General features: G+C 38.5%; 11 protein-coding genes and 2 long non-coding RNA genes across 25 annotated transcripts; 8 read left to right on the top strand and 5 right to left on the bottom strand.

Annotated features, from left to right (window-relative positions):
• Positions 1-793: 793 nt before the first annotated feature.
• LOC131300510 (protein TONNEAU 1a-like) lies at positions 794-6939 on the bottom strand. The gene is made up of 8 exons (XM_058326399.1): positions 6682-6939; positions 5676-5808; positions 4052-4140; positions 3818-3940; positions 2483-2616; positions 2360-2385; positions 2120-2276; positions 794-1197 (listed from the first exon to the last, which is right to left on the bottom strand). Exons 1-8 carry the CDS (start codon positions 6766-6768, stop codon positions 1146-1148), a joined length of 801 nt encoding a protein of 266 aa, XP_058182382.1. The 5' UTR covers positions 6769-6939; the 3' UTR covers positions 794-1145.
• Positions 6940-17274: 10335 nt separating this feature from the next.
• Positions 17275-19409, bottom strand: LOC131300509 (carboxyl-terminal-processing peptidase 3, chloroplastic-like). Its single transcript, XM_058326398.1, has 3 exons — positions 18362-19409; positions 17953-18060; positions 17275-17840 (listed from the first exon to the last, which is right to left on the bottom strand). The coding sequence occupies exons 1-3, from the start codon at positions 18494-18496 to the stop codon at positions 17622-17624; spliced, it is 462 nt and encodes a 153-aa protein (XP_058182381.1). The 5' UTR covers positions 18497-19409; the 3' UTR covers positions 17275-17621.
• Positions 19410-22123: 2714 nt separating this feature from the next.
• Positions 22124-26285, bottom strand: LOC131300508 (uncharacterized). Of its 3 annotated transcripts, XR_009190978.1 has the most exons (4): positions 26120-26233; positions 25316-25975; positions 23162-24484; positions 22124-22910 (listed from the first exon to the last, which is right to left on the bottom strand). It is a non-coding gene; the product is annotated as an uncharacterized LOC131300508 (long non-coding RNA). The 3 variants fall into 3 exon arrangements; XR_009190979.1 differs by having other exon boundaries at positions 22124-24484; positions 26120-26260; XR_009190977.1 differs by lacking the exon at positions 25316-25975 and having other exon boundaries at positions 22124-24484; positions 26120-26285.
• Positions 26286-26712: 427 nt separating this feature from the next.
• On the top strand, positions 26713-33148 carry LOC131300507 (uncharacterized). 2 transcript variants are annotated; one of them, XR_009190975.1, is made up of 3 exons: positions 26713-27047; positions 30571-31373; positions 32225-33148. It is a non-coding gene; the product is annotated as an uncharacterized LOC131300507 (long non-coding RNA). The 2 variants fall into 2 exon arrangements; XR_009190976.1 differs by having other exon boundaries at positions 26961-27047; positions 31277-31373.
• Positions 33149-34449: 1301 nt separating this feature from the next.
• On the top strand, positions 34450-53002 carry LOC131300506 (regulator of nonsense transcripts UPF2-like). Of its 6 annotated transcripts, XM_058326391.1 has the most exons (20): positions 34517-34596; positions 34683-34749; positions 36711-36801; positions 37221-37308; positions 39340-39542; positions 40456-40800; positions 41700-41804; positions 42008-42117; positions 42583-42744; positions 42896-42977; positions 43257-43376; positions 46427-46693; positions 46811-47002; positions 47135-47236; positions 47664-47915; positions 48005-48223; positions 48383-48553; positions 49727-49912; positions 51005-51457; positions 52058-53002. In XM_058326391.1, the coding sequence occupies exons 3-20, from the start codon at positions 36739-36741 to the stop codon at positions 52538-52540; spliced, it is 3603 nt and encodes a 1200-aa protein (XP_058182374.1). In that variant the 5' UTR covers positions 34517-34596; positions 34683-34749; positions 36711-36738; the 3' UTR covers positions 52541-53002. The 6 variants fall into 6 exon arrangements, with proteins under 6 accessions (XP_058182373.1, XP_058182374.1, XP_058182376.1 ...); XM_058326390.1 differs by lacking the exon at positions 34683-34749 and having other exon boundaries at positions 34450-34596; XM_058326393.1 differs by lacking the exons at positions 34517-34596; positions 34683-34749 and adding an exon at positions 35648-35671.
• A 2467-nt stretch (positions 53003-55469) lies between these two features.
• Positions 55470-61209, top strand: LOC131299836 (F-box/FBD/LRR-repeat protein At1g13570-like). The gene is made up of 4 exons (XM_058325407.1): positions 55470-55520; positions 59182-60057; positions 60150-60305; positions 60485-61209. Exons 1-4 carry the CDS (start codon positions 55470-55472, stop codon positions 60821-60823), a joined length of 1422 nt encoding a protein of 473 aa, XP_058181390.1. The 3' UTR covers positions 60824-61209.
• Positions 61210-67550: 6341 nt separating this feature from the next.
• Positions 67551-70325, top strand: LOC131299835 (nudix hydrolase 2-like). The gene is made up of 9 exons (XM_058325406.1): positions 67551-67571; positions 67792-67848; positions 68920-68962; positions 69101-69261; positions 69490-69567; positions 69636-69686; positions 69796-69830; positions 69934-70015; positions 70266-70325. The coding sequence occupies exons 1-9, from the start codon at positions 67551-67553 to the stop codon at positions 70323-70325; spliced, it is 588 nt and encodes a 195-aa protein (XP_058181389.1).
• A 4417-nt stretch (positions 70326-74742) lies between these two features.
• On the bottom strand, positions 74743-77751 carry LOC131299834 (FBD-associated F-box protein At5g60610-like). Its single transcript, XM_058325405.1, has 4 exons — positions 77575-77751; positions 76118-76996; positions 75882-75998; positions 74743-75075 (listed from the first exon to the last, which is right to left on the bottom strand). Exons 1-4 carry the CDS (start codon positions 77749-77751, stop codon positions 74743-74745), a joined length of 1506 nt encoding a protein of 501 aa, XP_058181388.1.
• Positions 77752-82070: 4319 nt separating this feature from the next.
• Positions 82071-90703, top strand: LOC131300504 (uncharacterized). Of its 4 annotated transcripts, none has more exons than XR_009190974.1 (8): positions 82071-82244; positions 82327-82801; positions 83400-83517; positions 86101-86231; positions 87582-87667; positions 89036-89164; positions 89346-89449; positions 89538-89552. XR_009190974.1 is itself a non-coding variant. In XM_058326384.1 (8 exons), the coding sequence occupies exons 1-8, from the start codon at positions 82151-82153 to the stop codon at positions 90285-90287; spliced, it is 1101 nt and encodes a 366-aa protein (XP_058182367.1). In that variant the 5' UTR covers positions 82071-82150; the 3' UTR covers positions 90288-90703. The 4 variants fall into 4 exon arrangements, 3 of the variants coding, with proteins under 3 accessions (XP_058182367.1, XP_058182369.1, XP_058182368.1); XM_058326384.1 differs by lacking the exon at positions 89036-89164 and adding an exon at positions 90228-90703 and having other exon boundaries at positions 89538-89570; XM_058326386.1 differs by lacking the exons at positions 89036-89164; positions 89538-89552 and having other exon boundaries at positions 89333-89455.
• Positions 90704-92769: 2066 nt separating this feature from the next.
• On the top strand, positions 92770-96638 carry LOC131300505 (nuclear transcription factor Y subunit B-1-like). 2 transcript variants are annotated; one of them, XM_058326387.1, is made up of 5 exons: positions 92770-92978; positions 93783-93924; positions 94650-94727; positions 94886-94949; positions 96353-96638. In XM_058326387.1, the coding sequence occupies exons 1-4, from the start codon at positions 92770-92772 to the stop codon at positions 94940-94942; spliced, it is 486 nt and encodes a 161-aa protein (XP_058182370.1). In that variant the 3' UTR covers positions 94943-94949; positions 96353-96638. The 2 variants fall into 2 exon arrangements, with proteins under 2 accessions (XP_058182370.1, XP_058182371.1); XM_058326388.1 differs by having other exon boundaries at positions 96350-96638.
• Positions 96639-101578: 4940 nt separating this feature from the next.
• LOC131300502 (stearoyl-[acyl-carrier-protein] 9-desaturase, chloroplastic-like) lies at positions 101579-105725 on the top strand. The gene is made up of 3 exons (XM_058326382.1): positions 101579-101794; positions 103775-104282; positions 104715-105725. Exons 1-3 carry the CDS (start codon positions 101670-101672, stop codon positions 105267-105269), a joined length of 1188 nt encoding a protein of 395 aa, XP_058182365.1. The 5' UTR covers positions 101579-101669; the 3' UTR covers positions 105270-105725.
• Positions 105726-111251: 5526 nt separating this feature from the next.
• Positions 111252-113030, bottom strand: LOC131299833 (uncharacterized). Its single transcript, XM_058325404.1, has one exon. The coding sequence runs from the start codon at positions 113028-113030 to the stop codon at positions 111252-111254; it is 1779 nt and encodes a 592-aa protein (XP_058181387.1).
• A 1991-nt stretch (positions 113031-115021) lies between these two features.
• On the top strand, positions 115022-117744 carry LOC131300503 (stearoyl-[acyl-carrier-protein] 9-desaturase, chloroplastic-like). The gene is made up of 3 exons (XM_058326383.1): positions 115022-115181; positions 115748-116258; positions 117190-117744. Exons 1-3 carry the CDS (start codon positions 115078-115080, stop codon positions 117742-117744), a joined length of 1170 nt encoding a protein of 389 aa, XP_058182366.1. The 5' UTR covers positions 115022-115077.
• Positions 117745-123892: the final 6148 nt, after the last annotated feature.

The following is a 123892-nucleotide window of genomic DNA, read 5'->3' as shown; positions in this document are numbered from 1 at the left end:
AAGAAATGCATTATTTTGTAGTTCTCGTTTTGCGGACCGGACAAATATTATGGGACGGAGGGAGTATTAAGGGTACCCAAAATATACTATAGTGGATGGATTTTTGGATCCATTCGTTTCAAAATAACAATGTTCGGATGAGGCACTTCATGGCATTTGATTGAGCTGATTTTGGGTATACTTGTTCTACTTGATGAGTTCTACGAAGTGAATGTTTCTAATCATTGGAGCGAGACCGGAGCGACGACAATTTGCTGTGTACAGCACGCTGCGCAATACGGGACTATGTAGCACCGCCCTCCCGTCCGAGTTTTGCCTTTATGGGCAGGTCTTTTTGGTTGCTTTTTCTTTGCAAGATTTGGGTTAATCTTTTACATCATATTTTCTATCTCAACGAGAGAAATCGAAAAAATATAAATTAAAGTTGGAAAAACTTCATATAAGATGACAAAAAAAATTTAAAAAAAATAATAATTGTTTTTTTGAATAGTTCTTATTTTGCCTTCAAGAAAAAAATCGAAAAATTAACTTTTGTATAATGCATCTCTCAAAGAAAATACCAACAATTTATTTCCTTTTCTTTTGCCTACTCAATAGCACTTTCTGTGTAAAATCTGACAAATACTTTAACTTCTTTTTAGCAAATTTGGAAAACTCTAGTTCATGTGAATTGTCTAGTGGGCATCTAGACTTTCAAGTGATAAACCTGCCAAGCCTCCAGATTATCCAAGCAATTTTATAAAATGCAGAAACAAGACTAAATATAAAACAAATAAAAAACACTTTTCCCCTCTAAATAAACAATTCATCGGTTAAAACAGCGCCTGCATCTCCAAGGTTGCGGCCAGGCCAACTTTGACAAGTATTGCAATGCCATTTTACAACAATTAGAACAATCAAACACTTACAACATTTGCACTATTCGCAGACATTAACAACTGCGTTCGGAACCTCAAGCGGATCAGTAAAATCGTAACTTCACTTCTTCTGAAAGAAAACTCACTAAAACACAATGGCCGATCTTAAGATAGATAGATCCTGCATTACATCGCTGACCCCATTTAATGACAGGAAATCATTTCCAGGACGATGGATAAAACACACAAAGCAGAGTACACGCATGAAGAAATTTAAATGCCATTCAGCTACATTCGATCAGCCCTGCTGTCATCCTCGCCCATCCCATCCCCAGCATTTCTGCAACCAAAATTGGAAACCGTGGTAAGATGAAGATAGTAGAGTCTAGCTCAAGCACATAGTTGTGAAGATAGTAGAGTCTAGCAAGCATGGATACGTGTACCGTCCTCACAAATCCGTGTCCAACACGCAAGTGCAATTTTGTTCACCCTCATTAAAAGAGGGTGAACATTACCCTCCTTCCTATTGGTTGGAATGGTGTGTATCCCATCACAAAGTGATGTCATGCTTACCATGCAATACACTTTTTGGTAAACATGACATCATTTTTTGGTGGGATCTACACCATTTCAACCAATAGAAAGGAGGGTAATGTTCCATCTTCTTAAGTGGAGGATGAACAAAACTCAACTCCCAACAAGCTCTAAACACGAGCCAAAAATGCCCAAATACATGCACAACATTTTCTTACTCTAGTATTATTGGACACATTAAGGGGTCATATTGTAAATTAAAGTTCAGCCATGGTCAAAATTGCGAAGAATGTTTCCATCCTGAATACTTATATAGTAAATTTTTCCTTTTCTAATACTGGCTGTAATTCAACTTACCCACTGTCATTGGCTACAGAAGACATTAAAAAAATATCCCCAAGGCCTAGACAAAGCCCCTTCAGGTTTTCAGCAGTGGGAAAATCGCAAATAATTGTTTCTGAAGATATCAACATACAATTCACAAGTTCAAGTGGAAGAAGAACGTATGGTTTGTCTTGCTGATTTGTCTGCTTCAATCCACGAATCTAGAGTGATGTATGAAGTATAAACAAGCACAGTACACACAAGGAAACAGACAAGGGTCTTGGTCCCAAGTTCTAACTAACATCTTCCTGTAGTGATGAGTAGTCTCATTTCCAAAATTTTGCTTCAGCAAAAACGAAACGGAAACTAAATGAAATCTACAATCTAGAATTAGCAAACCAAACCTCCAAGAACTCGTCAGATTTCGAGCTTTTCTATCCAACTGAAGGTTTTCCAAAGCAGCTGAAGCATGAATGACATCCTCTGACAATTCATCGGTGTCATATCTCCAGTTGTATTCATCTTTCCGGTAGCTAGTCATGGAGGACCCTCCTCTCCTATCTAAAAAGTAGTGAAAATATCAGTTATCATGATGAGAACCAGAAGAAATTGGACTCTGAGGGCTGAAAAGTTTGAAAATGTACCGGATGCTTGAGAAACAGGATGCGGCCTAAAATAAGCAAAATTTAGGCATATCAATAGAATAGAAAAGAAAATGAAAGAGGATAACAGAAAATTCAAAATTAACAATCGCCTTCCGCAAGCACCTTCCAAGTGGAGGTAAGCCACCAGCAACAGATGATGACGAAGGTCTTCTAATGCTTCGTGATTCTAAATTGGAGAAAGACTCGGTTTCTGGAGGGGTTAATCTCCTTCCAGTACCTCTTCCTTGGGACAAATTCTGTAAAATCAGAAGTACTTAGCAGAGAAGAATAGCCATGCAGACCTTTGATTGATAAGTTAATGTAACAACCTTAAAAACAAAACCAAGTATGTGTTCATATATCTAAATAAAGTCAGCTAGCTAGAGTAAGCCATTAGGCCCATTACTGTTTCTTCTGTACCTACACCCACTTTAAACATTTAAATAATCGCTATGTAAGAACGAGAACCAAGCAAGCAACAATTCTCGCAACTTGTCCTGATGAAGCATCACATAGACACCACCAAAAGCTGGTAGCTGGAGTTTTTTTGCTTTCTCCTACAGCATTCAGCTGATACTAGGATCATTTTTTGTGGGACGTCGATGGCTAATGAAAAAACATACATCTCAAACAAATCATCTTGCGATTTGCAATAGTAAACATGAAGAGATCCATTTGGAAACATAACATACAGAAAACCTATCACCCAAAGGCAGTCTGGACTCTTGAGTCTCTGGACCAATGCACGGGCGCACGGCACTGAGAAAGGGTAACAGGTACAGACCTAACGTTCAGCCTCCAACCACTACCAAAAAGATTAAAGTCTACTCCAGCTGAATTGTATACAAACTTACACCTTTCCAGCATTTTACATCTGCAAGTTATATCTCCTGCTGAGTGAGACCAAATACTTTTCTTCTCATGCACCAGCCACCTCCCTCAACCCTGTGTTGAGCTGCCAACTGACTTAGAAGCACTACACGGTAGCAAAAACACTAAGTCTGCACTACACTATTCGTTCCTATTACCAAGTATTTGTGAAATATATTCCATCTTTCCACTATGTAACCATTTTTTTCCTAGCAACTCCATGCTCGGCATCTTTTGATGATTGAGAAGGAAAAGATGTTTTCTGCAACCATAATATTGAGAAATCTCATAGAGCTGATAACATTGTCTCAATCAATATACTTAAAACTAAATAATTGGAGAGAGGTTCTAGAATCAAGATTCAAGAGGTAGCAATGCAGGATACAAAATAAATGTATGGAATGTAAATTAAATAAAAGTTAAAATAAGAATTGGGAAGTAGTGAATCTCAAAAGCTAGTATATACCCAAGAGCAAGCATTTTCCCTTGATGAGCCTTCACAAAAATTGGAAGATGAATGGGCCAACACTGTACAACAAACGGTTTCCACAGTCTAACACAGAACACTATTATGTGTAAGTAACCCACCTCATACTTCAAGAATCCTTCAAGAACATCCAAAAGCAAAGGAGCACTATCACCATTCCTGTTAAGATCATAGCCATTCTTGCTACTAAATTCTTTTAACTCGGTTTTCCATGAATCCTTTTGCTGCAATTAAATGTACAGCATTACACAATCCTATTACAAGGAATATAAAAAGGTGACTAGAATATACGAAAGGGTCTTTCTCCAAAATAGCACAGGAGAGTACGGAATTACCAAGTTACATTCAGGCTGATAAACTTTTAGAGTGTGGCTTAGTTGTGCCCAATCCAAGTATTCACATATCAATGCGGTAAGCAGCCTTCCTGCATTTAGCAGATAAAAGTGCAGGACAAGAAATGTAAGTCATAATATACTCACAGCTAAGCCTCGCATATTAAAATTCACAAGTAAACACATGTGAACTAATTAAGATACATCTCTAGTGAACCAACAAGTAAACACCTGCTCAATAGGTTTATAATTGCCAAACTTCCCCGTAAACACATATGGCACATATGAACAAATTATATTGGTGTTGAAGAAACTTATGCTTTGTTTGGATGGCGTTTTGAAAAAAATTTCTCAACTCAAAAAACACTCATTACCTCTACTTCCAATCATTACTCACACCTATCTCTGATCATTATTCTCATCTCTCTCTCTCTCTCCAATCATTACTCTCATTTATCTTTCCACTCATAACCCTACAAAAATTTCTCAAAAACTCATCCAAACACAGCATTACTATGTGGTGTGGGTTTGCATTGTTTTGCCATCGTAGAAACTAGTAAGTCTATTTTATTAAGGTTGGTAGGCAGGGAGGCAAGCTCATACATTCCTCCAGTTCTGAGTACAAGGATAGGGAAATGGAAAGACAGTAGACAATAATCCTGAATTCATTCCACCCACCAATTTTAAATTTTAACTGTTCATGTCCGGAATAGGTTGAAGTTCAGACAATCACTATGTTGCTGCAAAGCGTAAACCAAGTGAAGTATCTATATGAACACTCAAATGTATGTACAGGGATAATTCTTTTGAGGTGAGGATTAGTGACTCCCCATTCAGAGGCAACGGAATTTAGGTGTTTAGTTATGCCAAGCTAATGTTTGGACAATATTGGACTTCAGTTGAGAAATCAATCCTAGAACGCAACCATTAATTGTCATTTACACATTTGTACAACGCCAACTCCCAAGGAGAGGACTAGGGTTCAAGTCCTCCTTTGGGTATGAGTGTGTTTGTATGCGTGAGCATGAGTATTGCCCAACAAGAACTTGGTCAAAACGAATTCTCCCTTTCGTAACTAGCATGAATCAGTCATGTGGACAAGGGTTGAGTGAAAGTCATGCCACCACATTCATTGCATGACCATACTTCCCGTAAACTGAATCCACCTCTGACTCGTATTCTGGACACGATAGTACAAATAACAAGATAAGAGCTAATTTAACAGTTTATTAAGGTTCTGTATGTAACAACAACCCCTGGTCATAGAGTTTGACACTATAATGCATTGACTCTTCCAAAGTTGTAAAGTCCAAAGGTGGACTGATGAGCATCAACAACTCCCGAATTATGTATGGAGCATAACTAAAGGAAGACTTCAAGCATCCTACTTAGTTTCAGCCCAGGACCAGAAATCTCATAAAATTCAGCATATTACACTTTATAGAGAGGAGTCAGAGGACATCAATAGTCTGCTAGGAATTGGGTCAAACAGTATGTGACTTTTCAGAAGCACGTGAGAACTAAATTGGGAAACCGTAAAACAAACATGGTTGTGGAGAACTACCTCATAAACATCAACATCCAACAGATTCAAAGTCATGAGAAGGAAGAATATTAGACGGCGAACCTGAAGGAGAAGCGTGAAGTTGTTTTGCACGGTCATTGCAGCTACCCAATAGAGCAGGAGGTAAACCTTCTTCCTTTTCTATTGCCCTGTCTTCCTCTTCAATTGCCTCGAATACACTCGCTCTAAGTTCAGCCTATAAATATTACATGCCAAATTGACATATTTTCCCCAATAAATTTACATTGAACATGTGAACAATATAATTACTTGGAATCTAACAGATTGATTCTAGGTTATCATGTCACATGATAAGCAGAACAACCAAGCTAAGAAGACTTTTGGTTTAAAGTTCTACAAGGCTGACATTCCAAGCGGGTACAGAAGCCGATATACATTTAAGGCAGTGAAGCCAAAAACTCCTGTTTATGGTGGATTGCTTCCAGGAGGATCCAACAACATCCCAACAATCAAACTCTTTCCATAACTTTCTCTTGACTCTGAGCATCATAAATTTGTGCCCTAATTGTGTTTGATCTATCACGTTTTTCGGACCCACTAGCACAAATGTCCCATCTGAAAACTCCAATGAATCAAAGCCGGTGCACCAAAAAACACCAATTTACCCCTTGAAATTCAAAAAAGGGGGGGCGTTTTAACATTCTCTCTCTTCCCATTTTATTGACTGCAGCTATCACAATTCGTTCATCATCACATCATACTGGGTTGTAAACGCCTCGTGGGGAAAAAAGGGATCTTGTTTCTTTTTTCTTTTGGCAAAAAATTGGAGCAATTAACTCTTCCTATCGCTCTTAAAAGTAGCAAAATCGAACCTTTTTCTACCGAAATCAAATCTTTGAAAAGACTAGAAATTTAAAACAAGATATAGAGTGAACCCTAAATGGCCGGCAACAGCAAATCAAACGAATGAAATGATGTTCCAAGTAAATACAAACACAGATAAGGTTTCATGAACGCCTGATTTATCAACCCATTCAGCCTCATTGTAGAAACTCGACATAATTGAAGGGAAACGGAGCGAGAGAGAGAGAGAGAGAGAGAGAGGTACTCGGATCTTAGCGAGGACGCCTTTCTTTTCTAGGGTTCGAGTGACGAGGGTCTTCAGGTCCATCATCTCGCGAGTGTAATCGTCCATTTTGATGTTGCTTCTGTGTTCCCAAGCTCACAAAGCGCTCGCTTTCCTCTCTCTCTCTCTCTCTCGCTCAACTGGGGAGTATGATGGGCGTTCTGGATACTTTCCTTCCCCTTGCGTTTTGGCGTGAGCGATATGAGAGAGAAAAGTGTACGATTGGAGTGTCATTAGATTAGAATTTCAAAAGGCAATGAGCTTGGCCAAATGAGAACCCGTTTCAAAATACATTCTTTAAAAAATAAGTATTTATTTTATATTTTTAAACTAAAAATTAATATAAATAAAAAAATTAAATTTTTTTTTGTACCGTCTTAAAGATCTCAATGAGATTTTTTAAACAAGGTCCATATTACAAATTTTTATATTTCAATAAGTTCATAATTTTTTAGCTTGAAATTGTCTTTTTAAAAAATAAGTACTTATTCACGTTCCTGTACGATTGAGTATTTTTTGTCCTTATTTAAATTTGTGTATTTGTTAATTTTTTGTTTTTTCATAATAAAGAGAATTAAAAAAGTAAAAAATTATCACCGAAATCTATTTTTTTGAATAAATACAAAATTAAGCTAATAAGCTTTTTTCTGTCTTTTTTCAAAAAAAAAAAAGGATTTTGATGGTAATTTTTTACTTTTAAAATTTATCTAGTTATGGACAAAGCTATAATCCACAGAAAATTAACGAAAAATTAACAAATGCAGTTTTTTTGAATAGTAACAAAAAAATAAACCATTTGGCTTATTAGGCCAAACAATAGCTTAGTCAGCATCATCCATTGTCTTTTTTAGTGGGCGGTTGGTTGGGACTCAAAGCTATGAATAACCTTTGAAACTCCTATGGATTAACTTACTAACTCTCAATTAACCTCTCCGCTGATGTATACAATATTGGGAAAAAAATAGATTAAAAATTTAAAAGAAATTTGATTGTCACATCCCTTTAAATGCACTCTTTTTTTTTTTTAAATGATGTAGAATTACATGATTACCCTTTTAATATGTGACGGGAAATATGTATAAATGGTAGTTTTGTAATTCTACATGTATGAAAGACTGGAGCGCACTTGAACAAAAGGATGATTTGAAAACCAAGTTCCATTCAAAAAAGGTAACACAACTTTAAAACTCAATCTCGTACATAACCGTTTCCTCAATCGTTCAATAAAAGTGAATTCACTTGCATCGAATAACTTTAGATGCAATTGTGTCGGGAATTATATTTGAAAGTTGTGTTTCTAGTAGAATTGCTATTAGAAATCACACTCTCGTGAACTATCTCATACCTCCGGTAGGAAATGAAACTTTAGTTTCGGTCCCGACACACAAATATAATCGGATGTAGACACTGTGTCCCGTATCGCAACAAACAAAAACAACCATTCTTGCATTTTATCAAGTGCATGTGATATTTGTGGGTTTCCATTTAATCTATTCATTTTCCCCTTGATATTGACAAGTTCATACTACTTTAAGGGGAAAATGACGGCCAAGGACGCGTTACAGAAATTTTCTTAAAAAATAAGCAGTTTATTTCACATTTTCTAACTCAAAAATAAAATAACTTAAAAATATTTTTTCAATTTTTTTTGCATCGTATAAAAGATCTCATTGAGATTTTTCAAACAAGATTCATATTGCATATTTTTAAATTTCAATAAGCCTATAATTTTTGAGCTTGAAATTGTCTTCTTAAAAAATAAAGACTTTTTTTTTAGTTCCGGAAAGGAGCCTTAATACCCGTCAAGGACAAACTAAGAACATTTATAAATGCTGAAAATGTCCTTAGCGGGTATTAATTATCCAAACACGTCCTGGGCTGTCATTTTCCACCCCAGGGCCCACATGCCAAGCCTGCCAGGTTCCAGCGGGCTTTATCTATTGCAGGTCCGGTCCTAAAGAATTTTAGCCCAATCACTTCTCGACGTGGATGGCCCATGCTTTGTGCAGGTCGGGCTTTTCTTACGTTCTTAGGGGTGTTTTCACTTTTCACTAACAAAAAATACTAAAAATTTAACACATATAGTATTTTTTTTTTAAACGGCAAAAGTTTTTTTTATTAATCAAACGTAACAGACACAAAAGAAATCAAGGAATCCTAACCCCCGACATTCATCTGCAGCTCAACTCCAAAAGGAATCAAGGTTGGCAAGAAACCAACCGAGAAACCAAGAGGAAAACTTAACGCATTTTACCATCTCATTTGCACTAACAAAAAAGTTTCAGCATTTTATCATATCGTTTCCATGAACAAAAAAGTTGTCAACAAAAGCTTTTTTTTGCTACAGTAATTCTACTCACAAACTCATCAACTTATTAATTATCAAAAATAACTTGACATTTCTCAACAACTTATGCTGTGTTTGGTTTACTTTTTGAAAAATTGTAGGGGTAATAAGTGAAGAGAGATAGAGAGAGAAATGTTAGAAGTATGGGGGAATCTAGGGGAAATTTTTTGAATTTATTTTTCACAAGCAAAGAGAACAAGGCATTATTCACTACACGAAACAACTAACAACTTCTCAAGCACAAATAAAAATCTACAAATTTTTTACTACCGGAAACACCCCCTAATAATTTATGTTTTTTACATGTACGTGGATTATTTTTCTGTATGGCCATACGAGTCCACACAGTTTGAAATTTTTTTTTTTGTTCGGTGGTCAGAGGCCTCCAGAGAGGGGATTGGTCGAGCACACACATGGGTTAAGTTCCGCTAAGATTTTTGGACTTTTTTTTGTTAGCAATTTTTTGGGCTTTTTCTTGGATATTTTCAAAAATATTAGTGTAAAAATCTAATTTTTTACTTTTCCAGTTTGTCTTAACGAGGTGAATCAGTAATTCAAAAAATTTATTCGCAAAACCAAAAAATACAAAAAAATAAAAAAAAAAAAAAAAAAACAAAACAAAAAAAACCCAAAAATCCCAGAAAGTTCTTCGCGGAACTTAGCCATAGTAAGGGAGCCGAAGCCTATTTTCAGTGCCACTAACGCTTACTATAGTTTTGTTGATGGCTGTAAATCACACAATCAATGAAGTCCACATGGCTGTGGCTACAGAGAAAAGGTAGCAAGCAACTGAGTTTTCTTGACATGACCTCTCTTTTAGGGGGGAAACATTCTTCTCTTTTTTATTTGTAGGCTTGGAGGGTTTCCTCCCCATTGCCTTTGAATTTCAAAGGAAAATTACTCTGAATTCCCCTTGATAAGGAAGGTAAAGAAAGGAATTTGAAAGTAAGCCACTGAAAATTAAGAAGAACAAAGGAAGGAAGGGCGAGCTGGGACTTGGGGTTACAAAATGGGGACTATATGGTAGATGCAGGAGAAAAATAAGAGAATTCGAAAAACTCTTTTTTATGATTAGTCCTGATCATTTTAATTAATGCAAAGAAAAATCAGTTGATCCAGAACGTCCTCTTCTGCCAAGAACAAAAGTGATACGATTAGTAATGAACATGTAACAGAAACAGACAAAGACGCACAGATCTAAACCCATATGTATGCAGAACCGATCGATTTTGTGGGCTCCAGATCCACATTTACCGTGTGAGACCCATGTGCATCGGATGGTTCCGAAAGTATTTGTGTCCCGAAATGCGTGCCTTCTTCCGTAGTATCAGTAGCATTGCATGCTCAAATAATGAGGGAGGAGAAGTTGATGTTCACACAAAATCCACACTAAAAAGTCCAAGCATTAATTTAAATTGAAAAGCTGATTCAAGGCTTCATCTATCAGGTCAATTTATTCAATTTGGAGTTGTTGAATTTTTAGCTCAACAATGTGAAAGCCAATAGACTTTCCGAGCTTGAAAATGACTAAAGAAAACAAGTGGGAACTGCCTTCTACCTAGCTAGTACTACTACTTTTCTTCATTCTTGCACATAGAAATTCCTGTTTGGTCTGGGTTTTGAGAGAGATTTTTTAAAGTAATAAATGAAGAGAAATAAATTATAGATAGAGAAAATTTCTTAGAGATCATACCCGGCCAGTGATTTAATTGAAACCCCAAAACAAACAAGGCGGCTTGTTTGGACAAAAAGAGATTTGTGAAGGCCTTGGAGATGTAGTCCAATCCAATGCTCGTAGAACAAGAGTCTCTGAGGACATCCATTCGCTATGAGAGTGCAGTACTGCACCTCGATGAGCTCTACCAATATCTTATCATCCTTATCTAAATTGTTCAATTTTTAAATTCGTTGAACACTACATCTCTTTATTAAAGGTCAAGTTTACTTGAAATTGCTAACCTCGTAGAATCCTATGAAAAAGAAGATAATGCGAGTATTATTAATTACAGTAATTAAGAGTACGATAAAGAAGCAAACAGTTAGAAGCTGTACAAAAAATTGGAATCACATCAAAGTTGGAATCCATTATGAAAAAGCCACCATCCAAAAGTTCCAAATGGATAAACTAGACTTGGAAAAGAAATACTAGTATACATATACATGACACGGGATAATAAGTGGATTGGGCTTCGAGACTCTCTACCAATTTGCGATCCTTATAACCTACACACATATAAGTACGGTACCATAATAGCTAGCTGTCACAAATCCTCAATTTTACGTACACCAACAACAAGCAGATAGCCAGGCAAGTGAACCGCGACTCATCAGATCAACGGTTCAAGTCCCGACGACTACTTCCCCCTCCCCCACCTACCGAATGGACGATAATATGACAATGAAAAAGGAGAATCGCTAAAATTTCCCCCTTCTATCAAATACTAATAGGGAGTACGTAAGTCAACTTATTTCGATGCTTTGTCTCTCTTTCTCCCCAGTCCCACCAGCGATGCCGCCGCCATCTTCGCCTTCTTCATCAAGATACGAAACATCTTGTCCTTGATTTGGCCTCTCCATGGGGGTAACTTCTCTTTCATCCCTTGCATTTTGGTGCCTTTGGATTCCATTGTTTTGTGCAGCACAATTTGGAATTAAAAAGCAGAGGAGACAATTGTTCTCTGTGTTTCTTCAGAGAAGAATGTGACAAAAGGAAAATTTCTACTCAAGGTGAGTACTCTCCAAGAAAGAGGAGGACAACTTGCAAATGACACCTAGGGACAACACAACACATATATATATATATATATATACACAACATGTGTGTATAGGTTGCTTGGGGGAGAAGAATATAATAATAATAATAATACCAGTCAAAGGATTCAGTGATTTACAAATGTGAACATGACTTTTGATGAACAAGTCAGCCATGATTGGTGACTAATACTAGTATGAACGGCACTCTGGCTTTGATTTTAAAGGGTGACTTTGAATTTTCATAGGAATTTATTCAGAGATTCGCAACAAGGCATCGTCACTCGAATGCCGGATTCTATCGGTACCCAAAGGGGTTTGGCCAGATGAGATTGAGAAAGGTAATAAGTGATTGTACTGCTCCATAAGGAAATAAATTAAACATATTCCAATACATGCATGCAAACACTTTTAGTGTTTAAGAAAATGTTAATCTTACATAAAGAGTAACACAGGAAAAGCATTGTATTTTGGACCCCATGCACTATGCGGAATACAGTACTTTTTTCAACAAGTTAAGGCTCCGTTTTACTAAGGTTCTTATTTTTTACGTACTTATTTTTCGCTTTACTAGACCGATCACTCTCTCACAATACATCATAAGTACTTGTTTTAGTTAGCTGAGCCTAAATGCCTAATTCCAGTAATTCAAGTTTTCCTTACAACATCGGACAGATATGATTTGAATCAATTGCAATACTTTATTAAAGAAGAAAAGTAGGACAACACAAGGTTTTTAATATGTCGTCTTTTCCACTATTATGACATGAATCTGAGCGACAGTATTGTGTGGATAGTACTAAAAATTGGTAAAAATAAAAATAAAAAATTTGGAATTAAAAAATGGGAAATGTAAAGATTCAGTGGCTGCTAGCTCCTTTCACCATGTGCATGGGGACGGTCCAGCCAATGGGAATAAAATTGTAAACTAAGGACAAAGGACGCTCCCAGTGGGGCTACGTTTGCCGTTCTGTTTCATCGCTCAATATCTCACCGTCCGTCTCGACAATTAATGATCTGAATTTAAAAAAAACTCTTTCAGTCCGTGAGATTGACAACAATGAGAAGAGCAATAAACGTGGAGTGATGGGCGTAGACTTTCTAGAACTCTATATAACTTATATATCACGTGTTTCTAGAAGAAGAGATAAGCTTAGCTAGCTCTACCACTCTATATGCGGCTCAAATGAACTAACAAGTCAAAGTCACCAGCTTCCTTGTGATTATTACTTGCATGGGCGGCTGCATAGCACGACCAAAGTAGTAAGGGCCTGTTTGGATGGAGTAAAAAGGGGAGGGGAAAAATAAGAGGGGTATAAGAGAGGGGTCCACCATTTTTCCCCCCGTTTGGCAATTCAATTTTCCCCCATTATTTTTTACCCCCTTTTAGTTTTCCCCAGTTTTAGGAATTCCCGGGTATTAATTTTGGGCTCCCCTTGAGCTCCCCAAAAATAATCCGGGTTTAGAGGGGTATTTTGTGGACAAAAATACCCCTCGTTATCCTCTTTCTCCATCCACCATTCAACCAACTTCTACTCTCCATTCTACCTAAAATCATATTTTCCATTCAAATTTATCCGAAAACTTCTTATTTAGTTTCAAGACTCTCTTCGGATGCTCATTGAAAGGCCTTAGAGCTAAAAATCCATTATGACCATTTAAGATAAAATAATTAAAAAAATAAGATCTTCGCACCGGTTCAAACAGATTGAAAATTAGAGCACTTAATTTTTAACCATATTTTTTATAATACATCAACGGTGTAAAAATTAGTGTTCCAAATTGCAATCCGTTTGAATCGGTGGAAAGATTTTAATTTTTTGATCATTTTATCTTAAATGATCATAATTAAATTTTGACTCTATGGCTCTCATTGATTAGCCCTAAGAGATATTTGATTCTACGACTTTCTTAAGGCTAATCAACGAGAGCCCTAGAGTCAAAATTTAATCATAATCATCTAGGATAAATTGATCAGAAAACTAAAATCTTTCCACCGGTTCAAACGGATTGAAATTTGGAACACTTAATTTTTTTTTTTACAAAAATTGAATTTTATAAAAAAAAAAATTGTTTAATAATAATAGTAAATTAGTTAATTTGTTAGTAGAAATAAATATTACGGCTTAAATTGTGAAAGAATAATTAAATTTGCAATTACATATAAAACGTAATTCATAATAATTTAGGGACTGCACAAGGGCAAAAGGGTCATTTGATAGCTTTTTATATCATCCACCCTCCTTATACCCCCTATTAATTCTCCATCCAAACGAAATATTATTTACTCCCTATTCTCTAATACCGCATCCAAACAACCTACTATTTAATCCCCCATTTATAAACATCACATAAATGTGGGTCATCCCTTATTAACTAATACCCCCTACTATATTATCCCCCCTTATTAACTAATACCCTCAATTTTTTTCCCGCGTCCAAACGGGCCCTAAAGGGGAAAGATTTTTCAATCACAAGAGGGGATATCCCATGTGGTACTCGTTCGGCCGTTTGAACTGTCCGATACACTTTTGGATGGCTCAGATTGAAATTCTCTTTCTCCTCTCATGCCAACACTTTCTCTCTCATTCTCTCTCCAAATCTGAGTCGTTCAAAAATAAAATGGATGACTCGGATGCACAAAAAAAATTTTCGGTGAAGGGAGTATTTTTCCCTACAAAAGCTCAACCCGTGCATCTTTCTACTACAGTACTACTTTCCAATTATATCATGCGTGTTTGAAATTGTGTGGAAAACCCATTGATTTGAAAGCATTTGGAAAAAAACATGTGTGAATGGCAACCTCACCTAACATCCATTGCTGTTGATTGGGAAAAATGCTTTTCAAAAGTCTCAGGGTAAATTTCATAGGACAATTGGAGGAATATTACGAGGTAGGAACAGTACTAGAAACTATTTTCACAGCAAAGTTTCCCAAGATAACCTGTTTTCCATAAGTTGTTCTTCAAATTCCCAACAAGAAAAAAATGTTTCTGCACAAAGATGAAACCGATACATGGCGACGACAAGTGTTTTAAAGTTCAAATTTTCAGACGCGTTCAGACAAATTATTCGATATTACTACATTCACGTCACGTATTTTTCGTTCATGTTGAAGAACAGAATTTTAAAAGGAAAAAAACTATTACTGAAAGTCTCAAAAAGTTCACAAATGCAAAAAAAAAAAAAAAAAGTTTGGTGCAGTTAGTTTTTCGCTGTCTTTAGTGTAGTCTTATCTAAAGTTTTTCAACTTCGATTTAGATTTTTGTACTTTTCCAATTCCTTCCATCGAGACGAACAAATCAATTCGAAAATTACCAATCATCAATAGTTGCTCTTTGTTTGGTCAAAAAACACAAAACAAATTAAAAGGGAGAATGACAAGTTCCACAACAAATAAAAGTTCGAGAAAAGCCATGAACGAGTTTAGTCAAAAGAATTGACTGGAAAATTCTAGTGAAAACATCACATTCATTCTAGTGAAAACATCCATTCAGCAGGCAGGCCCTCAATTGGCCTGAGTTCAACTGTACTCAGATTGGACTCTTACCTTGGTCTATCCAAAACCTTGTTCCTCAAACCCTGGCTGATTTCCAGCTCTATTCTACTCAATTGTCTGTTGAAATTGATTTTGAGCTGTTCACACTAATGAGTAAGTTGTGTATCACAACTTTTTGGTTTTGTCTTTATTCAAATTTGTTTCGGTTTGTTAGTTTTATGCCAAACTTTTATGTGATATTGGTTCGTCTTGACTTAGTTTTTGGACTTTTTCTGGCACCCGCACACCCGACAATCACTTGCCGCCAACGCACCCTCAAGATAAAAGCTAAGTTGGCAAGACACCAATCAAAGCCTAAACCAAGACAGAGAAAAGACAGCCAAACAAAGCCACGATCACAGAATGGCTCGCCTCAACCTCAATGTGAAACAAAACCCAGCAAACTAGCCTAAAACAAAACCTAAAACCGAAGGCGAAGGCGAAGCTCCTGGATCATCAAATGACCCATGAGGAATATGCAGCAACAGCAGAATACAACATCATCTGTAGCAGCAGCACTATAATCAGCCAAAATTGGACCCCAGAATGAAGCTGCTTTCCAAGATTTTCCCCTTTGAATAACAGCAGCAAACATATTTGACAGCAGTAAATATTGCAGCAGTACTTGACCAACCTTCCAACAAAACCCCTACTCCCAAAGACCATTTCTCAACATACATCTTTGAAACAAACCCCAGCAGCAGCACCTGACCAACTTTCACCAAAACATTATACCCAGAGAAAACAAGCAGACACAAACCCCTAAATTTTACCTTTCTACTACCCTCCAAACATCTCCTGAAATGCTCAATTCTTTAATCCTTGATGTTGTGTTTACCTTAGATCCATATAGCCACTCTGAGCAATTATGTCCTTTACCTCTGGACTTTCCTTTCTGAAAATCAAACCATTTCTTGCCTTCCATATTGACGACATTGCTGCATAGAAACAGGCCTCCCAGACATGTTTTTTCAATATTTTAAACTTATTTGCTCACCACCATTCCATAAGCTTCAATAAGTCACTATGGCAAGACCTTTCTAGATTCCACCATTGAATAATTGCACACCAAAAGTGACAATGCATAACAAGGTGCTTTGGAGTTTCCTCTTCTTCTGAACATAATGAGCATATGCCTCTCTATTTGTCATTCTGGACTAGAATCCTCAACTTACATGACAGACCTAGTTGCAATACTATATTGTAGGGCTTGCCATGAGCACGCTTCCACTTTGGTTGGGAACAAATTTTTACACACAACATTCAAAGGATCATTTGGGGTTCGAATCAGTTCCTCCAATTTTGCATAAGCGGACCTTACAGAAAAAGTTTGATCAGAGCTTCATAACCATTGCATTGAGTCATTCCTTGAGGGGTCCAAGACAACATAAATGAGTCTTTGATGCAGCCTATCCCACACAAATAGAGCTCTTCTGAAATTCAGGTTCCACCTTCCATTACTTGTATTCCCAGCCAAATCCAAAGCCAGAGACTGCTTCTGTGTTGACAATAAAAATAGTCTCGCAAATTCCTGTTTCAAGGCTAAATTCCCCAACCATGATGTTCCCAGAATTTGGGTCTTATCACCAGAATTGACTTCAACTCTAAACCCTTGTAGAATAATCTGCATAGCTGAATTTTGGTTCCCAACACCACAAGTACCTTGCAATATGACTGAAGCTGTAACTGTGACAGGTATTGATGATAATGAACAAGGCTCCTCTAGCCCATGAAGACTCTTTCTCTTTGTTAAATCTCCACCACCACTTTGATAGCAAAGCTTCGTTATGTTCAATGAAACTTTTGATTCCCAAACCACCAACTTCTTGCTTCTTGTGACCTTGTCCCATTTTACTGACAGCCTTTTCTTTTCCATCGTATCACCCCAAAAAAATTCTCTCTCTAACTTCTGCATTGTTTTTGCCACTGAAACTGGGATTTTAAAGACAGACATGCAGTATATTGGTATGTTAGACCAAAAGTATATTAGTGATGAGATCTTGCACAACCCAAATCGAGAATAATCTCAAAGATAGAACTTGATTAATTTTAAGTCCTCAACCCCAATTTACTTTCTCTAGACATGACAATATACATGATACAATGTTTTGTACTGCCAGTGTTAACAATCTACTTGACACAATATTTTGGACTTTAAGCAAAAGGGGATATGACAATCTACAGGATCCATAGCGCAAAGAGGATATCTTGAGATACTATCAGTGCTGACTTCCTGAGCCATCTTTGGGTTCCACATTTCCTAGATGAAATAAGGATTCCAATACGCTAAAAACTGTATCTAAAAGTGCATTCTTGACAACAGAAGCCAAGGGAGATTTGTCGTTCTTCAAAGTGATCAGCGATCCACCCATGAGCTGTAGCGATGGCCAGTGCTATCTTCCAGTCATATTGTAAACCGCAGGTTTGAGCAGTGTCATGACTTCTTTTCCTCCCGGCAAGTGGTGTTGTCATGGCTTGAGTCAAGATTATTAGCATTCCCCAAAACTAAAACGAAAGAAGCGGGAGTAAAACTGCCTGCCTAGTTCTTCAAATCGTGTGCAAGCAGGAAGAGCCTTATGTACAGGGTACAAACTTTTTTGGAAGAGGTTAGTAGTACCTGAATTTTTCCTTTCCTAATGGTTTTGCTCCCAAAAAGGATAGCTCGGCCATTGTCATGTAGAGCTCCAGCCAAAATCTCACTTGCACTTGCATTTCCCTCATTCACCTGTTTTAGTGCAGAGAAGTAAACAAAGTGGCACTCAACCTATAAGATCGCTATACCTAGTACTTTCATGTTTTAGCATTACGGCCACAATTCAAAGAAGAGCCTGCTCAAATTGAGACTTTTTTGAAAAAAAAAAACATGGCTTTTTCCTGGATGAAATCAAATTGGATTCTATCTATGTAGAATACAGGATGGAAATGGCATATATTCCAGGTAATTCACTTGACATATTATTTGCTCCTCAAGTAAAATGGTTGGTTTCCTGGAAAACAGAACTTTAAGCAGAATGTCGAAGACTTACGAGCACAACAAGTGGATCATGTGTTAAGCCTTGGCCATTGGCCATGTTGATAGGTGCCAGTGCCATATTGCCATCCCTATCAATTGTATTGAAAAGTGTCTCATTTCCATCTAGCCATATTTGGGCAAGAGACATTAAATCTTTTTCCGTATAAAATATACAGAGATTATCAATTTAAATTCCTTGAATAAACAACAAAGCCTGATCCTGATCTCACATCAAATCTCCCTTACATTTCCACATTTCCCCTCTCTCTATGACTACTTCACTGCACTCTCCCCCAAGGTCATCAAATTGGTGACCTTTAGCCCATCACGCAACATCCTATATTCTCTATTTCGAAGATAAAAAACGAAAACATTCAAAGATATCCTCCTTGCGGTATGGGTATAGTATAAGAACTACATGTGAATGGATACTTGTTAACATGTCCATGTAGTAAAACCATGGTTTTGCACATAGTTCAGCTTGCTTGCAATAATTAGAGAAATAAGGATATGGAGAGAAATTATTGATCGAGGCATGCATGTAGCGCTCTTCTTAGAGAAGATATGTCCCCTCTAGCACCGGGTTGATTGAAATTCCACTCATATCACTATCGAGCTCCTATTTATTTCCATACGAAATAAAATGAATGGGATTTACACATGTTCAACCAATTTTCCTTATTCTACAGTTAATTCAGCTAATAAACCATTTTAAAGAGGTTTTAAAAGCTTTTTCCTAACACACACACACCTATATTGCAGGATACCCCATTGTATCTTAGAATTTCTACGCAAAAAGAATACTGGTCATATACTTATAGTTTTTGAAGGAGATGATACAAATTGCAATTGCAGGATTGTAGATTTTAAACAACTCCGCTCATATCACTATCATATCGAATTCTGTTGTGAGAGAACCAACCACAACCAAAGATCCAAGTATAGAAAAAGAAGGTAGACCTGAATTAAATTGGGTAACATGAAATGATGAAGTCGATAGCCTCATTTTAATCGTATACAATTACGACAAAAATTGAGCTTTTGCATACCTGAAAATGTGATGCCATAATGATTGACGCTGTTTGTGTATAAAGATTTAGTGAAAAACAGTACGTATACAGAGAGAGAGAGAGAGAGAAACCTTGGGGAAATAGGGACGACGGCCGGTGTTGGGTTAGTTGCAACTTGCACGTACTGGCGTTCACCGGAAACTCGCATATGACAGACGCGAGGTTTTTCTAAACGGCACCAGGCTCCATTAAAGATCGCCTCTTGAACACGGGAGGTATCCAGAAAACGGCGTCGTCCATACTTGTTAATACTTCGCATCTTAAACATGAGAAGTCAGTTGAAAACATGAATTTGTCAAATTGTGAGCCCGTTCCAGTTTATCATCATGATCAAAACCCTTCATGTTTGAAAGATTGTCAAGAACATAAACCCTGTCAAATATCCTTTGAATCGAGTACTCATCGATACATAATCGGAGACGATAAGTGTGAATTTGTTTTTGTTAAAATAGATTTTGCCACACTCTATCAAATCCTTTGTGCCAACGACGGGGAGGAGTTGTTGCGAGGTTTGGTGAAACGACGTCGGAAGCGTGCATTATTGGATCTGCAACGTGAGTTCGTAAAATTGTGATCTCGTTTCGATTGATCTCTACGATCGAAATCGTTCAAGTTGTAGAGCTTGTAAAGATGATAAAGAATGTCAGAGATCATCTGAATCAAATTCTTAACAATTCATAATCGGAGATGTTCAAATTGAATTTGTTTTTATGAAAATAGATTTGGCTACACATTATCAAGCCCATTATAGCAGAGATTAATTCTTGGCCGCCATTAGCATTGTTTTCGGTCAGGAGCAATTATTTGCGGTCATGAGCAATTCTTTGCGGCCAAAAGTACTTTTTTGCGGCCAAAAATAATTCTTTGCGGTCAAGAGCAATTCTATGCTGGCAGTAGCAATTTTTTGAGGCCAAGAGTAATACTTTGCGGCCAAAAGCAATTCTTCACGGCCAGAAGCAGTTCTTTGCGGCCAAGAGCAATTCCTTACGGTCAGTTACGGCCAGGAGCAAAACTTTGCGGCCAAGAGTAATTCCTTGCAATCAGGAGCAATTCTTCGTGACCATGAGTAATTCTTTGAGGTTAAGAGCAATTCTTAGTGGCCTAGGGCCGAGGGAGGAGTAGGATGTGAAATATCATGCGACTGACTGGGATAGGAACTGCTCTCCATGTCCCAAGTACGATATCGTTTCTTCGCCATGTCTACCAAAACAAACAAATTCAAATGTAATGTCACTCGAAAGCATGAAAAACTAAGATAAATGTATAAGAGGGAATCAAGGCTCCGTTTGTTTCGATGTAAAATGTTTCCCATGTAAATTTATTTATTTATTTTCCTCAAAACAGCTTCTAAAATTTTATTTTTTCGTGTTTGGTTGGCACTTGAAAATATTTTCAGGAATTGACAACAGAGTGTAGAGAGAGAGAGAAGGAGCTTAAACGGTGGAAAGATCTGAATATTGGAATTGAACATGGGTCAGGACCGACGATCGATAAAACTGAGTAGTGAAAATTGCAGTAGAGGGCAGCGGATTCATTTCAAAAAATAACTTATGGAAGATTTAAGGGTAAGTCATTTTCATCCAATTAATGAAAAATATACAATCAAACACCGAAAAATAGGTAAAACATTACTGGAAAATATTTTTAATCAACATGAAGTAAAATAGTCTATGCAAATATCAGGAGGACTGTCTTCTTCTCTCAGAGTTAAACATGAGGCACTGCAGTAAAACAAAAAAATCCATATAATAACATCACTGCAATGCTGGAAGATCCACAAAAGTAATGAACATGTAATGAAACAACAACTACTAAAGTAGACATTCCCATCAGATTCAGAATCATCCATCAGTTGGCTTTCAAAAATAAGTGGTATGTCAATGCTAATGTTGTTTGCATCATTCCTCGACCGATCAAGGTTCTCATTCATGCAGCGTATATACTTGTAGCTTATGTTCTAAGATTAGCTATTCGAAATGACTTGGACCCAAAGAGTTCTACCTAATTGCAATCAATTTAGCAGCAAAAAGTGGGATTGATGGTTTTAGACTAACAATCTGTCATTATTTTTAGCAAAAGGGCTATGGTTTTAGACTAATAATCAATTTAGCAGCAAATTGATTGGCGTATGTTCATTTGCCAACCACATTGTTAAACATGTACTAAAAGGGAAGAGGCTATCTTGAAAAACGATCAAGACTTAAGTTTTGAGTTCTAAGTCGGTTATCAATAATCGCCTCAAGCTGGACCTGGGTCACGCTCTCGCACTGAAAAAGGTAGTTTTTTTTATTTTTTTATTTTATCGGCCTGGAAAAGGTAGTTTAGTGACTTTAGTCTCATTATAGTGTTTTTCCCATTTAATCATCTTGTTTCAGATTGAACTAAAACCTGTTAGTGTTTCATGGATTTTGATTCTAATCAAATCTCACAGCTTGGGATTCATATTGAGAAGGTCCCCCTATAGCTTGTTTAATGACTTTCTTTTTACCTTTAGTAATGGAACAATATTGTTTCCGGCATTTTGGATCCGCTACTTCTTCCTTTCAGTCCCTTCACCTTTTGCAATCATTTTTTTGTTTTTGATTTCGTAAGTTTGATTTTATTGAACCAGAACCGAAAAACAGGAGCATAGAGGCATCCCCCAGAACAAGAATCCAAACAACAGAACCAACAAGTGAACTAGGGAGCAAAGCTGCAAACAGAGCTAGTAAAGGATAGCTTTTTAGAGCTTATCCACCAGCCGAGGCTGACAACAACAGAAGTTTAGAAGACTTAAGTACAAAGAACAGATACATCAACCAGAGGCAAACACATTAGCATAGATTCGCCAATCAATACGCACAAGTCTATTCTGAACTGACTTCTTGATTTTTTTTATACACAAAGGTCACGGGTGATCTATATACCAGCACCTTCTGAAACCAACACGTAATCGATATTCATCACTCCATCTCTACACCTACGCTTTTGGCAAGCTCTGGTAGTTTTGCAGTGGTTTGCCCGTTGGTGAAGAACCCAATACGCCTTGCTGCACGTTTCTCCAGCAACTGATAAATACTCTATGGATCTCACCATACAGTTGACACTTTTAGCAACAGCTAAAGCGGTTCTACAGGTTCAATTCAAAACCGCATCCTAATCAATTGTATTAGCCACTTTCCCACTACATATATATCTGTTCACACTTCACCACTAATATTTTCCTAAATAACTCAGCAATATTGAAAAAGCAAAAGAATTCATTTCCATTTTTTCAATAAGAAAAACTACTACTCCATATGAATTATCAAAAGCAGAAGGTATGTTCCATAACATTGTCAATATTCAAAAGTAGATCAAATATTGCCATAATCGTGCGGAAATACCATAATCCAACTAGTACATTGCCTAGACTAATGGAAGCGAAAAGTAATCTCAACTTCAGGATGCGATCCTTAACAAGATCTTTGCCAAAAAAAGCTTTCAAAATGATGGGCTAGACCGTTGTATTACCTGCAATGCAAATGACGATGAATAAGAACCAAGTTTATCTTTTAACACCTATGACATTTTATCTTCAAGTAAGAAACTATGATAAACACAACCAAGTTAAAGCAAGGAACCTACCACGCCCCGGTCAACAAAAATTTAGAGTCAATATCGACTTCCCAACATATAGATCATGACAAAATTATCAATTTGTGAATGAAAAATCACCAAAAACATATGTTTGCCCGTCGAGACCTAGATATATAATCACGTACCTTATCATGATGAGTACGAAAAAAATCCTAATAATCATCCAATGGAGTTGACTGGCTCCAACATCAGCATAAAATTTTCCTTCTTCACAATACAAATATTCATGCCATGTCAGATTCCCCCATTTTAGTATGTGGTCTTCGCTTTAAACTATACAATTCAGCAACCAATTTCGGCATTGCAGCATCATTATCAGCAACTAATACCTTGGCCCGATTCTGACACTATCAACTTCTGCAATTAGAACACTTTCTGAGCTCTAAATAACCAATATCAGTTATGTAGCATGGATACAGAACTGGATAAGGACATGGATACGGGCACAAGACGCGGGATTGCTTAAAAATGTGTCCATGCGGACACAGACACGAAAAAAATAAATAAGTAAAAAATACTTACTTTAAACCAATGGAAACAAAGTTACACATGTCGAAGCACAAAGCATCAATATGTAGTATATAAACAAATATCATATACACATATTACCCTTTTAACCCAAAATATCTGAAGTAATATACATTTATCCTCCAAAAATTTTAAAATTGCATATTTAATCCCTTTTGTGTCCCTCCCATGTCCTCGCTGAGATCTCACCATGTCCCCATGAAAAAATTAATTAGATTTAATGGATGCATTTTTTGCCTTGTCCCCTTCGTGTCGAACATAAATACGGTAACCTCTAGGAGTGTGGCACTTCATAGAAAATCACCTTTCACGTGCTCTTAATTTAAAGTCATTTTGATTTATTCACTTAAATTTTGATAAACTTCTTTCGCTTTCAGTAATTCACGTGTCACAAACTCACAGCAATTTCACCATTAAGGTACCTAGACTCGATTTTAGCACCTAACTCCTCCACCCTCCTCCGTTATGGTAAATAATAGGCCTGTGATCTTGAGATATCTGCACAACATCTCCTTTTCTACGGAGAACAGCACGACAGTCGCCAGCATTTGCTACTAGCAGATGCCTGCCAAGTGCTAGGGCAGTCAGTGCTGTGGTTCCACAACTCTTCCAAGAAAGTATCATCAATATTGGATGTCGGCGGCAAATCAGCATCTTCAAACAAAAATCTCATGGCATTCTTCTCAAGATAAGTTGCTGTCACTTGTTGCGTCAGAGCCTCTATGACCATCAAAAACAGCATAGAAGGCACTTGGCAGAGGGCAGCTATAAAGAGCACATAGATCATCGACTAAAATGTGTTCATCTTCATTGCATACGTGCGGCCCGGTGGCTGTGTTGCTACCTGAACGAATCTTTGGCATAAACTTGTTATTGCGTGTCTCAATAACTGTAGCTTGTATCGTTGAGTAGCTAACTACCTGGTAACCAAGAAAAAATGAAGGTAAGCCCATGTCCAAGTATCTCAAATCCAAGCAAAAAGCTAATAAGAGCATAAAACAATTGCCGCAAAAACAAAAAAACAAACTAACTGGGTTTCCAACTTAGTATAGATATAGCAGGAGAACGTCCCACAAATAGAACCAAATAATAAGAGCAATTGTCTTCTAGTTAGATCTTGGGCAGGAAAAGTGAACTGGTCAAGTTTCAAATTACCATAATCCCGAGTTTAGGAGTTATCAGTGTACCCAACCATTCCATATCTGAGGGCAGATGACACCACTCATTCAAGGTTGAGCACATCCAACCTCACAATTTTGAAATTGGTATGCCATTATTAGACACCAAAGCTACAGCACACAGCCAACAGGACATCGAAATATTTTAAGAGGAGACTGTCACTATATACATATTCATAGTCACATTCATTACTCATATTTACATCTGTTCATCCAAGACCTTTTTAACATATAGTAATAAAGATTTCACACTTGTCATGTCTTTCCCGTGTAAAACTTAATGCAAGGTAGTCAGGCTGTTTCTTGGATTCATCTGTTTCTTAATGCTATGTATGTGCTCACCAGACTTCACTTCAATTTTTACTAATCATAAGCCCAATTATAAATGAACTGCAATTCCCATAAAATAGAAAAAGAGAGAAATGGAACAAGAAATACATCATCTTTCAAAAATGTGTGACGTTGTGACGTTTCTTTCGTGTGTTTTGACTTTAGAGAACTCTTAACAATTCCATCACCGTCTATACAATGGATTGACCACAATACCGAGGCAAACCCATGGAAATACTATACCTGTAATGTCCCTGTAACTTCAACAGCATACCCTCCAACTCCATTAGAGAGATTCCTTTATTGCCTTAAGCTTATAGATGAAGCCATTAATGCTAAAGTCATTCGTTCCCACTTACCCAAAAAAAAAAAAAACTCATTCGTTCCCCACTTTGTTTTCACCCAAAAAGCTATTCTAATCTTGGTAATCTCCAGAATCTCATCCCATTGTGGTTCTGAGTTTTCAAAAAAAAACATCCATCAGCCATATTGATAGGGATGGCCACAATCAACTGTGTTTGAAAAATCTCATTTCCATCTAGCCATATTTGGGCAAGAGACATTAGCTCTTCTTCCATATAAAAGTTATAGAGATTGTCAATTTAAATTCCATCAATCAACAACGAAGCCCGATCTTGATCGGCACTTCAAATTGTAGACGATACAAATTGCAGGATTGTAGGTTTTTAACAACTCCATCAGAGAGATAAGTTTTTTGAAGGAGACGATACAAATTGCAGGATCGTAGCTTTTTAACAACCATGCTCGTATCACTATCGAGCTCAGTCGTGAGAGAACCGACCACAACCAAAGATCCAGCAGCTAATCAATGGCAATAAGACTCCCAAATTCACCCATACGGACACTTATCCAACCACTCAGAGATCTTCCATAGAGGTACATCTAGAGAAATGAAAAATTACAGTTTCGGTGACAATAACAAGAATTGCAAAAATAAAAATAAAAATAAAAATCCATGTACTGAAAAAGAAGATCGACCTTACTTGAATCGTACACAATTCGGAAAAAATTTGAGCTTTTGCATACCTAAAAATTTGAGGCCAGAATCAGTTTGAGAAGGATTAACGCCCGTTTGTGAACGCAGATTCAGTGAAATACCGTATGTACTCACCCCAGAGAGAGAGAGAGAGAGACAGGGACGACGACGACGGCCGGTGTTTTGGTTGCACGAACTGGCGTTCATCAGAAACTTGCATATGACAGACGCGAGCTTTGTCATAACGGCACCGGGTTCCATTTAAGATCGCATCTTGAACATGGGATGTATCCTGAAAACGACGTCGTCCATAATTACAACTTCTCATCTTCAACCTGCGAAGTCACTTGAAAACATGAATTTGTCAAATTGTGAGCCCATTCCAGTTTATCACCCTGATCGAAACCCTTCATGTTTCAGATATTGTCAAGAAAAATAACCATGTCAAATATCCTTTGAAACGAGTACTCATTGGTACATAATCGGAGATGATAACTGTGAATTTGTTTTTGTTAAAATAGATTTGGCCACATTCTATCAAATCCTTTGTGTCAACGACGCGGAAGAGTTGTTGCTCGGTTAGGTGAAACGACGTCGGAAGCGTGCATTATGGGACCTGCAACGTGAGTTTGTGAAATTGTGATCTTGTTTCGATTGATCTCTACGATCGAAATCGTTCAAGTCGTAGGGCTTGCGAAGAAAAGAAACAATGTTAAAGATCGTTTGAATCGAATTCTGAACGATTCATAATGGGAGATGATCAATGTGAATTTGTTTTTATGAAAATAGACTTGGCTATACAGTATCAAGCCCATTATGACAAAGATTAAAAATTCACTCCGGGACGTCCCCGACGGAGAGAGAGAGAGAGAGAGAGAGAGAGAGAGAGACAGGGGAGGGAGGGAGAGGGAGAGAGAGAGATTGTGGTTGTTCAGCAGAGAAGCAACTACTCGGCTGATCACTACTCCATTGTAACAGGTACGTTAATTTCAGTTTTGTATAGCTTTCATTGTTCTTGGCAAAAACAAAAGCAAAAGCTGATCACTACTTGTTTAATTGTTTATATGAGAGATTCTCACTCCATTGTAGGAGATTAAGACTTCAAACCTGTTAACCAGTAAGCTAATTTCGATTTTGTACAGATTTCTCTCTTAATCTGTTGATGTCTTTTGTACACCTATTAATCTGCGACAACAAGAAATTTCTTGCTCCATTGCATGTACGTTTAAATTAAGCCAATCGTCAACTACTTTGTGTATTACTGTTGCTAGCACTGGTTTTTGCTAGGGATGGAGTATTAGGTCTTGAGAATGGAAATGATCGCTTTATGTTTGGACTGAGAATGGAAATGATCGCTTTCGGTTTGGACTGCATCCTTTGTGTGAACTTCCAGTTTTTCTTATACATATGTAATTAAAAGGGCAAAGTCCACTTTGACCCATTGGTTATCGCCATGTGCGGATACCCTCTTATGGTTCAAAAGTGAGCACATTACCTACTTATGGATTCTAAAAATGAGCAAATAGACCATTTTCCGTCCATTTTAACGTGAAGTGTTATACACGCGCCTTACAAGAGTGTGAGGCAGTGAAATTATATAGATTTAGGACGATTTTGCCCTAAAACCCCCCTCTCTCTTCTCCATTCCTCTTCTTCTTCTTCGGTTTTAGTTTTGTTTCTTACGATGCCACCAAGGACATTGACGGTGGAGCCAAGAGTGACAAACCATGTTCTCGTTGGGAGTCAATCTCGAATTCAGCGGAATCATTCACTGTAGTGGTGGTGGTGATTTTTTTCCGTCATCGTCGATTTCGGCGCTTTGCGGCCAGGAGCAATTCTTCGCGGCCATGAGTAATTTTGTGCGGCCATGAACAATTCTTCGCGGTCAGGAGCAATTCTGTGCGGCTAGGAGCAATTCTTTGCAGCCAAGAGCAGTTTTTCGCGGCCAGGAGTAATTCTATGCGGCCAAGAGCAATTCTTCGGGGCTAGGAGCAAAACTTTGCGGCCAAGAGTAATTCTTTGCGGCCAAGAGCAATTCTTCGTGGCCATGAGTAATTCTTTGCGGTTAGGAGTAATTCTTTGCTTCTTTGCTGTTAGGAGTAATTCTTTGTGGCCAGGAGCCGTGGAAGAGTAGAATGTGAAATATCATGTGACTGACAGGGATTGGAACTGCTCTCCATGTCCCAAGTAAGATATCGTTTCTTCGCCATGTCTACCAAAACAAACAAATTCAAATGCAATGTCACTCGAAAGCATGACATACACTACGCCAAATATAGCTTTTACCGGCGGTATTATTACCGACGGTAAAAAAACTGCCGTTAAAAGCAATTTTTACCGGCATTAGTAAAACCGCCGGGAATAACAACCTAAAACGGCAGTTTTTTTAAGAATGTCGTTTTTACAAACTTTTACCGGCGGTTTTTTAAAATACCGCCGGAAATAATAGAATATACGATTTTTTTAATACCGGCGGTTTATTACCGGCGTTTAAAATAATACCGACCCGTATAATATAAATATTATTATTTATCCTACACGACGCAATATGCAAGTCAGCCCAGTTGGTAGCATGCGCGTTATAGGATCCGGAGGTTCCGGGTTCGATTCCTGGGAAAGCGAAAAAATTTAACCACCGATTTTATTGCCGGCGGTATTATTACCGGCAGTTTTCTAATGCTGCTTTTGTTTTTCCGACAATTGTTTTTCCGGCGGTTTTTAACTATTACCGGCGGTTTTGAGTATTACCGGCGGTTTTGGGACTATTAACGGCAGTTTTCTCATGCCGCTAATGCTAAAATTTGGCATAGTGATATAAAATAAATCTATAAGAGAGAATTAAGTCACTAATCAACATGAAATAAATTAGTCCATGCAAATATCAAGAGGACTGTCTTCTTCTCAGAGTTAAACATGAGGCACTGAAGTTAAACAAAAAATTCCATATAATAACATCACAGCAATGCTGGAAGATCCACAAAAGTAATAAACATGTAATGAAACAACTTCCACTAAAGTAGACATTCCCATCAGATTCAGAATCATCCATCAGTTAGCTATTCGAAATGACTTGGACCAAAAGAGTTCTACCTAATTGCAATCAAATTTAGCAGCAAAAATGGGATTGATGGTTTTAGAGTAACAATCTGTCATTACTTTCAGCAAAAGGGCTATGCGCCTAAAACACTAAATATGTTCATTTATAAAACGCTTTTCCTATGTTTTCCCTCTCTTTTACTTTCCCTTCCCTTCCACAAGTTGGCAAAGCATGATGCGCTCCTAAATTTGTACGCAACCCCCTTCACGAATTGATAACAAAGGCAATGACGCAAATCCCCTAGCTTTGCCTTTATTTGTACATCTATACAAATTGCTTGGCGTATGTTCATTTGCCAACCGCGTTGTTAAATATGTACTAAAAGGGAAGAGGCTATCTTGAAAAAATGTTCAAGACTTAAGTTTTGAGTTCTAAGTCGGTTATCAATAATGGCTTCAAGCTGGTCCGGAGTCACGCTCTCGCTTTGGAAAAGGTAGGAGTAGTTTAGACCTTGTTCGTTTTAGAATTTGGATTTTGGACTCTATCTCTGCGCACGGTCCCCAATAAAATTTCTCTCTCTATCTCTCTCCACTCATTACCCAAAATCTAAATCCAAAGTGCCAAAACAAACAGGCCCTTAGTGACTTTAGTCTCATTACTGTGTTTTTCCCACTTAATCATCTTGTTTCAGATTGAACTAAAACCTGTTAGTGTTTCATGGATTTTGATTCTAATCAAATCTCACAGCTTGGGATTCATATTGAGAAGGTCCCCCTATAGATTGTTTATTGACTTTGTTTTACCTTTAGTAATGGAACAATTGTTTCCCGCATTTTGGATCTGCTACTTCTTCCTTTCAGTCCCTTCACCTTTTGCAGTCATTTATTGTTTCGCTTTGGTAAGTTTGATTTTATTGAACCAGAACTGAAAAACAGGAGCACAGAGGCATCCCCCAGAACAAGAATCCAAACAACAGAACTAACAAGTAAACCAGGGAACAAAGCTGCAAACAGAAATAGTAAAGGATAGCTTTTTAGAGCTTACCCACCAGCTGAGGCTGACTACAGAAGAAGTTTAGAAGACTTAATTACAAAGAACAGATACATCAACCAGATGCAAACACATTAGCATAGATTTGCCAATCAATACGCACAACTCTATTCTGATCTGACTTCTTGATATTCCTCCGCGTATGAATGCAGCATCTCAAGATATTCTTTGTATGTTTTTGGTCGATTTTCCTTTTGAGAAGTAGCCTGCTTAATTGATTTTTTTTCTTGTAATTTCTGCGATAGTTTCAATTGCTTGGCTCATTTTGCTATTGTTCTGGAACTTGTGCTTCGAAATTTGACAAACCTTTGCGTTATAGCATTTAAAATTCCATTAACTTGACTGCCACGACCTAGAAATTTTGATTCATGGGTACTTTGGGCTTATGCCCATCCTCATTTACTGTCCATTTAGCAAAACAGGTGAGAAAAGAGAAGAAAGGATAAAGTCTGGGATAAAAGAAGAGAGAACAAGAGAATGAGAAGCATAATGGTTTGTTTCCACCTTACTTGAGTAATTCATGAGATAAAGAAGAGCCAGAAATGTTATCCTTGTTATTGTCTTGTTCGGAAAATATAAACGAGAGATTGTAGAAGAGAAGATATTTGTATTTTGCGAGGAAGAGGGGGAAAGACTGAAATAATTGCAAATCTCTGGTTTGTTCAAAAACTGAACAAATGGACTAAGAGAATCCATTATCTTGTAAACTATGTTTGTAACTTGTAAGCTATGGTTTGTTCGCAAATCTATCCTCTTTCCAAATCTTTTGGAGAGATTCAAAAACTGAGTTGTAACTTGTATCCTATAAAGCTACGCGTATCTATGAAGTTGTGAAATTTTAGTTATTAGTAGTGGCATAAAACTACCAGTAAGTTTTTTCTCTTGAATTCTTTCATCCTTTTTGGCCGGGCTTGGGAGACGTCAAGTGTATGAACTATGAATTTATTTGAACCAGCACCTTTCAATGTATTTTCAAACTGAGCTAGCGATTACAGTAAATACGCAATAGTGATATCCTACACACATTTTTGTTTGGGACGTAATACTAGTCTCATTTTTATTGGCTGAATCAGGTTCTCTTATGATTTCCAGTGTGTAAGTTACGCAATTTATGTTGTAGGCTTTGTTAAACATCTGTCAACAATGGCAAGGATAGGCTCAAGCTGTGGTTGCGCCTGCAGCAATTCGTTTTACCCTTCTTCCAATCATCCAATCAGGTAATCTGATTCTTACTTTTTTGAACTCATCTTTATCATCTATTTTCGTCGACTTGGGATCCATAGGTAGGAAGGAATGGGGGAAGAAAATTTTGCAACTGGCACCAATGAGACTTAAACCCAAATATCATGTCCCGTAAAAGAGCACCAGATCTAGTTGTCTATTTGGAAGTTCAAGTTCTGATACTGTAGATTGGCTATGGGTTTGGCTTGACCACCTATGAGTATTAGCAGTGAAAGTAATGCTGCCTTAGATCTCATACAAATGTGGTGTTCACTTGGAAAGTTTTTGTCACTTTCCTCTGAATCCTCTCTCAGGTGAAGAACAAAACCATGTGGAACAATCCCAAATCTAAAGTGACGCCAGGAGCATGAGATCTGACGTACCTTGATTGATATTCTAGTGTACTTCTTTGGATATTTGATCTGATTCATTAGTCAATATAAGCATGCATGCGACTATTTTTCCTTCTTGAAAAGTTTTTTCATGTTTAAGACTTGTTTTAATGTTTTGAACCAAGTAGGAGCCTAAAAATGCTCGGCACAGGAGAAGAATGGAGGAAGTTTTTCAAAGAACAAAGAGTATCCTGTTATGGACATGAACTGCCCTCTTTGGTTCAAATAAGACTTGCCTTCGGAAAATCGCTACCACGATGGACTTCATACCCGTAGGAACCATCTTAACCATGAACCAAGTCTGAAATTAATTTGACTAGTTTTTCAACTTTCTCATTTTTATGTGATACAATATTTCCAGAAATCAATCATCATAAACTGAAAGTTGTGGCTGATGGTTGAATTTTTATTTTTTGGAACCTGTTTGACGTTATTGTCATTCTTGAACTCTCTAGGATCAAAGAAGTCAAGGATATAACACTTGTTCGCTGGAAGTAATGAACACAAAGCTACTTGGTGAAGCATGAGAGATACCTTTCTTGAAATGGCATCTAGAAACAGCAAATCTAGGACTAAGAGTTGGCTTTATCTGCATTGTTTAAGCTACCATGTTGCCATGAAAACAAGAACTGCGCCTGCGCAGCTGGTGGGGTTCCTCTTCATCTGAAGTAACCTTTTCGTTCCATCTACACACGCCATAGTCGCAAAATGCTATGGAGTCCTTGAAAAACTTGCTTCAAACGGCAATGGAACGGAATTCTCTGTTGATGAAACCGGGCAGGGAAGTTGCTGCAGCTTAGCTCAGGCTGTATTAGCGCAGATTAGTTTGTTTTGGCAGGGAAGTTAGCTAGCTAATTCCTTGAATGAAAGAGTGCTGAGGAAGCCATTAGGCAGTTTGAAGGAAAATGCAAATCAAGATGATTCCTTGAAGGAATCATGGATGTCATCGCAACTTTAAGTATGAAATACGATTAGAGTGCGTACAAGAACACAAAATCCAGAAGGCGATCGTGAGAATTCCTCTCACGTGCAACAGAAGTCCCCTTTGGTTTCATCTAATTTCATCCAAACTCGGTACACTGAGATTGATTTCCCTAGATTTGTAGGAGATGACCCAGCGGGGTGGATTTACAAGTGAGAGATTCTTTGAATTCAATCAGGTTGAGGAATGACGTAGAGTGAAGCTACTAGCTATGCATTTGGATGAGAAGGCGATTCTCAGTGGTTTCAGTAGTTTGAGAAATCCAGAAAATCTTGTGGTGGAAGGATTTTGTTTATTAGTTGTACAAACACATGATGGAGCCAAAGTGACTTTATATTTAAAAGTTTAACTTTTTGTAACAAAAATTGATAAAAAAAAAAAAAAAACTTATAAACTCTTACTCTTCTTGAATCAAAATCATTGAACTAGTTGTTGTGGTAAAAAAAGAATGAAAGTTATGCATAGCTCTTTATTTTTTACAATTTGAAAGAGAACAGTTCTAATGAGAAAGACCATCTTTATTACTCCCTCCGTCCCTTTTTAAGTGTCCTGCTTCGTAATTTCAACTTATTAAAAAGACATCATCATTATACCTTTCACATCAATTTTTTCCTCCACTTTCCTTACTTACCCATCATCATTACATTTTTACTCACTTACTGTTTAAAATGGAATATACTTTTAGGGACAAAATAGACAATTCACCAATTTTTACCCACTAACTTTATAAAATGGACACTTATTAAGGGACAGCTCAAAATGAAATACCGGACTATAAATAAGAGACGGAGGGAGTACTTTTTTTTAGTGCATAAAAAGTGAGAATTGAGGGCTTTCAGACAGAAGGGTGAATTTTTCAATAGAAGTAAATTTTCAGACGATTCCATCACGTGTTTGGTCAATCAGTTGGTGGTTGAGGTATCAGATGAACATTGAGATCGCATGGAGTTTGTACTCATATCTCATTCTTGAAAAGGAAATTTCATGCCAATAATTTACATGGGTCATACTTTACCGGGTTTATCCCAGCAAACAAGTCATACTTCACTTGGTTTATCCCAACGCCTTAACTTCGATGCAGTTAAATGTCCAAATTTACTAGCGGTCCATCAAATACCCACTACTAATGGCTGCAAGGGCATGTTTGGACAAATTTTATCTTTAAAAATCTGAGTGAAAAATAGATTTGGAGTAAGAATTTCCTCCAAAATATAGAGGAAATATGGAGAAATAGGGGATGGGTTGGAGTATTTGAGATGCTCTGTCCGAGTATTGTTATATGAATTTTTTTGTAATTTCAATTTTTGATTTTTGTACTTTTCTATTTTTTCATCGAGATGAATAATTGATTTCAAAAATTACTAATCATCCATAGTTATTATATTTTTTTCGACAAATACAAAAAATGAAATGGGAGAAAAGAGAAGTGAGTCCTGCATTAACATGAGCATGGAAAAGTGACTCCCAAATCAAATAACTGAAATAAGCATGACAATGTATTTCACAAATTAAAATAAGTACTTATTTTTTATATTTAAATTAATATATTATATGAGAATGATTTGTCACATAAAACAAAAAATAAGTATTTAAAAAATAAAAATCCTAGAGCTAAATTATGTTTTCCTCTTAATTATTCTTCAATAACAGTTTTTAAAAATGTCTCCTCAAAACAGTTCTACAGTCCGTTAAGAAAAACCCCAGTAGAAGTCTAAAAGACTAAAACCGATCACTAGAGATCCGTTGGTAGTAGTCGAATCCCCATTGTCCAATGGTTAGGGTTCACAGTTCGATCGCTCTTCGTCCTCGTTCTTGCGAAATTCCTTCTCTCTCTCTCCATTCCAGGTCTCTCTCTCTACTTTGTATACTCTGCGTGTGTATACGTTTCTCTTTTTTTTCCCAGCCTTTCTTCATCATCCCTTGTGATCAAGGGTTTAAGAGTATCGAACGAGAATGTAGCAAGTTGAACTCATTGAAGCAGAGGAGAGAGTAAAAGATGTACATTAACATCGTAATCATTGAGTGTTTCCAAGTCATATTTTATGTTATTTCAGTAAGTTTTACTGTAGTTGCGTCTCAAAGCAACAAAGATAATGGCCGATCATGTTATTTTTTTCACCAACATGCGTTAATATTGATAATGGTGTTAGTTTCGTAGCGTAGCGCAATTCTGATGTATCTATTGCATTCTTCTTTATAACGGGTGAACACAGCCGCAATGGCAGTGGATGTAACCCACACTTGGTGAACCGCGTTATTAGAATTCTTTTTTGATCATCAAAAAAGGTTATCAGCAAAAAAGGTTCACCTATCATTAATGATAATGATACAAAAAGAAACCCTATAGTAATACACCAGGGAGCGTAAACAAAGAGGACAACCTCAAACCAAACGGGAGTGTCATACAATGAGAACAAGCTCAACCTATCACTACAACTGCGTTATTAGATTGTTTATCACCATCTGAAAACTTAAGCTGTTAGAGAGAGGGGAAACCGTATTATCTATATCCTCGCACACCCTCCCATGTGTAGCCAGTTAGAGCCCTGTGTGCTCATAATAATTAGCACTGTACTAATGGGGACTTCGGAGGCTGCCAATTACCACAAATTCTAGTGGGGACCATCAATCAATGAGGACTTTGGAGACTGCAATTGAATTGAGTAAACAAAATGTAGATCCAACTCTTCTAGTTGCTTCTCAAACCTATTCAAGCTACCCAACCAACTGATAAAAGGTCGAATCGAGCAAGACTGTAGGCATGATATGCTGATCGTATTGGTTAAAGGAAGGCTAATCAAAGTGGGCTAACAAGAAGATCTGACTGAGTGGATGATGGGCTGGATCTCGAGAGGCTTTCACACAAGAGTGAAAGACATGAGAAACATACGGTTGGTGGGCTAAACAAGTGTAACTATCGGTGAGGATCAAACACAGGATCTATTGCTTGTTTTGATACAATATTAGAATGTTAACCATCAACTCACGTAGCAACTTAAGCTGTTAGTGAGAGTAGTAATTTTATGGTTTACATCCACAACACCGTAAATCTAGTATTGACGTCTTTGTGCTTTTTACTATTGTACATTTTTGCATACATATCCACCAGATCCAGCGTTAGGGTGCCATTGCTGAAATAATTAGCACCATGAGCAAGTAATCCACTTAAAAGTTTTTTGTGCTATCTGCAATGAGTTAAAAAAGAAATAAGAGTAGTCGATTTTCAGCATCTAATAGATGAAGCCCTCGCTCCTGAGTTGGATGTTCTCCAGTTTGTTGAAAGTTTCCCAACTAATAGGAAATTAGATGGGAAACATAATAGAAGACCTCGAGAAGCAAGCTGGAGAGGTTTTGTATGTATTTGCACTTGAAATTTGCAATAATCCACACTATAATGCATCCATAGACCAAAATTACAGGACTTCGAAGCATGCCCAAAGAGAATGAGGAAAGTCTATGATTGTCACATATAAGCTGTGATACCTACAAGGGCTGGGAGAAATCTCGCGCTTCCTTGACAACCACCGAGAATTTCCTCCAAGGAAGAATGCAACAGTGGCAAAGGGAGTGGTGCAGTGCTATACCGTATTAGTCTAACATCTCACATGTGACATACTCACTAAGTGGCCCAATAGGGTGAGGCCCCGAGGGCAACCAACTTGCTGGCAATTCATTTAGGTTTGTATAGGTTAGTTCTGTGAGGTTAGGATTTTGGATGTACTAATTTGGTTTTTGCAGTTTGAATGCTACTTGATGCGCAGCATTGCTTATCTTGACTTTTTATCGTTAACGATTTGTGGGACTCATTGTAACTTTGGGTGTTTTTTTCCCCAAGTTTAATGGCTTTAGTGTCTAGATTTTGTTTTTCAAGGAATTAGAACTTGATGGTTCATTACTTGTCTTTCTTCTATGGACTGGAGTTGATCATTAGTTTTTAATTTCGTTCTTTTTGTTTGCAGGTAAATATATTCCTTTAGTAGTAGGAAGATGGATCATCCACACGATGAGTGCCGGGTTGGAGTTGAACTTCATGGAAAACAAGATAATGAGGTGAGCTTGGTGCATTTGACATGATATCTTATGAGATGGCTTGAATGCTCACCTATCACTTGGTTCACTGCTCATTCCAATTTCTGTGATTCTCAGTTCTCATGTTTCAATTATAATGGACTTCCAAAAACAAGTAGGTCGTTTACCAGATTGGCCACTATGTATCAAGGGCTACACTTTGCAGTCATTGTGGCTCAGATTATATGGTATTGAAAATGAATTTATCTTACTCTTACATGACAAGTTCACTTTCGTTAGGACATAAGGTTGGGTTTGGTTTGGTTTGGTTTACATGACAAGTTCACTTTCGTTAGTTGGTTCTAGATGACATAACAATAGGCTATGCATTTCTTTGCTGCATCCATATGTGTGATTTTCATCTCTAAAAGAAGCTATTTCTTGTGGGTTTTCCGTTTTAGGAAGCTGTTGCTCGTGATGAGGAATTGAAGAAGTTAGTGGCAGCGAGAATGGCACTTCGTCACAATAACTTGAACCCTGAAAGGCCCGGTTAGTAGCTGTTGCATTTTTTTTTCAGCTGCAATTGATTTCTGTTTGCTTTCATATTTCCAAAATCCTTCAGTGACTTGTTTATTCTCTTGCACAGGTGTCTCAATGGTTCCTAGTTCTTATGGAACAACATTTCTGTTATCTAAAAAATAAAGCCAACAACTTTGTGTGAAGTTAATAGCGTTAATGTTTACTTATCTATATCTTGATTTATTAGTGTTAACCTGCGTGTAGCCTTGATAGTGTGGGATGGCAGAAAACGATTCAAGTACCTGACCTCAATTTCTTAGGACATAAGGCTTGATTTGGTTTTTATAACTTAATATCCATAGACATAATTGAAATACCCATAGACATGGTTGATATTATCTTAATATGACCTTAATTTGCAGTACAATTTACGGATTTCTAACTTATTGATATCATGTCTCAATAAACTAATTGGGGGTAGCTGGAATTATAGCGACTCCGTGTTTGAATGTTTAATAGATTTTGCACCTTTAGTGATTCTTATTTTCCTCATGTAGTTGAAAACTTGAATGAGACTGGAACTTGAGTCTCTTTATTGAGAGAATAAGACCGAAAATCATGGGGTGCCCCCTAGGCGATTGTTGTGACTTCAATGCTCTTATGAAGATTAAAGTTGTGGGAGGCTTTGGCATACTCAAAACTGTTTTGTTCTTAGAGCTTCTTTGCCAAGTTGTTTGTAGTAAAATTTTCAGGCAATAGGAATTATTTGTTGTTTCCATTGGCTGTGGTGTAAATCACCTTCTTCAATTAGCAATAGGAGATTGTGTCTCCAGTTAATAATTGGAGGTGGCACTCTGCGAGATACACAATCTCTTTCAAGAACTTAAAATCTTAGGTAAGACAAACTATTGTGCTACTAGCATACTATTAGATGAAGTTGGTGTTAAGAGATTCTTTTCGGTAGTCTGATTAAAAAGATTTGCAAAGGTTTTTGCATGTAAAATTGGGGCAAGATGGAGAAAAGATAGGAAGTGCTTTAGTTTCTGTATGTCTGCAGGTTCATGAGAGGGTTATTGAGTCAATGAAGTGTTGTTCTGTGGAATGCAGGATAGATAAAAAGATGACATCTCCATCACATTTGTGAAAGTCAAGACTTCTCCATCCCTTGGCAAGTGTTGATGTTAGGATAATGGAACGTTATAATTTTAAACACGGGTTCAGGGATTCTAGATCCCAAATGTCATGATGAAAAAACCTTTAGATGTGTTATTTAGTTGGTCCATAATCCATATATGCTGTCAATTCCTATACTATTCTTGGGATCTTCTAGAAAGTTTTGGTAATCATGGCATTTCTTTTTTATTTATTTACCTTGAATGTGCTGTTTTCATCAGTTATAACTTTTAAGCTTCCCTTTCGGATGCTACTACCCTTAAGAGGTGCTTTTCCTTCCTTGTAAATGGGTGTCCTTGTACGTATGAAGTTTACATATCAGGTAAAGAAAATATTTGCAGGGAAGATTATTAAAAGCAGCAAGGTTTGTAGGGAATAAGAAAGCAATCATACTGTCAAAAATTTGAGGGCGAAACTGGACAATACTACAGAAAATATGTTTGGGTTGCGCAATTGAGTTTCATTGCATTTCCTGGATCCGATGGTACATGGACTGCATAGGGGAGTGGGATACGATTATGCGTCTAAGTATAGTTGTGATTCCTACGCTTAAAGAGAATGCAGATGGTTGACTGTGAGAAATGCAGATTCGCCTGCAGTTTGATTGAGGATATGACTTGGGAAAAAAGTTGGCTGACAGACCTATGTATTTGATCCCAAGCAGATTATAGCTTGTTTCCTTAAGTTGTACACGAGATGCAAGAGCCTTATTTGTTGGTTCCTAATAATTGTTCCATAAAAAATTCAAGATACACAAAATTTCAACCAAGGATGGAGGGAGGTTGTTACTCTCGTCTTGGTCGTTATATTCACAAAGTGAAGTATTTGCCATTTTACTTTTAGAATACCAGTTCCTTTTGCACTGATATTAATCCTTTGTTCTTCCAGACTCGCGTTTTCTGAGGACATTAGATTCCAGCATTAAGCACAAAACTGCACTTATTAAGAAACTTAAGCAGATTAATGAAGCACAGATAGAAAGTTTGATGGATGAGTTGCGAAGTGTCAACTTAGGCAAATTTGTCAGTGAAGCAGTGACTGCTATTTGTGATGCCAAGCTTAGATCTTCGGACCTACAAGCGGTAGTTCAGGTAGATTTTGATATTTGCTGATGTATTTGAGGCTTGAGCACTACTTCATATGGTTTATTTTTTCTTGTTTATTCATTATCTTTCCTTTTCCTTTGAGTCTTTCGGTTCTCGTTTAACTAATTTATCGATAGCTTATCCTGTTAGTTATTTCATGAAGAAATTATCTCAAGGCTTCTATGGCTAACTTCTGTTACTAGAGCACACTAATGCACTAGCAATTTACGTTCTAAAATGCATGGTCCAATTAATGGCAGCTCTCCTTTCATAAACAATGGATGGATTTAGCGATCTAAAGCAATTGCCCGAAGTTTTCTAATACAATCACAAGTAATCAACTACAAATTTGGAAGGTGAAGTTTTGGTACCACTGGTAAACGATTTACCGTTGTCCTCCTAAATTAATTTGATTTCTCTCTCTCTCTCTCTCTATCTCTCTCTCTCTCATTTTTGAATCGCTACAAAGAAGAAGGTTTTAATATTTAGTCTAGACTATCCTATCCATATATCATCACCATTTAATGCATATTGTGTACGACATTATATTTTCATTCCTTTTACAAGAATGACCGTGCTTTAGCAGTTGTTAGTTCACTTTGATTCACTGCAGGAATTTGGTTTACCGTGTAAATTTGAAGAGAATGGAAGTTAGTTGATTTAGTAGTAGCCACGCTCTAAAAATGTTGACTGATGGCATTGCTAATATTTTGTTTGTTGTGTATTGTCTTTTACCTGTTAGATATTTTGGACTGTCATGTATGGTACATGTTTGTGTGGGGAAAGTAACTCAACCATTTTTAAATTATTGATTGCATTAACAGAATACTTTTATCTTTACTGTGCCTGTTTTTGTATTTCCTCTTATGCTTTTAGTTCATGCATTATCATTGGTTTTCCCTTTTGGTTTCCATGGTAGGTTTGTTCTTCACTTCACCAAAGGTACACAGACTTTTCGGCAATTCTGACTCAGGGCCTCTTAAAAGTTTTCCTTGCTGGAAAAACTGAGGATGAGTTGGAGGCAGACAGGAATTTAACAGCCATGAAGAAGCGCATCACTTTAAAACTCCTTTTGGAACTTTACTTTGTTGGTGTTGTGGAAGATGGTGATGTTTTCATAAGTATCATTGAGGATCTTACTAGCGTAGAGAACTTAAAGGACCGAGACGCAACTCAGACGAACCTGTCTCTTCTTGCCAGTTTTGCGCGACAAGGGCAGACTTTCCTTGGACTTCCACTTTCTGGGCATGAAATTCTTGACGAGGTGAAACCTTTTTTCTTTTGTTTTAATGTTCCCTTTTTCAATCTTCCTATGGTTAAGTGCTTCTCCCTTCCATATTGTTGAACAAACATGGAGAGTCTTTGTGGTTTATCCATTTGAGATATATCATCTGTTCTTCGTGGATTGTGTTTTTTCAGTTGCTTTGTATTTCAGATCCTGTTAGATTTTTTGGGTAAACATTTAGTATTCATGCTTCTCAGTTTTTACTGCTCTCAGATTATTGATGACACTTAATGATTTCCAGTTTGGGTTAGATTCTTTTTTTTTTATACATCGGAATTTCTAGTTTGGGTTAGCTTAACCGTACATGTTGATGACTAGGAACTTGACACCACATCTTGTGTGTAGGCATTGGACATACATTCTTGGGCCAGTTTTCTAGTAGCTTTAAGTGTAGGGGACAATTGGTGCCCTGACTCGGTATCGGACTAGAATACCCAGGGATGGCTAGGGTACATGAGAGGGAGGTTGTACAGGGAAGTGTACTACAACGTCAGGTTATGAAAGTAATGTGCAGTTTTGCCTTTAAGTTCTTATCAAGACAAACCAAGACCGTAGCAAAGGGTTGCATAAACCTCGGATACACGCTATCCCCGGAACTGCATTCATGGGAATGATGTTTGTGTGTCTGTTCATCCGCGTCAGCACCTTGGTAATGGGCCACCCCACAAGTTCTTAACCATGCACATAACACCTAGCTTTAAAGCTAATATTCCTCTTTGTTTTATTTCTGGTACGTTGGCATTTTTTTCCCTCGTACGAAGCATAACATTCAAGGCTTTGTGAAAGACTTAGACAACGGCATAGTTTATGCAAAACTCGGGTCATTGTACCTGTTATTGTTTAGGCAGTATTCTATGCTTTCTGACATACTATTGCAGTTTTATAAGGGCCTAAACATCTCAGCGGATCAGAAGGAATTTTTCACGAAGGCGTTGCATTCATATTATAATGCTGCAACAGACCTACTTCGGTTAGAACATACTGTAAGACTTTTGACCCCTTTGTGCATGTTGATGTATTTCGGTAGACCTTCATTTCATTGATTCAATGTCCTTTGCATCACTGGGATTTTATACTAGTTTGGGTGGAGAACTCAATCTTTTTCCGTGTATACTTTTGTTTCCTTTTACGTGCTAGTAGGCTGGTAGCTGATGGAATTGTTTTTGTTTCCCCAACTGAATTCAAGTCACTTTGCCAAATGGAGCTTGAAAATGCGGAGATCGTCAGTGATGAAAACGCCTCTTTGTATGAAAAGCTGCGGAAATCCTATGACCATCTGTACCGTGGTGTTTCAGCGTAAGTTGAGTTTTCTTTCTTTTGATTAAGCCACATCTACTCTGGTTGCCATGTTTTTTTGGTACGATTTTCTGCATTTCTTATATTAATTTCATCCCCTTTTGGCCTTAGGGTTTGAAATTTGAGACCATCCTTGTTAAGTTAGGTGTATCTCCTTGTTGGTATCCATAAATGATGACATTCCTATATGTGATTTTCCATTGCTCAGATGGAGACCGTAGTTACAGTGTGCTTTTTATCTTGTCAAGTAGTGATAATTTTAGAACCGTAAAAGTATTACATGGCTTCACTTTTTGGGAAACAAATCGTTTTTGCCCTTCATAATTAGAAGATAGATTAACATCCAGTAGGTTTATGTGGTTTCAGGTTGTTTGCAGGCACTTCTCTGCAGGTCTACCTTTCTATTCTCTCTGTAATTCCATTTTCATTGATTCCACTGATAATTCTATGTTATGTGCGATATAGTTTAGCTGAAGCTCTTGACATCGAACCTCCAGTGATGGCGGAGAATGGTCACATAACAAGGGTGACAACTGGGGACAGTGCTGGAATAGATTCTTCTATTCTTGAAGCACTATGGGATGATGAAGATACTAGAGGTTTCTACGAATACTTACCAGATCTCAGGTTTATTTTTGTTGCATTATTAACGTCCATGGTGATTCCATGTTAAGCCATTATAAATTTCTTTGCGTTGGATAGTGTTGTAGATGCTGGTTCCTTGAAGTGTAGTTCACTGACACGAAGGTCATTAAGATACTGTGTTTGTTCCCCACAGAGTATTCCTTCCAGCGGTATTACTTGGTGAAGCAGGACCCGAGGTGCATGAGCAATCTCTGACGACTCAAGAGCAACCAAGTGTAAGGAACCAGTCTTGCTTTCCCTATAAGGGTAACTCTTTCGTTCGCACAGACATTGCGAAAAAGTTGCTGCTTCTGTGTAGAAACAGTGCTAATAATTTGACTTTCTCGTATGGCGTGACACATTTTTATGCCACTTTATTTTAGTATCTGCAAATTATTGTGTATCATCTAGGTTTTATTCCTAATTACTTCTGGGATGGCAACCCATGTTACTCTTTTTAGCACATATCTTTGATTTTTACTTTTCATTGATAGGTGATATACTTTTTATTGTAGGTTGTGACTTGGGCCAAGGGTCAGCAGACTCAGCACCCCCATCCAAGAGAGAGAAGAAAGAAGAGAGGTAAAAGTGCCACGAGAGAGAAGGGAAAAGCAAACCACAATTCCCTACCCCAGGTTCTAATGTTCATAACGAACCTCTCTAGCCTTGACCTTTGCTTTGTGCACGAAGGTTCACAAAAGCCTCATCCAAACAATCTGTAATAAGAAACCAAAAATATTTGCTCGGATCCTAATTTTTTCCGAACACACTCACTTGGTCTTCCTCGATAAGAACTTTGGTCAGTTTCCCCCCTTCTGATCCTTCGCATCTGCTTGCAAGCCTGACTCCACTTTGCCCCCACTCTGCAGAATTTAGGAGGTCCAAAGACTCCTCCCCATTTATTAATCTACTAATCCACGTCTGCGTTCCCTCTTCCCCTTTCTGGTACTCCTGTGGCCCTGCCCCAATGCCCCTAGCGGCTTTGTGAGAGACGTCTCTCCTCCTCCCTAATGGATTATGCTTTGCAGATCTCCTCCCCTAGTCAGCACCGGAAAGCTATTTTGGAGAACCAACTAGTCTGCATACCCCGATCCACCAACACTCCTCTTTTGTCCAAAAATGGGCTTCAGTCTCCACATTGCTTTGGAGACCCTTTTGGGACTAGTATGAGCACTCCCGTGGTCTCGACTTCATGTAGTAGTAGGTTCTTCGACGGTGGAGTGGATCCTGATTCTCCACTGCTTTTTAAATTTTATCCGTACCATCATTATAAAACCCCTCAGAGGAACCACCTTCCAAACCCCGGCCCTAGGGCAAGGCCCAAGTGACCGTGGCCTTGGGCCTCCATTTTTGGGGGTCCAAAATAGGGCCCCCAAGTCAGGATTAGTAATTAATATATATATATATATATATATATATATATATATATATATGTATATATATAATTAATAGCCTAAAACTTGCCAATCCACTCCTGTGTACCAGTGGCAAGGCGCTTGTGTCCTTCGGGCAAGGTCTCAAGTCTGAGCCTTGGGCGCTGAATCTTCCTTTTTAATTGGTAAATGGTTGAAAAAGTGTATTCTTTATGGGAACTGGTGTCTTAAGATTTGAACCCAAACCCAAACTATTCTATCTTCCATTGGTACCACAAAGCCAGTACAATTCTTCACAATAACACATCATTATAGCAACACTTCCTACGTAGAAATGCAAGAATACTTGTTATATAATTTTTTTTTTTTAAATTTTACCTTTATGTTTCATTTAAGTTTTTTACGAGTTCAAATTAGATAAAACTAACTAGAAAAATAATGCCATTTATATTATACATTCTAACAATTTGGTTCTAAATTTTCCCCAGAAAAACATGGGGCCCTTTGTTCGGACTTTGCCTTGGGCCTCCAAATGCCAGCCCTGTCCCACCCAAGCCCATGGAATTGTGATCCTATTTCAAAATTTTCCCAACCCAAAAGATAACCATTGCTAAGCCATCAAAATTCCGCAACCCCCCCCCCCCCCCCCCCCCCCCCCCACCAATCAACAAAATTATGGGAAACCGCCCAAAAGTTGTGGTTTTCTAAAAGACTGAAATGAGGCCAATAATGGAATTATAGAGTTCCATTGTTTGCAACGAGAGTGAGCAGAATATTGCATAATACATAAAGAAACAACAGAATAGCAAATCAAAAGTTGTGTCAACATAGGTTTGAAATTTATTTTACGATACTTTGAGACTCTTTATTTAACAGTAATGTTTACATCTTGATTTTATTCTTGTTCACATTTACCAATTTCTAACCCTTTTCCCATAAATGGATGTGTTTGCTAATCTAATATTAGGTTAATGTTTCTAACCATTTCTTGTATTTTCAAACTTGTCTTTTTTGGTTAAATTTTTCTTCAACTTCTCTGTTTCTATGCTTGCCGAAAGTACACATACTAGCGAAAATTTGATCCTGGCTCCTATGTGTCCCTCTATCCTCCTCGACCGGCTTCACCCCTGTTGTTTTCCACCAAGAGTTTGGATTATGTTCCCATGTCCAAAAGTTCCATGTACCCTGCTGTCTTTCCTACCTCACCAGCCTCACCACGTGCCTGTATATACCTCGCGGATGCCTGGTGCTGCCTCCTTCCTACCCTTTGGCGCTCAATCATCACCCCCTTCAGCCACAAAACCAGGCATGGACTTCAAGTGGGTCCCCCATCTGATTAGATGTGGATCAGAACTCCGTCAATGACTTTATTTTCACCTCTTCAAAATTTTTGGTTACTTTGGAAGAGAGAAGATTTTCCTAGAACAAACCTCTGGGAAATTTCTTCTTTTTTTTCTGACAATAACCTGAATTTCAGAATACTGATAGTCATTACTGTGATTGTCATATAGTCAAGACCTAACCTTCCAAGCCTCTGTTGACTGTTGAGATTACCTTTATTTAAGTTTAAGGTACATCACGGGGTTAAGTACGCTATTTGTAGCGGCCTTTGTTTTTTTTTTTTTTTTCTTCACGCATTAAATGTCATGCTTCTACGAGAACACACAGTTAAAGCACTACAAGTGCGGTTGACCTTAACCTTTTATAGAACACATCTCTGGCACCTTAAGCACGAGTCATAGTTTATGCTTTCCCTCAACCTCGATTGCTGAAAGCATCTGTTATCGACTGCCTCAGCATGCTTGATCATTTTGTCCTCACTGCAACCTTTTATCCTTCATTTTGCTTCACCTCCTAAACTGTTTTTGCTCTAGAATATCAGTTTTTAGAATTGACATTTCATGTTCATCTTTTTTATATCATCGCCTTTTTCCCATCCATCATAGCTTCTTTACGTAACAGAGGCTATTACCAGGTGCACAGACGGTATTAACTCTGTTTTGTTCCTATATATTAATTAGTCTTTGCTATATTGGATTTGACGTTCCCCAAGTGCAGCTGGAGTGTGTGGCTAGCTTCTTCTTTTTCACTTAAGTTGCATAAGATTCCACTTCTGAATTTATGTTTTGAATTATCTCTGTACGTATTGTTGCACATATGCTGCTTCTGCAGTGCAGTGGTTGACCCCCTTTACTTCTTCAAATAACATGTACCCTTGACTTAATGTGTGGGAGTTGAGTTATTAAATTTTGAACTTCTCAACATATCATCTATTTTGGCATTTTAACTTGCATTTAATCCTTCAAACAAAGGGTTTGGCATCCGAATCAGACCAAGGTCAGATGGCTACCCCAGATTTTGCAGAGGATTCTGTTACTTCACAGGAAGGAGAATTTGAGAAAGATGAAAAAGATCAAGAGAAGACCAAAGATCCTGACAAAGAGAAAGGTAAAGTCAAAGATACTGGAAGAAGAGGAAAAGGAAAGCATAAAATTCAAGCTCTTGAAGGAACAAATTTGCATGGTCTTCTGCAGAGGCTTCCATGTTGTGTCAGCCGTGACCAGATTGATCAGTTAACTGTAATGACCTATGCTTGCTGATTTTTTTGCGTTTATCGTTGTGGTGGTGGTTCTATTTCTATATCTTATGCACCTTGTGGTTGAGGATCTTGTTGCCACATTTTGTTATTTTTCCAGGTTGAATTTTGTTACATAAATTCGAAATCAAACCGGAAAAAGCTTGTGAGGGCATTGTTTAACGTGCCCAGGACATGTCTGTTGCCATACTACTCACGAATGGTTGCAACACTGTCAACTTATATGAAGGATGTCTCTTCCATGCTCCTTCAGTCGTTAGAGGAAGCATTCAACTTACTGATAACTAAGAAGGTATGTTTTTAGTTCAATACACTTGCTTGTAAATACGATTGGATGCTTCCAATGGTTTTTTGCGTTTTATTCGTCATCAAGCCAACGTTGCCCAGCATTGACTTTTTGGGTGAAAATGCATCTTTCTTCTAGGATGAAGTGAAAATTCAAACAAAGATCAGGAATATTCGGTTCATTGGAGAACTTTGCAAGTTCAGAATTGCTTCTGCTGGCTTTGTTTTTAATTGTTTAAAGGTATGAATGGGAAGTAGTCAATTGATAGATGGCTTGGCTGTGTAGTAATCTTCTCACAAATTCTGATCTTTTGGTTCTCCTTCTTTCGTATTTCTCATGATCTTGAAATTTTAGAATAAGTTCGTCCAAACCCCAGATATTTGGATGTGCAATCAACCTTTGTTATATTTTTTCTTGCATGCTTGAGTAATACGAAGTAGACACTTTTTTACTGGTTATCTTTCAGTTTGTCCTCAATTTATTGCTCCAGTAATCATCATGTAAGTTTTACCGAAGTAGATCTTGCTGTGTTTTGGCTTCTAGTTGGAAAATGAATTGAGAGGTCATGCCATTAACTTAAGTTTGGAAATCAATTATTGTTTGGATTTACACAGTTAATTAAGGTTGCTAATGTTGCTTACGGGGGTCACTTTCCTCTCTCTACCAGGCTTGTTTAGATGATTTTAGTCATCATAATATTGAAGTTGCTTGCAATCTTCTTGAGACGTGTGGCCGTTTTCTTTACCGGTCTCCGGAAACTACTGTACGGATGGCTAACATGTTGGAGATAATGATGCGCTTAAAAAACACCAAAAATTTGGATCCTCATCACATAACAATCGTAGAAAATGCTTATTACTCGTGCAAACCACCAAAGCGATCTACACGCGTCCCTAAAGTTCGTCCTCCATTACATCAGGTATCCATCATGCTATAGTTCAATATTTGCTGAATAATATGACAAGGCGCCAGCTAACACTTATCTCTTTTATATGATGGACTTGTTAGTACATCAGAAAACTACTTTTTTCGGATCTTGACAAGTCTTCCACTGACCATGTGCTTCAACAACTTCATAGACTACCGTGGAGTGAATGTGAGTCCTATCTTCTAAAATGCTTTATGAAGGTTCACAAGGGAAAGTATGGTCAAATTCACTTAATTGCTTCACTTACTGCTGGTTTGAGTCACTACCATGATGAATTTGCAGTTGCTGTTGTTGATGAGGTTGGTTCTTTTCTGTGAGGAGATGTTAGTGGTGATTATTTAATAGATAAAGTTGGCATTTTGTGTGCAGCTCTGTGAGTGCATGCACACCTGCATTCACTTTTTTCTTTCCATTTTACCTTCTGCTAAGGCTGTAACTGTCAATGGTTTTACTTCCAGGTCTTGGAAGAAATCAGGGTGGGGCTAGAATTGAATGGCATTGGGATGCAGCAACGACGCATTGCACACATGCGGTTCTTAGGGGAGCTATACAACTATGAACAATTAAATTCATCTGTCATTTTTGATACCCTCTATTTGATTCTCTTTTTTGGGCATGGGAAAGCAGAGGTATGGAGTTATTGGTTTATTTTTCTTTTGTTTTCTTGTGTTACAGTTCTATTTATAGTGGTTTTTGGTGTGTGTACTATATGGCATAGTTGATGCATAATAAATTAATAATAATAACTAGGCAATCGGATCTCTCAAAGAAAAGGCAGTAAATTTTGTTAACTTCCTGTACCTACCTTAAAGGATTACATCCAACAATATAGGAAGGACAGAGTTGTCATGCCTTGACTGGTTGCAAGTATCATAAATTATCATTGATAATGGGAAACCTATCTTGCTCTAGTGTCAAAAGCCTAAAGCATACAATAAAGTGGCACAAGCCGCACAACGCAATTCTTCCTCTCAGGCACCATTAAGCAAACCCTCCTCATTTTAAGCCCATGTGTTTCAGAGAAAGGCAAAGGTGAGAGGAGTCAAATGCAGGGTTTAGTGGTTATAAGATTTCCTTCTTGTCCATCAGAACAAATAGTTTGCATCCAGGAGGTCACTGACATGTATAATAGTCTTCAAGGATGCCAATTGTCCCATTTGTCCCAGGTTTCCAAGGGAACAGTCATTGACATTAGCAGACTGTTTCTCATGCTTGTTTCTAGAATATCACTTTACTTCTGATATACTTAGTTGCTGATGGTGAGTGAGTCTTTCAACGAAGGAGGCCCTCAAATTCGACTAGGACTTGATTACTAAACATCACTTGAACCTTGTTTCTCCATTTAAGGAGGTGCTGATTTACTTTACCTGAGATGCCCGCACCCCTACATGCCTTACATAAAGGACCAGAGTGACACCAAGGTGTAAGCCTTTATCACTTCCATGATAATTCCATGGGGCACTATTTTTCTTATGGTTGTGGATACTTCTCCAGATAATATTGATGCATATGTTTAAGTTTGTATTCCAGTCACATGTTTCACTACATCATGGCTTCTCCTGTTGCTGTTTGAGTATGGAGAGATCACCTTTACGAAGGGAGTGCTAGGAAGCAGGAATATCTTATGAACTTAAATTACTCAATTTCTTATGCGAAGAAATAAATACCATTTTCATAGCATTTTTCTGGGAGTTCAGACATCTTTCAGTTTCCATATGAGTTTTGGTTGTCTCTGTTCAATAACAAGTTTGGTGTTTCCCAAGGCCTAAAGTTGTACACTATTTGGCTTTTCATGTTTTAAGCAAGATGTGTTGGACTCACTGGAAGATTGTTTCCGCATTAGGATGGTTATTACACTCCTCCATACGTGTGGGCACTGTTTTGATCGAGGCTCGTCAAAGAGAAAACTTGATGAATTCTTACTTCATTTCCAGAGTTACATTCTTCGCAAAGGTTCAATACCGCTGGATATTGAATTTGACTTACAGGTCAGTTGTAGATATATTTTTCTCCAACTTAAATTTAGTATAATGTTGTAGGCCTCAGAGCTAGTTGCTTTAAAAAATTGCTTTGATGACTGGAAACAATGGGCAAACTTTTTGAAAAGTTTAGAGAAAACCAGTTACAAAAGGTTGCGGAAATTGTACTAAGAAAATCAACTTTCCAGAAGCTGTTGGGTAGTTCATAAAAATTTTCGGGAACTTATTCACCTTTGAGTCATTTTTTTTTTGCACTTTTTTAGATGCTCTCAGTCTAAATCAACCTACAGAAGTAATTTTTTGACCATATGGCAGTTTCTTCTCTCTGAACCTTTGATGATGTCCTGAACCCAAAAGTTCTATAATACCCTTAAAATCCTTGGCTGCGGAAGCCCAAATGTTTGTGGATAAATTACACTTTTTCCCTAAGATTTGTACCTCTTCTCAGTTTGATTGGAATTGTTTAATTGTTTTCAATGTTCGAATTCTTAACTACCATCTATTTAGTGGACAGAAATCGACGTCTTGGCGCCACTTACACAATCAGAGGAGTTGGCAGCCCTCGCCCCTCTTTTTTGTTTGTAGTCATGTACCGTCTCGATACCCGCGTTTCTTAGTTGGTAATTTTGGGCCAGTAGGATGAAATATGCGTATGTGCAGCAAGGCCACCTCAAGGTCTCCATCTCTCCCCAGGATCCTTTTTTTTTTAACAACAGAAGGGGATGTCTTTCTCTGCTAATTGGAAGTTGACTTGATAGGTTTAGGTTACCCTGTGTTTTTTATCATAAATTTTTGGGGATTTCCTGATGATCTTAGGGCTAGAACGAGCTAGCCAGGAAATGAGGTAATGTAGCTTGTAATAATTCAACTTCAACTAAGGGGGCCAATTCCAAGTTCGAGGCATAAATTCCTAGGGCCCCTAGCTGTACTATGGCACAAGCCGTTAAACATCAGTTTGTGTTACAATACAGGGTAATCTTCTATGTGCAGTAGCTTGGAGCCTCTCTGCTGCTACCTTCTTGGAGGCATTAGGTCGTCTGGTGTTTATGAACAGACCCCTTTTCTAAGTGATATGACCCTGCAAATTGAAGCATTTTGCAGGACTTGTTTGCGGATTTATGCCAAAACATGATGCGATATTCATCAATTGAAGAAGTCAATGATGCTTTAATTGAATTTGTGGAGCATGAGCGGATTGTATCCATTGATGAGGCCAACTGTGAGAAGCACTCAGACATGGGAAAACCTCCATTTGGGAATACTTCTTGCACCATCTCCGCGAATGGACATAACCTTCCTCTTGAGGAAAATGGAGCGGTGTGTCATGACATTTATTCAGGAAGTGGGACCATTGACCCAAATGGGCATGGCGTTGAAGAAGGTTTGCATGAAGAGAATCATGATGATGTGTGCAACGGTGGGGATGATTATGGTGATGGAGGTGCTCTTTCTATTGATGAAGATGAAGAAGTTCGAGTGTGGCAGAATAAGGTGATGGATGTGGATCCTGAGGAGGAAGCTGAGTTTGACAGAGAACTTAGGTCTCTGATGCAGGTATGGTGCAGGGACTTGTTAATCATAAGACGGTTTTGATGGGTCAGTCCAAATTTGTTTCTTTTCTACTCCATTTGAAGGCGAATTCAAATTGGTTATATCTAGTGAAGCAAAGAGACAGATATCTGCGATCTCTATTAGCTTTATCTCAGTTGTTGTCAACCAACCTTGAGGCTTCATTCCAACATCTATGGAATTCCACTCAAGGGATTTGTGGTTTGATTCAACATAAATATAAAGAGGTTTAGGCTGTTTAGCTATACGTGGCTTGTGAAACTAGAGTGGAAGATGGATTGTAGGTAATCAAATCACTCTGAACTCGTATTTATTTCACATCCAGGATGATAAATTTCCCAAACCAAATATGCGAAGAACATGTGAACCATCAAATCTTAATTTAAGCTAATAATGTCAAACTCCTTGGTTTGAAATCCTCATATATTCAGAGGGAGTCTTTCTATTTTAGTTGGAACATAACGTGATCGCTATGTATTCCAATTTGGTGATTGTTGTTGGAGTTGCGTTACTTTTGAAGCTACTATAACCAGATTGAGGGCTTTCTGTCAAAAGTTGATGCTCATTTTTGAAGTGTGAATGCAGGAGAGCTTGGATTCACGGAAGCTAGAACCGCGCTCCCGGCTTTCACTGAACATGGCAATACCTATGAACGTGGTTGTGGGGCGCACAGAAGACCTTCATGGAAGAAAAGGGTTAGAAAGCGGTGATGAGACATTAGATGAGGAAGCAGGAGGAAGAAGAAAAGGCGGGAAGGAGGTTAGTGTCAGAGTTCTCGTCAAGCGTGGGAACAAGCAACGATCGAAACAGCTATACCTTCCGCTCGATTGCTCCCTTGTGCGGAGCGCAAAAGAAAGAGAAGCGGCTGAGGTTGAAGAGAGACAAGACATCAAGAGGCTAGTCTTGGAATATAACGAGAGGGAAGAGGAGAGTTGTGGTTTTGAAACCCAACCAATGAGCTGGATGCAAAGTGTGGATTCCAACGGGGACGTGAAGAGGATTCCTGGATCACGTCATCGCCATCAATATTTTGCAGGTGCTGGGTTCTATTATAGAAGAAGAAAGTGAGGTATTTTGAACATACAAAGCTAGAGAGTAAGCGACTGATTTGGCACCCTGAGCTCTCTCGCACTACTAGGTTGATGTAAATACAACTACTTCTATTCAACAATCTGTTGGAGTATATATCCCATGGATATCTCACCCACTACGAGATTGAAGTCTTTCTTTCCATCTCTTTCCTGGAAGCATCGCCAAAGGTCCGAACCCTAATTTCACGTGTTCCTCCATTTAGGTATGCATTTTTGTGGAGTCACTTGTGGGAGGGTTATTTCATATTGGGTGGTAATGAGTTTCAAGAATGTTTTGTGTGTGTTGGGTTGTGGGCTCTGGCTACCTGGAACTTTTTCAACTGCCAATATATATTTTGTCAAATGTAAAAGGTTGGGTGTGAAATATTGTGATTTTTTGGAGTCTCTTTGAGACTCACTTTGCAATATGTGGTTTCTACAGGACGGAATTTTTTTATCACTCTTGCTGATTAATACGCGATGCTGTCGTTCTGGGACGGGACCATATATTTGTTTTCTGCAAAACCGTCAACATGGTTTATTGTTTACCCATAGCTATGTCACATGGTACTCGTCTTGATGCATCATGCATCAAGTTGCCGTGTTAGAATAGATGCTCCATATTCGCATAACGATAGGGATGTTTATTTGACGTGCTTTTTTTTTTGTTTTTTTTTCTCGGCGGAAGTCAGCATTTGCAGTGTTAGAATAGATGCTACATTTGCTAGATGATTAATCCAAGGAATTCGACAGTATCTTGTGTATTATTTTTTACACTGTCGGTGTAAATATTTATTTCCTCCAAATTAATTATATTGCACTCCGTCGTCATGTTTTATTGATTGGGATCACTGTTTTGCAACGTGACGCAATATAATTGATTTGGAGGAAACAAATGTGTACACCGGCGGTCTAAATAATTTATTCTCTTATTCTAATATTTTCTTCCTGTTGCATTTTCTTTGATGGGGCTGGCTAGCTTACGAAGGATTGCTGAAAACTTCACGAGAAAATAGTTGGCCTATGTTCGAGTTTCATGAGGTGAGCATGTATCGGATTGGTTCAGTTTTATAGTATACCAAGAATCAGAGGCAGTTTTAGGATTTTTGTAGCGGTGACAAAAATGTAAAGCGAAATTTTATATAAAAAGGTTATATAAAATAATAATTTATTTTGGTTGGAAATTTAGCAGGCCTAGTTTATTTGGTATTGGTGAGCTATATTATCTACTTATTTGCAAATTTATTGGAGTTTTTTTTTTTTGTTTATTTTGGCTCCATGAGAGTAATTCGGTGCCGACAATATTGGAGAACAATCAAATTACATATAAAAAATTACAAAATTTTAGTTTATTGTTTGAACCCATGGGGTTCGCTTGAACCCCCACGGTATAAGGGTAGAGTCACCCCTGCCAAGAATCAAATTAATATTTACGGATTATGAATTTGGAGAACTAAACCAACCCATAATATTTATAGGAACCAAATCGATCCAAACCCTTACAATACAGTTCGGTTTCGGTTTTGAACCCCGATTAACTTGAAATAGAAGTATCATCTTCATAAACTATTTAAAATGTTTAAAATTACAAAGATAAGTTAAACTTATTAAAACCAAATATATTAGATTCGGAAATTAAATGACCTGGATAGAAAACTAGGGAAATTAGACTTGGCCGTGAAGGAATAGGGCGATGGATTGGAGTATTAATAGCTGCCCGAATAAACTTTTTCACTTTTTTTTTTTTTTTGGATCCGAAATTCATTTCAATAAAGCCAAGCGGCACTTACAACGAAACCATCCGAATACAATGTAAAGGAATCTACAAACTACCCATCACAGAAAAAATACATGAAAACACAAGGATAAAGAGACAAGCTAGCTTCTAGATCTATGCCGAGCCTAAGCTCCCTCCACACCGCCTCAAAGGGTCGGGTCACGTGGCGCATAAAATCTGTCCACCAAACTGCCTCGGGTAGGCGAAGAAACCTGAACAAAGACAGCAACCAAGCACTGATGGAAACAGATTGAACACAAGCAGGTCGGTTGCCGCGCCACCTTGAGAAGCCCCAAAAAGCACGCCGGCCTGCTCTGGCTGTAGGATGCACGCCCGACGTCATCAGATGCTAGGACGGACCACAACCAAAGCGATGGAGCTAAGAAACTCCGGCAAGCCTTCGCTGTCACGACGAGCTCCGGGCACGACGAACGGAAAAGAAATCCTCCTGGGCTAAAATTCTGAACGACCCATGACCACGACGGCCGATGAAACGAGGCACCGCAGCTTACCTGTTCAATCCCAAAGCTGAAACTGACAAACCTCTCCACGGGCAAAGCCCGGGAGTAGCGTCTTCTCCGAGAACCAAGCCCGAAGTCGACACAAAAGAACCAAACCCTAAGCTAGCGTTATTCGCCCACCACCACTCCCTTCGGATCTGGGGAAACCAGACCGAAAACTAACCGGACTGGGAAAAACCCAGCCGGTGGAAGAAAAGAGAAAAGCCGGACCAAGCCGAAAGACCACGGACCAAACCCTAACCCTACCTCTTCGATTATTAACGCCCACCATCGCTGCTGCCGACCTCCCACAAACCAGATCAGAGAGGGTGAGGAGGAGTCGGACAGGAAAAGTCACCCGCCATCGCCGGAGACCCACCCACCGGACAACACAACGCTACAACCTCCAAACCGGAGAGGAAGAAACCAGACGACAGAGGGGGAAGAGGGAAGGAGAGGGGAGAAAGACAGGGGCGGGGTCTGCCCCCCACCCCAGGAGAAAAAACCTAACGGCGGCGCAAGAGGAAAAGAGAAGGGAGAGGAAAGTTAGAGAGAGAGTTTTTTGCTTAACTTTTTCACTTTCAATATTCTCTCTTTTAGCCAATGTTTTGAAAATTGGACCGGTGAGCAAATCGGCAAATAGACCGGGCATGGCGGGCAGATGGAACATTGGTTCAACTGCGGTTGATTGGAATCAAACTGTGATGCCATAAATATGTCATAGAATATATTACAAATACATAACCACCTAAAATGAGAGCATACAAATGTACACAGAGAAAAGGCTTGAAAAACTACTCATCTGTTTCATCTTGAGAGTCAACAATGAAAAGTCATGCAATTTTTCAAATAAAAAAATCAACTACTTCCGTGTATAATTTTTTGAATTTTTTTCACCAAATTGAAGTACTAATCGAGATCTTTAATACGGTGCGAAAAAATTCAAAAAATTATACTGTACACGGAAGTAGTTGATTTTTTTATTTGAAAAATAGCAAGAAAGAGAAAATGGAAATCTCAATATGAAACGGAGGGAGTACATTTTATCCTTTATTATTTGGGATAAATTTTTCAGTGCGGGGTGGGCACGGGCCATGTGGTGCCGAGCACGCATCTCGGCCAACTAAACGTGTTTTGGACAATCCAAATCTATTTGGGCTTGAGGGGTTGTTTTCATAATTTCACACTAAAAATTTACCCAAACAAATCTGGGCCGTCTAAAACACGCCGAAATGGTGCTCGGCACCACGTGGCCCGTGCCCACCCGGCACCGAAAAACTTCTCATTATTTGGGGTGAAAAGAGGGAGAAAATTTTCAGTGCCGGGTGGGCACAGGCCACGTGGTGCCCGTGCACCATCTCGGCCGTCCAATGAAGTTTTGGACGGCCCAGATCTGTTCAGTTGCCGAGGGGTATTTTAGTCATTTCACACTTTAAAACAGCCGAACAAATTTGGGCGGTCCAAAACTTCATTGGACGGCCGAGATAGAAGCGTGTGTATAATTTGTAGAGATGACCTACAAAGTATTAAAGGGCAGGGGTATTACATGACAAATATTATTAAAACCTGGAATGTTAATTTTTTGTGTGTAAGAGATCACATGCATAACAACGCTATCAAAATATGAAATGATCCATATAACTCATTTATTCTACTCTTTCAGAGTTGGATTGACACAGAAGAGATATATAGGCTCCATTCCATTTGTTTGGACGTAAAATATTTAACTTATTTTTTGTTGTTTGGTTGTATAAAAAATGAGAAAAAATATTTTTCATCAATTTGATGAAAATGACTTACCCTTAAATATTCCGTAAGTTATTTTTCGAAATGAACTCGCTACCTTCCACTGTAATTCTCATTGCTCAGTTTTCTCAATCGTCAGTCCTGATCCACGTTCAAATCCAATAATCTCATGTCTCTCCACCGTTTAAGCTCTCCCCCTCTCTATTTACACTATTTTGTTGATTTCTGAAAATATTTTCAAGTGCCAACCAAACACCGAAAAATAAAAGTTTGAAGTTTATTTTCTGAAAAAACATTTTACATGGAAAATATTTTACATTGTAAAACATTTTACATCGAAACAAATGGAGCCATATAGTGAATAAATCGAATGTTTTTGGTCATATGTGTCCATCTGCAAACTCTAGCTTTATGTGTTTAAATTTGTTTGGAAACGGAGAATATATAGGAAATTAGAACCCATTAGGAAATTAGAATAACTAATTGGTATTCCAATTGGTGGACGTGAGTCACGTGACTAATGTATTTTCCTTTTGCAATGCATTCACAAAGAAATTAAGAGGAGTAACTAAATTGATGGGCTAGGATTCTTGGCTAATTCTTGACTAATGTAGTTTATTTCCTTTTACAATCCATTCATAAGGAAAGAGGAGTAATTAATGTTTACATATAAAGGTAAATTTTTGAATACTCCAGCATATAGTCCCGAAAAAAGAAGAAAAGAATAGCATATAGCCATATATATTTGGATGGTTTTAAGAGTGGTAATGCAACCAATTTCCGAGCCACTTTAGCATCTATATATTTTAGGTGAAATTACAAAATAGTTCGGGAGTACCGTCACATGATATTCCGGACCACTATACAATTACATATTCCTGTAGGGCCACTACTAAGTGTATAGACTCCATAGAAATGTGTGGTTGTAAAGTGGTTCGGAGTATCACGGAGCGATACTCCCAAACTATTGAATAATTGATCTGCTTTGCATCTTTGGTAGTAATCGGCAATAGGAATCCAAATCTTAGACAGAAGATTAATTGAATCCATATTTATGTATTAGGTAGCTAGCTCAATTTTTTGTTATTACTAATATATACAAAAACAAGTATTCTTCCTTAATTGAAACTCTTCTCCCTTATCAAACCCTACTATATAGTCCTGTTCCACCATCTTCTTCAACAATCAACATCAAACCATACATAAAAAAGAAAACGATTTCAACAAAAAAGGGTTTTGGATGGAGGAAGAAAGAAGAAGAGAATGGATTGTGCAGAATCATCTGCAGCTTAAAAGTAGTCCCTACTATGTTATCAATCCTAAATATGCTCAAAGTTACGAAGTGGAAAAAGCGAACTCTTATTATTCTTCTCGTCGGCGAGGGGCGGCGGTCTACACTTCTCATCTGCCAAAGAGGGTAATACTCCTTAGCCCTTCCTGTTATCCTGTTGTTATGTCCAGGGTTGGCCCAAGGAATTTTAGTGTCCAAGGTCTAATAAAAAAAAGTGTAACCTTAAAGAATTAATACTTAATAATTTTCATAGCAAGCCAAATCAATACAAAGTTCTACTAATCATTACATATGAACACAAAATACGAGATTGTCAAGTTTTTGGGATGGGTTTGTGGGGAAACGATTTTTGGGAGGTGTTATTCGCTGATTTTGGGGATTTAGTGGTTGGGCACTTGAGCTTATGGTATGGTGGGTTGGACTAACTCATTCGAATCCGGCTCCTCTCCAATCCCATAGGAATTGGAGGATCCTCCAATTCCACATCCAAAGGTCACGATTAATCCATTAACTTATCTATTTCTTTCCCATTCCTAATTTTACCTCAAGTGCTACTCAATGAGCACCCAATTACCTAATATGACTTCCCTTCATTATCTAAGGTTTTCCCTTCAGTACTCAAGTGGTGGTGCTTTTTCATAGGTTGGATGGATGAACTTTTATCTTCTATGAAGCCTTTGTAATTTTTATTTTTATTTTTTATGTTTAGAATTGAATGAGGCTTCACAAATCTGAAATCCAAACAGAGATCGAAAAATGTAAATTAGCATCGAGACTACGATCCCTCGTTGGCTCCACCAAGAATGTTCCCTCAATCAGTAGCAACTTTTTACCAAAAAATGAGCCCTTTTTAAAAAAAAAGAGATACTTTGTTGACAAAGGAACACATGATGGGTAAGAGCCTGGGTAAGAGACAAATACTTTAGAGAAAGGGTTAACAAAGATAATTGGGTGCCCGTAGAGTATCACGTGAGTTAAAATCAGGAAAGAAAAAATAGATTAGTTAAAAGATTAATCCTGAGCTTTGAATGTAGAATTGGAGGATCCTCCAATTCTTCTGGAACTGGAGAGGAGCCGAACTCAACTCATTCCTCTAATTTACATTTTTATTTTATTTTATTAGGCTTAAAAAGAGTCCTAATCAAACCCAAATAGGAAAAATATTAGAGTGCCCCTGAAAATTGGACTATTTTGGATGCCGAAAGCGTTGGGCTGGCCTTGGTTATGTAGAGAGTAGGAGGAACTTTGGTAAAGACTCTTTTTTTTTTTTTGCTGAATTTTATGCCATTTGTGTTCGTGTTTATTGCATTGCATGGTTCGTGAAGGCAAAGAGAGAACTACTTGGAGGAGTGGACTGGATTAGTCAATTGCCAAGGGAAATCCTTGGTGCCATTCTGTCTCGCTTGACCCTCGAGGAAGCCGGAAGAACTAGTGTCCTCTCGCGCAGCTGGAGACACCTGTGGGCATTTCTCACCACCAAGCTGAATTTCGGTGCTTGGAAATCGCGCGACGAAGGGGTAAACATCTGCAGTCCTTGGTACGCGAGGCGGGTGAATCAAGTTCTAAAGTTACACCTGGGTGCATTTGTTTTAGATGAATTTATAATCCGCTTCTATCCGAAAGAAGAAAGCCGCGGTGCTTATTATGGCGACCTCGACAGTTGGGTTAATTTTGCATTTCAAAAGGGAGTAAAAAGGCTTGAATTGGACTTGGAACGCAATAGGTCGTGCTTGTACCGGTGGTATGCTTTTCCAAGTGTGGAAAAGTTATGCTCGAGGACTTCAAATACTCACCCGCAACTGTTCGGATTTTGTCACCTCATAACCCTCTGTTTGAAATGTGTTAACATCACTGGCGAGGTCATCGAGCACTTTTTGGGCAACTGCCCTCTCCTCGAACAGTTGCAGGTGATGAGCTCCGACCATCTTACGAACCTGAAAGTTGCTGGTCCATCACTCAAATTGAAATGCTTAGAGATCTCCAGCTGCTATTTGGAAGATTTGGATATTTCTGCTGCAAATCTTGCATCGTTGTCGTTGACGTATTTTGGGCCAGTTTCAAAGGTAATTCTTAGGAATGTTCCCGTTCTTTCGGAGTTATGCATCAGTGGAGATTATGCCGAATCAGTAATTCACCAACCCACAGATCATTTGAGCTATATGCGTCAACTGGAAAGGCTTAAATTAACACGGCCGTTGCAGGTATGTCATAACATTTTTTTGTTTTTTTTGTTTTTTCCCAGTTTAGGATGCCTAACTTCCGTTCCTTATGTACGCCTTTACTTTTTGGTCAGGGTGTTGGGAGGTATATAGCGTTCCCCCCTGCCTACCCTGAATTACGTTGTCTAAAGCAATTGGAATTGGAATCGCGCAAAATACGTGGAGAAAACCTCATTTTCTACACTCCTTTGGTTAGGGCGTGCCCTTTGTTGTCCACATTGACGGTGCGGGTGAGTCTTCTTACTCTGCTGTGTGCACCCGGTTAAATTTACTGATTTGGTGATCCAGTTATATGGCTGGTACTAGGATATGTTGCACATAACAGCATGTTTTTGTTGGGTAAAAGCCCATGTGTGAAGGCAATATTAAAAGAAAAAGAGAATTTCTGATTTGATTTTCTTTATGGCAGTATCAATCAGCAATTCCTCCTTGCCTCGATCATTCGGAAGTAATCTCGGCGACGCCCATTAATGATGATAGATATGCGAGGGTTGCTCCAGAATATCATCACCGATGCCTTAAAGTGGTGGAGTTGGTTGGTTTTAGTGGACGTCCGGATGAAGTTGAGTTTCTTTTGTACTGGCTTGTTATGGCTGTCTCACTCGATAAGTTGGTTATCAATCCTCTTGCTCCCTCTGCTGTTGCAATGGGCTTAACTTACGAAGACACCAAAATACGAGCAGCTAGAAAGTGTGCCCGGCAGCTACAAAGAAAGGTACCCCCAAGAGTAAAATTAGTAGTACTCTGATTATGGCCGGACCCTACATGAATGGTGGATTGAGGTGTTGGGGCATCATTGACCAGAGGAATGGAATAAGAGAAATGCTAAGTGTAAAGAAAATTCACCCGAAAATTATCCTGAAAGAGCAAATTAATAGTACAGATTCACTTTGAAGTGCACCTGTATCATTGATTTGCCTTTTCGGGTAAATTTTCTTTGTACCTAGCCCTCCTCATGGAATAAGCTCTCCTATGACTGAGAGGAGCGTATGTGTAAGTTTTTTTCCTAGGTTGGGAGCAAGGCGCAGGTATCCTGCTCGGAATGGTCATGTCTTTGACCAAGAATCATTCTCAGTTCTATGAATTCGTGAAATTATTATGTGACATTTTTATGACATCGCAATTTGACTCCAATCTACTAGGTTTTATTATAAGTTTAATTTATCTCTATAATTTTAAGTATACTTTAAATAGTTTAGGAAGATGATACCTCTATTTCAAGTTAACCGGGGTTCAAAATCCAAACCAAACCGTATCATAAGGGTTTGGATTGATTTGGTTCTATAGATATTATGTGTTGGTTTGATTTTTCTAATTTATAGTCTGTGGGTTTGGTTAGATTCTGGGTGGCTCTACCTTATACCGAGGGGTTCAAGCGAACCCATGGGTTCAAAAGCTACACTAAAAATTCGTAATTACGATTGCACCTGTTGATTGCATTTCAAATTTTCAACAGGTGGCAACGGGGGGCAGTGGACTGGGTTTGGGCTGGGCAGGGAAGCGAACAGAATTTCCATGGGAAGATAGTCGTCATGAAATTTGAATAAATTTTTTACACCGTCGGTGTAAACATTTGTTTCCTCCAAATCAATTACATTGCGCCACGTTGCAAAACAGTGGTCCCAATCAATAAAACATGGCGACATGGTGCAATATAATTGATTTGGAGGAAACAAATGTTTACACCGGCGGTGTAAAGAATTTAATCTCACAAATATTTTCAAAATTATACTATTATAAATAAATAAATAAAAAAAGGCAGACACGGTACGAAATTCGCAACGGACACGGCATTCCATGATTTACACGGCACGGTACGACACAACAAGATGTAACAATGGGACCAGCACGACACGACACATCACAGCTAGAAATGGACTTGACATAGCATGACACGATTAATAAATGGGCCGGCCCGACACGGCACGGCACGGCACCGCCCGTTTGACAACTCTAAAACATTTGCACACATTTTTAAAAGAGAAGCAAAAATTTGATACACACTCATGTATCGTATTTATTGGTATCGTATCTTATCTTGCAACTATAAAAGTGGCAATCCCTCACAAAGTTTGTTTTCTCCTATCTGCCAAGTTTGGCTCCAAGTTGTGTTCAGCGGAGAACACTTGCCAACCGTCACCGAACTCGTGATCAACGACCTCAATTGGCCTGGCCTTACACTCCCATTCTTTATGAATACCCCATATACTTCTATCATAGCCTTGAGAGAGAGGCTGAAAACTGATCGGTATAGTCTATGCATTGGCTCATAATGATGACCATTTTTTTCTTGTAATTGTACCGAATCAAAGGCACTCGAAGAACCATCTACATCCCATCCCAAACAAACAATTAGAAATGGATGGATACAATCATAAATTGGTCAGTAAATTTGTGCAAGATCAAAACCCGCAGTCAGTATTTTTTTTTTGTAAAATTACAATCTGGAATCAACACAGCGGATTCTCAAAACTGCAGTAAACAAACAGCATTCAAAGGATCTCCAAAGCATAACCACGCAGAAGAAAGCAAAACCAACTCATCACGCACCGGAGGCAAAAGGCAGAGGCCAAGTTTTAATTCAAAGCTGGAACACAACATCAACACTCATTCGCCCACATAAGGATTTGATTATTTCATAAGAAACAGCCCGCAAATATCTGAAAATGGACACCGTACCAAACCCAATGTAGACCAGATCATGATCCATGTGAGCACACAAAAAAAAAACCAGGACGCAAAAACAAACCCCAAAACCCTCAAACATAGCAGACGCAGAGAACTCGAAATATACCATCAAATACTGCATTCCATAAGGATTTCCAAGGAAAAGGAAAACTCTAAGGTCTTGTTGAAAAGGGCAACATATTACACACTAAAAGATCTCTCGCCCAAATCAACTCATGAAGATCCCACAACCAAATCCAGCGCATATCAAACTATGCATACACACATGCGCGGAGGAATAAAGATCCCACAGCCAAAACCAAGCCAAATTCAGTGCATATCAGACTACGCATACACACAAGCACAGGAATAAAGATCGCACGACCAAACCAAACCAAATTCAGCGCATATCAGACTACGCATACACACACAGAGGAATAAACCTAAACAACCCTTGTTTATCGAAGACCCAGCCGGTGAAAAATAGACAGTACAGAGGTAATGACTGAACTTCTGAAATGCAATTATAAAGATCCTAGAGGCTAGAAGAAAGGATGAAGCAACAAAAATTGTTCAGTTCCAAAAATGTCACTTGGAGACCACAATGGATCCTTAACTTTGATTCCTCGCTATTGCTCAAGACAAAACTCAGAACCTGATAGCAACCTATGTGTTGCCATATTGTCGCTGCAAGCCTGCAAGGACAATGGGAAAACACATTGCCCACTCCACTAAGCTAGCTAAGCTATGGAAGTGGTTCACCATTTTATAAATGCTGATAAGCCCATATTAGTTGAAGCAACCACAAACCATACTTGTCCAAAAAACAGAAAACAATATAGTAATGAACGAACAAAAACTTTCAGGGTGCATATTAAAGCACATCAATTCACCTTTCCATTAGGAAATTTTCCTCTATAAACACGACCAAGGGAACCTTCACTAATAAGATTTTCTTGACTGAAGCTGTTTGTTGCTGTTTGGAGATGATGTAGCAGTTATAGGGGACTACACTCTCTTTAAAGGTCCATTTTTCCCTTGCATCCGGTCAGCAGTCAACTTTTTTGAAGGTCTCGAGTCTGCCACAGTAGCCGTGGATTTCATTCTCAGCTCTTGCGCGCATCTCTGTATTCACCAAAAAGTAGGGTAGAATGTATGAAAGAAAGGTCAGAATGTTATCAGAATAGCATTCAGCTTCATCCAAGTCTTCCTAGATATGAACACATTTCATAGACAACATGAACGAAAATATGCAATGCAACATAGCACGAATTGAGTTTAAAAACTTGGGATCGAATTCATTGCACCAATATAAAGGGTTCGTGGGAAGCTGAAAAATCTCAAAACTTGGGATCGAAAATATGTGCACTGTGCGTGTTTTGGGTAATCTTTCGTGTGAAACTTAAAGAAACTACCAGAAAAGGAACCAAAAATTTAAATTTTATCCTCCAATTCTTTTAGCTGAATAAAAAACAAAAGATACATAAACCAATGAATTTAGGTTTTCTGAACAGTAAAATTCTCATCTATTTTGATGCAAAAAATTACCCTCGCACTTTTTCCCTTCGTTTTCCGTCGTTGCTCATTAACTCCAATGAGAATTTTGCTTCTTTCGTTCATAGAGATTTATTGGTGGGCATAATCGTAATTCTCTCCGTGCCTATAGTGGTATAGACCTGGCATAATCTGGCTGCTTCGCGGGATTCGAGATGAATTTCATCCATTGATTTATTTGTACTTTCTGCCTGCATTACTGGTACCCCATAACTTTTGTTCATCCGTTTGCATCTTCCAAGCTTGCGCTGGTTCTTTCGTGGATTTCATCGAAAAAGGTGACTCGCCATATTTCCTTCGCCTTCTTCCCCCCCCCCCCCCCCCCCCCCCCCCCCCCCCCCCCAAGGCTCGCACATACATGGTACATGCCTTTTGTTCGTTTTATCTTCGATACTTTCGTGCTCTCTTTTCGTCTTCTTTGTCTATCGCCCACATGTGCAGAACATTGGTTGCGTAATTTTCATTGGCTTGTTCCCGTATAGTTCTTTGTTTTGCAAAGTTCTCTTATGCTCGGCAATATTCAGTTCCGTTTGCGAGTTAGTTTTGGGGTGTTTTATTTTTTGGTGTGCTTGGTTAATTTGTCAATTTTGGAAGTCCTTTTCGTTGTTACCTCTTACAGTTGCTGATACTGGTTTTTTGGGTCTGTTTTCTTTGAGAGTTTCTGTGTCCTCTCTGTCACAACCAAAATTTGACACTTGCTGTTATGTGACTCCAGCTGCTTTTCTCGTCCCCTCTCGGTTGTATCTATTCAATTTATTGCATTCGCAGTGCATCTATTTCCAGCAGGCCTTCATTTGCGGCATCCATGGATCCATATTTTACTGGTTCTTTTCCTTCTTGTGTTCTTGCTGTTGTTCAATGTATATATCTCTATACATCGCTTTATGTTTGCTTCCTACCAAGTAAACTTGGACCAAGCAGAGGTTTGTTTGGTAGGCGAGCAAATTTATTCTTATCCCTCTGAGTAAAGAAGCTACCGATGGCAATCCTATGCATCCACCTAAGATTAAATCTTTACATTTTAAGGACTTGAACATCAATGATCGATTATATCTGTAACTTGAATTCAGTAGCAATTTTTTGTTTTCCCTTTCTAGTTTTTTTCTGTAAGCTTGTCGCATAGATTGGTAATGATCTATATGTGTTGAATATTTTTGTTTGGGTATTGATCTGTATGTGTGGAATTTGAGGAATGTTTATGTGATAAGATAATTTTGTTTTAGAGGCACTACAAGATGAATTGTTTTGCCTTACGGATTATTCTTGTATGAATGTAGGTATCGGGTGATGCTCATAGGATTGATGAAGCATTGCAACTATTCGAATCTATTGAATGAGGCGTGCACTGTCCAAGTGATGCTCAAAGGACTGACGAAGCATTTCAAATCTGTGATTGAGGTACTGCTATGCGTGGGAGCTCCAAAGTCAGGAAGGATCACCGGTTGAAAACGTCTTGCTTATTTCAAGAAATTTTCTTTACGATTTGAGTGTATTTGTAGGCAATCAGTAATATTTCGTCGTGGAAGTTTTGTAGTAATACATTGTGTTGTTGTGTTGGTAACTATTGAGGCTCGTTGTATACATCTTCCAATTGTTTTGTACACTTCTTTGCTGTTGGTATTTATGTAAATTTTTCTCCCCCCATTCTAGGTGACTTAATTGTCATTTGAGGATTTAGTTAGTTTTCAAAATCTTGTACATATTTTTTCATTAGGTTTACGGTATGTTATCTTTTGAAGAACTCTAGTTAAGAATTCCCTTACGTTGTAATTGATTGGATTTTCCAAAAAGTAATTATGTCAGTGTTGATGAGGGAAAAATTGGAAAAATTTTCAGTGTCGAGTGGGTACTTCATGGTGCCCGCTCAGCGCATCCAAGTTGTTTATTGCGTTTTTGGACGACTCGGATTTGGAGAGAGAAAAATGAGAGAAAGTGTTGGGATGAGAGGAGAGAAGATTTCAATCCTAGCCGTCCAAAAGTGTATTGGACGGTCCGGATGTACCAAGTGGGTACCACGTGAGATATAACCAGCTGGCGCCAAAAAATTCCTCGTTGATGAGGTTCCAATTACTTTCCCAGAGTACCGACTCTTACAGTTTGCCCCTGAATGGGGATTTCTATTCGCTGCAGATTCCTACGGGTCCCTATCTTTTCCTCTCTCTCTCTCTCTCTGATTTTATTTAGGACATGCGCGCACTCCACGAGTCCGAGAAACTTATGCTAAATAATCTGACAAGCCATGCGGCATGTTCAACGCGTATTGAACAATTTTAAAATAGTGACTACAAAATCTGTGGTTCAATAGCAAAGCCACAAATTCTGTTTTGAAATTAACAAAAAAAAGAAAAAAGACAATCGAAAGCTTAAATTTCTAGTAGATAAAACGAGAACAGGCAAAAACGAAACTAATGAGATTATCCCCAAAACACAAGTTCAGCCCCATCTAGCTATTACACTAAAATTACTATTCAAGTTCAAAATTACCAAGAAAGAAAAAACAAAATACATCAACTACTAACAACCAACTAATGAGAACAAATAACCACCAAAAACAACATCAAACAACAGGCTGACCATCCACCAACGCCTCCAAACCAGTTGGATTCAGTGGCAACACCCTGTTTATTCTATCTTGATCGTGAGGTTGCTCAGGGGAAATAGGTATGTGATACTGCCCGCATACAAGCTGAACGTCCTCATATACCTTAGCATGGGCATTGCTGAGCTTATACCTCAACGGCCCATATTGTGGTCCAAGCCAATCACGTGCTCTCCTTAACGCACGAACACTATCCGTGCTTGTTAGAGTAATCGGGCGAAGGAACATCAAATTCCTCATAAACCTTATAATCTGTCGTTTCAAATCGTGACAGGTGTTTATGGCTTCTGCCAAAGTTTGTTGTACTTGCCCTATTTCTTGTTGAGTGTTCAAGATTGCAAGTTGCCCTCCAAACGTGGGAGGGTTGGCTTGAAGCTCTTGTAGCTGTGCTTGAAGTTGATTCAAATTGGTCTGAACCGTGTCACTTTCATACAAACGAACTTCGTATTCTACGACCCGACCGACTATGCTACTCCATGGAACCCGAGTAGGCACCCCAATTCCTGGCACGTTGGCCGCATTAGCATTAGGCAGATCCATGTTGAGAGAGAGAGGGGGGGAGATTGAGAGAGTCTTGCTGACTGACTGAAACGAAAACAAGAAAACGATCGGCAGAAAAAACAGGTGGGTATGAAAAAAAAAAAAGGTTACATGCATGCATATTTATAAATTACTGGTTGTTTCCTAAGTCGTTTTTTGTTTCCTAATTAGTATTTTTTTTCTGCAAGTCTGAACTTTCTAATTTTTGCAAGTCTGAACTTTCTAATTTTGTTTCCGTTTTCGCGAGCAACATAACTTCGAATTCTTTATTCTGTTGTTTCCTAATCCTCTCTCTCTCCACCGACTTACTCCTCTGTATTCTTTTTTTTTTTTTTTTTTTGGGTCAAACGGAATAGGACGCTTCTGTATTCGTTTCCTTACTCAGAGCTTCGATTTCGCATTGGCGGCAACAGGTAATTTAGTAATATTAACCTCCGTTGTTGTTCCAATTATTCAACTCCAATTTCTCTACTTTAATCAGTTTAATGATTATATTCCTAGCTATTATGTTAGTGAAAAGTAACAACTTTATTGTTTTCTTGAGAAGAATTTGGATCTTGTTTGGTTAAAGGTTTTGAATTTTGGATTTAATATCATTAACCTATTTTTCTCCAATCATTGCTCTTATTTTTTTTCTCTATCTCTCTCCAATCATTACCCCTATTGAAGATAACGTTCGACTTTGGGTTTGCACTTGGGAGCATTTTCCAAACTCTCTTGAAAATCAAAGACTATGCTCTAGCTGGAATATTTCAAGTAGAGTTCTTGGGGCGTAAATATGTGTAGAGCTGGTAGTTTGTACTAGGCTTTCCTTTGTATAGGTTCTTGTATGAGGGTTTAACTCCCCTTATTTTTGTGTTGGTTGGTTATAAAATGCGCAAGTTACCAAAAAAACAAAATCATTACCCCTATTTTCAATCATTACTCTTTTTTTCTCGATACTCATTATCTACAAATCTAATTCCAAAATTCCAAAATGAACAGGGTCCAAGAGCTCTTGTGATTTTTTTTGGAATCTTTGAATGGTGACTCTGCATGCTGTGTGCTCCACATGAGGTTCCTTCCCATTGTTTGTAGCTAGGAATTTTGTGCAGTGGTGTCATTCGAAGAGTTAGATACAATTTTTTTTTGTGTATAATGCATCATTGTTATAGTGAACACTATTATGTGACATCACAGGGACGAGAGAGAGAGAGAGAGAGAGAGAGAGAGAGAGAGAGAGAGAGAGAGAGAGAGATCATATTAAGTTGCAAGTGAACCATCTTTCCAAGTGTTTCTATGGATCCTAATTTTTTGATAGATGCAACAGACGATGGGTTTGTCCAGCCACAAGCATAATTTTACCCTGATTTCTTTTATGCTTTCACAAGGTATAGTCATTGGATTTCTCCAGACACATCCATAAGCAACCTGCATGCTCCCATGATCATATTTAGGTCTCCTTGTTCCATTAATTTTTGCCTGTCGGTGAAGATTTTGTACAGGGTAAGAAGGGTGTTTGGATCAAATTGCCTATCGACCTCGTAAATCCTAAACCCTGTTGAACCGGCTGTTAAGGTGTGTGTTTTGCCTTATCTCCACTGTTCTTGGGATTATTCTTGAGAAGTTTGAACTTTTGTCTGTTTGACTCTCAATATGTAACTGATTTTCAGTTATGTATTTGACCATTGTTTCATGCTTGCTTGCAAGAGGGATTTTATCTCCACCAGGCAGAGCCAAAATACTTGATGCTTGTTTACTGTATTCCTGAAACCGCTTATATTCTTCCAGCAAATGCTACTCATCGTGTGTGTATTGATGCTTTTGTCATGAATGGAAAGAAAGAGGTATATTCCTTGCCGTTAATAGCCTTCGGAGTTCGAACTACTAATGGAGAACAAGCATCCAGTTTAATTGTTCCTCTATTATATTTTTTTTGTGTGGCAATGGCGAAAGGTTGGGGAATGATTGCTAGTGCTGTTATAAAGAAAAATGTCAGTATCTTTTAAATGGTGAAAGGAAGCTTGCTCTTGTTTAAAGCATGCTTTGAGTTTGCAACTTTCACGTTTTGTTAGGTGCTCATGGTCCAAGAAAAGAGAGGAATGTTACGTGGAACAGCTGTGTGGAAGTTTCCTACAAGAGTTGTTGAAGAGGTATGTTCATTTGGTTAGTTCTTCACCACAATACAATGTGTGCAATTATTAAGCTTTTTCATCTACAGGGTGCAGATATTTGTGATGCTGCAGCTAGAGAAGTAAGAGAAGAGACGAGAGTGAGTAGCAAGTGTTCAATATTTCTTCATTTAAAACTAATCAATTCCATGTATGAGTATACGTGCATCCAACACTTGTTTTGGTGCTCACTGAATTTTGCTGCTACAGATAGAGACAAAATTTGTCGAAATACTGGCATTCAGGTGTGATTGCTTACAATTGAATATCTGTATGCATTCAAACTGCAGTTCTGTATTCTTCCAAACATGTCATGTTTAGTAGTTGTGATGTTGCGTGTTATTGCAGAGTCCGAGTCTTATGCTTTAGTATTAGTCGTAGGCACATTCTGCTTAGTCCCTCACATTGCCTTGCGAGAGAAACAATGAAGGTGAACATAAATAATTTTAGAAGCAGCATAGACGCGATGACAACTTGTTCCAACGAGAGAGAGAGAGAGAGAGAGAGAGAGAGAGAGAGGTCTTTCCATAGTGAATGAACCGGTATAGCTTTTTCCTTTTTCCATGTTGGCTGCTGTTCTACAATTTGGAACTTCCTTCCCATAGTTGACTACTGGTGCAGTATAGGTGTGCAAGTTCGTTGCTAGCTTCCTTTAGACTACACTTTGTGGAAGTCCACAGATACTCCACTTGAATATCTCTGTTACAACTTACAACTGCTGCATTTGTAAGAAGAAGTAGCCATGAATTGTTGCATCACAATTGTGTTATTTCTCCTTCTGCAATTTAAAACTTCTAGCAACAATATTCCAGACGATTTCACTTTGAATGGATGTCTGAATCTGGATGGAACTGCTAAACTCCGTTCCAATGGCCTTTTCACACTCAACGATTATGAAAGACAAGCAAAAAGGCCATGCTTTCTCCAACTTTCCCATCCAATTCAAGAACTCCTCAAACGCTAACTACTTTCATCTTTGCAATTGTACCCGAGTACCCGACACTCAGCGGCCACAGAATAGCGTTCATTATTTCACCAAACTAAGAGATTCCCGGAGCCCTTCCCAGCCAATATCTTGGGCTCTTCAATGAGACAAACATGGGGAGTAGTTCAAATCATATATTTGCAGTTGAGCTTGACACCGTCTATAGCTTTGAGTTTGATGACATAAATGACAACCATGTTGGCATCGACATTAACGGACTGGATTCAATCAAATCTGCTCTTGCAGGCTATTTCGCAGATCAAAATGGTGCTTTCAGGAATCTAAGTCTCATAAGTGGTGACCCAATGCAGGTTTGGGTGGAATGTGATGGCATCAACAGACAACTTAACGTTACCATGCCACCCATTAACATACCACATACCCAAGCCTGCACGCCCACTCTTATCCTTGACAAAGGATCTTTCACCATTCCTACAAGAGTATATGTACGAGGGGTTTTCATCCTCCACAGGCTCAGTTACCACAAATCATTACATACTAGGTTGGAGTTTCAAGATGAATGGTCAAGCCCAACAAAGTTTCAAGATGAATGGTCAAGCCCAACAAATCGACGTGTCTCGCCTTCCAAAGCTCCCCCGAAGTCAACAAGTGAGAGATGATAAACAAATCAAGAGGATTTTGGCAATTGTATTGCCACCAATAGCATTTCTTCTACTCCTACTGTTGATCTTTTGTTTTCTTTCCATGACAAGGATGAAGAAATTCATGGAAGTCCTCGAGGATTGGGAGGTCTAGTATGGCCCTCACAGATTTGGTTACAAGGATCTATTCGATCCTGTTGGAATTAGCCCGGTAATCCCACCCGCAACGGAAGCACAACAAATTAACAAAAACGAAATCACACACAAAAGAACACACACACCAAAATACGTGGTTCCCCAAACTCGGGTACGTCCACGGAAGAGAGAAATCTTCCACTATATGAAAAATAGAGATTACAAAATGAAATGTAAAATCCTCCCGAGCTCCTAATACACGGCTCTATACAATGTTTTACACTCAATCCCATAACTCTATTTTTCCCTCACATCTTTTCTCTCTTTCACACAAAACCTCACGGTGGGGTCTCAGTGGGGGAGACCCCCCAAAAGGGTTCCCGGACTGACTCTCCTCTCTGCTCAGTCTCTCTTTCTTTCTCCCCACTCTCTCTCTACACACACGGCACAAACCCTTCTTAAATACATGTAGCACAATGCCTCTGGATTTGCCCAGAATATTCTGGAGCCCATCACCAAATATCTCACACATGCTCCATATTAATTGCTCATACTGGCCTTTTCTTGAAACATGCATTGACCAATGGTCCAAAGCTTTTCCAGTTTCCACCAAAGGTCCAAAACAACCGAATTTCTTTTCTTTTTCTTTTTCCTTTTTTTTCACATGTGCAAAAGGGGGTGTTTGTTGGGTTTTTGCTATGTGAAAAATAAGGAAAAAGAAAAAGAAAAGAAATTCGGTGGTTTTGGACCTTTGGTGGAAACTGGAAAGGCTTTGGACCATTGGTCAACGCATGTTTCAAGAAAAGGCCAGTATGAGCTAGGGATGGCAATTTCGGCCGCCCCGCCCCAAATGGGTAGGGGATTCGGGGATTATTTGGGGATCGGGTAGGGTATGGGGATAATTTTTTAAAAAAAGTGGGGAATGGGTAGGGGGTGGATATGAGTTAGTACCCGCCCCATTCCCGCCCTGCCCCGCTAGCCTACTATATATAATTATTAATACATAAGTGAGGGTTTACCCACTTGTTATTCTACTTTATGTAAAATGCTCAGTTTGTTTTCCCCTGTAGTTTGAATTTTGATGGTAAATAAAAGAGATGGAAAGAACATAAATTTATCTTCTTTCATACTGCAAGGCAAGTAACTTCTTGAATTTACTCTTTGTGGATAGTGGACAGTGAGTGAAATGGTTATAGAGAATTGTGAGAAATTATGGCATGGTGTTAAATATAATTTTTGAACTGATGTGAGATGGATTATAGAACGAGTATTGGGTGTGGATCTGACTGTAATGTATGTCGTCTTGTAGTCTGATGTTATTGCTAACAAATGTGGCTGATAATGAATGAAGGTTCGAGATTTTCTTTTCGAATTTGAGCATCTTCTGTGTATTTTTGTTTCACTTTATTTCTTTTTTTGTGTATTTTTGTTTCACCTTTTCTTAATGTGTTTTTTCATTTTGAACACAATCTACCACTTCAAAAAACTCGCTCGCTGTCAACTCAAGTGGAATTGAATGAAATGCGACCACCAATTGTGGCTATTTTCCTTGGCATTTGGTTTGTAATGGTAGCCTAGATTTTTTTTTTTAATTTAGTTTCATGGTTTGTATTTTCTAATGGTAGGTGACTTTTTTTTTTTTTTTTAAAGTTTTGGAATCTTTGGATCCCCGATTCCCCGCGGGGATCCCCGTTCCCCGTTTGGGGTGGGGATGGAGCGTAAAAATAAATTCCCGGTGGGAATCGGGGCGGGGATGGGGAGAGATTTAGATTCGGGGATCGGGGACGGGGATACTGGTATCCACCCCCGACCCTCCCCATTGCCATCCCTAGTATGAGCAAAATATGGAGCATGTGTGAGATATTTGGTGATGGGCTCCAAAATATTCTGGGCAAATCCAGAGGCATTGTGCTACATGTATTTAAGAAGGGTTTGTGCCGTGTGTGTAGTGAGAGAGAGAGTGGGGAGAAAGAAAGAGAGACTGAGCGGAGAGGAGAGTCAGTCCGGGAACCCTTTTGGGGGGTCTCCCCCACCGAGACCCCACCGTGAGGTTTGTGTGAGAGAGAGAAAAGATGTGAGGGAAAAATAGAGTTATGGGATTGAGTGTAAAATATTATATAGAGCCGTGTATTAGGAGCTCAGGAGGATTTTACATCTCATTTTGTAATCTCTATTTTTCATATAGTGGAAGATTTCTCTCTTCCGTGGACGTACCCGAGTTTGGAGAATCACATATTTTGGTTGTGTGTGTTCTTTTGTGTGTGATTTCGTTTTTGTTAATTTGTTGTGCTTCCGTTGCGGGTGGGATTACCGGGCTAATTCCAACAGATCCTTGCTACAAAGGGTTTCAATGACAGAGAACTCCTTGGGCGGGGAGGTTTTGGTAGAGTATACCGAGGTGTGCTTCCAACATCAAACATACAGGTTGCTCATGGTTCAAGACAAGGATTGAAGGAATTTGTGGCAGAAATCGCTACCATAGGCCGCCTACGGAACCCGAACCTAGTACGCCTTCTTAAGGATCTTAAGCCTCTCGCCAAATCCTACATGTCTGTAACAGGGTTCTAAAACGCTCCAGTGTATTGGGTGCAGTCATGTGTTATGTGCAACAGATATTGGGTGTATTGAGTGATACGTTAGGGATTTGGGTGTCGCGACCTTGAATCTGATGTTCTGACCTCATTCAATGCAATTTAAATGTCTGTATTGGTTTCCAATCTGCAATCGTGCCGTGTGTAATATGATTTTTCAGCGGGTCATTTAGCCAAAAAAAATTTAACAAAATTGGGATAATGGATTTCGAGATTCACCATCTAATTCTGACTTATTGGAATTTTGATTAATGCTTTCAACAAATGATGCCTACCGTTTGTAAGACGTTCAACAAATGAGTACTCACAGAGTCATTATATTGGTATTTATCATTAGTGTGGTTGTGGTCAATGTTCATTCTCAGCAACACATTGCAGCAGTCCCCCCCGCACAAATTACCAGCCAATATCCAGTTACATCAAGTGCATTATAGATTTCACCCACATGTACCATATGACAAACTGTTATCCCTTGTCACACTACATTTTCGTTTACAGGCTTCTAGAATTTCAACGTATGAAACATGAAACATGCTACAATGATTTTTCACGCAGTGAAACACATGACTACATCTGATAATCTGAAGTTACTAGTACAACAATGCCTGGCTAAAAATTCCTTAGAATTGCAATTCAAATGAGTTTCCTACATCAATAGTGCATTGAAACAAGAAAACAGTGGCAATTGAGGAACAATTCTTTTCCAAACTTACTTCACATGAATGATTCTTTGTCAAAGACATGACCATCCCGAGCGTGATACCTACGCCTTGCTCCCAGCCTAGGAAAAAAACTTACATATACGCTCCAATCCACCATACATTCATGTGGGGTCCAACCATAATCAGAGTACCACTAATTTTACTTTTGCCGGTACCTTTCTTTGTAGCTGCCAGGCACACTCTCTAGCTGCTCGTATTTTGGTGTCTTCGTAAGTTAAGCCCATTGCAACAACCGAGGGAGCACGAGGATTGATAACCAACTTACCGAGTGAGACAGCAATAACAAGCCAATACGAAAGAAACTCAACTTCATCCGGATGTCCACTAAAACCAACCAACTCCACCACTTGAAGGCATCGGTGATGATATTCTGGAGCAACCCTCGCATATCTATCATCATTGGGCATCGCTGAGAGTACTTCCGAATGATCGTTACAAGGAAAAGTTGATTGATACTGCCATAAAGAAAATCAAATCAGAAATCGTTTGCAAACAGTTTGCCATTCAGCCATGATATCTTACATAACACGCAGAGAAATAAGGAGCACAGTATAGCAAAATCTATGAGGCACGAATACGCAAAAAATGAGAAAATAAACATAAACACGGAGACCTGTCATGACAGGTTCTTCTCCTTGAAAATGTGGGATAATTTCCAAAATAAGTTAGTTTTTTAGATTTCCTTGGGTGCCCGCTGTATGAGTTTGGGAATGCACCCAATGGTGCCATTTGCATCTGTTCGTAGTTGGGTGGCAATTTTTGATTCAATGGTTGCCTTGGTGCATTGTGTTTTTCGGAAAAGTCACCAATGGTGATGTTTGAGCGAATGGTTACTTTGATGCATTGTGACTTTTGGAAAAGTCACCAATGGTGACTCTAGTAACAGCCACCATTTGGCTATTTAAGGGATCAAATCCCACGGGTCCAAGGACAAGGAAAATTTGGTTACAGTGCTTTGATTGCTTCCCTTTGTTCCGTACTCGTGGTTCAATCCAGAAGGGGGGAAATATTGCCTAAAAGATAGCGTTCCTAGAACGTGCCTTGCAGTCGGGATTCGATTCTGTGGCTACTTTTCTCCATTCTTCCGTCTCAAAGTTACCAGTGGTTTCCAACAGATAATACATGTGGCTGATCTTGTTCTAATATATGAAGTTAAAATCCGCTGTTATGTGCAATTAATCATAGTCCCAGCCATATAACTAGGTCAACAAATAAGTAAATTTAATAGGTAATGAAGTGCACACTGCAGAGTAAGAAGAACCAAAGGAGAGTAGAAAATGAGGTTTTCTCCATGTATTTTGGGCAATTCCAATTCCAATTGCTTGAGACAACGTAGTTCAGGGTAGGGAGGAGGGAACGCTATATATCTCCCAAAACCCTGACCAAAAAGTAAAAGGCGTACGCAACAGTATATCATTGTTTGTAACTTGTAAGACATAAGGAATGGAAGTTAAATGCAGAGGCATCATAAACTGAAAAAAAAAATTGGTAACATACAGTGAACAGCCGTTTTAATTTAAGCCTTTCCAGTTGACGAATATAGCTCAAATGATCTGTAGGTTGGTGAATTACTGATTCGATATAATCTCCCTCGATGCATAACTCTGAAAGAACGGGAACATTCCTAAGAATTACCCTTGAAGCTTGCCCAAAATACGTAAATGACAACGATGCAAGATTTACAGCAGAAATTTCCAGATCTTTCAAATTCTCACATCTGGAGATCCCTAACCATTTCAATTTGAGTGATGGACCTGCAACTTTCAGGTTCGTAAGATGGTCGGAGCTCATCACCTGCAACTGTTCGAGGAGAGGGCAGTTGCCCAAAAAGTGCTCGAGGACCTTGCCAGTGATGTTAACACATTTCAAACAGAGGGTTATAAGGTGACAAAATCCGAATGGTTGCAGGCGAGTATTTGAAGTCCTCGAGCGTAACTTTTCCACACTTGGAAAAGCATACCACCGGTACAAGCGCGACCTATCGCTTGCCAAGTCCAATTCAAGCCTTTTTACACCCTTTTGAAATGCAAAATTAACCCAACTGTGGAGGTCGCCATAATAAGCAGCGCGGCTTTCTTCTTCCGGATAGAAGCGGATTATAAATTTGTCTAAAACAAATGCACCCAGGTGTAACTTTAGAGCTCGATTCACCCGCCTCGCGTACCAAGGACTGCCGATGTTTACCCCTTCGTCGCGCGATTTCCAAGCACCGAAATTCAGCTTGGTGGTGAGAAATGCCCACAGGTGTCTCCAGCTGCGCGAGAGGACACTAGTTCTTCCGGCTTCCTCGAGGGTCAAGCGAGACAGAATGGCACCAAGGATTTCCCTTGGCAATTGACTAATCCAGTCCACTCCTCCAAGTAGTTCTCTCTTTGCCTTCACGAACCATGCAATGCAATAAACACGTACACAAATGGCAAAAAATTCAGCTAAAAAAAAAAAAAGAAGGTTTTTACCAAAGTTCCTCCTACTCTCTGCATAACCAAGACCGGCCCAACCCCAAGGCCCAAGAGGTTTGGGCCTTGAACATCCAAAATAGTCCAATTTTTAGGGGCACTCTAATATTTTTACTATTTGAATTTGAGTAGAACTCTTTTTAAGCCCAATAGAATAAAAAAAATGCAAATTAGAGGAATGAGTTAGTCCAACCCACCATCCCATAAGCCCAAGTGCCCAACCACTAAATCCCAAAATCAGCGACTAACACCTCCCAAAAATCGTTTCCCCACAAACCCATCCCAAAAACTTGACGATCTCGTATTTTGTGTTCATATGTAATGATTAGTAGAACTTTATATTGGTTTGGCTTTATCATATTATGATTGTTGCTATAAAAATTGTTAAGTATTAATTCTTTAAGAGCACATTTTTTTTATTAGACATTGAGCACTAAAAATTCTTAGACCGACCCTGTACATAACAACAGGATAACAGGAAGGGCTAAGGAGTGTTACCCTCTTTGGCAGATGAGAAGGGTAGACCGCCGCCACTCGCCGAGAAGAAGAATAATAAGAGTTCGCTTTTTCCACTTCGTAACTGTGAGCATATTTATGATTGATAACATAGTAGGGACTACTTTTAAGCTGCAGATGAATCTGCACAATCCATTCTCTTCTTCTTTCTTCCCCCATCCAAAACCTTTTTTGTTGAAATCGTTTTCTTTTTTATGTATGGTTTGATGTTGAAGAAGACGGTGGAACAGGACTAGGAGGGTTTGATGAGGGAGAAGAGTTTCAATTTAGGAAGAATTATTGTATTTATATAGTAGTAATAACAAAATTGAGCTAGCTACCTAATAAATATGGATTGAATTAATCTTCTCTCTAAGATTTGGATTTCTATTGCCAATTACTACCAAAGATGCGAAGCAGATTAATTATTCAATAGTCTGGGTATACCGCCACGTGAATGTGAGGTTCATACTCAGTATATAGAAGAAAAGTTGCAAGAAAGTTATATTATGTTCCGAAATTAGAATAGAAAACGTGGAGGGAAGAAAATAAATAAGGAAGTCATCGTTTAGTTGTTGATTCTCACTAGAAAAATTTCCTTGCACATTTTATGAGAAAAAATAAGGTAAGCGTTGTACGGGGAGTGTTTAGGATATATTCTTGCTAAATGAATATAAAAAAATATAATTTTTTTTTTCTCTTTCTTGCATTTTCTATCAATATATTGCTAATTAAATGGACTCAAAAGAATATGCATTTTTGCAGACAATACTTCTGCTGATAATTTGTACTTCTTCTTTACAACAATTAAAGCAACTCAATAATCTTTTAAACAGTGTATAAAATATCTAAGAAAGTAACAACGGAGACATATATAAAAATTTCTGCAGAAGTACTCTCTGCCCAAAATTTAGGACCCTGTTCACTTGGGGTTTTACCGAAACCCGTTTTCATTTTGGGTTAACCCAGTTAGCAGGGAGCTCCGACTCGTAATTTCAAACCTCAAGTAATATTCAGATAAAAAACCTCAATTAATAAGTGGCCACAACGTTTGAGCGAGTGGCCGCAAGGTCCGAGTGAGTGGTCGCAATGTTTGACTTTGTGACTATAAACCGTTCCGTTAAGAGAAATAAGTAATTATTTTGCGAATAAGTACTTATTTTTTAAATTAAAAGTAATGGATTGAGAGAGAATGATCTCTCTTGTAAAAAATAAGTACTTAAAAAATAAGAATCTTAGCAAAACGGAACTGCATGGCCGCGAGGTTTGAGTGTGTGTCCGCAAAGTTAGATTTGATAACCGTAGGGTTAGAGACTTAGTGTGCATGGCCGAGAGGTTTGAGAGTGCGGCTGCAAAGTTCGAGTTCATGGCTGTGACTCGTGAAGTTTTGAGTGTGTTGCCAACTTGCCGCGATTCGTAGAATGACAATTTTATTGGATGTATGGGATCAGTTGATCTTAAGCTCAATGTTAAATCAGTGTAATTTTTCTGGAAGAATAACTTATTCACGGAAAAGATGTGAATAAGTTAATCACCGAGACACGTAAACTCTTTCTAGGGAAGAAGAATTCTTTTAAAATTCGGATCATCTAAAACACTTTTGGATGAGTGAGATTGTGCGATGTAAAAAATTAGGAAAATTTTCAAAATATCCCCTAAACATTACACTCAATTTCAAATAGACTCCCAAACTTTCAAAAAATCAATTTTACTCCCAACGTTATCTTCTGTTAATCAAAATACCCCATTCCATACCAATCTGTCAAATGACTAACGGGTATCGTTAAAGGCTCTGTTAAATATGTTTATGTGGCATCCTAACCCACTTAAACTGTGACATGTCTAAACCCTCTCTCTCTCTCTCTCTCTCTCTCTCTCTCTCTCTCTCTCTATATATATATATATATATATATATATATATATATAGTCCGGATCAAGTCCACACCCTTTCCCGTCCGCACCTCTCCTTTCTCTATCGAATTTCGATGATCCAAGCAGCTCAATTTGATTAAAACGTGATTTTAAAAGTACCTACACACACATGGAATGTTTCAAATGAGGACCTCTTAAAATGCGGACTCCCATTTTCCGATTGAATTTCGATGATCCGAGCCGCTCAATGTGTTCAGAATAAGATTTTAAGTACACCGGCGAGAAATCGGCAAAAAAAATGACCCAGAAGGTCTTGATTTGAGCAATTTTTTTTGAACCGTTAATAAAAAAATATTCTGATGAACCCTTTCCGATCATTTTTTTTGCTGATTTGTCACGTGTGCTCTTAAAATCATATTTCGATCATATTGAGCGGCTCGGATCATCGAATTTCGATCAAAAAAAGGGAGAAATTGGGAGATCCGTATTTTAACTAAAATGGGATGGTCCTTAGGAGAGAAGGACTGTATGCGACAATGATGAGGCGGCTGATGGGGTTGTGCTTGGTTATTAGGCGGAGCTCACAGAGGAGTTCGGTTCGGGTTCTTTTTGATGGGGACAAAAGTAAAATTAGTGGATTGGACCCCACATGGTTATTAGGCGGAGTTACAAATAAAGATACCGTCAAAAGTAAAATTAGTGGTACTCTGATTATGGTTGGACCCCACATGACGAATGTATGGTGGATTGGAGCATATATGCAAGTTTTTTTCCTAGGGTGGGAGCAAGGCGTAGGTATCCCGCTCGGGATGGTCATATCTTTGACAAAGAATCATTCATGTGAAGTAAGTTTGGAAAAGAATTGTTCCTCGATTGCCTCTGTTTTCTTATTTCAATGCACTCTTGATGTAGGAAACTCATTTGAATTGCAATTCTAAGGATTTTTTTAGCCAGGCATTGTTGTTGCACTAGCTAGTAACATCAGATTATCAGATGTAGTCATGTGTTTCACTGCGTGAAAAATCGTTGTAGCATGTTTCATGTTTCGCAAGTTGAAATTCTGGAAGCCTGTAAACGAAAATGTAGTGTGACAAGGAACATTGACAACAACCACACTAACAATATATACCAATACAATGACTCTGTGAGAGTATAATACAATGTCTCTCTTTTTTCTCTTTTCTCTTTCTGTGCCCTCTCCCTGTGTAATCTTATTTGAACTTCTGATGGTTTTTGTATTTTTGACAATCACGTGCAGAATAATCAATGAACTTCTGCTGGTTTTTGTATTTTTTTTCTCGCATCTATTTGATTAGGATGAAAATTACTGCAAGAAAATGGTAGAAGAAATATAATATCCTTGTATGTACAGGAGAAAAGTTGCAAGAAAATTATATTATTATGTTCCAAAACTAAAAGAGAAGACGTGGAGGGAAGAGAATAAATAAGGAAGTCATGGTAATTAGTCGCTGATTTTTACAAGAAAATACAATTTTTCTGCACATTTAAGGTAAGCGTTGTACGGAAAAATTTACTTTCCATCGGTATCTAGAATATTCTTGCTAAGTGAATGCCCAAATTTTTTTTTTTTCTCTTTCTTATATTTTCTATCATTATCTCGCTAATCAAACGGACCCAAAAGAATATGCATTTTTGCAAACAATACTTCTACTGATAATATGTACTAATCTTTACAACAATAAAAGCAACTCAATTAATATTCTCAACGAGTGTAAAATATCTAAGAAAGTAACAACGGAAACATATAAATTTCTGCAGAAGTCTGAGTCTCTGCCCAAAATTTAGGAGAAGAAAGTAGAACCATGTGTAATTGGGTTTTACCGAAATCCATTTCGGTTAACTTAGTTAGCAGGGAGCTCCGACTCGTAATTTCGAACCTCAATTAAAATTCAGATATAAAAAAAAAAACTCAATTAATAAGTGGCCACAACATCCGAGTGAGTGGCTGCAATGTTCAACTTTGTGACAGTAAGTAATTATTTTGTGAATAAGTACTTATATTTTGAATTGAAGGAAATATATTGAGAGAGAATGATCTGTCTCTTAAAGCGAAAAATAAGTACTTAAAAAATAAGAATTTTAGAGGAACGGGACATACTGCTTGGCCGCGAGGTTTGAGTGTGTGTCCGCAAAGTTAGAGTTGATAACCGCCAGGTTAGAGACTTAGGTTCATGGCCGAGAGGTTTGAGAGTGCGGCTGCAAAGTTTGAGTGCGTAGCCGTGACCCGTGAGGTTTGAGTGTGTTGCCGCTATTTGTAGCGATTTGTAGAATGACTGTTTTATTGGATGAAAATTGATTTTCGCATTCCATTTTTTACTAATGGTGCTCCAATTTTAACTTGAAGTTCCTCATAACTTCATGAACAAAGTGGATCGCCATCAATAAAATTTGGAGCGCGAATATCAATTTGGATGTATCAGTTGATCTTAAAGATAAACCAGTGTAATTTTTTAAGGATTAACTTATTTACGGAGGAGTGAATAGTAAGTTATTTATGAAGGTGCGCAATTTTATTGGTCCGTCTCGGGTTTGATAATGATCATGATTTTAAAAAAAAACCCTTCTAGGTACTAGAAGAGTTCTTTTAATAAAACAATCTTGAAACTCTCGGACGGGTGAGATTGTGTGCGCAAAAAACTGGGTTTTCTCTTTTTCGGGATCCGGCTATTTCTTTGCCTCAAAAAACATGTCGTCGAGCAACAGGTTCCTCTTCGTCAACGGCGTCGTCTCACCTTCCTCCCCAGCTCCGACGGTCTCTGCCTTCCTCGAATCCCGCTCAGGTACTCTCTCCCGCCACAATCTCCTCTTCGAAAAAACAGATTCTGTTACTGACAACCGGAAAAAAACGGAAAACAATTTCAGGCGCGTACACCACCACTCGCACCCACGGCGACGGCTCGCTCGTCCTCTTCTGGGACCGGCACTTACGCCGGCTCGCCGACTCGGCCCGAGTTCTCCTCAATGCAAACCCTAGTCTTCTATTCGGATCCCCACACTCGCTCGACTCGTTTTCACCTCGACGGATTCGGTCGCCGAGGTGGGAATCGGCGATCGAGTCGCTCGTGAATGAGTCGATGAGCAAGGCGTTGCCAGTGGCGTTGGGAGAGAGGAAAAGTGGCGAGGAACTGGCGATCACGGCTCTCGTGAGTGGCAATTTGGAGAATATCTGTGGATTTGAGGATTTAGATGAGGAGAGGGTTTCTAGGGTTCTTGATGTGCGTGTACATGTGGGAATGTATGTGCCTCCTGAGTTTGGTGTTCGAGAAAATGGTGCTCGGTTGGCCGTGGTGGGCCGTGGGAGGGATGTTGCTAATGCCAAGTATTCAGATTGGGTTAGGTAATTATTTGAAGTTGTGTTTGTAGAGCAGACATTTCGATGCCGTACCGGCCCGGGCCGGGCCGCCCGGCTGGTATGTACTAGTTCTGAGCAACTTCGGTACCTCTTTAATGTAATACCGTTTTGGCTTAAACACCGGTTGATATCGGTCATCGAAGTGCTGATACCGGCCAATGCAGGTCGGTCGGCACCTAATTATTTTTAATATTATTTTCCTTATAAGTAAATGCATATTTTAGGTTAAAATAGTTTCGATGTGAAAAAATAACACTTGTAGCGATAAATTTGAAAAGGTACCTGATGTGTCACTGGTACTGGTACGTGCTGTTCGAGTAAAAGAGTGGTACTCTAGATGGTATGTTATTTAAAATGTTGTGGTAGAGTGCGGGAGTGCGTGTTTTATGGGCTTATTGCTATGGATACCGGAAGATATATTGAAAAATCTTCTACATTGGCTCAACTGGATTAGATCCCCACACACTAGATATGGGATCCACGCTCATTGTAAGTATGAAGTAGATTTTTGTACACATTTTTGGTGTCCCTAACAATTTGATGATTTTTGTGGTATGTTTTGTTGGAATTTGTTTCTCGGTAGGCTCAGGAAGTCTTTGGAGAAGTTGCGGCCGCCTTTGGCTACTGAGCTCTTGTTGTCTAATGATGGGGATCAGATACTAGAAGGCGCTGTGACAAACTTTTTTGTTGTTTGTCGCAAGGTAAGTATACAGTAGATGTATTATTTGACATTATGGAACTGCTTTTGGGAGAGTGTAATTTTCATTTCTTGATGAGATTTTGTGTTATTTGGCTGTCATTACACTTGAATAAAAGACTGCAAGACCTACTTAGGAAGCAGATGGCTGGATGCGCGTTACATTCGTTTTTCATGAATGTTACTATGTGGGAGGTTTAGTGCAGTAGTACATTTTTAAGACAACCTAGACATGATACTTGTAAACGAAATGAATGGGAAAAGTTAAAGCAAACAACGTGTTTCATTTCAGGCTGCAGTGCATCATCATCGACGAATTATCTTTACACGAAATACGATGAACAACAATCATGTCGTTTACCTTGTCAGGGCTTGCATCATGTGTTAACATGCCTACAGGGGGAAAAAAAGGAGAAAAGGAAAAGTTTGGTGCCTTTTGATGCTAGGCCTTCGTGCAAAAAAATTAACACTTACTAATTAGTTATGTCCGAAATTTGGGAACACGTGAAATTAAAAACAAGCTATTTTTATATGAAGAAAAAGATTTTAAAGAATCTTTCAAGAAAATGAAGTTGGGAACCTTCGGTGCAATAAACGATATTGACTTTTTCTATCTTAAAGAGAAAACTTGAGTAAAATTTTTCTCTAAATAACTTGCGCCAATATTTTACTAAGTTGTTGATAGGGAGCTTGCCTCCTATCAAACTCTCACCAAAGATAATGAGAAGGAAAGCTTCATTTGCATTAATATTCCATAACATTGGATGCGATAGGACCGAGGCCCTCAACGGCTCAACCCCAACTTGGCCTCTTAGCGTTACTCAACTCAGATCCATCTTCCATCCATGACAACTTACCATTTTTCTTAACTTAACAATCGATAATGTAATGAGTAGATCTGAAAGAAAATAAAGTAGCAATTGGAAAAGTAACGTATAGTTCTAATGCAAATTGAAGTAACAATCAGTTAAGTAATGCATATATCTGATAGAGAATTTCAAAAGTAATCAAAATTAGATTTGATATATGGCTAGAAGCATCTGATCAAAATAACGGAAAAACAGGGAGATAAATAGCCAACCATGAGGAGCAAGGAGAAAAGACTTTGATTATTTGTGGCAAAGGAAGCTAGAGTTTCTGGCGCCTGCCCCGCTTTTTGAAGAGAGGCTCTTCGATATGAGAAAATAGTATGTTAGGTGAAAGCCCTAACGGCACATATATAGGTAAATGGCACGTGTCTTGCACGTGAACTTACCACCTACAATATAACTGCCAATTGGACTGCTATGTGCCCCTCCTGTTTTACATGATTTTTGTTTTGGGCTGGGTTCAGTTTGAGTTTGGATATAGCTGCACCATTAGCTGTTGACCTGAGCTAACCGTTGCTCACCTTGATATTCTTTACTTAGTAGGATATTCTTTCAGTGCTATTCCTTCTAATGGCCAATTACGGATCTATAGAGAGACTGAGGATATACCCATGTTTTGCTTTTATAGTACTTCATCAACTCAATACGATAAGTGTAGTAATTTTCACCTAGCTTTTCGAGACAGAAGACATGTGAATGAAGGCAATCTTAATATACTGCTTTCAAGAGGCTAACTAATATCATCTCATATGCTGACGAAAATGGCATATCCTTTCCTTAATCTGTTCAAATAGGGAAGAAAAGGCCTCAAAGCCTAGGTCAAGACTAGACTAGGAGTAAATGTGTAGGCAGCCAATCTAATAATGCTTGGGGAAGTTGCCTCCCTTTCGCTACCCCTCTTCCTTACTCTTGCCTTTCCATTTATTTTCATCTTTGTCTGTGCATACACACGCTAATTGATCCGTAAAAACCTGTATATACAAGGACGCCGAGGAATCACTCATGTACATCAAGAAACTCCCTAGAAAATCATGAAAGGCAAGGCAGATACAAATTACAGCTTGTAAACCGTCCCCAGAATGTAACTCTCCTCATGAAGTGCATGTTATGTTGAATTTATCGAACCAATGGTAATAACTACTTCAATAAATATTGGTACTTGTACTTCAAAAACTTACATTAGATAAAATAGTGTAGTTCTCTATATTTTCAATTTGTAAGCGCATTAAGTTTTTTGTCGAGACATTTCCAAGTATGCAAAAGATAGGTAAAACTTGATGTACAATCTTTCAAACAGGAGGGCGCAGGGATTATAATTTAGACACAGTTAAATAGTCAACAAAGCATTAACGGTATGGTACTGGTTAATGTAAGTTGCATACTTGGTTTCCTATATTGCCGACTCTTGGTTATTAGATGTCAATGAGGATATTTTGGCCATAGTATTGTTACTTCGATGTCACTTCTTAGCATTCCAGCTTCTACTATCAAAGGTTCGTACGATCAAGAAACTTGACAAGGTGGCGCAGACTTTGTGTCGTTGTTTCCCAGTTGCCGGACTCTTCAAATAAGATTGCCAGGCTTATAGAACCCTTACAATTGTTTGGTTCATTGGATGTCTGTTGAGTTCTGTGTGCATACATGATACATCTATGCCGTACATTTTTTGCTCTTGTAATAGTACAAGTTTTTGACTGCTTTCTGAAACTTGTTCACAGGATAACAATGGAAGTAGCCCCGATGCTACAGGCGAAGACTTGCATGGTTCTAGTACATATCCTTATGAAATTCAAACTGCGCCTATCAGGGATGGTGTCCTTCCAGGGGTCATGCGCCAAGTAATCATCGAGTAAGTCCTTCACTCTTTTTGGAATCAACGATTCCGATCTTGTTTCATTTTTAATCTTAAATACTATCCTCCTCGTTAGTTGTGGCTTGAATTTAACAGTAGAACTAATCTTATCTGATCTACCAACAAATATGCAAGTTTATCTTTCTAGATTCTGTTGGAAAATCCCTTCCATAGAGCATGTAGACACGTTCCTTGAAGTCACGCTCACTTTTCAACATTTAGGAGGGTGGTAGAAGAAGTCTTGGGGATATGTGGCTTTGAGCCTTGGATCTTCTTCTAGAGTTTAAATTGGATATGAACTTATTGACCGTGTTATCGGGAAAAAGAATTAAACCCATGTCTTGTGCCCTGAAATGCGTTTTATTGTTTTTCAAAGGATAAGAATTGAATTTGGGGTGCTAGGTGAGCTTCCTTCTGACATTTTATTCTGGCCTTGTAGTCGGTTGGGATTCTAAAGTTAAAGTACTTTGGGACTTTAAGGTGGAGAGATTGGAGAGGAGGCTCACAAGTTGGATAACTTACACATACCAAGTATGGAGGGTTCGGGGAGGAGGGAAGTCATTCTTAATGAGATAGCTTGCCTAGCTTCCCTACATACTGCATGTTGGTATTGAAGGTATTTATGTTGGTGATGCAGGACGATTAACAAAAATAAATAAAGGAAGATAAAACCCTAGGCATCCAAAGCCTAAGGACCCCTAGACATCCCTGTGCCTAAGGAAGTACTGATGTCCCTGTATTAGAACCATAATCAAACTCATGTATTTCATCAACTAACTTAAACATCATATGTAGAGTTCTTAAATAGGCTCTTCCAAGATAACAATAAGATAGAGGATAATGATAAGAAACCTAACCTAGACTCAAAATAGGATAAAAGGACAAGGATAATAAACCTAACCTATACTCAAAATAGGATAAATAACAACTTAAACTACTAATGAAAATTTTCTAAAAGGTTTGTAGGTCTCCTTTAGCTGTTATGGGGCAGGTCAGATATGAAGTTAGGGTCAAAGCTTCCCAAAGCAAGTGCATCAAGCCTACTCCTCTATCCTCTCAGCTGTGCGTACATTTCTTTCTAGGCCTTTTCTACTGTATAGGCTTGGGTTTTGTAATTTTGGCTTATTCCTTCATTCCTTGTATAGGCTCATGCCTTTGATTCATTGTATCTCTTGAGGATTGTTTCTCTGTTCTCTAATAAAATGGTTGATTACCAAAACAAAAACATACCCTCCAGGATCATATACGAACAACTTGTGGGGCAATTGAATTCTCCTTTTCGTTCCCCATCATTAACTAGTTTGTGCAAGATATTCAATAAGTGCTGATGATTTTTCATTTGGGCAGCCTATGCTCAAGCAATGGAATACCAGTTCGAGAAGTAGCATCGTCATGGTCAAGGAATGAATTGTGGGAAGAAGCATTCATTACAAGTAAAAATTTCATTCCTTAACTCCTCCCCAATATTTTCTCAAAGATACATGATTACCTTTGCGAGGTCTCTAATCAACAAAGTCACTATCAACATAGAATTTAATCGTGATTACTACAAGAACTCGCATAAATGACCTGGAATTTTCTTTTCTAACAATTGCACAAATCACATATTCACAGTAGTTGTTACTTTAGAGAAGAAGAAGACGAAGAGTGAGACTGACTTGTGATTGGCCGTCCTCATTTTCCCTCTTACCTAGGCTTGTGATGACCGAACGCAACAAAGAAGACTTTTCTTTTTCTGTTATTTCTTCTCTGTTATTTCTTCTCTGTTTTTCATAACACACTTTGACCTGCAAACGACTTTGAAAATTTCATTCCAACACCTGACGTGCACCGCCGGGTGAGTGCCGAAGCAAAACAAATAAACAAACATTTAGGCACCTTTTGAAGCCTTTCCGACACATGTCTGGACCGTGCCCGTGTCTCGGAGTCTCAGCAGTGTTCTAAAACTCGCTACTTGGTAGTCATCAAGGGCAACTAATGCGACACCAATGGTAGCCACTCCCTCGGCAACGACATTGCGCACATACAGTTCTCCAACATTTTCATCAGCAGTATCCTAACAAGTACATAAACAACAAGCAAAAATTAAAATAAAACACACAAAAATACAAAATAAAAAACCAGAGAGGGTACTATTGAATCTAATATTAATATATTACCATTATCAAGATGTAGATTCCCCACGGAATGAAATGTAAGAACTGACATCTAGGTCTTCATGGAGTGCTAGCTCCCCAAACGTATTTGCAAGATGGCCAGAAAGGAGCCTTGCCAAGGCGCGGGCGTCCTCCCGCTTTCCAAACACGGCCACAAAAGCAAGAGCCGTTGTGAGTAACGCCGACGACGTCCATCCGACAACCAGATGTTTAGAGTGAATTGTGTCTTGACGGCGTTGATCAATGGTCTCCGTCATGTCTTGGGCGACGGAGGCCGGTGGAAGGCTTACCTTGTGAAGTTGGTTTTCCACCTAACGTGGAAAGCCACAATTCACTCTAAATATCGGGTTGTCGGATGGACGTCGTCAGCGTTACAACAGCTCTTGCTTCCGTGGCCGTGTTCGGAAAGCGAGTGGATGCCCGCACCTTGGCAAAGCTCCTTTCCGGCCATCTTGCGAATACGTTTGGGGAGCTAGCACTCCATGGAGACATAGATGTCGGTTCTTACCTCTTCATTCGGTGGGGAATCTGATCTTGATAATGGTAATATACTAATATCATATTCAACGGTACCCTCTCTGGTTTTTATCCTGTATTTTTGTGTGTTTTATTTTAATTTTTGCCTGTTGTTTATGTACTTGTTAGGATACTGCTGATGAAAACGTTGGAGAACTGTATGTGCGCAATGCCGTTGCTGAGGGGGTGGCTCCCGTTGGTGTCACATTGGTTGCCATTGGTGATGCAACAGTTGTCGTGGATGATGAAATCGCAGAGGTATGAGGACGTACTATTTATCGGCTGCCGTCGCATATTATTACTTCCAATTAAGCGGAGTTTGGAACTTGATTTGGGAGGAATTTGTACGAGGAAAGTAATTGTGAAGCTATATGCTTGTCTCTCCACGATCCAAACACAGCCTTATGGAACTAACCATTTAAGTAGACCTCTATTCCAGATAGTTTGAGGATTTTGCAGCATGTGGAGTCAATTCAAGTTCCTCTTTCATGGAAGCTGTTGGAATCGGAGAAGGATGTGACGTGGGTGAAGAAACAATTCAGGGTACATGAACCTCTAATAGTAACAAGAATTTGGACTTTGACCTGCCATCAGATGTCATGTTTTTGATGATTCTCTTGTTTGATAACAGGAAGCCCCTGGGAAGATTACGGCACTGATCCAGGTAATCGACAAGATTCCTCTCTAGCACCATCTGTTATGTTGTCAATTGTGATGGAAGTAGGATGTGCACCCATGAGTGTTTAAATTTTTAAAAGGACCCTCTTCAGGAAAGCGAGGGCATGTCTAATACAATGCCACCTTTTGAATGAGCTTCATATGGGCTTGAATGTGTGAGCTACTATGTGGAAAACTTCTTTATTTTTCTGGAAGAAAGCCAAAATAAAAGGCTCATTAAGCCAAACCCAATTGCAATGGGTACTAAGACATTTTTCCTAACAATTTCTATTTAGTTTGTAAGTATTCTTTGTTTCCCTGGCGCAAACTTTATTCTTAACGGGTCCAATATAGGGGGGGGGGGGGGGGGGGGGGGTCTCTCTCTCTCACACACACACTCTCTCTCACACATGTATGATTCCGACACAGAGGGAGGGCTGAGTGTATTCTACTGATATACTAATTCCATGGAGGTATAGTGCATGCATCAAATAATGAATCATTCCTTTTGCTCGAAGCCTCAAACTATAATATTTTGCCAGAACTCCGGCGATCATATGAACCTCGTCTTCTAACATGTATTCTCCCTTTTGTTCATTTTGATAGTCATGAAAGATACAGGGATGTAAACTAATGACCGTATTGCTACATTTCTCTTGAGCAGCGGGAGATCATGAAGACAGTTGGCGTTGAAGGATATGGAGTTACTTCATTTAAAGTATGATGGGGGCGCTTTCATCTTTGTTGTCTTTTCTAGCAAGGTGACAGCAAAAATGGAAACTCCGCTCATTGGTTATTTCTCATGGGCAAATTCCAAGCATACGGAACGTCAGAACCTCACGCAGAAGTTTAGAATTGCATCGCAATAGCATTTTCGATAGTACTTGACGCGCCTTTTGATTTAGAGCACATCGGCCAATCATTATATATGCAAATTATATGTTATGCTTCTACTTGTATAATATATATACTCTCGTGGGGTGTGTGCTTCTGTACTTGTAGAGATGGTCATGTGGGTGGCGTGCCATCAAGTAACATTATCCATGAGTTGGTGAAAAATTGAATACTGGATTGAAACTCTCTGTGTTGATCCCTAACATGTTGATTGATGCAAACATAATCTCACTTTTCTTTCAATGATGTTGGTATGTGTGAGCTGGAGAGACTAGGCATCCCGGGGAGATGGGGAGGCGGTGGGTTGCTCAGGGTTGTGGTGGCTGCCGGGATGTGGTGGACGGCTGCTCTTGGGGCGGCGGCAGGGTTAGATTTTGGGCTTCATGGGTTGGGCTTGGCCTATAGGTGTTTGTTTGGGCTTTGCCCTTTTAAGGTGTTTTGGGCTTGGCCCACTAAGTGGTGTTGGATTTTGTCCTATTAGGTGTTTTTTTCTTTTCTTTTCTTCTTTAATCTTTAGTTGGATCTCCTCCGCTAACTTAATGTATCTTTTTGTCAAGTTTTCTTGAATAAATATCTTGCTAATCAAAAAGAAATATTTAGAAAGATTCTTTCCAAGATTCTTCTCGGGAAGAGTCTTTCAACAAATTTTTTTTTTTTTTTTGACATGGTCTTTCAACAAATTTAAACCATTAAGATTACACATTTTTATGTACTACTCTCTCTCCCATCGATCCTCATACTGCTAGAAACTAGGGGTGTTACAAAAATCGACGGATAGAAAAACTGTCCGATCGGTTCTGTTTTCAGTCTAGGTGATGGAGGAATTTTTTCGGACCGGACCGGATTAAACTGAACCAATCTTGGTTTCTTGGAATTTCTGCTAGACTGAACTGAACCGAACTACTATATATTTTACATATACACACTTAAAATTAAATGGAAATTTTATATTTCGGACCGAAATCTCCGACCGGACCGATCCCATCCCAAATCGAACCGAACTCAACTCCGGTCAAGATCAATCCTAGAAATATTTGGGCCAAACCGAATCGGTCTTCGAAAATTTCATCCCAAACCGAACCGAACTGAACCGAACCGAAATTAGCCCTACCAGAAACGTCCACTCGTTCGACAAGATTTACTACATCCACCAGAGCTGAGCACAGAGAACCAAGGCCACTTTCTCCCGAGAATACCGGACCCCCATCACACGAGCACAAAGCAGAAACACCAATAACTCGTGGATTTGATCACATTGGGCCCCTAGAAGGACATTATTTTTTCATGTTAGTCCTTAAATCTCACATGGGCCCTTACCCTGTTAACCTGTTGAACGACTGACACTGTATTTTCATAGCTATCGAAGACAACACAATTGCTAACTATCATCAAAGATAATGACCGAAATGCACAAGTAGATTTTCTAAAATTCTGTAATTTGATGGTGCCATAAATTGGATGGATAATTCGAGAGCTCTGAAGGTTCTTGCAAGACAAGTCCAAAGCCTAGTGGTATTTCAAGTTAGATGGGAGTAATAAAGTATGCAAAGCTATGTAAACTAAGGTTATATAGTGCATACCTTTAAGGTGATTATGCATGGTGTACTTATGAAACCTGTAGCTTGAGGAATTGAAAGATTGGGATCCTTCAATCAATATTTCTTCTCTTCCCGATTTAGGATTTCTTTTGATCGCGAGATGTCAGGGACTAGTAGCAAATCTCTAATGTTATGGCTCCTCTGGCTAATCACCATTCGACTAACTCAGGCTGAACAAGCGTTATCGTGTGACTTATCTTTTTCACATAGCAGTCGACAATACCCCCCAAAGTCAAATTGGTCGACGGTATTTGATCCCATTACTCACAAATCATGGCTCCGGCACTCCGCCCCTTCACCGGACACTCAACACATAAGAGTCATTAGTTAGAGGTCCAAACTAGAAAAAGGAAGACACTTTAAGGGACAATTGTAATTTACCAATTGTGCATTCTTGTACCGTCAGATTTCTTCACATAAGGAAGAACCAAAAGCCCATTCTCTCTCTCTCTCTCTCTCTCTCATCTTCTTTCTTAATCGTCCGATCCCCCCTTCTCTCTCTAAAACAACCCCATCCATCAATCCTCCAAGCGCGCGCCAAATACAAATCTCTCTCTCTCTCTCTCTCTCTCTCTCTCTCTCTCTCATCCTTAACAGGTAGCAATACTCCCACTCCCTCCCCCCCTTCTCTCTAGAATTTTATTACTAGTATTACTCGTAAAAGCTAGGGTTGCGACTGACGATGTTTTCTCTGGACCTAGGGTTCCGGCGACGATGGCGGATGCTCCGGGGAGTCCCCCCGACGAGAGCGGCGGCGATCAGAGCCCCCGGTCCAACGTTCGCGAGCAGGACCGGTACCTCCCGATCGCCAACATAAGCCGGATCATGAAGAAGGCGTTGCCGGCCAACGGGAAGATCGCTAAGGACGCCAAAGATACTGTCCAGGAATGCGTATCTGAGTTCATAAGCTTCGTCACTAGCGAGTAATAATTGATACTGATATACAAACGCATCACATATGTATATGTATGTATAGTACACGTGTTATTAGACGCCCGGGCACACGCGATGTGCAAGAAAAGGAATTCATTGTTAGTTAGGATAGATTTGTGGACTGGGTCAACTGATCCGTTTTAATTCTATAATGTTTCTACTTTCCCTAATCCTTCATAAGTTTGTCACTTGCGAGTAATAGATACTGATATACTAACACATATGTATATGTATGTCTAGTATATACGTATTATTAGATGCCCGGGCACACACAATGCGTGTGCAAGTCATGTTAAAGAGGAAGATTTTGAATAGATAAGGAATTCGTTGATAGTTAGAATAGATTCGTCGATTAGGTCGACTGATCCGTTTAAAATTTTAGATGTTTCTACTTCCCGTAATCTATCTATATGGTGGGGTTGAAACCAAAAAAGATTGCTTTCTCGATGTTTCCTCACGTTTTCTATAAAACCTTAGTCTGCGATGAAATCTAGGATGTGAAAGAAGAAAACGTGTTATGAAAAGATGGAAGGAGAAAACATTTGAATGGAGATTACACTGATGAAATCTGGGACGTGGAAGTAGAAACGAGGGGAGAGGAATTTTGGGGGTATTCTTTTTCTTGGCGGTTTCTTTGAATGTTTAGGAGTATAGCAAAAAAAAAGTGTGAGCCAGCCTCAAAACTGACTTCCACACTGGAAGGGTGTTCCTTTCTTTATTGTAGTGACAGATAATTTACAGGCTGTGTGTTAAATAAATGGTTCTAAATGTGATTTGGGGCTTTTTTTGTGTAGGGCGAGTGATAAGTGTCAGAAAGAGAAGAGGAAGACAATCAATGGAGATGATTTGCTTTGGGCAATGGCAACATTAGGGTTTGAGGATTACATTGATCCGCTCAAGTCTTACCTGGCTAGGTACAGAGAGGTAACCTTCCACCTTTGATTGTCTGTCTATTTTCACATATTTGTTTTTCTGTTAAAATAATAGGGAAAATGAAAGGAAGGCTGATTGGGATTTTGCTATTGTGCAGCTGTGCTAACGTATATCTATCCTTTACACTATTTTCACTTTACTTAAGTGAAAATTTGATTAAAAGCTTCATTTGAGATGATGAAAACCAACGAGCAAACCCAGATGTAACAAAACTTTTAAGCAAAAGCTTCATTAGTGGAAGGGTGGTAAAATTTGAAAGCCACCAAGTAGCCTTCAAAATTTTTGATTGTTGGAAAATATGAGAAACACGTTTTGATATGCGTATGAGTAAAGGACTGGAGAATGATTGAGGAGGTTTATTAGTCTGTTCTAAGTTCTGATTTGAGTAAGGGCTGGAGATGCCCTCTAAGTTTTGTGTGCTGATCTCTAAACTATTTAAGAAAATTGTGTGAGCCAAGTTTGTTTTTGGGTGCCTTTGGCTGGAGATTCTAGATTTTCCTGTATGATTTACTAGGCAACTATCATGTGTATGGTGCTTTTAATGTGCATGATCCTTTTGAGTTGAAGCTAACAAACGTTTTTTTTCCTGGTTTGGTTGATTTTGTGCCATAATCATCACGTGCAGTTAGAGGTACATGAACTTTCTCCTTCGCAGAGCATATTAATTCCTTCTGACTCATTACTGATGGAGCTAGCAACTTAGTAAGCTTGAACTTGTACAGGGTGACACCAAGGGATCTACTAGGAGTGGAGATGGATCATCTAAAAAAGATGCAATGGGAGCTCAGCTTGTTCCAGATGCACAGGTAAGGCAGCAAAGAGCCTCTTGTTCACTTATTATCGAAACCTTACTAACTTCTTAGGTTTGAGTACCAGCATCCTTCTGATCTTCTGAAATAAACTTCTCACCAACTTTTGTTGACTCTTGTCTGTTTTTTGCTATTGTGATGCATAAATATGGCAGTATGCTCATCAAGATTCTTTTGGTCAAGGAATGACCTATGTGAATTACCAAGTGTGAATGCCAAGTAAATTTCTCTCTCTCTCTCTCTCTCTCTCTCTCTCTCTCTCTCTCTCTCTCTCTCTCTCTCTCTCTCTCTCTCTCTCTCTGTGTGCGCGCGCGCGCGCGTGCGTGCGTGCGTGCGTGCATGCATGCAATTTGTACTGCAATCCGAAATCAATATGTGATGATTGAGCATTTGGCTATTTCCCTGAAGTTTGTTTTCTTGGACTATTTGTTTTCTTATTCTTCATGTGCCATATCTTTCTTTTGAATGTTACGATGCTTAATCTTATTGTTTTACCCGCTGTCCTTTTAATTGCGTGAATACAACTGTGTGAAATGAAGAAAAGTTTTTGGGGTTAGTACTCATCTGATTGTCAATGCATGAAGCACATTCTACTTGTCTCCTTAAAAAGTTGGTTTATTATAGTGGAGAAGAGTGGGATAGAGATTGTATTTCACTTCAGTGCAAGAAAATAATGCAATTGGCTTTTCGTTTATTCATATGTTGTAGGAATATATGTTAATGAGGTCCGGGAAATATTAAGCATGAATGCATGATCAATACTTCAATTGGAGTATTAGATGTCCAATATGAGTGTCATGTTAGAGTGTGACTTGACTTGTAGACGAATGAATGTTTTCAGGGTTATTAATATTTCCAAGTACTAGTCATATCATGTGAGTGAACAAAGTCGACTTTCACTTTATGAAATGCAAGAAAACTATTAATTATGTAGCATTCCTATTTCGACGCCTCATTTGTAGGGGAAAAGCATGAAGGTATGAAACATTTCTTGATGACTTCTTGGTAGAGAAGACATACAATTCATTAAATAGGGCAACAGAGTGAATTATCTTAAACTTCATAAGCTTGCACACGATTTGTCTATTATGACCCTCCAATTAATTCCTCTGTGAATTTAATTGTGGGTGAATCTTTTTTCTCTTGTGTACAATTCTGGAAATGAAAATAATACATGACAGGGCTTCAAAAAAAGGGAGACACCAACTTGGGTTCTCCCATTGTATATTAGAATAGATTTTATGTTTCTTCATCTCCCCTTGTTTTCCTACTACTGGAATGCAAAATGAATCTACGGTGCCCTTGCTCCATTTTTTGTGGTGTCTTCGTTTCTTTTTCTTTTCTTTTCTTTTTTCGTGGGATAAAATTGAAAAACAAATGATGAACTTCTAGTTTGCCCTATTGTGCTGGACCGCTGGTAGTATCAGTTTGACTTTGATTAAATTGAAAGTGAAGCATGCTGAGAAGCCTCATTCAAATCGTGCTAGGGTAGATGTGTTGCTTGTTTCTCTATTTATCTGTGCTGTCAACTTCCTCCACCCTGGAATTCTTGATTCCTTCTGAACTTTAATATCTACCTTGTTAGTTGAATTGAATGGGCAACTCTGGTTTAAATTTTGCAGGAAGAGGAACGACGTGTCATTGTTTCTCCCATTCAAGCCGTAATTAGGGAGACTCGGCTTTTCTTTTACAGCTTCATAATTAAGTACTTCCAACAGTTGGGATCAATGCTCATGGCATCAAATTATATAGTTAGCTAATGCGATCAAGGACATGTAAGTTTTATATTCGCCAGGGTTTGAACTCTAGATTTATGAAATTGGAAGTTTGTCATTTGGTCGGTGTATTTCTCTTGTGATGGGAGGTTGTTTGGTGCACTCACCAGTTGAATATATCTGAATTAATCTGGTCTCTTTTTCTATGTTTAACCTTTTATAAAACAGAATTATCTAGCATCAGTTTTTGCTGCCTCCGGTTTGGTGTGCATTCAGTAGTGATAAACTGATGATTCCTGAGGAATTTCTGTTGTCTTGTTTTGTTTTTTTATAACTCAGGTGTCCGAGTTAATTTACACGCACCGCAAATAATCTTAGGGGATCAATCTTATTGCCCATTTGCAAGGATTCTAATTAAAACCAAGAGTAAAGCTTTGTACGTACTAGCCATAAAAAGATTGATAGCACCTAAAAAGTTTCGAATATGAAACCTTAGAAGTGAGCAGATCCTTGTGGTTTATTGTTTTGTTTGTGCTTTGGCTGATGACAACCTGATCTATTCGTAAGGAAGAAGATTTGAAGGGAATCACGCGAGGAAAAATGCGTTTGGATCCGTTTCAGGTTCTACAAAAATCTAAAAAAAATATCTATAATTTTTTTAATATTATTTTATGGGACCCTATAAAAAATCAACTCCAACGGACGTCAGTACGTATTATTACTTTTAAATTCGTAGGGACGAACTGACCAGTTTTGCCATACGAATCCAAAAGTAATATTTATCGATGTCTGTTGGAGTTGATTTTTTACATGAACCCATAAAATAATATTCAAAAATTTATAGATATTTTTTTAAATTTTTGTGAAATCCGAAATGGACCCAAACGCATTTTTTCTTTGCGTGGTTTCTTGCAAATCTTCCGATTAGAATTTCCGTGATCTTACCTCACCTGCCAACTGAGAATGAAAAGTCGACTTTGCTAAAGGGCTGAGTGTGCGTCTTTTTATTTTTTATTTATATTTATTATTGATAAGAGTGTTAGTGCTTCGGCACTACTAATAACTAAGGGCGTGTTTGATAACATATTTTATTTTGGGGAGTAATAAGGTGAGATTAGACAACCACTGCTTAGTGCAGTTGGTCAATCATTGCCTCCCCTTTGTGGAAGGTCTTGGGTTCGAGCTCTACAGGGGGCAGGCCCTTTAGGGAGTCAGGGTTATGGATAGCTTCTGATTTTCCGTGTTAATTCTAACATCCCTACTAACCCCTGCTGATGTATATCGTTGTGGCAAAAAAAAAAAAAGGTGAGATTAGAATTGAGATTGATAATGAAGTGAGATTATTAATGAGGAGATGAATTATTTATTCATGTTTATTTTGCACAGAATTAAATTATAGGATTGTAAATAACATGTTTGTTTTGGATATAATAGGATAGGATCGTAAACAACTTGTCTTTCCAACCTTCCCATCGGAGGGATAGGTAATTCTGTGAATTTGGGTCCCGTTTGATCACGGGTTTGGGGGTTGGGATTGGAATAGTAATTTTATCGGACTATTAATACTCTGTTTGGTAACAAAAAAATGTCCGGACTATTAGTCCGTTGGGATGTCCAATCCGGCCTTTAGGGGGTATTAGCAATACTCCGTGGGACTTGGTATTCGTAGTCTCATTCCAACCCATTCTCATTACTAATCCATTCTCATTACCAATTTCTTCTATTAATCCAATCTCATCATCTAATCCCATCTCAAACATACATGATATTAATAATCTCATCATCTAATCTCATCCCAAACAACCATACTCATTATCAATCCCTTTTCATTAACAATCCATTCTCATTACGAATCTCAATTCTAATCCTATCTTCTTACGAATTCCATCCATCTATTATTGTTATCAAACGGGGCTCTGTGGAATTCGTAATCCCTTGGGCCCTGGTATTACCAATCCTTGGGTTGTTGTCAATACCAAACAAGAATTTAAAAAAGCCCCTGTGGGACTCACAATCCTATCTCAATCCCTAAACCTACTAACAAACAAGGCCTAAAGGTATATGTACTATCTATTTCACATACGTTAGGTAATTATTGGGTTAGAGCATCCACATTGTAATAAGTAAATTGGTATGGATAAGCAAATTTAACAACAATGCTAAAAAAATACCTCACATTGTAATAAGTAAAGTTACAAGTCTTTTAGCAAATAATCAAATTTCACTCATTTCATAACTAAACTTAATAACTTTTACCAATAACTAAAACTCAATAACCAAACCCAATAACCAAATTCAAAACTAAAAAATTAAAAAACACTTCCCATTAGAATCGTCTCATCGAGACGAATAATTTGGTGTGGTCGGGTGCGTAATTGGAACTCGTTTGCAATTGGACATAGGTGCATTGTGTATTGTGGGGGGATTTTTTTATAGGGATACAAAAATAACTAATATGGAGGTCAAATTTGTTAAATTTGATTATGCACTAAATGGATAATCAAATGCTGACGTGACACATTTTGGTTATCGATTTTGATTATTCCCATTGCTGATGCTCTTATGTACTATCTGTTTCACATACGTTAGGTAATTATTGGGTTTTAGCTAGAATTTCACAACTAATGGGTCAAGTTTTTTTTTTTTTTTTTGATCCGCACATTCATTAGTAAAACGCCATACGGCATTTACAGATTTCAAAACAAAACCACGAAAAGAAAACAACAAGAAGAGCATGAAAGACTAATTGTAGCCTAAGATCAGGGACCTCAGATGGGCTGAAACCCAAGAACCTAAAAACCTATGGGCCAAGCTCAAAACCTAATAACCCAAAGAAACCTATCCTCTGCCGAACCAAGATCTGCACCGCCGCACATTGACCCACGGCAACCACATTTCATTTAAGGGTTTTGAATTTTGGATTCTAATTATTACTTTATTTCTTTCCAATCTTTACTCTCATTTTTCTTTTTATCTCTCTTCAATTATTACCCGTATTTTCAATTATTATTCTATTTCTCTCTATTATTATCTACAAATGCTATTAAAGGATTAGGAGGGGCGAAAGAAAAAGTGATCCTATGTATACAGTATATACTAGCAATTAGCCTCCACCTTCCCTACACCAGGGGCTGCCTGGTAAAATGGAGAAAGCCCTTCATCTTTCTATATCTAGGCCCCTATATCTATATCTATAGTAGTAAAAAGAAATCTAAAATCTTCCCACCTACCCCAGCAGGGAATCTAGTACTCCATAGTAAATGAAGCCCACAAATGGGTCTTCAAAAAAAAGGCGCTGGAATAACTTGACATTAGGTCCCGTTTTTACTAATAAAAAATATTAAAAATTTAATGTATTTCACCGTCTCGTTTTTATTAACAAAAAAATTGTCAACAAAAATTATTTTGCTGCAGTAACTTATTCATTACCGGAAATAGTTGACAACTTTTTAACCACAAATAAAAATTTAAAAATTTTTCACTACCGGAAGGATGCAAAATAATGATGAGTTCTAAATCCTCAAGTATAATGAATAATTGCTAAATTAATAAACGTCACCAAGTGAATAATGTTCTCCGATCAATTCGCCAGTAAACTTGTTTTGCACCTAAGAAATATATTAAATCTTTTTTTTTTACCGAAAAAATAAATTAAATCTGAAAGTACAAAATATGACGAGGAGAAATGCTCCAAGTTAGGAGTGTTCTCTTTGCTTTTCAAAAAGTATTTTTCAAAAAATACTCCCTAGATTCTCTTTACTTTCAACATTTCTCTCTCTATCTCTCTCAATTTATTATCTCTACTATTTTTCAAAAAAAAATTCAAATCCAAATCCAAACACAGCAGCACTTGATTTTTTTTCCTTTTGCATTTGTTAGTTTCACATCCAATTTTTGTGGATTATTACTTCGTCTCGACTAGAGAAATCGACAAAAGTTAAAAATTATGGTCTGAACTAATTTTTTTTGAACAAAGACAAAAATCAGTAAAAAAACAAAAAAGATTTTTCGGCTTTGTTAAAAAAAAAATTTGAGTTTGGATCACAATTTATTCAAAAAAATTGACTAAATAAAAAAAAAAGAAAGAAAGAAAAGCCAAGTGGCTTATTTAATTCAATAATCAACAGTAATCACAAGTAGAGACAAAAATTCACGATCTCGAATGAGGCCTTCATCAGTATAGTATATGACCAGTGATCGACTTCATTCTTCACCACGCTATTTGGCTCTATTTCTTGAATAAGTTGTATAAGGCTACTAAAAGCAATTCCGTTACACTATGCATCTACTCATACCATGCAGTCATGATAGGGCACCTCGGGCCCGTTCTTCCGCAAATATGACAGCCATCGGCACTTCAGGCCGAAGATGTCTCACATTCAACAAGTACGGGCTCCTCAAGCCCCTATGGGGTGATTCCTTCGTAAAAAAAAACAAGAAAATAGATTTGGGTCAAATTTTTACATCATATTTTTTTGCATAGGTCAAAGTTTAAAAAAATTCATAAAAGACGATAATAAGACAGAAAAATTGACTTTTTGAATATTTTTAGATCTTTTTCATCGTCTTATATGAACTTTCTTTTAACTTTGGTACTCCATCCGTCCATTTTTAAGTGTCCTGCTTCGTAACTCTAACTTATTAAAAAGACATCATCATTATACCTTTCACATGAACTTTTTCCTCCATTTTCCTTACTTACCCATCATCATTACACTTTTACTAACTAACTTTTCAAAATGGAATCTACTTTTAGAGGCAAAATGAAAAATTTACCAACTTTTACCCACTAACTTTACAAAATAGGCACTTATTAAGGGACAGCCCAAAATGGAATAGTGGACTATAAAATAGGGATGGAGGGAGTATATGTTTTCAAATTTTCCTGATTTTCCTCTTCGAGACGAAAGATATGATGTAAAAAATTTGGCCCGAACATTGTAAAAATTAGGAGGGAAAAAAAAAGACTGCACCAAAAAATTAGCCATTTAAAAGTTAGGTTTAAACTAGTTGCATGTTGACGGCCGAAAGTGCATTGATGAAGATAATGGGCACCAATGTGTCGATCCTCTCTTTTTCAGGCCTACTATATATATTTATATATGGCTTCCTCATGAATCTCACCAACTCTCTCTCTCTCTCTCTCTCTCTCTCTCTCTCTCTTCTCTTCTCTCTCCCTCTCTGAGAGGCAGTTACAGTTGAGAAAGTACAAATTAATCAAACAATGGCTCTGATTTCAAACCAAATAGCCTTCCAGTCTCACAAGATTCCGTCATTTCCTCTTCTCGTAACTCAACCCCGTAGTCTCAGAACTCACAGAGTTTGCATGGCGTCAACTTACGCTCCAAGGTAATTAAGCTCTTTTGTTGTTAATTACTGTACTAGTAAATCTGAGATCGAATTGGTCAATCACGTTCTGAAATTTTCCATTTTTGGTTCTCGCGACGTTAACATATACCCCTTGTATTGTCACCTCTCGGCGATTTGGGCGTCAAAGTGGTTCTTAGACTTAGAGCATCCAATGGAATTCCAAAATGGCCCTAATTATTAAGTGAGGCTCCCAAGAAAATAGCTAGCGGTCATTTTTAGGGCTGCCCAGCTAGCGGACAGTTTCGGGTGGTTCGGTTCCGTTTTGAAATCGAACTGTTCGCCACGATTTGTCATTTTCTCCATCTGCACGGGCTATCATTTCCTCCATCCGCACTCCGTAAGTGTTTTTGTTCGATTCCGTTGCGATTTGGATGATTCATATATTAGAAAACCACTCAAACCGAACCAAATCCCTTGTGCCAAAATTCATACATTAGAATTCGTATTCATTCGTACCTGTTGGAAATCAACCCCACACGTGTGAAAGGGCCCAAAGGTCAAAGATTTGGCTGAGATATTTTGGGCACCAGTGCAGCCTATGTGTAGCCTCCATTGAGGACTTTTTAGTTTTGTTAATTCTTTCTCCTCTTTTGTGTATATGGAGTCAGTTGTTGACACATGTATTCATATATTTGGAGCAAAAATGTCATGCTTATATAAAAATAACAAAATTTTGAAGGGACCTTTTTACATAATTTTTACAAATAAAAACCTAAAATGTAGTAAAAATAATGAGATAATTGAAAGGTGTGCGGAGACCCGGGTCCCGTTTGCACCCCTCTTGGTCCGCCTCTTATATTAGTTCCATAAATGGAAATCGAGTAGAGGATGAATAGAAAGATGGAGAGGTAGGGAGATGGGGCAGCACCAAAAGGTTGGTGCTGTGGGATACACCGTGAGGGAAAAGAAAAATACCAATGATCGGATAATTCATGAGATTTGGGGCTCATGGACACTAGGTGAGTGGAGAAGTGTTTATAACTTCAGGGCTCAGGCAACGGTGTCGGGTCGGGTATGTATTTTTTGTATCTCACAATAATTGTAATCTCTCCCATGGAATAGTCCGGTTTTGGGTCGAATCACGTAGACCTCTCGTAGTCTCGTGTCACTCTTATTTTTTCTTTTTGATAATACCTTTTAGTACTATTGGATCTCAGTATGTGTGTTTTGTGGGTATCACCAAATTAAACTTCCACTAAATCTCAACTATACCATACCTCATGTGGGTTCGTAAACAATTCGGTTTGGGCGGTTCAGTCGACCCGCCGAGCACCCCTAAACTTGTAATGCTTCAATGTGCATGCATGCTCTCTAACTTGATTTCTAAGGTAGGCTCCTAAGCTTGGCTTCCAAATGGTTTACTAAATCAAGCAATTTACATAGGAGTCAAAAGAGAGAAGAAAAAAAAAAAGAGAGTAGAGAGACAGAAAGGATGACCGGTACTGGCTGCTCCAAGAATCTGTTGATTCTTACTAAATACATGGACCCTACTTGATACTTAATCATAGCTAGGTAACTCCAGAAAGGAAAAGGAAAGAAGCAGATTATATGGAGTTGCGATATATTCCTTCATAGATTTCTCCCACTCTCAACATTTCTCTCTCTATCTCTCTTCACTTATTACCCCTACTATTTTTCAAAAAAAATTTCAAATTCCAATCCAAACAAAGCATTAATTTGGTGTCAACAAATCTAACTAATTATGCATATATGGAAGCAAGTACTTCATTTTTTCGGTCTGATAATTGTACGCTATCATTTAGTAACCATCTTGACAATTATGGGTTCGTGTCTCGGATTGGACTTTACGTTATTTCCTTGTCCGATTAATCTTTGTAATAATTTCAAAGGTTAATAAAATTTCTTTTTCGCCATTCAAAAAAAAATTATTTAGCAACGGAGGGAGTATATATATACCAGTGTACCAATCTAAACTCTACATTATCTTTGTTAATACAGTAAAGTTGAGATCAATCTAGAGAAGCCTTTCACTCCTCGGCGAGAGGCTCATGCACAAGTGACTCATTCCATGCCTCCAGAGAAAATGCAAATTTTCAAATCTTTAGACAAATGGGCAGAGGAAAACATCCTGATTTACTTAAAGCACGTCGAGAAAAATTGGCAGCCAAGCGATTTGCTTCCCAACTCGAGCTCCGAAGGATTCGATGAGGAAGTGAAAGAGCTGAGGGAAAGAGCAAAGGAAATTCCCGACGACTATTTCGTGGTGTTGGTTGGGGACATGATCACCGAGGAAGCGCTTCCAACGTACCAAACGGCTCTCAATACTTTAGATGGGGTCCGAGATGAGACGGGCGCGAGCCCAACTTCGTGGGCAGTTTGGACGCGGGGGTGGACTGCTGAAGAGAATAGACATGGCGACCTTCTTAATAAGTATCTTTACCTTTCTGGACGTGTTGACATGAGGCAGACTGAGAAGACAATTCAGTACTTGATAGGATCGGGAATGGTAAATTCTGCAATCTCTTCAACTTAAATCCACTTTCATTTTCTTTTTCATTTTAGGTTAATATAGCTATACAGTTTAACCTTCTTCTTTTTCTCCATAAATTGATTTTGGCGCTCCACTTTTATAAGCATGTGTTCCACTTTGTATATGAAGTTACTAGTAACTAATAACTTCTCGTTAAAAATGAAACGCTTGCGTACAAAAATGAAGTGCCAAAATCAGCATTTTTTTTCCGAATACATATGGTTTTTTTGCAAGGTGGGAGGGAAGTGAAGTTAATGATCATCCACTTAATTGTTTTGAAATCTCCATTACAATCATAAGTTTGAAAGTTTTTTTTTTTTTTTTTACTTTCCCAAAAAAAAAAACTTTTGGTTAGATTTTTTTCAACCCTTCTGACAACGAATATTGACTGTGCCATGAATGTATCAGGATCCGCAAACTGAAAACAACCCGTATCTTTGTTATATCTACACTTCCTTTCAAGAAAGAGCAACCTTTATCTCTCATGGGAACACTGCCAAGCTAGCCAAGCACCACGGAGACCTAAAACTGGCACAGATCTGCGGCACCATCGCGGCGGACGAGAAGCGCCACGAAACCGCCTACACCAGGATCGTCGAGAAGCTCTTCGAGATCGACCCAAACTACACCGTGTTGGCATTCGCCGACATGATGAGGAAACGGATCACGATGCCGGCCCACTTCATGTACGACGGCCAGGACGAAAACCTGTTCGACCACTTCTCTGCCGTGGCGCAGAGGCTCGGGGTTTACACTGCCAGGGACTACTGTGATATTTTGGAATACTTTGTGGGTAGATGGGATGTGGAGAAGGTGACAGGGCTTTCAAGTGAGGGACGTAGAGCGCAAGACTATGTGTGTGGGTTGCCTCAAAGGATCAGGAAAATAGAGGAGAGAGGTGCGAGTAGGATTGGGAAGGCATCCCCTGTTCCTTTCAGTTGGGTCTTCGGTAGAGAAATATAAGCTTTGTAATCTCAATCATCCTACAGATACACCTCTCGACCATTTTCAGACACTCTTCTCTCACAAGCAGTAGAGCCGACTGCCTGTGAGGGAAGAGTGTCCAGAGAGTTGCCGAGGGGCGTGTCCCCAACATTTCCGTTGTAATCTAGCTTGTAGGTACATGATATATATGTTCATCAATAAGCTTAGGAACACAACTCCCGGACCGGACGCAACTGTGTTTGGAGTCATCTGATGTATATGAGTCCACGTGCCTCGAACGGCTTTGGATGCAGTTGGGTTTAGAGTTGTGTTTTAAAGTTGTGTTCCTAACATTACTATAACTTTATCTAGCTAGGTAGCCAGCTATGTGCTTGTTCTGTAATCTGTACCCTTTTTTTTTAACCTCCTTTTAATATGTAAAATGATAATGTCCTGAATCTCTATTATTAATCCTGCTTTTATCGTTAAGTTGTATATATGTTTGGTGCCTATTTTTATAAAGTTTCGAACACAAATTGAAACTGTTTAGTTAAACAAGTTATTACAAAATAACTTATTATCAAGTAATGTTTAAATTGCCAAGAGGCCTCTTTGACACTAGAGTTCATTGCCAATGGTATCACCGTGTGTCAGGAGATTGTGCAATAGCGCTCTTTTCGTGAGGCGCAATGGTAATGTCGTGGTGAAGTAGGGATGGCAATTCACCCCTCCCTGTCCCGAATCCGCTCCTACCCGGCTCCGAACGGAGCGGGTTTTCATCAAATTTTCAGGTACCAGGATAAAATATTTTTAAAAAATCCAATCGGGGCGGGGCGGGTTCGGGTTGATGTTACCCCACTCCAAAATATTTTTTCATACAAAATTGTATTTTTAATCTAATACTTTTCTCATTAAAAAAACCTATTTTTCCCTTTATATTTCATCACTATAATAAGATAAAACAAAAATTCTATTTGCACAACCGTTGTGTTGGTTGTGTGCGTAATTCTGTCCGTCCAGATGTATTTGGATGATCTAGATTTTAAACAAACTCTTCCAAGAAAAAGTCTAACTTTTATGGGAAAAAATTTGAGTGAATCATGACCATTTATTACAGCAATAGACGGCTAGAGATTGGTTGTGTGTTGTGTTTTACACAACCGTATATGTATAATATAACCATTTTCTTCTTTTTTGCCTTTAGTTTTGATTTTTTTTCTTATTTTTCACAGGGCGGGTAAACCCGACTTCCGAACGGGACGTGAATGAGGACACCCACGAATAACCCGGGCGGGGTCGGGGTTGGGTCATAATTTCTGGGTCGGGATCGGGTTATAACAAAACCCGCCCCGCCCCATTCCGTTGTCATTCCTATCGTGAATTCAAAGGCTGTGACCTCAATATGGACACAGTTGTGTCAATTGACAAAATATTTAAGTGAAGTTGATTTGACAAGTTTGTGAACAGAAATTTTCACAAACTTGTACAGGACTCTGAAAATCCGCATCTAAAAATCCCAAATCATATTGGTAAAGTGAATAACCAATTAGAATTAGGCACACATCAAGTTCATGCAAACTCAACTAATTCAGTAAGGCTCCGTTCCGGAAACCTTTTTAAAAAATAAGTATTTATTTTGGAACTTCTCATTCAAAAATAAGAAGGGTCATTCCACAAAACCCAAATAAAAAGTTCATTTCACATTTTCAAACTCAAAAATAATGTAAATAAAAAAAATTCAATTTTTTTTTGCACCGTATTAAAGATCTCAATGAGATCTATCAAATAAGATCCATAGTGATAAGAAAATTATTTGCGTAAACACATGATTTTTTAGCTTGAAGTTGCCTTATACAAAAAATAAAGACTGTTGCTATGGGAATGGGCGCCGGCGGAGGGAAATCGTACTGACGGCCGCGCCAGGCCGTCTTCGGCCACCGGACAGCAGATTCAAGCCGTCCAAAAATTCTATAAAAAAAAACTGAGGGGGCCATCTGGGGAATTAACGGTATCCAAGATGTGTAGAGTGCCTGATCTGAGCACCCCTTTTTCGTGTATATGATTTCACACGAAAAAGGGGTGCTCGGATCAAGCACCCTACACACTTCGAATGCCGTTGATTCTTCGATTTTTTTTATAGAGTTTTTGGAAGGCTCGGATCGGCTGTCCGGTAGCCGGAGACGACCCGGCGCGGCCGTCGGTACAATTTCACCGGTCGGTACCTATATAAATTCTTCCAAAATAAGTATCAACCTTCTTATTTTCCTGAACAAGGCTTCTTATTAGACCAAAAATAAGTTCTTATTTCGGTTTTGAAACGGACCCTGAGTGGGCTAAACTACGGAGTAGTTAATTAAGCTTAATTATTTGGCATATAGGATATCATTACTTAATTAATTCCATGTCAAATACTATAAATCATGTGCAATAAAGGATTCTGAAAGTCTAGCTAAACAGTAACAGAAACACTACGGTCACCGACCCTGTGTGGGGTCCACTCCGAGCCCCGCACGAATGATCCGAGCTGCTCAATAATTTAAAAAAAAAATCGAGTGGGCCGTGTGAGAAATAAGCTCAATCCGATATATGAACGTGCTTGATCCGAGCCGTTCCAAAATCAAATGATCCGAGCCGTTCAAAAAGGAAAGTTTGAAATGAGCACGTACATACATCGGATTGAGTTTATTTCTCACGTGGCCCAGTCGGTTTTTTTTAAAAAAATTATTGAGCGGCTCGGATCATTCGTGCGGTGCCCGGAGTGGACCCCACACGCGGTCGGTGACTGTAGCACTGCTGAAACAGTAATTGTGCACAGATCACAGTGTGAAGTTCACTCCAGATCCAACACAAATAATCTGAGCCGTTCATTAAATAAACATTTTTTCTTTAAGGGCATGTGTGATAAAATTAACTCAATCCGATACCTATTGGTGGTCGATCAAATTACTTAACTTATCAGGATTCTGAAATCTAAATGAAAAGTTAAATGATTATGTCAAGTATCTATAGATATCGAATTAACCTAATTTTTCGCATGCAGAGTTCTTGAAAAAATATTTTATATTTTGGGGAGTGTTTTTGGTAATGAAAAATTTATAAATTTTTATTTGTGATTGAGAAATTATTAGGTGTTTTCAGTAGTGAATAAGTTATTGATTTGTCAGTTTAGTGGCTGTTCGGACAAAAAAGAAAGCCAGGCTGTCCCGCCATAAATAAGCCACCTGGCTTTCCCGCCTACCTGTAAAGGCTCAGGATTGACTTTTATTTGCTTTTTTTTTTGTGTCTGACACACTCACCTCCCCGACCCCACCTTGGTGTTCTGAAAATAGGATTCTGTTGTGTTCTGTTGGGAAGCCAGAGGAAGACAAATAGGCAGGGCATTTTGGTCATTTCACTTGGCTTTTTTAGGTTCTCTTTTCAGCCGAACCCCTGTAGCTTCACGTCATTCATTTTTGGCGGGACAGCCTGGCTTTCTTTTTTGTCCGAACAGCCCCTTACTGTAGCAAAAACGGTTTTTGTTGACAATTTTTTTGTTAGTGGAAACGAAATATGAAAATGATGAAAGTTTTTTATTAGTAGAAACGAAATGAAAAAATGCCTTAAATTTTTTTTGTAGTTTTTCTTAGTAGAAACACCCACTTAATAAACAGCTCAGATCATGTGTGGAATCCGAGGACCGTGCATGTTCTACATATGCTATTATCCTCCCGAAAATCCTATTGGTACCGATGGTACCGTAGGAAAAATGCACCGATGGCCACCGGACGGCAAATCCGAGCGGTCCAAAAATTTTAAAAAATAAAATCGAGTGGGCTAATGTGAGAATCAATGGCATCCGAGGTGTGTAGGGTACTTGATCCGAGAACCCCTTTTTCATGTATATACACGTATATTCATATATAGACGAAAAAGGGGTGCTCGGATCAAGTACCCTACACACCTCGGATGCCATTGATTCTCACGCAAGCCCACTCGGTTTTGTTTTTTAAAATTTTTGGACGGCTCGGATCGGCCGTCTGGTGGCTGGAGACGGCCATCGGTATATTTTCTCTACGGTACCATCGGTACCAATAGCAGTACACCCTCATTATCCTCCCGCGTACAGCAGGGGTGCAGGGTTGCTGCCATTAATTTCTTTCCAGTATTGGTACGGTGGAGAAAGTCCTTGGATGTACTGTAAATGGAAGTATATGTTACTCCCCCACCGACCACCCCTGCAGTGGTATAATGGAGAAGGTACCCCACTTGATAAACAGCTCGGATCATGTGTGGAATCCGAGGACCGTGCATGTTCTACATATGCTATTATCCTCCCGAAAATCCTATTGGTACCGATGGTACCGTAGGAAAAATGCACCGATGGCCACCAGACGGCCAATCCGAGCCGTCCAAAAATTTTAGAAAATAAAACCGAGTGGGTTGGTGTGAGAATCAATGGCATCCGAGGTGTGTAGGGTACTCGATCCAAGAACCCCTTTTTTATGTATATACACGTATATTCATATAGATGAAAAAGGGGTGCTCGGATCAAGTACCCTACACACCTCGGATGCCATTGATTCTCATGCTAGCCCACTCGGTTTTGTTTTTTAAAATTTTTGAACGGCTCAGATCGGTCGTCCGGTGGCCGGAGACGGCCGTCCTGTGGCCGTCGGTACATTTTCTCTACGATACCATCGGTACCAATAGCAGTACTCCCTCATTATCCTCCCGCGTACAGCAGGGGTGCAGGGTTGCTGCCATTAATTTCTTTCCAGTATTGGTACGGTGGAGAAAGTCCTTGGATTTACTGTAAATGGAAGTATATGTTGCTCCCCCCACCGACCACCCCTGCAGGGGTATAATGGAGAAGGTACCCCACTTGATTTAAATTAAGTACTACTCATGCAGGGGGTATAATGGAGAAATACAATGGAGAAAGTCCTTGATTTATATTACTATACATATATACTATATATAAAAGAAAATTCTAAAATCAGCCTAATGGGCTGATAATAATAAGTATGTGAATGTGTATTAAAAAGTGTAAAAAGTACACAGAAATATATATTTTCTTTGTATTCTAGTGTACTTATCATCAGCCCAGTGAACTGACAAAGCAATACCGCAAGTTTTTTTTAAATTTGATTTTTGAAGTAATGAGTAGAGAGATAAATTAGAATAATAATTGCATTTATCTATCGTCTGCTTAGGTGGAACTCAGCAAGACCCTTAATTTAAACAGAAAACCAATAGGGACTGACGAGTCTCCCACCGAAATCGTACCGACGGCCACGCCGGATCGTTTGGACAGTGGCGGATCCAGAAATTTTTCCAAGGGTGTTCAAAAATTACACTGTACTATCTTGAGAAACCACAACTATATATATAAACAAAAAGTCATACATAACATCTAAAATGCGACCCAAAAATAGCAACGTATATAAGCTATTACAATTGTCCTCGACGAGTTTTCATATTTTGAAACCTTCGCATGATATCCTCATTATCAACGGTATCAAATACATCACTCTCTATATAAGTAATTAAGCAATCATTCATCCATTGATCTCTCATTCGATTGCGCAGATTGCTCTTTATGTACTTCATTGCTGAAAAACTTCTTTCAACTGTTGCAGTGGCGACAGGAAGAGTCAACACCAATCTCATAAGCAAATAGACCAATCTATATATAACATACTTATCTGTCTCCACCAACCTTACAACAAGATCACCAATCCCTTTGAGCTCTGAAAATTTTTCATCGGATTTAACATCAAAAATGTAATTTTGAAGTTGAATGTCCAATGCCATTAGATCCACCTTAGAAAAGTCATACGGGTAAAGTTCTGCAAGACAAATCAACTTTTTCTTATCAAAAGTAGAAAATGAATTTATAGGATTCAAGCAACTCATACAAAGTAGCAACTCCGTATTCGCCTCTGTGAAACGATTGTTTAGCTCCATAAGTTGCAAATCTATGACTGTATGAAATAGCTCATTTCGATAACGATGGGAAATTGTAATTTGTGGGGCTTTGCGTTATGGTCGATCACTAGATACAAACATTTCACTCATGTTCGAGAAAGAAATATTATGGTTGCTGCAAAACGAAGACACTTCGGCCAATAAGGAATCCCAACCATCATCTCTCATCATTTGCAACCTTTGCTTAGACATTTCAACAAGTGCCATAGCATTTACGATATCTTGTGTCTTCTTTTGCAATGCTATTGACAACTCATTTGTAATTCCCATGACATTTTTGACCAAGTGTAGGCTAAAGGCAAATTTGAAAGATAGCATTGATTTCTTAATAGAACGAGCTTGAGCTTTGTGATCTGTTGATGGGTCATCTGCTGCAATCATACCAAGTACCTCAATTGCGGACTTAAACATCACAATCAAGTTAAGAAGTGTGTTATAATAAGAACCCCAGCGTGTATCACCAGCACGTTTAAGAGTAGTCACTTGATTGAGACCTCTTCCACTTTTAAGATCACCATTATCTAATGCTTTTTGGAGATTAGCAACTTGTGCATTTTGAAGAGCATCATGTCTTTTGCAAGAGCCTCCAACAACAATCACTATATTAGCAACTATTAGAAAAAAATCAGCAACATCTTCATGCTTCTTAGCAATAGCAACAAGAGTCAACTGAAGTTGATGAGCAAAGCAATGGACATAAAATGCAAATTCATTCTCCCTTAAAATTAAAGCTTTGAGACCATTGAACTCACCTCGCATATTACTTGCTCCGTCATACCCTTGCCCACGTACTCTTGATATACTCAATCCATGTCGAGCAAATAAAGATTCAATTGCCTCTTTGAGTGATAAAGAAGTTGTACTGGAAACGTGTACAATTGCAATGAATCGCTCTATAACAATGCCTTTCATGTTAACATAGCGCAAAACAAGGGCCATTTGTTCTTTGTTGGAGATGTCACGAGACTCATCAACTAAAATTGAAAAAAATGCTTCACCCATTTCCTTGATGATAGCATTACTAGTCTCACACGCCGCCATATTCACTACATCCTTTTGGATATCATGGTGGGTTAGTTTATGATTTTTTGGAGTATTCTCCAATACAACTTTCTTAATATCCTCATTATGATCGGCCAAGAATTGCAGAAGCTCAAGAAAATTTTCTCTATCACTCAAATCTTCAGATTCATCATGACCACGAAAAGCTTGACCTCGTCGCAAAAGGAATCTTGCGACAACAACGGGTGCATATAAGCAAGTTCGATAGTCACGTTTTTCTTGAGTCGAGTGCTTTTCAAAAACACTTTGAATATGTTGGGGTTGTTTCATAAGATCTTCACAACCCTTCACAGCTCGGTTATGAGTACTATTAATGCCTCCTACATGCTCTCGCAACTTTTCTTTCCTATTCCAAAGTCTAAACCCCTCTACAATAAAAGCATTGCCTCCTTTGTGATTACCGCCATCAAGACCAAAAAGGTAACAACATAGACAAAATGCTGCATCCTTCTCTATATTGTATTCTAACCAATTTTTGTACTCTTCGAACCAAGCAAGATTAAAACGACGCAGCAATCCACTAATATCTCTTTGCGGAAAATTGTGTTGAATAGGTTGACATGGGCCCTTTTGGAGATATGCTCTTCTTATATCATCTCTATCATTAGGATGATATGACAAGATTTTTGGTCGTAACCCAGGATCCGAGGGGAGATTATTCAAGTCAATACGGCTTCTCTTCAAAGAGTTTTGAGTGTTGCTATCATCAAAAGATTCAATAGGAGTTGACTCTTGCACCGTTCTTGGTTTCTTTATAAGAAATTTGTCCATGATTTCAACTAACCAAACAATATTTAAAAAGTGTCAGTATATATTATTACATAATAAATCAGTACACTACCCAATACCAATGTTGTAACCAATAAACAAATATGAAATCATTAATGTTAAATATTTAATATGCAAAACATGATCCAAGAGCAAAAATAAAAAATGAAAGTACTGACTCCCTAATGGACCTAATCGGCTAATATAATCCACTTCCTGACTTCCACCTTTTCAAATTAGCCTATAAAATAATCAATCTTTCACCAAATTTGACAAAGTGTTCTTAGTAATCTATAATCTAATTACTCAAAATAAATGTAAAGAGATTAGGAGAGATAGTGGTGGTCTTACTTTTTAGGGTAAAACTCGATGAATGTCAGAATGTGTAGAGACAAAGAAACACCCAATATTCAATCTTTATCCATATTCTTGAAGGTTGAAGCTCAAAACCCTGAACAATTGGAAGAAAAATCAATTAAACCCAAATAGAAATTAGAAAATATACAACTTAGGGTTTACCAAAAGCCCAAATCCAAAACCTGTAAGTAATTGAGGGAGAGAGAAGGAGAAAGGCAAAGAGAAAGAGAGTCGATCGAGAGAGAGAGAGATACGAATCACAAACCTGTGTGTACCAAAGTTTAAACAGAGAGCCAGAGAGGTCGGAACGACTAACGAGAGCCAGAGGCTGATTTTACTTCTGTGTGTGTTTTTTTCTCTTCTTTTCATTAACTTTCTTATTTTCTTTTTTCATTTTGTTATTGCTGAAATTGGGTTAGTAGGCTGAAATTTAGGCTTTCAATTTCAAGTGGATTAATTTGTGGGCTATATTTGGGGTGGATGTTCAATAATATTTGGATTGGGTGTTCAAAATAAGGCTAATTTAAAATTTTTACATGTATCCTAAGCAAAAAAAAATAATTTGGGTGGTCAGTTGACCATGGTTTCTTGTGAGTGGAGCCGCCTCTGCGTCTGGATCAACTGTCCGATGGCCGAAGACGGCCCGGCGCGGCCTTCGGTACAATTTCGGTGGGAGACTCGCCGGTCCTATAGTAGGACTCTAATTTAAAATTAGAAGAAATGTGGATATTATTGTTGGGTACGGTAATGTTACCACGGGTTCTATTTTGATGATTCCATGCATCATTTCTTATGAATCTAATTCTTTGGATCATTTGTGAAAAACGAAACCAAAATTGCATAGTACTGTGTGTGTGTATATAATATATCCACCACTAGAAAATTTATTATAGCTGATGAAAAGAGTGGTGGCGAAATTTACTGTTTTACTATAGGTGACGAAATAACAAAATTTTCGTCACCAAAAGTTATTATAGATGACAAATTTTTCGTCACCAAAAGTGACTTTCAGAGACAAACTATAGCTGACGATTGTAACAATAAATTTTGTCTCCGAAAGTCATTTTTGGTGACGAAAAATAATTTTTTCGTCACCTATAGTAACTTTTCGTGATGAAAATTTTGTTGTTTCGTCAACTATAGAAAACAGTAAATTTCGTCACAACTTTTTCGTCACCTATAGTAAATTTTCTAGTGGTGATCATTAGTGCTATTTTATTTGCTTTAGTAATGTAGGGTATTTCGGGTCATCTTGCGTGCACCTACGATTAATCCCTATCTATACCTTCTCTCACAGCTATTTTTGTGCTTATACATCAAGTGCGGTTGCTCCAAAACGACTGGCAAGAAAAATCAAACTTGAAATTCTAGGAAGGACAAACCCTTGAGTCTCAAGCTCACCATGTTGCCAACCCCTTTTTGTGTGATCCGGGGAATGTAGTAAAAGGATGTTCTCATGGTTATCAGTCCAATTTTTTAAATGTGAGGATCTAAACAACGAGACTGTATATTGTGCATTGGCAGGGGTTTAACATCGGGCCTATTTTCACGAGCAGTTAGGGGTTGAACATCGGGCCTATTTTCACTACTGCAGTCTTGCATCCATCTCTCTCTCTCTCTCTCTCTGAGTTCTTACTCCCTGGAAGTTGGGAAAGGCTAACACAGAGAGACACTTGAAAAAAAACTAAAAATAATGGCTCTGATTTTAAACCAAATGGCATTTCCGCCTCTAACTCAACCCGGTAGTCTCAGAACTCGCAGAGTTTGCGTGGCGTCAACTGTTAACAATCCTCCAAGGTGAGTTCTTTTTAAATGTTTTGAGTAAATTTCACAATTTGCTCACTCAAGCTTTAACGATTTTCAACTTGGTCGACCCTACAAACTACTAGGAGTACCATATCGTTACCCCACTTCTATTTGAGTGTCAAAGTTGCATGTTCTTAGTGTTGGAGTTTGTCCAATTAACATCGATTAATTATCTTTTCTAAAACTAGTATACGAGCATGGGCGGCCTCTCCACTCCTTACCAATTGATTTGGAATTCGATGCTTTAACACTTAGGCCGTGGATACTCCAAGAATCTGTAAATTACTTGAGCTCATTCATACTTAAACCCTAGATATTCTTTGAACCAAAAAACTTTTAGACTAGTGAACATTTGGGTTTCCATTGGACGAAATTATTTATTTGGTTTAATTTTTGTTGATTTTACACCTTTTTTGTTTTTCATTTTATCTTGATGAGAGTAATTCAAAAGGTAAAAAATTACGACCGAAAGCTAAAAAAATACTTAGATGAGTACAGTATATATGTGTGTGCCACTCTAAACTCCACATTTTATTTTATTTTGTTATAACATGCAGTAAGGTTGAGATCAATTTAGAGAAGCCTTTCAGTCCTCGGCGAGAGGCTCCACATGCACAAGTGACCCATTCCATGCCTCCAGAGAAAATGCAAATTTTCAAGTCTTTAGAGAAATGGGCAGAGGAAAACATCCTGATTTACTTAAAGCATGTCGAGAAAAATTGGCAGCCAAGCGATTTTCTTCCCGACTCGAGCTCCGAAGGATTCGATGAGGAAGTGAGAGAGCTGAGGGGAAGAGCAAAGGGAATTCCCGACGACTATTTTGTGGTGTTGGTAGGGGACATGATCACAGAGGAAGCGCTTCCGACGTACCAAACGGTTCTCAGTACTTTAGATGGGGTCCGAGATGAGATGGGAGTGAGCCCGACTTCTTGGGCTGTTTGGATGCGGGGGTGGACCGCGGAGGAGAATAGACATGGCGACCTTCTTAATAAGTATATTCACCTTTCTGGACGTGTTGACACGTGGCAAACTAAGAAGACAATTCAGTACTTGATAGGTTCAGGAATGGTAAACATTCCAAACTTCAACTTAAATCCACTTTCATTTTCATTTTAGGGTTAATATAGCTATACAGTTTCAGAAATGATAATGGTACAAATTATAAATCTCCAGCACGTACAAACTCATTGTGGGCCCGTTTTGCGTCCCAAACAAATGAACGAAGCCACTCATTTTGTTTAAATTACTGTTTTTTGTCCTTATGAAAAATAAGCTCAATCCACTATCGATAAAGGTATTTACAAAATATTTAATTTGCTTTAGAATTCAAGCTTGAATTCTAGGATAAAGTTGGATGTTTCGTAGACGCTCTAACCGGTACCCAGGTACCGAATTGAGCTTATTTTTCGTAAAAGACCGTAAACAAATTATTTTAAATAAAATGAGCGGCTCCGATCATTTTTTGGGACCCAAAATAGACCCTCAAAGGGTTTGTATGCGCTGGTACTAGGGGTGTTACAAAACCTGGCGGACCGAAAAAAATCGAAAAAACCAACCGATCGGTTCGGTTTTCAGTCGGGGTGATAGCGGAAGTTTTCCGGATCAAACCAAAATCGGTTCGATCTCGGTGTCCTAAAATTTTTTCCATACCAAACTGAACCGATCGACTTTATATTTTATATATAAATATACTTTAAATTAAATGGAAATTTTATATTTCGAGCGGATCGAAATCTCCGAAATTCCCGACCGAACTGATCCCACCCCGAACCGAACTGAACTTCGGTCGGGATCGGTACTGAAAATATTTGGACTGAATCGATTTTCGAAAATTTCACCCCGAACCGAACCAAAATCACCCCTAGCTACCAATACCACCACTGATCTTTTTTCCAAGTACATACTCCTACAATTTGTCGTGTACATGACTACAACTTCTGATAAGATTTTTTTCAACCCTACTGACAAAAATTACTGACTGTGCCCATGAATGTATCAGGATCTTCAAACCGAAAACAACCCCTATCTTTGCTACATTTACACTTCCTTTCAAGAAAGAGCAACCTTTATCTCTCATGGGAACACTGCCAAGCTAGCCAAGCACCACGGAGACCTAAAACTGGCACAGATCTGCGGCACGATCGCAGCAGACGAGAAGCGCCACGAAACCGCCTACACCAAGATCGTCGAGAAGCTCTTCAAGATCGACCCGAACGACACCATGTTGGCTTTCGCCGACATGATGAGGAAACGGATCACGATGCCGGCCCACTTCATGTACGATGGCAGGGACAAAAACCTGTTCGAGCACTTCTCTACCGTGGCGCAGAGGCTCGGGGTTTACACTACCAGGGACTATTGTGATATTTTGGAATACTTTGTGGGGAGATGGGATGTGGAGAAGTTGACTGGGCTTTCATGTGAGGGACGTAGAGCGCAAGACCATGAGTGTGGGTTGCCTCAGAGGATTAGGAAAATAGAGGAGAGAGTTGCGAGTAGCATTGGGAAGGCATCCCCCGTTCCTTTCAGTTGGGTCTTCGGTAGAGAAATCTAAGCTTTGTAATCTATATATATTCATCAATAAGTTTAGGAACACAACTCCTGGATCAAACGCAACTGTGTTTGGAGCCATCTAATGTAGTATGTGAATCCACGTGCGCATCAAACGGCTTTGGATGCAGCTGAGTTCAAAATTGTGTTTTAAAGTTGTGTTCCTAACATTGCTATATCTCTTTATCTAGGTAGCCAGCTATATATGAGTGTGCTTATTCTGTACCTTCTTTTTTTTACCTCCTTTTAATATGTAAAATGACAAAGTCACAATCTCTATATTCGACTTCAATAATCCAAAAATCCTTGATCGATTTTTTTGCCAAAACACTCCTAAGTAGTTTTCATCATAAAATGCACTTTTTACATCTTCAAATAAAATATTTAAAAAAAATTACAAATTGGAATTCAAAATGATCTTACTTCTTCTTCTTTTGGTCAAATAAGCTAGAAAAGATTTTTTTTGGTCAAATAAGCTAGAAAAGACTGAATAAGTGATTCTTCGTCTTCGGTAGCAAGCACCAGTCATCAAATTTTTAAGCAAACAAGCTAGTTAAGTTATACTCCCTCTGTCCCTAAATGTTTGGCACTTTCATGCTTTTTATTGTTCCATATAATTTGTTCATTTTGAAAAGTCAAAAGCAAAATATGGTAAACTTCCCATGTTACCATTTTCTTTTGGGCACAAAATTTCAAATTCAAATTTTCAAGTACTATTCAAAATACACTAGAAGGATAAGATTGGACACTTGGTTTTGCACAATACAATAATATTTCTTTCTTAAAAGTTAGAACTCCCAAAAGTGCCAAACATTTAAGAACGGAGGGAGTATATTATACTCCTAAGCGGAAGTATCCAAAATATAAAGGAAGGAAGTAAGATCGACACGGAACAATGAGATACACACCTAAAGTAAAGGTGGTTAATGTATTTTTAGTTTTGGAACCATTTTGCATAGTTTTGTAAGTGCGGAACAAAAGGACGTGCGTTGTCCCTGATGAGTTTCATTGGCATTTCTCATCTCGACATTTTGCCAATTTGATTCCCCATATCATTGTATTTTCTGTCTAACAACGTAAAAGGAACATATCATACATATACATATATATATATATATATATATATATATACAGAAATTTTCAGGTAAGGATCTTAAAATGAGGACCTTATATGCGGACCTGCCATTTCTCGCCTTTCCCGATCGGATTTCGATGATCCGAGCCGCTCAATGTGTTCAGAACGTGATTTTAAGGGTATCTGTGAAAAATCGGCAAAAAAAATGACCGAGAAGGACTTGATTTGAGCAATTGTTATTTGAACCGTTAGATAAAAAACAAACAAAAACTGCTCGGATAAAGCCCTTCCCGGTCTTTTTTTTTTGCTGATTTCTTGCGGGTACCCTTAAAATCACGTTCTGAACACATTGAACGGCTCGGATTACCGAAATTCGATCGGGAAAGGGAGGTCCGCATTTTATTAAAATAAGGTAGTCCTTATAAGAAGGGGACTATATATATATATATATATATTCAGCTTAGAATTTACTATTTTTTGAGCAAAAACTGAGTACTGTTAGAGCATAAACAGAACTGGTTTACTATTATTTGACCACATTCCTCTATTTGCTCATTGCTATTTTGGCATAAACATGCAAACAGTAGAATCACGAGTGACGATGATGCATGCGGCAAAAAGTTTGTCAAAACAAAATTTGGTGTCAAATATGGCACAAAATGACTTTGACAAATTCTGTCTGACAAAACTCTTGCATGCCTGAAATTTAAGTCTATTCTTGCATGCCTTTGCTTTGGCAATGTCAAGAGTTTTGTCCAATCAAAGGTGATAGAAGGAAACAGTGGGTAATTGGCCGGGCTCCTTCTGAATGAGTAAATGGACCATTTGAATCTTGGGGTTATGAGTGAAGAGAGAATTTGGTCGTGCAACAAATCAGGGAATTATACATTGAAGACGGGGTACTACCAACCTGTCAAGAGGGCAAACTCTGCTCTTGTTCCTAAGGCTTCATCTTCTTACACTCCTCCAAAATCCATGTGGATCAGACTCTAGAATGTCCCCACAATGCCAAAAGTTGGTATTTTCATGTGGAAAGTGGTAAAAAACTGGATTGCTTGTAAAGCAAATCTATTTAAGCATAAGTGCTCACCTTCCCCCTTATGCCCGATCTGTAATGCGGTTGAAGAAACTGTTGAACATACCCTTTTTCACTGCCCATCGACGAAACCTGTCTGGTTTGGGAGTGGGAAATCCTACTGGGTTCAGGATGGTTTGATCAGTGCTGCTAACAGGTGGATGGAGGATTTACTATGTGGAAATTTGGTTAAAGAATCTCCCATTGAAGTAGTTGCTACTATTTTCCAGATTTGCTGGGCCATTTGGAAGGCAAGGAATGCCTTTGTTTTTGAAAGGAAACAACCCAACCCGAAGGATACCATTGATCATGCTCTGGGGGCAAGCAAAGACTACCTCAGTGCTTTGTTTTTGGCCCGTAAGGTTACCGCTCCGAAAGCTAACAGGAATGTGCTTTGGGTCTCACCACCATCCCCTGTTATCAAATTTAATTGTGATGGAGCTTATAATCCCTCCCGCAGCTTGGCTGCCTTTGGCGTTATCGCTAGAGTTAGTGGTGGAAAAGCTCAGTTATGGCGTGTAGGAAGAGTCCCAGCAGTTTCAGCTACTTCTATCGAAGCTTGGGCCCTGCGCATTGCTTGTGCCACTGCCTTTGAGATGAATCTTTGTGAAGCAATCTTTGAATCAGATTGCTTGGAAGTGATTAACGCTGTCTTAGATGCGAAATGCTCTGGCCCATGGGAGATTAGCACGATAATTGAAGATATCAAATATTGGGCAAAAGACAGATGTTGGTCTTTTCTTTGGTGTTGTAGGGAATTGAACAAAGTGGCTCATTGTCTTGCTGATTTATGCCTTAAGAAAAATATTGTTAATCAGTCAGGTTGTATTCCACCTGAGGTGGTTTTTTTGGTTGGAAAAAGATGTAAATGGTTGATTTGTTTCTAATGAGAATTCTCGTTATCTTGTCAAAAAAAGAAGAAAAAAGAATGAGAGTAATGATTGGAAGTAAGGGTTATGAGTGAAGAGAGAGATAAAGAGAAATGAGAATAATAACTGAAGATAGAGGTAATGAGTGAAGAGTAATGATTGAAAGTAGGGATAATGAGTATTTTTTGAGTTTAAAAAAAAAATCAAAAAAGAAACCGAGCAAGGCATAAATAATAAACAAAATATACCAATATAGTACTTCTTTCGTCCTAAATTTTTGGTCATCTTCTCTTTTTTGAAAGTCTCAAAAAATTGGCTATATTTTTAATTTATAAAGTTTTTTTATATCAAATATGGATCTTATTTGATAGATATCAATGAGCTCTTTTATGCAAAGTTTTTTAAAATCAGCTAAAAGATTATAAATTGTAAAATATAATCAATTGAAAAATGACACACATTCTGTCACGTCCTTAATTTTTAACATAAATAAGTAATACATTTTAATAAAAGAACCTCGCGCATCGTACATATATATTACCTAAAAGAGTTTCCCACCTGTTTAATTTACAAACAAGCCCCCATGATTTAAAAAATACAACCTTGGCACTACGGCCCAAATTAACGTAGATACAATACGACATATTCAGGATGTTACAAACTTTAGTCAAAAGATAGTTCACGAGCAAATTAGTTACAAAGCCATCTTTGGCCAAAAGTAAGTCTATTACAAAGATGAATAAGTAATTAAATGAAATTAGATTCAAAAAATCTTCATGTCCAAGCACACCATTGCATGCAGTCTATTGCCCAGCATTAGAACCTGAAAAGAAGAATTTTGTTGAGCTACACTAGCCTAGTAGAAAAGTCTTTACCAATGCTAAATGCAAACATGTTGATAAGTGCAAAAGAAGAAGGATGAGAGAACTCAGCATAAATATATATAGAATTCAATCGACTTGTAAATGAACTTCTATCCAGTTTAAGTGCATAAGTCATGTGACACAAGCAACTTAGATAATCCCAACTCGACTCGCTAACCCAACTCCCACCATCTGTATTTCCACTCATTGCGTTACCATACAACGCCACAAGGATTACCGTGTTATCACCCCGTGCGTCATGGTGATCCCTAACGACTCGAGTTACCGTATTACCACCCTTTGCGTTACGAAACCTCTCTAAGTCTCCGTATTACCATCCCTTGCATTACGGGTCTCCCTAAATCTACTTCCGACTCCAATCGGCTATAGTCCAATACAATATGCAAGCTAGGACTTCCCCATGAACACATTCATAGATAAAACATCTTACGTTATACTAGCGTCATCATAAATGCACCAAGAACAATCCCAAATGCCAACAATATACGAAATACACTTTAACGATGTTTTAACTAAATAAATTCCTCATTCGGTTCTTATTAACAGGAAGACCAACGGAACAAGGATCACATCGAGAAGTCAAAGGAAGTCAATTAGACAAGCTTAAGATAAGTTAGGAGGTGTCCAAAAGGATTTAGAAGTAATTGGGGGTCAAAACAATCGACGGAAGAGCAGCAGGAGTAAAATTGGAGTTAAGCTCCTGGTATCGATATGCGCATAATCCGTATCGATACAACACTAACTGTCCAAAAAGATAAGCTTACTGTATCGATACGCCACATAATCCGTATCGATACCACGGGGCTTTGGGTAGCGATTTTAGCAGATTTTCAAGGCATGCTCAATAACCAAAATCCAACAACCCAAGGCACGAATCTACACCAAATCAACACATAAACACATAGAAGAGGTAAAGAAGTCCCTCCCTGGCAACAATGCCGAGATTCAAATGTTTTTTAACGAGCCCTAACCTTTCGAACTCCGAAACTTCGTTTCAAGTTTGACCCACGGATCTCCGAGCTCAAGAACGCGAATGTAAGGCTTGAGGGAGGTTGATTCTTGAAGATTTTGCGAGATTGAGTGGAGTTTTGAGTGAGAGGAGAGGAGAGAGAGAGAGAGATAGCCGATGGAGAGAGAGGGAGAACGGATGAGAGAGGGAGAATGGAGATAAAAAAAATGTTCTCCTACTCCTCACACACCCCTATATATACTCATGTATCTTTTTATTACACCACACTCCCTCAATTCTCTATTCCTTCACTCTAGTACTCAATCCAAATATCCACCAACTAATCCATATTTTCTCGATTTGGCATTTAATTAACATTTCAAAAATTAAAAAAATTATACGGGTCTCTACACATTCTCAAAAAGGATCAAAAATTTGGGACAGATGAAATAATTAGATTTTAGGAAGGACATGCCGGTAAGTGGGGCTATTCTAGTAGAGCTCACATCATGGCACGTGCAGTAGACTTAATGCCTTGTTTGGATGGTGTTTGGAAAATTTTTGAGTTTGGTTTTTGAGTAATGAGTGGAAAGATAAATTAGGATAATAATTGAAAATATGAATAATGAGTGGAGAGAGATAAAGAGATAAATGAAAATAATGATTGGAAAGAGGAGAGAGAAACGAGAGTAATGATTGAAAGTATGAGTAATGAATGTGTTTTGAGTTGGATTTTTTTTTCTTCAAAATACAATTTAAACAAGGCATTAATTTCCTAATTTTGTTTTTATTTCTTATTTTGCGTAGGTTTTAGTATATGGTTGGACTGGAGCTTTCAGAACACGTTGCTATAGTTTGACTTTATTAAGAGGACTTTTATAATCTAAATAATTATATAGAACTTTTCAATATACTTCTTCATTTTCATTCTTATTCCGAATGAAAAGAAGACTAATTTAACCCTGGAGGCACCAAAGTTCAAAGACATATAAAAATACAAGGGAATTGTTTTAGAAATTTCTTTTGTTAGAATGAGCCACGATGAAACGTAGCTGAACTACGCCCAAAAATTGTTACGCGAGTCAACCATATTTTTCATCTAAATATTAGACAATAACTAAGGACTACATTGAAAAATAACTGAAAGTTATTATCTCTAAATGGCATTTTAGTTTATACTTGGATGTGAGGTGAATGATCCGTCTAGAAATTAGGACAAACATTGATTTTGGTCCGTTTTGTTTAGAAAAACTCACGCTAATTCAAAGTGACAAAGACCAAATTGATCTCTCACTAAAAT

Source organism: Rhododendron vialii, chromosome 9a (assembly GCF_030253575.1).
Source record: "Rhododendron vialii isolate Sample 1 chromosome 9a, ASM3025357v1".
NCBI lineage: Eukaryota > Viridiplantae > Streptophyta > Magnoliopsida > Ericales > Ericaceae > Rhododendron > Rhododendron vialii.
This window is presented reverse-complemented; position numbering and strand designations above follow the sequence as displayed.

Excerpts from the sequence above, each read along its gene's own strand:
- LOC131300506 (XM_058326390.1), top strand. The coding sequence starts at position 36,739 with ATGGATCATCCACACGATGAGTGCCGGGTTGGAGTTGAACTTCATGGA. Across the intron at positions 47,916-48,004 it reads TTCGTCCTCCATTACATCAG|TACATCAGAAAACTACTTTT; the intron begins GTATCCATCATG and ends TGGACTTGTTAG. Across the intron at positions 48,224-48,382 it reads CAGTTGCTGTTGTTGATGAG|GTCTTGGAAGAAATCAGGGT; the intron begins GTTGGTTCTTTT and ends TTTTACTTCCAG.
- LOC131300509 (XM_058326398.1), bottom strand. The coding sequence starts at position 18,496 with ATGTCTCTTGCCCAAATATGGCTAGATGGAAATGAGACACTTTTCAAT. Across the intron at positions 18,061-18,361 it reads ATGATCCACTTGTTGTGCTC|GTGAATGAGGGAAATGCAAG; the intron begins GTAAGTCTTCGA and ends GCACTAAAACAG. Across the intron at positions 17,841-17,952 it reads TTAGGAAAGGAAAAATTCAG|TTTTGGGGAATGCTAATAAT; the intron begins GTACTACTAACC and ends CTTTCGTTTTAG.
- LOC131300503 (XM_058326383.1), top strand. The coding sequence starts at position 115,078 with ATGGCTCTGATTTTAAACCAAATGGCATTTCCGCCTCTAACTCAACCC. Across the intron at positions 115,182-115,747 it reads ACTGTTAACAATCCTCCAAG|TAAGGTTGAGATCAATTTAG; the intron begins GTGAGTTCTTTT and ends TATAACATGCAG. Across the intron at positions 116,259-117,189 it reads ACTTGATAGGTTCAGGAATG|GATCTTCAAACCGAAAACAA; the intron begins GTAAACATTCCA and ends TGAATGTATCAG.
- LOC131300504 (XM_058326384.1), top strand. The coding sequence starts at position 82,151 with ATGTCGTCGAGCAACAGGTTCCTCTTCGTCAACGGCGTCGTCTCACCT. Across the intron at positions 82,802-83,399 it reads AAGTATTCAGATTGGGTTAG|GCTCAGGAAGTCTTTGGAGA; the intron begins GTAATTATTTGA and ends GTTTCTCGGTAG. Across the intron at positions 86,232-87,581 it reads ATGCGCCAAGTAATCATCGA|CCTATGCTCAAGCAATGGAA; the intron begins GTAAGTCCTTCA and ends TCATTTGGGCAG.
- LOC131300505 (XM_058326387.1), top strand. The coding sequence starts at position 92,770 with ATGGCGGATGCTCCGGGGAGTCCCCCCGACGAGAGCGGCGGCGATCAG. Across the intron at positions 93,925-94,649 it reads ACAGAGAGGTAACCTTCCAC|ACCAAGGGATCTACTAGGAG; the intron begins CTTTGATTGTCT and ends GTACAGGGTGAC. Across the intron at positions 94,728-94,885 it reads AGCTTGTTCCAGATGCACAG|TATGCTCATCAAGATTCTTT; the intron begins GTAAGGCAGCAA and ends TAAATATGGCAG.
- LOC131299835 (XM_058325406.1), top strand. The coding sequence starts at position 67,551 with ATGCATATTTATAAATTACTG. Across the intron at positions 67,572-67,791 it reads TGCATATTTATAAATTACTG|GACGCTTCTGTATTCGTTTC; the intron begins GTTGTTTCCTAA and ends CAAACGGAATAG. Across the intron at positions 69,687-69,795 it reads AAGTAAGAGAAGAGACGAGA|ATAGAGACAAAATTTGTCGA; the intron begins GTGAGTAGCAAG and ends TTGCTGCTACAG.
- LOC131299834 (XM_058325405.1), bottom strand. The coding sequence starts at position 77,751 with ATGGGGGAAGAAAGAAGAAGAGAATGGATTGTGCAGATTCATCTGCAG. Across the intron at positions 75,999-76,117 it reads AATTAAAACGGCTGTTCACT|GGTTTTGGGAGATATATAGC; the intron begins GTATGTTACCAA and ends CTTTTTGGTCAG. Across the intron at positions 75,076-75,881 it reads TCATTTTCTACTCTCCTTTG|TATCAATCAACTTTTCCTTG; the intron begins GTTCTTCTTACT and ends TCTTTATGGCAG.
- LOC131300502 (XM_058326382.1), top strand. The coding sequence starts at position 101,670 with ATGGCTCTGATTTCAAACCAAATAGCCTTCCAGTCTCACAAGATTCCG. Across the intron at positions 101,795-103,774 it reads GCGTCAACTTACGCTCCAAG|TAAAGTTGAGATCAATCTAG; the intron begins GTAATTAAGCTC and ends TTGTTAATACAG. Across the intron at positions 104,283-104,714 it reads ACTTGATAGGATCGGGAATG|GATCCGCAAACTGAAAACAA; the intron begins GTAAATTCTGCA and ends TGAATGTATCAG.
- LOC131299836 (XM_058325407.1), top strand. The coding sequence starts at position 55,470 with ATGGCGGGCAGATGGAACATTGGTTCAACTGCGGTTGATTGGAATCAA. Across the intron at positions 55,521-59,181 it reads CGGTTGATTGGAATCAAACT|GCAAAGAGAGAACTACTTGG; the intron begins GTGATGCCATAA and ends TGGTTCGTGAAG. Across the intron at positions 60,058-60,149 it reads AATTAACACGGCCGTTGCAG|GGTGTTGGGAGGTATATAGC; the intron begins GTATGTCATAAC and ends CTTTTTGGTCAG.
- LOC131300510 (XM_058326399.1), bottom strand. The coding sequence starts at position 6,768 with ATGGACGATTACACTCGCGAGATGATGGACCTGAAGACCCTCGTCACT. Across the intron at positions 5,809-6,681 it reads GCGTCCTCGCTAAGATCCGA|GCTGAACTTAGAGCGAGTGT; the intron begins GTACCTCTCTCT and ends TAATATTTATAG. Across the intron at positions 2,277-2,359 it reads TCCTGTTTCTCAAGCATCCG|ATAGGAGAGGAGGGTCCTCC; the intron begins GTACATTTTCAA and ends ACTACTTTTTAG.
- LOC131299833 (XM_058325404.1), bottom strand. The coding sequence starts at position 113,030 with ATGGACAAATTTCTTATAAAGAAACCAAGAACGGTGCAAGAGTCAACT.